The sequence below is a fragment of the Dermacentor variabilis genome, chromosome 2, assembly GCF_050947875.1.
Source record: "Dermacentor variabilis isolate Ectoservices chromosome 2, ASM5094787v1, whole genome shotgun sequence".
NCBI classification, from domain to species: Eukaryota; Metazoa; Arthropoda; class Arachnida; order Ixodida; family Ixodidae; genus Dermacentor; species Dermacentor variabilis.
This window is the reverse complement of record NC_134569.1, coordinates 100,840,777-100,981,482: the sequence shown is the minus strand read 5'-3', so window position 1 is coordinate 100,981,482 and position 140,706 is coordinate 100,840,777. Positions and strand designations below refer to the sequence as shown.

At 45.5% G+C, this 140,706-nt stretch overlaps 3 protein-coding genes across 3 annotated transcripts in view; all 3 read left to right on the top strand.

Moving 5' to 3' along the window:
- LOC142570383 (ornithine decarboxylase-like) overlaps positions 1-29,016 on the top strand; it is a 29,245-nt gene extending 229 nt beyond the window's left edge. The window contains exons 2-9 of the mRNA XM_075678771.1: positions 7,540-7,636; positions 7,843-7,919; positions 9,101-9,267; positions 9,730-9,864; positions 10,360-10,366; positions 11,711-11,864; positions 27,045-27,145; positions 28,693-29,016. Of these exons, the coding sequence (XP_075534886.1) occupies positions 7,540-7,636; positions 7,843-7,919; positions 9,101-9,267; positions 9,730-9,864; positions 10,360-10,366; positions 11,711-11,864; positions 27,045-27,145; positions 28,693-29,016 (1,062 nt within the window). The remainder of the gene's footprint in view (positions 1-7,539; positions 7,637-7,842; positions 7,920-9,100; positions 9,268-9,729; positions 9,865-10,359; positions 10,367-11,710; positions 11,865-27,044; positions 27,146-28,692) is intronic.
- A 24,728-nt stretch (positions 29,017-53,744) lies between these two features.
- On the top strand, positions 53,745-72,849 carry LOC142570382 (ornithine decarboxylase-like). Its single transcript, XM_075678770.1, has 9 exons — positions 53,745-53,765; positions 55,863-55,959; positions 56,138-56,214; positions 57,411-57,577; positions 58,170-58,304; positions 59,629-59,794; positions 60,181-60,334; positions 68,273-68,373; positions 72,502-72,849. Exons 1-9 carry the CDS (start codon positions 53,745-53,747, stop codon positions 72,847-72,849), a joined length of 1,266 nt encoding a protein of 421 aa, XP_075534885.1.
- Positions 72,850-79,776: 6,927 nt separating this feature from the next.
- On the top strand, positions 79,777-131,977 carry LOC142570381 (ornithine decarboxylase-like). Its single transcript, XM_075678769.1, has 11 exons — positions 79,777-79,911; positions 89,550-89,646; positions 111,303-111,388; positions 119,995-120,091; positions 120,265-120,341; positions 121,885-122,051; positions 123,793-123,927; positions 125,244-125,409; positions 126,318-126,471; positions 131,104-131,207; positions 131,630-131,977. Exons 1-11 carry the CDS (start codon positions 79,777-79,779, stop codon positions 131,975-131,977), a joined length of 1,566 nt encoding a protein of 521 aa, XP_075534884.1.
- Positions 131,978-140,706: the final 8,729 nt, after the last annotated feature.

Genomic DNA, 140,706 nt, shown 5'->3' with positions numbered 1-140,706 from the left:
GTAACACCTAGAAACAATTGGCCACCAACTCCCAACAGTAACGTGTTCATAGGATGTCTTTAAACTTCTTACCAAATTTCTATGAACATTTGTCTTTATAAACACTAGTAACATTCTTTCAAAAGAAGAATGTTCATATATCTTTTGCCAACTTCCTACCAACCAGGTATGAATATTCATCCAACAGAAGAATGTTTGTAAACGTTCTGCGTACTCCCTACCAATTCCCTAATAACAGGAGCTTCCTCATAAACCATAATAACATTCTTCCAATTGAAGAATGTTCGTAAACCTTCAGCCAACTTCCTAACAATCACTTATTAACATTTGTTTTATACACCCTAATCACATCCTGTCAACAGCTGGCCTGGCCACGGTACTTCAATTGAAACATGTTCATAGATGCTCTGTAAACATTCTAGTAGCCGTCAAGCAACACAAGTCTTTAGGCTGTGTAGAAAAATTGTGGCAATATTTTACTTGCTACAGACGTTTTACTAGCCCCATAGTAACATTTGTTCTACATACGACCTAGTAGCATAGTGTGAACATTTTTCACTATGTGCGAACATGTTCGTATAAGCCATGGCGTAGTAACAGGGGAGGCCGGGGGACCGCGGGCCTTGGGTGCTAGGTGCCAGTTGGGGGTGGGGGGGCGTAATATATGTCTGAAGACACCCCTGTTTCCGCCGGCTTGACTGGGCGTAACTGATTACGATGCTCCGGTAACCAGTAGCCAGAGCTCATGTATTAGATGTACCAGAAGTGTAGTGCCGCAGAATTGTAGGCTGCAGCTTTATCAACATCGTACGTAATAATTGCACGAATGTGCTGGCTAAAAAATTTAATCTGCTAAGTGGCCGCTAAACCACTCGCCGCGTGCGCTCATGATCGGAGCGGAAGTCGCTAAACATACAGTTAGGCTATGTGGCTCCTGGGTGCCTCTTCCATATAGTCTGCGCGAACTTAAGGTATGATAGCTTTAAGCAACAGCTTAAATAACAATCATAGAGGAAACATTGCAGTTCTGGAATTGAGGACCCAAAGCCATATTAATAACTCAACAAAAATTTCTTCTCTAAACAAGATAGTCTTGGTTGCTACAGCCTGCAGTACTTTGGCACTGTGGGTGGGCCAGTATGACAGTACCAAAATAAATATGAGATACAACACCAGCGACGTCGATATTTCTATCCTCTCCATTGCGAATGCAGACCAACAATAGCGTAAAGTTTCGCTGGCACGGGCTTCATCGCGGCCTTCTCTTTGTTTTTGTTTTTTTGTATGGTACCCCAGGAATCGACGCCAAGCAAGCTCTGTTCCGTTCCCAACCTTGTGGCGGGACTGCAGCTCTGATAATGATGTTCGCCAATAGAAGCAAATAAAGAAAGGATTTATGTATCAGAATGAAGAGAACTTGTACTTGTCATAGCGTTGTCAACCGCGCAGCAGGAAAGCAGATGGAGTTTCCTAATTGGACGAGGAAGTAATCGTCACTGACGTACTATTTAATTTTCGCTTGGGTTCAGGGCTGCCCACAGCCAAAATACTGCATGCCGTAGTACCTACGACGAATTCTGTGACGTTGCTGTTGGGGAGCATATGACTGTCGGGCTTCAATTTTGGAAATGTACTATCGTCTCTAAAATCGCTAATTAAAATTCCATTAGAATTGTTTTGTTACTTGTGAGCCATATTTTCCCCAATGCCGCATCTGAATTGGCTGCCAAGCGTTACAGTCTGAGAGCAGACGCGCAAATGCGCTTATGACACGTTATCCGTGCAGCACCCTGTGGTATTCAGTGCAGAAAATAAAACAGCGTGTATACCTGCTACATCCGCGATCTATAGGAACGAATGTGAAGGGAGGGACAGGGCAGATGTGGGCGGCATCCAAGGCGGCGGTTTAGATGCTGAAACAATATTCCCCTCCCCGAAAGTTTTCGATATCCTCGCCGTCATCGCTACGGCCGGGTGAGGGGGGGTGGGGGGTGACAGAAGATCTATGGTTGCCGGGTGCCGAACGACCTAGCTACGCCACTGAGTATAAGGTAATATGCAACCTAGATGGTGCATGTACAAGGAAACCAGATGAAAGTTTGAAATAAAAGAAGTTTATTCACACAATGATATTTACAAATATAGTGTGAAAAGTATTAGTAAAATTAATAAAAATATGAAATAAAAGATGACTCAGTTGATTACGGCATGGCAGCTGTCGCATAATCTTTAGCATGCATCGATGATAACGTATTTTTTACTCCCCCCCCCCCCCCTTTATAGCCGATGTCTCTGAGAATGTTTGCAGAGTGAACCCTGCACAGAAACAAGATGGTCAGTGTTAACATCATGTTCAGGTTGGCGCATCACATATATAGAACAGCTTTCTAACAAGGTTCACATGCAAGTTCACATGAATGCAAAAATTGTAGCCGTCAACCATGTACACTTGCAGGCGAAATGGCAAGGATGGGGCACATATTGCAGAGCACATCCTTTGCTGTGTTGTGTTTACCACGCGTTATTAAAATTACTAAAGTCTGCAAGATCGTTTCCGCAAAACAGGGAACAGCTTAAAACTACTGTTAAAACCCCCAAAGCTTTGTCCTGAATAATTTCAGTTTCCCAAAATGTTTTCCTAACCAATTTTCTGCATAAATAACTTACTCACTCAAAAAGACAATTCCATGGATTATTTATAGAGAAATTTGTAGCGCGCACAATAGACAAGGACGCAGAGAAGGTTGACACACGAGTGCTTACCCAAAACTGTTTATTATTGGAAAGACACAGAACATAAAAGCGCCAGCTACCTGAACTGAGCATGTGCAAAACGAGTCATCAATTTTTATATAAACAGATTACAAAGCTTGAAGCACCTTCAAGAATACAATTTCTTTGTCAGTGATAGCAACCAATGGCAGACTGATCCATATTTAAGCACGCCTTATTATTTGGAACGCTTCTGTAAATTCACGTACTCGTTTATTTTTATTGGCAAACAAAATTTCAGTGTCAAATAATACGGCTTCACAATGACATAGGTTGCAGTGGTCAGACAAGTGCGATTGATTTTCTTTCACATTCGCACTTGTCTAACCAGTGCAACCTATCTCATTGTGAACCGTGAAACTATGCGCTCAATATCTCACTACCTCTCATCCTGTACAGCCAGATTAGGAAAGAGCAAGGAGTGCGTTCATGATCAGACAATATTTACCACAGATTAAGCCATCGCGACCAGTGTGAAAACGTAGTGTTTGAGCGCTTCGTCTTTATAGCCACTTCAAGCGAACCGCATGACGCGGCGTAGTTCAAGTATGCAAGAATATAGTTCTTAGTACATTTCACGTCATTACAGTTCGCGCTATAATAACCTACCCAAAATGCAGCATAGGAAAGCTAAATAAAAAGAATATCAAAACAATATATTTACGAAAATGATGGAAAAGAACATACCTCTTATTATTATCTATAGACAGACAAAACTTCGGCGCAGTGCCGTCTTGAGGAAGAGCTGTTCGCTACTTGCGCAGGGTGCAGCTTAAAACACGGGCAGTGCGGATATTAAATCACTCTCACTTTACACGACACTGCTTCGCGCCTGGCAGAGAAGGTACAGAAACGTACACATCACGCAACGAAGAAAGCGCCGTGGGCTTCGGAAGCACGGTGCTAGTTGGCGTGTATCGATCAATCCGCAACAACAGAGCATACGCATTACCAGCAGCAAAAATATCTGGATTGATGCTGCAGGACACGACCAAAAACACCTATATCGCTCCGACCGTACCAAGCTGGCCTCGCAAAAAAAAAAAAAAAAATGATATCGAGGGTGATGGTCTCCTTGTTTGCCTCGACTAGGACCACTGCCAAATGTGCGCGCATGCGCGAGAGAGGCATGTGGCATTCTTCCCACCCACCCGTTTCGCCTGGACTACCGCCAAGCTAAAGACCCTCTTTAAGTGCACCCGCACCCCCTACCTTGGGAGCGTTGAATGACACCAACACATTCATCACCTCTAGGCGAGTTGGGTGGCAGGCCTTTGTGTGTGCATCTCCTACTGGGAACAGCACTTAGAGTGAGAAATGTACCTTGCGGCCAAGGTTGAAAATAAACCTTACAAGACAGCCGGCTTAATGGCTGTATAATTTTACCTTTAGAGATAATTATTGTTCATGAAACCGACTTTTTATTTGCAAATCTAATACAATTAGAAAAATAAAATCATATAGGGTAAATTGTCCGATTATTCTATTTTCGCAAAAACATCCTTTAGCATTTGCCGCTTTGAAAGAAAAAAATTTGCTTCATGGCGCCCAGCGCAAAATGACGCTCAAATCTATTGTAGTAGTACTTCTTTGTTAAATAGATGTCCAAAGCGTGGCGGCTATGACTTTAGTGGATTTCAGATGTCCGAAGCACGGCAAAAGCATGGCCGTTGATAACCTGGCTCTTATTACCTGGAATGCCATAATTACGAATGTCATAAGGGCACCGCGAAACCGTGTCGGAGCTTAGAATTTTGTCGCCGTGTTATGAAGTGAAAGAACGAAATACTAGTAGTGCTTACTTATCCCTTTTGGATCTGTTTTCTCGCACAGCAAGCAACCATCGCCGTAAAGCAGATCAATTGGCATAGTTGCTTTGCCTTCACTTTGCCGCAACGGCTGATTGGTTTTTTTTTTATGTGCAGAAGCCGTAGGTAGGAGGCCGGGACGAAAGCGCGCAAGTAGGGGACGCGAACAAAGCTATAGTTTTACACAGTAAGGATAATTTCATTCACTTTTTCAGGAAAGGTGTCACTTGCAAAGAGTTCAGCTTTTCTTTGCATTTGACCTGTGCGCTTACTCAGGTCTACACTCTCTGTCTAGACTTCAGCAAAGCGTTTGATTCTATTATACATAATATGCTTCTTAGCAATCTACCGTATTATGGAATACGAGGCACTTAACTTATATTATTGCAGAACTACCTTTCCGGTCGTTCCCAGTATGTTGTTATTAATAATGTCACGTCTAATTCTGAGCTAATAAAATTTTTGGTTCCTCAGGGGTCAATCCTAGGACCTACTCTGTTTCTTTTATGCATCAATGACATGGTATCTATCCCACAAACCCCTTCTATTATATTTACGCTGAAGACAGAAGTGTATTTCTTCTGGTGACAATTTAGGTTCCTTAATTCCGCGTGTAAACTTATGGCTTAAGAATCTATCTGACTGGCTTGTTACAAATGAACTCTCATTAAATGTTGACAAAACTAAGTACATTGTTTTTACCCCTGTTAACAGACCTGTTTATATTGATAATGATGTGGCATCCGATTCGCGACCGCTAAAAAAAGGTAACACAAATTAAACTTTTAGGTGTTAAGTTTCATGAAAACCTGCGTTGGTCTTGTCATGTTCGCTATATTAAGCGCAATATTGCACATTGTATTGGTATGCTTAATAAGTTTCGCTTATTGTTGCCTCGTTATATACGACGTCCGTTGAATTTTAATAGTGTTCATTCGCGACTGCATTACTGCCTGCTTGTTTGGGCCACCACTACTAGGTCTAACATGGAAAGCCTCGATCGATTACAGAAAAAAAGTGCGCGCTTTATTGAAAATCTGCCACAAGGTGAATCAACATCTGTATATTTTTCGCAGAATCGCATCCTGGACATTGAATCACTTTATAAACTGCGATTATCAGAGCTTGCATATTTAGATTTCAAAATTGACCTGCAACTCTTCTCTTTGAGGTATACCAAACATGAATCCCATTACGAGTTTAGGAGAACCAACTTCATCAGGTTTAAATGTAGGACGAATTACGGGACTCAACTGTTAAGTTGGCAAATTCCTAATCTGTTAAACCTTTATCCTGCTCTGATTGACATCATGGAAAACTGTTCCTCTTTGCCTGCTTTCCGAAACCAGGCAAAGAGATTTTTCTTAAACCGTGTATAAACCAGTTAGAAATATTTTCTTTGTTTTTTTTGTCAAGTGACCATACTTATCATGTGAACATTTTTTATTGTCGTATAAGAGATCCAGTTAGGATTCCTTGCTTTATCTTTTTTTTTGGTCAAGTGAACATGTTCGTAGTTATTATACATTCTTAATTAGATTGATTCGAATGTACAGTGTATGTATATTGCTGTATTTGAATTGTTGTAGTCTTCCTGTAAAAAAAGAAAAAAATTGTTTCTACTTCGTAACTTACCATGTCGAAACTGTGCCTGCGTGAATTCAGGGTGTCTAGGGCCTAGGCAGGTGACCACGTGTGTCACCTTTAGCCCTCTTCACCCGGACAACTGTACATTGTCCAAATTTCAACAAAGTCAAGTCAAGTCGAGTCCCTCAGCGGCAGCTGTATCTTTCAGCATTATTTATGTTTGAGCGGCAACCTTCCAGGGCCGTGTTACTCTGAGTTTCGGCTCTTTTTCTGTTTTTTAATACAAATATCGTGACGCTACTGTGCTGACACGTTCCAGCTCAATGCGTGCTATTTATGTCACCGAGTGCACTGCCCTGATTATCTCGTTGCAAAGCTAACTGGTGGCCTTGAAATAGCAGGGCGTGGTAAGGGCCGAGTTACCCTCGGTACGCTCGCAGACTGGTTCACATATTTTGCTTTACACTGCATGTGCAGGCACAGTGCACACCAAGATGTATCACCTAGCCGGTGAAATGTGCAGTTTTCCGCACGACCGCACGCGTGCGGCAAGCGGGGGATTGTCACGACTCAAGCGTTAATCCGCCTTTAATTAACCAGCCCCAAGGGCGGGATAAAGCTGTGTAACTGGTGCGCGGCCTGCACACTACTCCGCTATCGCACCGGTCAAGTGGTATAGCGCAAGCAAATTTTCTCGAAGTGTGCTGACGTCACCGCACGCTCACGTAGTCCAGTACAACCATGAAAAATATTAGTTCTAACAGTTTACGAACATATTTCTTTAAACATTTTAGTAGCACTCCATTAACAATTCGCCACCTACTGGAATTGGAACTGTGATTTAAAACAAAGTGCATAGTTGCTGAGTATGCCATATATCGGCATTAATGCGTGTTAGAAAAATTTATCAAGAACTCTCAAGTTACTTCCCATTCTAAATATTTTTTGGCAAATGGTACGAGCTGTTGACGAAATGTTGACGTAAGGTAACGAGCCTTTCGACGGAGTACTAAAGTTGTTATTTAATAAGATTTTTTAAATAAATTGATTGCTTTCGAAGTTGGTTAATTAAGCTTGACTAATTAGGCAATAAAGCAGAATACAAAAAAGTGTGACTTACTCCATACAATTGTCAGTAACATGCATTTTTTCCCGTCGTCTTCGAGTGCATCAGCACATTTTAAATCTATGACCAAAGTTAGCTGGAACACCCTGTATAAAAAGGTGGGAGACGTTAACTCAACCGAGCTAAAGGAAGTATGGAAGGTCCGAGTGGCCTATCGCATGAGCCTGACTTGAATTTTTAAATCAGCCGAAAAATATGTCATACCAAAGCGCATATGCATTTCGCCGAACGTTTAATTTGACACAGAAAGAAGACGACTCATTTTTCGTCTGTGATGTCAGAGACATCGTTCAGAAGGTGGAACTCTGGCGCCAGCACCTACCGCGCGTGACGCCTTTCTGCGGTGAGCAACTCGACCCTTTATGAGTTATTTTCATCGTATAGAGTACCCATATAGTGAAAACTGTCAGCCTTTAAAAATTTTTGTATTTGTAAAATATTTGTAAAATATAAAACCTTGTAAAATACCACACCATGGCCGGGCGTGGTAGCTGTCAGGAGACCATGAGGAGTAATTACGTTCCACTTCCACTCTTTCTTGCTTTCCAGCCATCAAAACAAATGGAGACCCCGTTCTTATGGCTGTTCTAGGTTCTCTTGGAGTGAATTTTGATTGCTCGAACACGGTAAGGACGAGTGCAAGTCACACTGTAATTCCTAATTCCCGAATCAGTGATTGAATTTATGATGCGTGGTGGATAGAGAAATTGCTAAGTCAAAGATTCATCGACTAACTTTCGCTATGTTACCTGTACGTAGGAACCTTACATTTCCTTGGGGAGAACAACCCCTTTGGTTCAATAACCAAATCCCAAGGCTTACGGCACCTGATCTCAGAAAAAAAACGTGTTAATTAAGTAAGCAAACATGCATAAGAGTGCAGTAGATAGTGAGATAAGGAGGAAGGAAGGTATCCTAACCAGTCAATAGTCCGGTTGGCCACTCTGGGGTTGGGGGAAGAGAGAAGGGAATAGAAATAATGGGGAGAGAAGGTAACGAGCATAGTAATGGCCTATTCATCGCATGAAGTTTTGTTGACCAACAACGAAGTGAACATCATTCCAAACTGGAGTCTGAAACTAATTAGTATCATTAAATCTGGCTAAATAACGAGGATAACAGATAGACGAGAGGCCTTCCCCATATACATGGTGCTAGTTCTTAATATATGCACTTCAAACGCTATTCCGTTCTTTTTATCCCTTCCCCTCACAAAAAAAGTTAGGCAAGAGGCAAAACTCCGTCGCCTGGCAAGGACTTGTCGCTCACTGTGCGGTTGGCGCTGCTGTCAGTACATTTTATTAACACGTAGAGGACAGCGCTGGCTTTAGTTGACATTTTATGCCTAACCGTCTTTATCTCCCCTTGTATTTATTCTGACGCGGAATAGCATGAAAGGTCGTCACACTCAGGCTAAACTCTCTGCCATTCATTTCACAAGCATTTTTTTTCTGCTGATGCAGACGCTATTGTTTATTTTCCTAGGCCGAAATAGCGCATCTCTTGCAATGCAACGAAACAGCGTACAATTCAAAATGACGTTGTTGGGACGAACGGTATTATTGAGCTGGCACAATGTATTCTTAAAATGATTTTGTTAGGACATTTTGTTTCCAGATTAGCTCAGAGTTCGCCAGCACTTGCTTGTATATAGCCCGTACTTAAAGAACACGTAAGATTTTTTATTCGTTCACGTTTTTCGTGTCTTATTGCTAAGAATACTTGACACTCTGCCTCTCTTGTAGTGATCAACAATGTACTGTTCACGAATGTATTGTTCACCAACGGTGCCATTTCTCTACATCAGAACGAAATGAGGAATATTCTGGAAATGGGTATTCATCCCGATCGCATTATTTACGCCCACACTATGAAAAGCACATCTCACATGAAGTTCGCTGAGGAACGGGGCGTCACACTGATGACTTTTGATTGCATCGAGGAATTGCTCAAGGTCAAAGACAAGAAGGCCAGGTAAGGACTTGCTCCCATACTACGATTTGTCACATTAATCTGCACTGGATGTAAGAGCAATACATTTTTCAATAATATTTACGAAGTAGTCATCACGAAAGCAACTGACTCGTCTAATTTAAAGCGGCGGTGATAAAAATTAGTTTCAAGCATGGGTGAAATTATAGATTTTCACATATGCTGCCATTTTTCATCCACATCGGCCTCTTCGTGCTCACTGCAGAACATAAGCCTCCCCCTGCAACACTGACTTAGCTCTGTTTGGGAAGCGCCTATCTTTTCTAAAAGTATCAGATGTCAAATGAACAATATCAAGTGTACGGACTAATTCGGGAAATATTTCCTGTACCAACATAAAACCAACTGATGCAGTTGGTCGGCCATAGCTCTTCCACAGACCATAAAAATCGGGATTTCGACAAAAGTGTAATGGTACACAGCCAAATGTTACTTCCTCCGCAGATTGCTTCTTCGAATAAAAACCGAAGACGAGGGTTGCAAATTATTGTTTAACAACAAATTCGGCGGCTCCGTGGACGATGCAAGACACATTTTGAAGTCGGCGCTTGACCTTAATTGCAACGTAATCGGGGTCACGTGAGTAATGCGTGCGCATGATCACGGTTGTTCAGTTTATTTGAACAAGTGCTGCATAATGTCGATTCTTTATTTTACTTTCAAATGCATTTATTGTGAAATCGGTTACTGTGAAACCTTCTAGTAATACAAAGGAAATTCGAATGTAAGGTAGTATTGTAAGCAACATTTCTTAAGATTAAAAGCACTATTGAGGAAGATAAATTGAAAACCACATTCAGGAGGACACGAAGCATTTCCATAATATGTCTGATGATTTCGTGTCCGGTTTTACAGACATATCTCAATATTGGGCCTGCACGCACAAATTATGCCTCGCGCAAGTGACAAAGTGTTGTCGTGTAGATTTTCGAGTGACAAAGGGGTTCGTGTGAATTTCTTTCTGCGTTTACCATCAGCAGCGTACTGTCATTCGGTTTACTGCCCACTGCTGGAAGCCTTTTGCCATTTGTAACTTTACAACCGCGCATAACGCTGTGCGTTGCGTCACCGCAGATGCCAGGTGGGTGTTATTGGTTCTTGACACAGTAAGTAATATTAAAGTGAATCCAATGCAAGGCATGCTGCAAGAATTTACCTGTATCAGCGTCATATTTTTAAATGTATCCATCAACTTTTTAATCGATTAACACAAGTGACCAGCCACAGCGTCAGTGATAGGAAACGAAGCAGTCACACAGTTTACGAGCACGCCGACATTTGTGCCATATTTTCTCTGTGCACAAAATCTGTGCACTGGCTAAACTATAGAGCAGGCTAAACGAGAGGTTCTGTGAGCGCCAAAAACAACAGCGATAGGCTAGCAAAGGGATATGGCGCCACGAGCCTGTGACTCTTGAAAAACGTTATGTGCCCTTCAGTGATGCGCTTCGAAGAAGATTAACGCCTAACATTACGCTAGATGTACGTATATAACCATATCTGAATTCCACTTGACGCAGTACTTATTATGTAGCTAATTCTATTCTGTGCGAGGTGTGGTAAATTTTATGTGCTCTACCTTTAGCCCATCGGGGACATCAGGGACACGTATACATGTTTATCTTGCTCGGGTGACCAAGTTTCAATATTTAGTGTATTCCCTTCGTTTACCTGTGGTGGCCTGATGGACGGTTTGACCATTGCGCCACTGTCAACCGACAGTGGCGCGTTGATGAGTGCCCCCCCCCCATTCTAAGCTACCTACACAACAATTAGAGTAAACATATGTGTTTTTAGAATTACATGGAATATTATGTTGGCGGGTTGAGTAGAACATTCGAAGTATTCTATATTTTGGCGTAACATAACGGGAGCAAATCGGGAATACCGCGTCTTTCATTGTCACGGTTGTTAAACTGTACTTGTTATTCTAGGTTCCACGTGGGATCCTTCCATGAGCACCCGGAGATATTTTGTCGCGCAATAGAGCGGGCCAGGATCGTGTTCGACATAGCAGCGGATATCGGAAAACCTATGATGGTGCTGGACCTCGGAGGTGGTTTTCCAGGTGCACTGCGTGGGGATCATAAGTTTATACAGGTTAATTTCATTGAATATATTTTGCGCTACTTGACTTCGTTTGAAACTTACCTAGTAACTTGATGCATGGATGGGACTGAAATTATCCACACAATTAAATGTGTGATGATGTAGAAGTAATTACGCCAAGCTTTTGAGCTAAATATAGCATCAAATATTTTCTATTTTTCTTTCAATAATGCATAAAATGATGCCCAAGCATCACGGCACACGGGCTCTGGTGCGTGCGCTAATAACTGTGCAGTAGAGAAGCGTCTGATCAAATGCCTTGTGTAGCTACTCATTCTGCTTGCATATTGACTGTGCATTCCTTTTGATGAAACAGACCTGCGAGTGCATCCAGCGGTCAATCGATAAGCACTTTCCGGAATCAAGTGGAGTGCAGATCATCGCGGAGCCAGGCCAGTTCTTCTGTCAATCTGCGTACTTCCTCGTTGTGCGGGTCATTGGCAAGAGACGCAGTGACGTAGTAATCGACGGTGAGTGTGGGAGTGCCGCATGTGGGTAGAATTGTACGAGTCTGAGGGGGCTCGTTAACCTGCAGCTGAAACGAAGGACGAAGTGAGTAACAAAGACACGCGAAACAACTTTTCACGGAATACTGCTTTTACAACTAGTGAAAACGTGAAATTTAGGTGACACACCAAAACCGCACATGAAAAACAGAATTCGAAAAAAAAAGCAAGATCAAATCATTGTTCCGTAACGGCATAAATGTTTTCTTGTAGCAAGTGTATTACAATGTTTATGTATTGGACGCAAACATTTCGGGTAAACGCGAGCCATCGCCTTAGCGCACCACAGTTTCCCTGGTCTTCCTATTAAAGAGGGCGATGCAAGTGGCGGCGGTTCGATATCGTCAATTTTTCTATCGCGACAGTGAAAACCATTAAGTTGGGTTTCGTGTGTTCGTCAGTTCGTGCGTCATTTCTGCTACGCCAAATAAGACGATGACAATAACGGCCATCGTCGTCGTCAGATCGCGTTATCAATCGGAGAAAAACAAAGCTTTGCTGCGTACCAGTTCAATGCGAACCTCAACGGCAGCTCATTTGCATGTTGGACACGAGATTTTGCTGCGCAATCGCGCAAAACTTGCGCTTGCTTACTTGGGCCGGATTTTGTGTCCCACGCAAACTTTGATATTGGCGGTGTTTCTGCATGCATCTCGGAAGTCTCAATAACCAATACTTTTGCGTACACGAACAACGTTCTGGCATCGCAATAAAAAGTTCTCGATTATATATTATCTACAAAACAACACATTTAAAACCGTCCGATGTTTAGCCAATTCACGGTAGTTGTTAAGCGCCATTGTTTGGATTCATTAATTCCAGCCTTCGTTTTAAAGCAATTCCTTAAGAAACAATAAAAATATCAAGATAGCCGTGTTGGCGGCGAGAGCTGACTGCTCTCGCAGTAAATGAGGTTGGAGAAGATTGAAGCAATGAAGGCAAGTGCTCGTTTTTCTTCAACTATCACTGCTGGCTCTTACAGCGAAAGCAGCATATGACTAATCTACTCAGTTTCTTTCGGCATCTGTCAACAGAAAGATCTTCATGTGAGCCGATCCTGGTGACAGTGCAGAAAGAGTCGAAGCTCAATGGCCCTTACCCTTGTGGGCTCGGGTACTTGTAACGCGGCCTTCAACTACTCTCGGCGGCCAGAAACAGAAATTTTTCATATGTGGGCCGATCCCTAAGATAATGCAATAAAGGTCCGACCCGCGGCGGATGTGAAGCAGGAATTAAGCACTCCCCTTACGTGAGCCGATCCCCCAAGGTATAATGCAAAGCCGTGCCCACTCGCGGCGGAGGTGAAGCAGGCGTTAAGCACTCCCCATAGGTGGGTTCATCCCGAAGATTGTGCAATACCGGGCCTACCCGTGGAAGATGTGCAGTTCTCCATTAAGGGGCCCACATACACGGCTTCGTTCCTCATCCTTCTTCACAGAGTTGTAGGGCACCGAGTTTTTTAAAAAGATTTCCTGCTACTATTGTACCAGAAGTACAGAAGCTGCGTCTCTATTTCTATGAACGGTCCTACTGCGACCGTCACACATATGAAACGTTTGGATATGTGTGGCATATGACATATGTGTGCCACATGTGTGACATATGTATGACATATTCACGATACTAGCTCGTTTTCAAGGGAACGAGCGGGTTTTTTCGCGAATAACAAAAGCTGCAGGTCGATTATTTAAAAAGGCAGGTGATAGACATGTTCTGGAAAACAGCCCACATGAGCCAAATGCAGTGATCACGCCGTGGCAAGCAAGAATTCTGTTCCCAGAGAAGTTAAAGATTCAGCAATGGAAGCCTATGGAAACGACAAAAATTTGTACTCGATTTTCGGGACATAAACGGTAGCTGTGATAAAAACTACGGCGTCTATCGTAAACGTCCCTGCAGCTTATGTAGTGCAGATACTAAGCTTTCGATTGGTGCCTATCTTGACTCTCTATACGTGGCGTAACATTGTTCCCAAAAGCGATTTTTGACACAGTCGTGCAAGTTCACGTGGTATCTGTAAAAACCCGAGCGTATCACTTGTGGCAACCTCGGAAGACTTGGCCGATTCATTAAACCGCTTGTAAATATCGTTCCGCGTCACGCTTGCAGCGGTTCGATGCCGGGATATCGTTTTCTTTAACGCCGCCTAGGACTGAGTTCGACAGTCTTCCACCAGATGGCCGAAACGCAAAACTCACGCTTTGGTTTCTGTTCTGTTTCTTTCAGGAGGGCTCTTCAAATACTATATTTTCTATTTTTACTTCCTAAAACGTAAGAATGGGTTGCTTATTTGTTAAGTTATTGCTTTCGTGATCATATTTTATTTCTTGGACAACATAACAACACGCATGCGCACGTCTTTGTGTTACGTTAAAGAAATATACTATCGTGCCTTGTAGCATAAACATACTCAGGAATTCTGGACATTGCACCTTGACCATCCTGTGTGTAATGGATATGCGTAACTGAATGGGCAAAATTGTAAACAATTTTATTATAATAGCCGAGTATCAACAAGCTTCAGCTGCCTGTGCCAAGAGGGTAGTCTTTTGTAACAACATATGCATCTGTGGCGCTTAGTCGGAACATTGGGGATGCGTTAAAGCAGTGTTTTGGTCGGGAATGGGAGGTTATGTCACACGACAGGAGCAAATGGTTTTGTACCCTATGGGCAGAGAGCACATTGACTTGAAGAAGCACCAAATTTAAACCGTAAAGCCATTTATTACAGCTGGCCGCTATCTTGTACACGTTCGAAAAGCCGACGTTCGATTCCGCCTCACGCGATTGTCCAGGCTGCGCCGATATCGCGGCCTAGGCGAGTCTAGTCCAATCGCGTGAGGCGAAATCAAACGTCGGCTTTTCGAACGTGTACAAGATAGCGGCCCTGGAGTTCGAACAATGATTGCAGAATGAGTGCCATTCAGTCTGTTTGCACACGCATGTTTTTGCGAGGCAGCAGCAAAGGAGAGGGTGTGTATATCCGTGTACACGCCTTGAGCGTGCTTGCGTGTGTACTGGCATTTGCGTGTGCGCGCATGTTTGTGCCTCCGTATTTGAATCTGCCTGCGCACGGGTGCGTGCATGCGTGTGCGAGCATATGCGCGTTTTTGTGTGCGTGGGGTTCCGTGTGCCTGCGTGCGTACATTTTTGTACGTGTGTGCACGCGTGAACGCGTATAAATATGAATGCGGACAAATATGTGTCGTCCCTCTCTCTCTCTCTGCGTTCATGCGTGTGTGGGCTCACGTGTGTGTGGGGTGTGTGTGTGAGCACTTCCCCGCTTACGCCTACTCTCCGGGTTGAATGGGATATCGAGTTTTAACGCGATAGCGTTAAGGAGCTCGTGTCGCAGAAAAGCCGGTGTCGTCGGCGTCGGTGTCGGCGTGCGCGGCGTTGGCCGTGAGCGATAAATCACGGCAGGCACTTCATAAATCAAAAGCAACTTCCAAGATGGGCTGGGTGGGAATCGAACGAGGGTCTCCGGAAGGTGAGACGGAGACGTTACCACTGAGCCACGAGTTCGATGCTTCAAAGCGGTACAAAAGCGCCTCTAGTGAACGCGGTGTTGCCTTAGAAACTAGCTGTTTCTAAGGCTCAGGCGTGCGTCGCTTGCTCAGGCGCACATTTCGTTGTCGCGCCGAACGCTGCGTTGCTCGACGCTCACCGCGTCCGATGCGGGGCGCGTAGTCGCTACGCCGTAGCCCATTGTCTTACACCCCTTGGCGGGTCGACGGGAACGCTGTCGCGTTCCACTCTTGAAGGCGAAGCTTAAGCGTCCTGCAATTTTTAAACCCGTATTTAAATCTACGAGACAAGAGCGAAGTACTCTGTATTTATAGCACTATATCTTTCTGAAAGCGAAATAAAGGCAAAAAAGGAAGATGCCTGAGCCGTCAATATCGCCGGCCCAGATTTCGTCACGATGGCACCGTCACCATTGGCACGGCTCCGTGAGCCGCAACCGGCAGCTCACTTGTCTTCAAGCAAGCGACGCGCTAAACCTGCACCATCATTGCGTCATGCGTCCCTTCTACGACCAAGCAGGCTTTCGTCGGCACACGTTTGCTGGTATATTGATATTAAAACTGTGAACTACTTGTCTTCGAATAAACAGTGTTAAGAGGAAGCTTTAGCTCGGGTGCTCCTATCTAAATTCATGTAAAAGGAGAATTCGTTTTTTTTTTTGGGGGGGAAACCACTGCACCAAATTTGGCGAGGTTTGTTGCACTTAAAAGAAAGATTTAAAATCTAGTGACTGTTGGTTCCGAATTTTCAATTTCGATCGTCAATTTTTAAATTAAAAAGCAACAAAACTCATTTTAAGAAAACGAAACTATCAAGTTTACAACGCTGAAACTCAGCAAAGAAAAATGATGCAACAAATAGGTGAATTGCATCTAACAGTACATTTAAAGCGGAGAAAATTTATACGTTACATATGAATCTCTAAATATTCAGTAATATGTAAATACAGCTTTTGCGGAAGCCTTGTACACAACGTAAGAAACGCCCGTAACACAATAACCATCATATCAAGTTTTTCCGCTTTCAATGATCTAGTGGATGTCGTTTACACAACCGTGATATGTGTTCTTTATGCAGAGCTAATTATTTGTAAAGCTTGTGCTTCTATCCTCTTTCAAACTTTCGAATGTTCGAAAATTTTTTAAACAAAATTGAGGCCCTAAATAGAAATTCCGCTTCCAACAGTCACTAGAAATTAAGTTTCTCTGTCAAATGCAACCAACTTTATTAAAATTGGTCAGGGGTTATCTCAGAAAAACGTTTTTGCATTTTGCATGTATTTGAATAGGCCGTGTCGAAGTTGGGCCCGAGCTAAAGCTACCTGTTAATAAAAGTCGAAAGCGGACTGGTCACCAGGAACACGTTTACGGAGCCATATTATTGACATCACAAAAGGCTACGTGCGTTCAGGTTGACTTTAGAGATGTTCTTTTTCTGCGTCCGTTTAGGCCGTGTACATTTTACATTTTAGGCCTTTTTACAGCCATGTCACATATACTATGAGAAATTCATTGTCTACACCATTCACAACGCACCATTCCCATTACCTTTGTCATGGCGCTCTTTGGCCATACCTGGCCTTTGTGCCATAAAACACCACACATCATCATGGGTTAGTTGCGCTTTCCGAGACCGTTTAATTGTACAATATTTGTTCGCATAGCTCTTCCAGAAGCATGTTTAATCAAAATGTCTTCGCTCGGCTAGATAATCTGGAGGACGGGCTCCAAAGTACTCATTTTCTTTAGCCATTTAATACCAATACTTGTAAATATTATTAACGTAGATTCGTTAATTACGCACGCAACGTCTCAACTTATCCGTATCTAGAGGTTACTATTATGAACACTCGAATGATAAAATGATCTCACCAGTACTCATTCATATTGGTAAGTATATTTATTTGGTGCGGTTTAAAACAGCCGGCATATTCATAGTACAGTAGGCTTCCTATGAAGCACGTGTAAAAGCATAGACAGGTATTCTCGGCGCAAATAAAGTTTCATGAGCTTAAACGCACGTACCGAGCCGTGCGCTTCTGCCTCTGAAATGGATTCTTCTACATTATACAAGAAGCACCTCAGCGCTACGGTACATCACAGAAGGTGTGCGAGAACACTGTTTGCGCTCCCGATTACATTTCTGAGCGTTGCTGGCATCAGGCTCGGTTTCCTGGTGTCATTAAGAATAAAAAGTCGAGAGACGCTTAGGCTTTGCCTTTAAGAGTCGAACGCGATAGCATTCAAAGATCGCCGACTGCTTCTCACGCTTCCAGGCAACTGCAGCTTATGTAACTCCAATGTTTACCGGGAAACGCTGGCGGCGAACGCTATGCACGAAGGCGAGCATTCTGGCAGAAACGTGGCCTCTTGCTTAGGCCGATCCCGGAGGTAGTGCACAGCCGCGCCTAGAAAACTGCATCATTTTCAGGTTTTTAACGTTGTTTCGCACTTTTAACATTTTAGTTTTAGAAGAAAGGAAGGAAGGAAAGAAGAAAAAGGGAAGCATAGGGCAGGGAGGTTAACCAGTATAATGTCCGTTTGGCTACCCTACAGCGGGGGAATCGGAAAGGGGAAAACAAAGATGACAGGGCGAGATAGGAGGAAAGGAAAGAATAAAATTAGCGGTGAGTTCGCTGATGCGTGTGGTATAATAGTAGTTGCACTAATAGTCACAGAGGTTCACACAAGCCCGTCGCCCTCAAGAAGCACAAAAGTGCCTTCACCGCTTTGTGGGACGACGAGTGATAGGGGAGGCGTTCCAACAGCATCTGCACGGAGAGCGGCCAATTGTCCAGTTTTTGGAGAGCGTTAGCAAGTTCTTGTCTTTCTGGGGCATATCGTGGAGAGTTGTTCACCAGGTGCTCGATATTTTCTTTGGTGACGCAGATCTCGCATGCTGCACTGTCGGTCACTCCAATTAATGTAGGGTATGCCTTTGTGAAGGCAACTCGATCCTAACGAAAGGCGACAGAGAAGCGTAGTTTCACGTCGAGGAAGTCCGAGTGGAGGTCGGAGTTGCAGTAAGGGTTTAGTCGATGCAGTCGTGTAAGTCTTAAGTTTTATAAATTTAAATTAAATCATGGGGTTTTACGTGCCAAAACCACTTTCTGATTATGAGGCATGCCATAGTGGAGGACTCCGGAAATTTTGACTACCTGGGGTTCGTCTTAAGTTTGGCGAGTTCCACTCGGTCAGTGAGAGACTGCGTGCCATGTGTCGAAGCTGCCTTGCGGCGTCTGTCCTCGAAAGCGGAATTGAAACGATGTGCTCTTCTTGATGTGATGTGCGAGCAGCGTTATCGGCGGAATCATTCACACTGATTCCACAATGACCAGGTACCCATTGAAAGACAACCTCTCGACCTTTTTGTTGGGCGTGATGGTGAAGTTTCACGATTTCGTGTGTCAGCTGTTCATGACAACCACGTCGGAGAACTGACTGCATGCACTGTAATGCTGGTTTTGAGTCGAACACTTTCGCGGTGAGTCGAATGCATGTTGGTGGTGTCAAATAAAGCGAACGGAGAAAGAATTCATTTCCAAAACTTATCCGCTGCCGCGAAGTCGTTCTCGGATGGGGACACAAGGAGCAAAGTGTGTCCTCCGTAGTACCACTGCTGCTCCTAGTACCTAGGCAAATGCAGGTTTTGAGAGAGAAAGGTACAAATAGATGCCTCTCTCGCAACTCACGAATGCTAACGGCGTTCGGGAAAATACGAGAAAGGAGGTCTTCTATACAAAAGAACTCTATGGCCTCCTCATATGCTACTCCGTGCAATGTGGGCGAAACGACGTCGTCTGCTAGGTGTTGCGCCATGTCAGTGCCAACTCCTCGGCAGTACATGGCTGACGCGCAGGTGTAAAGAAAAGTTTTCGAGAGGCAGGAAAGCATTGCGTGCAGAAAGCAACGCTCGTAAAATCAGCATTAAGGGTTAGCAGTTCAGGTATTATATTTCTGTCTGTTTGCAATTTTAGAAAATTCTAAAATAGCTCTTTGAAATGTGTAATCGGCGTCCTCACAGCTTCCCTTCTAACACGTTTTTCAATTTTTTACGTAGTATGATTTCAGCGAAGACCAACGTGATCAAATGTTCAAGCTTTCTGCCATTTAGATCACGAATAGCTGAACTAACCCTAAGGCTTTTCGAATCTTAATTACAGTTTGCTGCTTTTTTTCTCTAGTGGTACTAGGGCGACAAAGGTCACACATTTAGTTTCTTTTTACTTTTGAGCATTACGGGTTGTAATTCATTAATAGACAGCTTCGATTCATTGAGACATTGTTTATACGATATGTCGCGATGACAACATTTTTTATCGGTCTACTTAATGCAACGAATAACGGTAATGGTTATGTATATAAAATTACGGCGCATTTTTGCGCAATTCAAGGCGATGAGCAATGAATATTCAAGGCGATGAGCAAAACGAGAACAATGCTAAAGCAGGAGCTAATGTTTCAACAAGTGGACTTGTCTTGAAGATTCTCATGTCGCCTTGAAGAAGACAAGTCCACTTGTCGAAATGTTGGCTATGGCTTTCACCTTCTGCTCGTTTTGTTCATCGTCTTAATATTAATATGAGGCACGCCGTATTTCGTCCACCTTGACTTCTGTAGCGTACACATAAATCTGCGTACACCTGCCCATTTCTATTTCGACCCCTTCGAAATGAGCCCGAAGCGATAGGAGTCGCATGCGCCACCTTAGGGGTTAAACATGCACTGGTACTAACGCGGTGGCTAAGGCGGCAATAGTTATCAATTTCTTCTTGCAGAAGTTTCTGAAAGGGATGACACAAACAGCATAAGATATTTAATGGACCACCCATCAATGTGCATAATTTAATTTGCAGATGGTCAATGAAACAGAACAGTTTACACTTTGAATGGTGTTGGGCTGCTGAGCTCGAGGTTCGACCTTCTATCGCGGTGGCCGCATTCTGGCAGTGGTGGAATGCAAAAAAACGCTCGTGTACCATGCATCGGTTGCACGTTATAAAGATCCTCAGGTGCGCAGAATTAATCAGGACTCCCGAACCACGGCACCTTTCATAACTAAGTCATAGTTTTGGCAAGAGAAATACTAGAATTTCATTATTTGAAGACCAGCTTCGACGCAGGTCTTACTGGCTAGCCCGTGGACAGATATCAACATTTGCCGCCTCATGCAAGAACACCTGAGTCCCACGCATTGGGGGCACATTAATGATATACAGGTGGCCAAAATTAATCTGGAGTACCCCACTATGCAGCGCGCCTCATGATGAAATTCGGGTTTTGGCACGTATAACCCCAGAATTCAATTCATTCAGGTAAAAGTTTACTCCTGAACCCACTATCTTCCTTCTTTGTTGTGAACTGTCCACATCATTTCATTGTTTCGTCCTATTCATCTTGAGTAGCAGGTTAGGCATGCCTCCAAGGAAACCTGTACAGGATCGAATAACTCTCTCTTATACACTACCTCGCTGAAATAGGCAAGTCGCATGTTCGACCTACACGGAGCGCCGGTTGAGGAGAACGTCGAGCCGCTCTACGCCAGCGTACCGGGAGCCTTCATAAGCCAAATCGTGAGTGTATGTGCGTGTGTGCGTGTGTGCGTGCGTGCGTGTGTGTGCGTGTGTGCATGTGCGTGTGCGTGTGTGTGTGTGTGTGTGTGTGTGTGTGTATGTGTGTGTGCGTGCGCGTGTGTGTGTGTGTGTGTGTGTGTGAATTCTCCCTATGCCGGGCAGGGTGCTCTTCCTACTACTGTTGCCTCCACCAGGGTAGCGTATCCCACCTCTGCCGTGTTGTTGCGACGCCTGTTTATCGAAGCTCGACCGACGTTACTATTGGGTAGCGTGGCGTTGTCGGCGGGTTGCAGGCATCCGGTAGACCATAGCGATCAGGCAGGGACGAGACGATTTCTAGTGCGAAACTTGCATGGTTTATTCAATGGTTGGTAAAAGGTAAGAAGAAGAGAATGAAGGGAAAAGTGCATTGCGGAGCCCCTTTAAATAGGCTCTCTAAAATCGTGGGCGGGATCTTGCTCACGTCAACGTCACGTGACAGGCACTGAGTCTGGTTTGTGGATGGGCGTCTCCCACTTTCAGTGAGCCGGTACGGGCCTGCCTCCGCAGGTACCAAGCCACCAAGTCCGGGATCGGAGGCGCCTTTCCTTTCTTCTAGGTGACGTTGGTTCGCGGAAAGGGTGCCTGGTCCATTCTCTCTGCTGACGTGGTAAGCCTTCGTCGTGGCTTTGTAGCTGCTCTCACTTTCAGTGAACCTGTAGGTCCGGGAAGGGCGGTTTGATCTTTTCTTCTAAGCGACGTTGGTTCACGGAAGTTCTCCTGTAGAGCTTGACAGTTCGTGGAAAGGGCGTCGGGTTGAGGATATGCGGCTAATCGATCGACCCAGTTGAAGACTTCACGAATGTTTCTCTGCTGGCGGCATCCCGGGGTCTTGTCTGGTTCACGGAAAGGGTTTATCACACACACACACAAAAGGGCCTGTAAGCACTATGGGGCCCTGCCATACCGGTCATCCACTCGAGACTACCATGGCGAATTAGGAATTCAACATTCGTTTCGATGAATCATGGTGGTCGAGCATCCTTTCTGCACGGGGTGCTACACGCCATCCATAACAGCATCTCCGGCGGCGGAGGAAGATCCCGACGCGTAGGGGCCAGCAGCCACTCGGCTAGGGATCGGCATTTCAGTAGCAGAATTTTCCTCAGGGGTGACGAACCCTTGGCTCGTAGCTGGTAGATTCCTGGGAGTCGTTCATCAGTCTTCGTGGTGCTCTTGTGTCTTTTCTCCTTGGTCCGGTCCGGTGAACTGGACTTGCAAACCAGTGCTGCAACTTTTCTTCTCCTGTTCGGGCAAGCAATCACCCCAGAACAGTACCGGACCCCCAAACACAAAGCGGCGAGCACAAGGCCACCCTCCCCCAAGACACACCGGGCTTTACAAGAAAAAAAAAACCCGCTACTGCTTTCCCATTCCTTTCGTGCGTCCTTCCCACCCCATGTGATCAAGATACGGAAGTGCAAGGTCCTCCATTCCTCGTGGCACCAGGTCGATAAGGCTAGAGAAGCGATATGGCGCATTCTTCAATCCAATGCTCAGGACTTTCGGTCTAAAGGTTCCCATCAGGGAAATAAACACCGTCAGCCTGCTTGCCCTCTCGGTCAATGGAACTTGCCATTACCCTCTGACTACATCGAGCGTAGAGATGAAATTAGCCCTGCTTACTTTCTCAAGCCTTTCCTCGATATGTGGTATTGGGTAGGTCTGGTCCTTCGTGATTAAGTTGGATCGGCGGTAGTTGATACACAGTCGCGGCTCCTTTCCTGGGACCTCACCCAAGATAAGAGGCGACGTATAATCACTCTCTCCTGGTTCGATTACAACTAGCTCTAACATTTTCTTTATTTCGGCGGCCATGACTTGACGTTGATGAGGTGAAACACGATAAGCTTTCGAACAAACTGGGTCTGAGGAGGTTAACTCTATATCGTGAACGATCGCAGTGGTCCTGCCAGGTTTGTCTTAAAATATGTCTTTAAATTCAAACACAAGCCCCCTCAGTTCGGCCCTTTGATTGGCAGTCAATTCCGCATGCTCTACTAGCTTGTCAATGGTCTCGTGAATGTCTTTTGCCCCCATTATTGATGTTAATTCCGGACTGTCGACAGGCATCTCCTAGGGTTGGTTATGGGAAATGATCAGAATGGCCTCCCTCTGCCGGTAGAGTTTAAGTAGATTACTGTGATACACTTGTGGTGTCCTTCGTTTTCCCGGTACCATAGTTACGTAGTTTGTTTCAGACATTTTCTGAGTTTTGTCAACAGGTCCTCCCTATTGAACCTGTAGTTCGTTTTTCAATGAGGATTTCAGGATCATTGCCTTTTCCCCAACTTCAAAGCGCCCTGTTCGAGCCGTCCTGACATAGTAATGCTTTGCATTGCTTTGCGCCTTACGCATTTCCTGCCCTGACAATTCTTCAGAAGTGTGCAGACGGTCCAACAGGTCTAGCACGTACGCCACAACTGAAGGATCGTCCGCCCGGCCTTCCCAGGCTTCTCGAACAATGCGAAGAGACGACCGAAGGCAGCGACCGTCAACGAGCTCTGAAGGGGAAAAGCCTGTTGATTCGTGCGGTGCAATTCCAAGCGCGAACATTGCTGCAGGCAAGCAAACCTCCCAAGCGGCTTTGTGCTCATAACAAAGGGCTCGCAAAAGCCATTTGATGACTGAGTGGACTTTCTCTACCGCGTTTGACTGCTGGAGGTACCCTGAGCTATGAGTGATTTTAATACCACACGTTTCCAGAAACGTCGAGATCAGCGCGATCGTAAAGACGGATCCTTGATCTGACTGGATTTCTGTGGGAAACCCTACTTGCGCGAAGATAGACAAAAGCGCGTTAGAAATCTCCACCGAGCTGAGTTCTTTGAGGGGCGCTGCCTCTGGGAATTTCGTTGCGGAGCATAGTGCAGTAAGAATATGCCGATATCCAGACTGCGTTGCAGGAAGTGGTCCCACTGTGTCTATTATGAGCCGGCGAAATGGCTCCGTGATAATGGGAACAAGTTTCATTGGCACTTTAGCCTTTTTTCCGGGTTTACCTATGCGTGAGAATGTGTCGCAGCTTCCTACGAATGCTCCCACTTCCCGAAAGCAGCCGGGCCAGTAAAATTCCTGCAGTAAGCGGTCCTTTGTCTTACGAACGGCCGCGAACTCGCTTTCCATGGAACACGTGAGGAATAGCGCTATTCCTTCACTAAAGCCGATTCCCCTGCATCGCAGCAAATCCTCAGATTTATTAGAAAACAGATATGGATTCTGTGGCGGGAGATTTGCCTAGACGGCGGCTACAGTGTCTAGTACTCGAAATGGGCCTTCGATACGAATCTTGGCCACAGGGAGACAATCAAACACTGGAGATTTCTACGGCTTGCCTTATCCAAGCACATTATCTCGTGAAATGGCCTTCTTCTACATACGAGGGATGCACCACGTCCACTGTGGCTGCCGAGTGGCGAAGCACCCTACACGGTTTGCTGTTTACCACGAGGTCTCGAATGTACGGTTCTAGCAAGTTCAGATTTTCCACGTTACAACTTAGTGACATCAACACTAGTTTGGGATTTCTGCACCTCACGGAGATATGCCCCGTTTGCTGCCAGTTGTAGCAAACTAATGGTTTCTTTGCCTCGAAAGCTTTTTTTCTTTTGGCTTTCGGCCCTCCATTCAGGTGACTCCTCCTTTACCTCGCTGTCCTCGTCACTAATTTTCACCGAATCTGACCTTTCATTTGATTTATACCGACTCGATTTTGACCATCGCTTTGGCTTGCCGGGTATGTATTTATTCATCTCCTTCTTAGGAGCTTCGTTGCCTTCGAACGCACGGCGAGCTACGTACCCCTCAGCGAGATCGGCCGCTCTCGTGATAGTGTCTACGCCTGGCCTATCCTGAACCCAGTACTTGATGATGAACCCAGTACTTGAAAAGACAACGCACTGCATTGTCTTTTCGGCGTCGCCGGGTGCACCCTCTTCTCTGAGCCATTCCTTCAGGTTTACCTCCAAGGTGTATGCAAAATATGAGTACGACTCACTTTTGGTCTTCTCGACTTCTCTTAATTTTCGACAGAATGCTTCTGCTGATAGTATATACTTTTTAAGGAGATTCGCTTTGACTTCATCGAAGTATTCTGCTTCTTCTTTCCCCATGTGAGTAATGACGTCAGCTACCTCACGTGGCCGTAACGTAAGCAAGCGTTGCGGCCATGTGTTTCTCGCTAATTTTACCTTCGCATACACGCGCTCAAATTGTACCAGAAAAAGACCTATGTGCCATCCTACTGCGTAGGAAGTGCCATCAAGTCTGTCATTAGGCGCTCGCTTTCACGCGCCGCTGTGCTAGGTCTTTCAGTATTTTGCTCACGTCAACGTCACGTGACAGGCACTGAGTCTGGTTTGCGGATGGCCGTCTCCCACTTTCAGTGAGCCGATACGGGCCCTCCTTCGCAGGGACCAAGCTCCCAGGTCCTGGATCGGAGGCGCCTTTCCTTTCTTCTAGGCGACGTTGTTTCGCGGAAGTTCTCCCGTAGAGCTTGACACTTCGTGGAAAGGGCGTCTGGTTGAGGATATGCGGTTAATCGATCGTCCCAGTTGACGTCTTTGCAAGTGTTTCTCTGCTGGCGAAATCCCGGGTTCCTGTCTGGTTCGCGGAAAGGGTTTCCACGAACGCACACAAAAGGCCCTGTAAGCACTGCGGGGCCCTGCCAGACCGGTCATCCACTTGAGACAACCATGGCGAATTAGGAATTCACCCTTCGTTTCGATGAGGCATGGTGGTCGAGCATCCTTTTTGCACGGGGTGCTAACGTCAACCGTAACATAACCCAACAGTAGTTGCTTCCCATGCTGCGTCGCGGTAACATGCTCATGTTGCTGCACGCGAACGATTTCGCTTGGTCTCAGTTTTATGGGCGCCTTAGTTGGGTGCACTAACAAATCTCCTAAAAAGAAGTATTACGCACTTGCAATGACTATGAAGCTTTGCTGGAAGCAACCCGATATAAGCATTTGCGTTTCTGTTAACGCGAGAACTGGCTGCTTATGGAGGAATGGCTCTACGTTCTAAGGCGCGCAACATCGGCGATATCGCTCACAGCTAACGCTAACCACAGTAGTTTCAATCTGCAAGAATATTAGGAAGTACCATTGTACAACTAGAAAATTATCCTAAATTTCTTGGCTTAAGTATTGTTGCAGGATTGTCTGGCACGCAAGGACAGGTGCAGAACATTAGTAGGCTTCCGATTCGAACAGGTTGAAAGAGTACCCAGACACTTCTGCAACACGGCAGGAATTTTTGCTCAATATAGTTAGATACAACGTCATGAGAGCATGCTGACGCTGTTGAATGGATCCATAAAACATATTGGAATCATCATATGAAAGTACGAATACGTTGGCTATGAGATAAAATGTAGGCAGATTTAGTTCAGCGCATACGTGTTTCGGTTGCCATGTTGGCGCAATATGAGTAATCAAAAAGCAATTAGCGATTTCTCAGGAGTATGCGGTAATTAAAATGGCACCTTAGTTTCGTTATGAAGGCAACATTGTGACGGTAGCTGTTGGGTTAATTTTTTTTCTGCCTATGATATAGTCATATCGTAGCTGCCTTTTGTAATCCATGTAGCGGTACAAGATTAGATTTCACTCGCAGCTGCGCTCAACCTCTACGTATAACATCGCTGAGGTTAATATTTTATTCTCCACAAAATGTTATCTTATTGGAGTAACCTTTAGTTGCGTAACAGCTCGACATTGGAATAAAAAAATCTGGGGAATATGAATCGCTAGCGAGCATTTAGCCTCAACGTGTCAAGCAAAGCACTTCTCTTTTTCGCAACCTATCCGGTACATTGAAATTGAGTGGTACACTGCAAGTGCACCAACAATGCAGGGTACACCACATGTTGAAGGTTACACATCTACACCAGAAGAGAACTGAAATGTCTCGCTTCTGCAGTTCTTTCCAAATTCTTTATCGCGATTATTCACCAAACTAAACTTATTCACTCTATATTAATTTCGTTATATTTTAAACAGGGGTTTCTCATCGACATCGGCATGTCTTTCTAAATGAGAGCAAGAACAACTGTATTTCTCCAATCTGCGACTTCATAGACGTGAAGATAATGCCGTTGGAGGTAAGTTTAGCACTGAACAATCGCGCGTTACGGCATATATGGCATTCAATTTGGTTAATGCTAACCAAACTGACCACACATTCCCTACCATGTTGGCTAACTAGAGTAAATTTTGAAGTTCGACATACTAAACACTCTGCGAATATGTTTAATCCTAAGACGTTTTATAACGTAATGCATTCCATTCTGATTTTATTCATATTGCCTGACGTCAACTTTACGTAATCGCCAACGCAAGAACAGGCGGTGACACGCAAGGAAGGGTTAACAGCCCAGTCAAACGCTCTCTTCGTTCACACGAGGTAATGTTTGTTTGGATTCAAAGCGAATACCAATGCCTATTGTGACAGCACTTACCTATCAAATTGGCTGACGAGAGGCGAGGAGCCGATAGAAAAGGAGAGGGTTTCAGTGAGGTTGACTGGGCGCAGTGTAAATAAATAATGGAGTGAGGCGAGTGGTGCCTGCGTCTCCGCTTGGTCCACTTCCCCTTGCTTATAGGTTGCGGTGGTTCTCGCCGACCGCTGCTGCAGGGTGCAGCGGCACATTAGAAACGCCGCTAGAACGCATGCTTCGGGAATAAAATTTGGAAGTGCTTTCTTGCTTACGCTCATAAATAGGTCAAAAAACGTTATACCGTCACGCAAGTTTTTTGTTATACGCTAAGAAATCGATCCTCGCTGGCAGTTCTGGGCAGCCAGTGCCAGTGCGATCGGAAGGGAGCCCTGTTCTATTCCTTTCGAAAGTGGGCCCCCACTCTCTGGCTGTAAGAAAAAAGTCAAGCTTTGTTCGGTATATCCATGTATTTTAGTGTATACGCGTCAATTCGACATTGTGCGTTTTCGCCGTTTTGTGATGTCGAGTGACAGGCCAAGTAGGCGGAGTGCGAAAACTGTTTGGCCAATTTCATAAAGCTAATAGCGACATATACGTAGAATCAGAAACAAATTTATTTCGTTTGTTCGGCCGAACGATGCATAATCAGTGTGTAAACGTGATATCGTGATGGGCAGTTTTCGCGGTTTTAGTTAAGTCTTGTGACAGGCAAGTGAAGCGGCCATTGCCGAAAAAAATGTTTGACGAATTGCGGTGGGCTCACGAAGGAAAGGGAATCGTAACATACTTCAATAGTTTTGCATTAAACTCACCTGCTAACAACAAAAGATATTTCGCTGGTTCAAATACTGATGAAACTTAAGGTTCGCTGAGCTAATACGATATCGTAACCGGCACTGAACGATAAAAAGTTGTCCCTGACAACACTTCATTAGGGATATCTAAAGGACTCTATTTCTTTCGAGATACCTCCGCCGACATCTATAAAGATTTACTGAACTGATGCAGTCTAACTAGAATAGCCCCATCATCCTATTTGTCTCTACCCCTTGGAGAATAAACATTGTAAATTTTACTCACTTATACTACGATCAACATGTCACTGGCACAAGATAGCAGTGTTAATACTGACTTCTGATGTAAAGAGACGTATTTGAACCAAATTTCTCACTGCAAGTCCTGCTGCCCTTTTTTTGTATTTGCCACTGCAGGAGCCACGGGAGAGGCCCATGGATGTGTTAACCACACTATGGGGTAGTACGTGCAATCCCCTAGACCGCATCGCTGATATGAAGCTGTTCTTTGACGTGAATGTCGACGAGTGGCTGGTGATGGATAACATGGGCGCCTACACGTTGAGCTTTGTGAGCGGCTTCAACGGAACCGGATTTCCCACTGTTCACTACATAGCACCACCTTCGACCATAGATCTGGTTAAACAAACTGTTGAAAGTTCTTCCATGCGCAGTGGCTACCACCAGCCAGAAGAAGCTCTCAAGATGAAGCGTCTGCGGGACAAACCAGAACTTGTATAGGGGAACTACTGTGGAGTCATGTGACGTTAAGGTGATACCAGCAGTCACCCGCACGAACTTCTTTACAATACCTGTTGCACTAAAACTGTTCAGATTACAACACCCACTTCGTTTTACCTAATGTACCAATAGCACACTGAAGCTCTAGTTACGTTCCACGTAATCAAGAAAAAGATTTTTGTTGCAGATGTAGGTTCAGGCAAGCCTCGCAAACAAGGACGTGTCTCGCGACTTTCGCTTGTTTTTTAGTGGCATGGTGCCACACTTTGCTTATAGCGTGGAATCCCATTAAAGGAAACGTAAAGATCCCGGATAATTATGTCCTGTTTGACAGGGGTTTTGTTAATTGAGAAAGACGTGCAGAGTTGAAGCACTATGCATAGTATATCATCCGACCACTTTACATATGTTAAGTATAAGGAAGTGAATTTAGAAGCTAGTTTGTCTCGTGATTTTCGCGTGGCCTACGGATACTCCATTGAGAAGGCTTCGTTAGTTTGACTACGAGGAGGCGTCGGCGACGTATGAGAACAAAAACACAGCTCCTCCCGAAGTAGTTGCCTAATGACACGCAGTCGTGCTGCTGAGTAGGTCCCGAGAGTCCAAATTATGGAACGGCGCGCTTTAAGGCGTCTGCAATTTCTGTTGTTTTACGCGCAAGCGTACATCTCCCGTCGGTGAAATCGCCAAGGTTATGTTTGTCGCCGCGAGAGAAGCGAACGCCAAAGGTGGAAGGCGCTTGGAGGTGGAGTACAGGGTGGCGCGGCGGGGATGGTATGCAAGAGCGCATCCAGCGCGCGGCAAAGCATCGGATCGGCACCCATACATACATACATACATACATACATACATACATACATACATACACACACATACATACATACATACATACATACATACATACATACATACATACATACATACATACATACATACATACATACATACATACATACATACATGCACACACACACATACATACATACATACATACATACATACATACATACATACATACATACATACATACATACATACATACATACATACATACATACATAATAATAAAACTGCGATAACGACAGCAGTGAACGGATTTTTTGCGAATTTGTCTCATTCGCATGCGATTGTAATATATTGAAAAACCACTCTGAGCAAACTTAAACTAAAAACGAACATGACAACATAGCTGCACTTACCATCATGTCCCAACGTGCAGTTGAACAATCTGTACTGTAGAGTAACGAACTTCACATACGTGCTGAAACGTTCGAAATGAAATGGACATATCTTTAATAAATAAGGAAATCCCAAAGAGCAAGAAAGAACGAAATCCCATAGGTCCATCTACGCAGGTTCAACACAAAATAATAGTTCGGTTTCTCAGTAATGGTGTATCTGTGCAGCCAACATACAGGTTGTTCCACATAACTTGAACTAAAGTTTTAAAGAATGAAAGGCACTCCGGACGCGACTTGAACCGAATGCATAATGTTGGCACTGGCCTAGAGTTACTCAGGCTATTTCTTATTTTCCCCTTAACAGATTCATCATCATCATCCTCCTCCTCCTCCTCCTCCTCCTCCTCCTCCTCCTCCTCCTCCTCCTCCTCCTCATCATCATCATCATCATCATCATCATCATCATCATCGTCGTCGTCTTCGTCGTCATCAACATCATCAGCCTGGCTACGCCCACTGCAGTGAAAAGGCCTCTCCCATGCTTCTCCAACAATCCCGGTTATGTGCTAATTGTGGCCAAGTTGTCCCTGCAAACTTCTAAATCTCATCCGTCCACCTAACTTTCTGCCGTCCCCTGCCACGCTTCCCTTCTCTTGGAATCCAGTCCGTAACCCTTAATGACCATCGGTTATCTTCCCTACTCATTGAATGTCCTGCCCATACCCGTTTGTTTTTCGTGATTTCAACTAAGATGTCATTAACTAGCATTTCTCTTCTTATCCCTTAACGTTACACCCACCATTCTTCTTTCCATAGTTCGTTGCGTCGCCCTCAATTTAAGTAGAGCCCTTCTTGTAAGCCTCCAGGTTTCTGCCCCGTAGGTAAATGCTGGTAAGAAACAGCTGTTATACACTTTTCTCTTGAGGGATAATGGCAACCTGCTGTTCATGATATGAGAATGCCTGCCAAACGCCGATTAGTTATGTTTAATTATTCAACTTTTTAAAGTATTGGCTGCAGACCCCAAGTGCGATATGCAAAGTTGCAGAGCACCTTAAAAAATCTCAATAAATTGTTTCCAACACGATATGTCTCGCGTGGTCCTTTTTTTCCGCATTCGCCCGCGAGATATTAAAAAAATAGATATATACCAGGTGACGGGGCGCTTGCGCGCTGGTATTGCGCTGCTCTTAAGCGTGCGATGGAGTAATAAGGTCGGCTGCAGCAAGACTGGGCCTCGACAGGGAGTTATGCCTGGCGTAGGTATCTGGGCATGCGGCTTTTATCGCATGACGATGCAAATGCGGGCTGCTGGCCGAGCGTTGCCGAAGCGATAAAGCGTCTAAGGCCACGAAAAAGAAAAGGTGAAGCACGTGGGAACGATGGAATGCGATGAAGCCAGCTACAATTTTGCCTTTGCAGGCAAATGACCTTGTAGTAGTTTTCTATTTGAACAGTGAGGCTATAACATTGAACCTTTCGGCTCGAATAACAGCGGATAACCACGTGGATAATAACACCGGATTTCACACTGCTGGGCGACGATTCTGTGCTGTGACACGCTGGGACACATACAGAGAAGCGTTGGATGAATCCCCTGGTGAGCTGTTCGCACATATGCTGCGGTAAAAAAGAGTGGCTACCTCAATGTAGACATTGCCAGATCATTTCCCTACTCCTGATTTGAAACTGAAGAACCTCTGCGCAGAGCGTAGGAGAGCGGAGCGAAAACTAATTAGAAAAACGGTAAATACATCTGCGAAAACTGAATACAACAGGATAAATGCTGTCATCCGTCATCACACAAAAAGGTTAAGACGAGTTCAATGGGCTGCTTTCTGTGAGAGTTTATCGGAGTTTACTCCCATGACAAGGATATGGGGAGTAATGAATAGCCTATCCGGAAAGATTCGCGTACACAGGCCATTCGAAGCACTCGCTTTAAAGCAAGGAAAAGATTTGCAAACCCTTGCAGAAGATATTGCAGACGTATACACATCTGGCAGATCAGCAGGAGTATCGAACCCTCTGTTGTCTGAAGCATTCCATACCATGGATACGCCGTTCCCCTTTCGTGAGTTGAATTTGGCGCTTAGCAAATCAGGAAAACGCTGTGCTGTGGGTCCCGATTCGATCAGCAATCAGATGCTGACAAATCTGCCATATGAACGAAAACGAGCCCTTCTGGAGAAATTTAATGACCTCTGGAGCACAGGAGAGATCCCAGAAGCGTGGAAGACAGCATGGGTGGTGCCAGTGCTCAAGTCCAGGAAGGATCCTGCAAACATCACCTCATATCGGCCAGTATCGCTAACATCATGAGTATCAAAGTTGATGGAAAGACTAATATGTACGAGGTTAACATGGTATCTTGAGCAAGGAAATAGACGGCCATTATGTATGACCAGATTCCGTCCACGGTTGAGTGCCCAGGACAGTGTCTTGGATCTACTAAGCCATATCGAGTACCATCGCGTAGACGGCCTTTCCACACCCGCCATCTTTATGGACGTTGCCAAGGCATACGACTGTGTGCTTCATACAGGCATCATAAACGGACTCCGAGCCATGGGCGTCTCGGGAAATGCTCTTCGATTCGTCCATGAATTTCTCAGTGATCGATGTGTCCAAGTTGAGCTCGGAAGTATAATGAGTGACAAGCGACGAATGTCCCTCGGCGTCCCACAAGGAAGTGTCCTATCTCCCTCGCTTTTTAACGTTGCCGTGGCCAGCCTTCCAGATGCCCTGAAAGTAGATCGGACGGCAGTTAAAATGTCGATCCACGCAGATGACACCTGCATTTCGATCTCGGGGTACCAACACAAACGTTTGGCCCGGATATCCCAGGCCGCAATCTCCACTATCGATCGCTACTTATCGACACTTCGCCTATCTTTGTCAGCAGAAAAATCTGCCTTCATGCTGTTCCCGGGAGTGAGACGCAATTCAACACGTCTGACGCTGAATATCAGAGGGCATTCAATTCTTGTTGCAACTGATATTCGTTTCCTGGGCGTCACCATGGACAACAAGCAACTATGGCGTGGTGCGGTCGAAAGTGTTGTGGCTGCATCAGTGCAAAGAGTCAACGCACTTCGTCGATTGGCAGGTGTACGTTGGGGAAACAATCCTATATCCATGCTTAAACTGAAAGCTGCACTGATAACAAGCCGCCTTCTCTATCAGCTCCCTCTGATATCACCGTCATCGAGTCAATTCGAGCGCTTGGAGGCAGTGCACAGAAAGTGACTTCGTTTGGCGATGGGAGTTCCAACGGCGGCTTCAAACAAGAAAGTCACTAATGAGGCAGAGTCTCTTTCCACTCTGCCTCTTGGCATCTCAGGCCTTGCTGACGCGGCTATTAAAGCTGGGCGAGTCACGCGCAGGCACGGCGCTTCTCCGGCGGCTAAGAGCAAGGACTCGCTCACATTTCCATGCGGCGCTGAACACCTTCCAATTTTTGGCATTGGAATGGCCTAAACGAAGTCGCCTTGACCCGCCATGGTCTTTTTCAGACGTTACCTGCAGCCTCAATGTACCCCACCTACCGACGAAACGCACCATTTCAACTGCCGAAGCAAAGTTTATTGGGCTGGACCACTTGAGGACTGTGTTTCAAAGCCACCTACAAGTGTACACAGACTGTTCGGTGTGCGCACAAACAGATAGCTGTGCAGCGGCATTCTGCATACCATCCCTTGATGTGTCATGGTCTGGCCGACTGGATCGTGTAGTTTCCTCTACAACAGTAGAAAGCGCTGCAATCACCGCGGCTTTGCGGAAACTACGGGCCTTTTCTGCACGAGATGTCGTGGTGCTGACGGATTCCAAGTCAGTATTACAGAGATTACATCGGGGCCTACCTCTAGAGAAATTTACAAGACAGTCTCTGGCACTGATTGACGACCTAAGGAGCAAGGGATTTAACATAAGGTTCCAGTGGATTCCATCACACCTAGGAATTCATGGAAACGAGAAAGCCGACGCCCTTGCACGCCTAGCGCTGACATGTGTCCCAAAAGTGAAAGCTCCAAAAGCTTTTCAAAACCCTAATGGTGCAATCCGCCTTCACTTTAGAGAGGTGCACAAGAATCCACACGAATCCTGCGTGACTCATGGATCTACACGCGAACAAGCGATGCTTTTATACCGCATCAGGACCGACTCCGCATACACCCCAGCTTGGATGTTCAAGACTGGGCTTCGCGCTTCTCCACTCTGTGTTTTTTGTGGTGACATTGGCGACATCGAACATTTCATTTGGCTATGCCCGCAGTTTGACACAGAAAGGAAAGCGATGGTCGACAACCTACAAAAGAGCGGTCTCACGCACAGGACCTTTGAAGACGTTGTTTTGCCAGGAGGGGCCACAGCATTCAGGAAGAGAGCTCAGCGACTGCTGATAGCCTTCCTGCGAGACATGGGGCTCATCGACACCTGGTGACGCACCCCTGATCTCAACTCGAAGGAGGATCAGGCGGAACAATTGCCGGCTAAGTATGCCAGGCTAACACTGCCTGCTGCAACATCACCACCACCACCAGATATGGCTTACTCCAGTGGGGAAAGAGCGGATATGGTTTTGGCTCTAGGTTGCGTCAAGTGAACATACAAGGCGGGCAATTGAACTCTTTCAGCACTGACATCCAGGTACGCATCCGAGCTCAATGGCGATTGTGCGTGCACATGAAACGCTTAATAGACTGGGACATTTACGAAGAAACGACATAAATCTTCAATCCTGGGTGAGGACGTGGAGGCATATATTCTGTCAAAGTTTCTTCAGACTCACGTGCAAATGTTCGTAGTGTGGGCGCTGACGCTGGAGTGTCAAAATCTTCATTGTGGAAAGTATTTAGGAAGAGACAACTTCATCCGTATCACGTGCAGCTGCCCCAGATGTTGGAGCGCCGCGATTTCCAAATCGAAAGGACTTTGCAAGCTGCCTTATAATCAAGACGGAAGAGGACCCTGGCTCTGTCAACAAAATACTGTGGACCGATGAAGATACCTTCTCACTTAATGCCCAAGTGAACATCCCCAACGCTTAATATTGGAGCGACAAAAACCCTCACTGGGTTTTGAAGACACATCACCAATATCATTGATAGGTTAATGTGTGGTGTGGAATGGCACTATGAGACTATGATTGGCCCCATGTTTTTTGATATTACGCTTACAAGCGAAAGATACGTCAACGAGATCCATGATGGCGCGCTTGAGGATTTTCTTTACGATGTTACATTGGCTAGAATCAAGGATGTTGGTGTCAGCATGATGGTGCTACCGCACATGCAAGCAGCAAATCTTGCAAATGGCTGCATGAAGTATTCCCGCAGCAGTGGATTGGACGGCATGGGCCTATTGCTTGGCCGGCACAGTCGTCAGGTTTTACTCCCCTCGATTTCTTTCTCTGGGGCGACGTCAAGGATCAAGTATACCGGACACCAATCACAACATCACAGAACCTAAAAGAAAAATAAGACAAGTCTGCAACTCCATCCCTGATACCGTGATCAAGAACGCCCCGTAAAATGTGCCTATGGGATGCCAAATGTGCATTAGAGCAGAAGGTGACCTCTTGGCGCTTTTTGGATTGATGATCACTGGAAAATTATTCCGGTCCTAACGCCGCCTCCCCACCCAACCTTATTACACTCCGTCGGCAGGCTGCCAGCTCTTGCCCATTTGAAGCACCAAGAAATAAAGCTATGTTGTTGGTCTCTTTCATGTCTTTAGAATCTTTATCGCTTCGGCACGGCGTGGGCAGCAGCACGCATTTGCGCCGTCATGCGATCGCTTGCTCAGATACCTACACAAGGCATAACGCCCTGTCGTGGGCCACTCACTGCAGCCGACCTTGTTCATCCATCGCACTCTTGAGAGCAGCACAATAAGAGTGCACAATCGCCCGGTCACGTGCTATTTTTTCATATTTCGCGGGCTTTCTTTTGAACGCGGAAGAAAGGATATCGTGTTGGAAACAATCTATTTCGAGGTTTCTCAAGGTGCACTACACCTTTGCGTCTTGAACTTGGGATCTGCAGGCAATACTTAAAAAGTTGATTAAGTAAACATCAATAATCATTTAGCTAAGGCGAAAATAAATAAAATAGCCAGAGGAACGCTAGGCCAGTACCAACATTATGCATTTGGTTCAAGTCGTGTCCGGAGTGCCTTTCATTTTTAAAACTTTGGCTGAAATTATGCGAGACAACCTGTATATGTAGCCTACTCAAGATTTGAAGAGCATCATTAACTTTTCCTAACTACTCTACGTGCTTTGTTGCTTTCGAACACTAATATAAGTCAATGGTGTGATTTAACGCATTGTGTTTAGTGTTTCTCAAAGACACAATGAGGTGACGCGGTTTCGTAGAAGAGGACAACTATGTTGACATGGGGGCGCCCGCTTGAACGCTTTTTCACACCTCACAGGTCAATCATACGGGGACCATGACGGCCTTAATTACCCATTGTGGTCTGGTCGTCATCACTGTTTCCTTGGGGAGCCTGTGGAAGTAGGTTCTGCCGTCGGCGACCTCCTGCTATTCGGGTTTTCTTTCCTTTGTCCTTCCCTTTGTGTCAGCTCGTGGAATAAAAGGGGTGACGCCGTTTCGGAGAAGAGGGCAATTATGTTGACATGGGGGCGCCTACTTGAACGCTTCTCACACTTCGCACGTAGAGGCTTACTGTAACAACCTTTTCTGGCACGAGGTAAATCATCTTGTCATGGAAACGAACACCTTAATGTCTCTCCCACCCGACAGACGGATCATAACACTGGCGAGGAGTTCTTTACGAGGACATCTTTCTCGCGAAAAAAATGGCGACAATCCTGGCTTGAATACTGTACAGAGACCAAGGGCCCTATAACGTAAAATTATTGCAATCTCTTTTAATTCCAATCCGCTGACTTCAAATTGACGCAACTGCCGGTGCAAGCATCGGGCAGTGACTCGCAGAGTTGTTTGAACAGCCCAAATGAATGCTCTACGCGTTTGGAAGTGCCCTCAGTTTTGTTTGCTTTCAAAGTGCCTACGTTGAGAGGTTCTTATCTATTTGGCTGACAAGAGGCAAGAAACCCGCAGTAGTGGAGAAGGATTCGTCAGGGCCGAGCTAGGCCAGTAAAAGTAGATAACCGGAGGAGGAATGTGGCGCGGTCGTCTGCGATTGGGGTGCTTCCCGTCGCCCCCTCACTTAGCTTGCGATGGCTGGTCAAAAATCAGGGCGGCGTGCAAAGGAAGAGCAAAAGGGCCGCCGAAACCGCAAACACTGACCCTCACTGAAGAAAAGTTGGCAGAGCGATGTCGTATACGTGTCGAAAGGGCTCGACAACGTTAGACTGCCGCAAAATAATTTGTATTATACACAAATAAATCCATTCTCCCTAGCAGCAGCCAATAGGGAGAGCCGGAGTGATCGGTAGGCAGCGATTTTCTATATCTTACGGAACGGAGCAGTCTGTGGCAATTACGAAAATGCTCGGTTTTGTTCGGAATAATAATGTACCTTTCATGCGTACAGATCTCTTTGACGTGGTGCGTTTTTGTGGCTTTGTGACGTCGCCTGATAGACAGGTGAAATGGGCGCAGCCCGAAAACATTTTCACCAATCACGGAAGACTAATGGTGAGAAAGGCGTAGAAGCGGAAAGAAATGTTTTGTTTGGTCTAATCAAGGATGACCAGTGGGCCCACGCCATATCGATTCAGGAGTTTCAGTGGTTTTCGGGACGTCGTTTTGTAGACAAGCTAAGTGTGGCTTCCCTGCAAAATGTTTGGCCAATAGTGAATTGCAGAGATGGGATAAACACAGTTTGCAATAGCTTTACGCTATAGCAACGCAGGCTGGTTTTGCTTCCAAGTACTCGACAAAGTGTCTTAGTTCCAGGCCTTCTCGCTGCTGTTTCCATCGGATCTTGTCGGTCACGGTGATGTGGAATTCTTGCTGGCTGGGGCTCCACCATGCAAGGTGGCCTCAAGGTAACACCACACTCGACAGAGTGGCGAACAGAGAGCAGCACAAGCCGCAGCTCACCGTCGATGCCGGGCAGAAAGTTTGGCTCGCAGTTGTCAAATGAGCGAGGCCATGAGGCTTCAGCAAAAGAATTGCGGACATTTGCGGAATTGCGGAAGGCGTGAGATGTCCATTCACCGTGGGGGAGTGAGGCAACATGCTGCTCGGCCTGACATCCAGGATGTTTTAAACACGCACGTATAAATTGAATTTTGTACAAGAATTATGCAGAATACTGAGCATAATATCGATGTCATAATCACCCGCCAATCTGGAGATTAGCGGCGCTTTTCCTATCGGGAGGGCTTGGCCCAAAACACATGCACACCACTGGGCACAACCAGGGAAAGAGAAAAGCACAACAACGCTGTTCCGACGCAGAACTGGCCGGCTAGGGCTGAGGTCACGTGAAAGAATGTCCCCTTGCAAATTTCCCAAACCCGTACTAGCGGTGTCCGACTGTTTCCTATAAATAATCGTTGTGGAGACGGCTCTGACGTGGTTGTCGCCTTATCGCGTTCTCCATGCGCGAGTGCTTTATTGGGGCAGACAGTCGATAACAACAGCGTTTAATATACGAGCTCAGATGAAGGCGTTCACGCAGCTAGCGCTGTGATAGTGCTGTCAGTATTTCGCAAGCCTGATTTTTTGTCCCTATGGTATTACCGGAGCGGGCCAACTGCCTCATCTATGACAAACAACAGAATATAATAAAAGCACTGACGGCGTAGCTTCTCGTTAGGCGAGTGGTTCGCTCTCAGTGCAGAACCAAAAAAGCGATTCGATTGCTAAACCGAATGGACGTTTTCGGAGCCTCCTGTACAGCAATATATTTTTGGCTTCTTCCAGAAAGGTATTGTGCATTACTGCTCCAGCTTTTAGGTTCGTTCAAACATCTCAATGTTCCTGACACAATTATTATTTCTCAAATATTTATTTATTTATATTATACGATCATCAGGAACCCTGCCCCACGTAATACGGTGGACAAGAAGTCCAAGCTGGGTGAGAAAAATATAAAATATTATATACACAGAAGAACAGGATGAAACAAGTGCATAACACGTTTTTCACAACAATTCTTTGGTCATAAGGTAGACGAATAAGAAAAATTTTAACTTGATTTTAATACAACTGCATATAATACACGAACTAACATTATTTACGCAAATGGTATACAGCTCATTGGCGTTGGGGACATGCTTAGTTAGTTTATTCCAGTCAGCTTTTGTTTGTGAAAGAAAAGAGTACCGAGAAGTGTCAGTCCTTGCGAAAATGTATTTTAAAGAATGAGGGTAGTCGTGGGGGGGGGGGGCGAGTGGGCCTGCTTATCAAGGGGGATACGTATTTTGCAGTGTCTAAGGCTAGCCTATGATTAATTGGCTAGGAAACTCTAGCCGATAATTGGCTATGGCTAGGAAACTCTAGCCGATTTTTCTTTCTTCGAATTTGTAATAGTTCAACGCCGTTTGCGCTTATTAATGCAGTGGGGCAGTCAGTAGCCTTAAGTGTACTCTAAATAGATCGTAGTGCCTTTCTTTGAATTTTTTTCTGGGTTCTTAATGTTAATTTTTGTATGAGAGTCCCAAACTGTAGAAGCGTGCTCAAGTTTTGGCCTAATTAAGGAAAAGTAAGAGAGTAGTTTAACATTAGGCGGAGAAGTCTTCAGTTTGTGGCGAAGAAGGCAGAGTTTCCGGAAAGCGGCAGAGCACATGGTATTTATGTGCAAATTCAATGATAAGTCATTCGTTAATGTTAGACCTAAATATTTATATCAGGCTACTTTCACTAAACGTGCTGCAGCCAAATTGTAAGTGTAGTCAAAGGCGATTTTTTTGCGCGTTGTGGAGAGCAACACTTAGTTGCATTAAGAAGCATTCGCCATTGCTCACACCATTTCACCACATTGCCTGAGTTAGAGTTAAGGTCACATTGGTCACTAATGGAGGCAACTTCTCTAAACAAAACCAATCGTCAGCAAATAGATGAATTTGAACTGGGATGTTAACCGTAATGACAATATCATTAATGCATAGCAAAATAAGTAGAGGGCAAAGTATGCTCCCCTGTGGAAAGTCAGAAGTTACCGGAAGGCCGCAGGAATGTTTTTCTCCCACCTGAATATATTGGTTGTGGTTGTTTAGTGAGGCTGAAATTGAGGAAATCGAGGAAATTACTCAGGTATGCCAATCAACCGAAGCTTAGCAATTAGTTTATCGTGTGGAACTGTATCGAACGCTTTGCTGTAATCTAGGAATATTACATCAATTTAACTGTTAGTGTCTAGGCAAGCTGCAAAGGTGTGCACTATAGTAACCTATTGGGTTGTAGTAGAAACTCATTCTCGAAATCCACGTTGATGATTTGATAAAACTGAGTGTTCTTTTAAGAATTCGCTTAATTTGTGGGTTAATATGTGTTCGATAATTTACAACACGAAGATGTTAAGGAGATCAGGCGATAATTTTGTAGTAGTAGATGGTCGCCTCTCTTGAATATAGGCACAACTCGGGCTGACTTCCAGTCATATGGCAATTCTGCTGATAACAGAGAGACACGAAACATAATAACCAAGTATTTAGCAACAGACTCGGCAAAGCGACGAAGAAATATGTTGGGTATATTGTCAGGACCCCAAGAAGTTTTAGTCTTCGAGTCAATAAACATAGAAACGGCGCCAGGATAAGACATGAAGTTTATATTTACAGCATGGTCCACGTAAAGCATGGACCATGATATAAATGCTGCAATTCGTGCCAGCCAGAATTAATTGCCCAGTATTCGTGAGTATTGCAATGCGCCTGGGCTGATATGGAGAGGGCCAAAAACCCTGCAGCAGAAGGAACAAAAACATTCATTTTTGAGTCAAGTTGTACAATGTGCTCAGATTTTATTTTCGTTTCTATCGACTTCAAACGGCTTTAATTATAATCGTTCAAAGGGGGTTCCTTGCTGCAACCGTATGTAACTAAAACATGTTATACTTTGATCTCTTATACATTTGCAACCGTATGGCTCATGCGCTTTACTTTGGTATTGTCGTGTACTGGAAAGAAGCCGTTACTCGATCATCCATGTTTCGCTACAGATGTCGCGGTTGTGGCCCCACGCATGACGTGATCGGGGAGGCATTTTGTCTCTCACTCGGTGTTCAAAAATATACTTAGCTGGGCAGTACGTCTGTCGATCCGAGCGAGAGCGGTCGCGTTTGAGAGAGCCCATTCAACCATAGTAGATATAATCCATCAAACTCAAACGTGTGCTCATCAGGAGTTATAAGGCCTACAAAATAAAAGTATGCAATCTTTCCGGAAATTTCACGCTTCCTCCGATGTGGCGCCTCTGCGTTAGAGAAGCAGTGTCTAAGATAACGTGCAGTGACTCGTGCAGAAGGGTAGAGCGATGCCAAGTTGCTGTCACCACCTTTCGCCACTGCAGGACCACTAAGAATAGGGAGCGAGCATGACTGTGTGATTACGCTGCTGGGTTTCAACTAGCTGCATCATAATTTATTCACGTAAGCGGCTGAGGGCATGAATAAAGGTCATGCGCTTTATTTGACATCGTTTTGTAGAAGAAAGAACCCATTAGTAGGTCATGCATGCGGCACATGAGCATATGGCGCCGTTGTGGCGTTATGCATGACTCAGTCAAAGCAAAATTTAGCCTCCCGCGTGGCGTTCAGAGAGGCGTAGCTCGGTAGTAGGTTTGTCCTTCCGAGCACGAATGGTCGCATTTGTGAGAGCTCACTATGTAGCAGGTGTGTTCTATGAAACCCAAACTGGCGTTTATAAGGAGTTATGAAGCCTAGAAATATGCAAGTTTGTTGCGCAAATTTCGCGTTTGCTGAGTTATGGCCCGCCTTCATCCGACACATAGGGTCCCGAAATGGCGTGAAGAGACTCGGGTAGCAAGAAAGCGGGATATGTAACCCGTTTGACCACGGTGCAACCTGTTCCTCTTCGTAGGCAGCACCAGCGCATGAGAATGAAGCAAATTGGGGAATCCCAAACATCTGCATATGTGTAGGTCCCGAGCAGCGAAACTCCGTTTCGGATGCCACAAGCAAGGGGGGGGGGGGGGGCGTGAGGGCATAAACCCCTTGTGTAAAGCAAATATGCCCCCCTCCCCGTACGAATACGGAGTTCGCACAATTGCAAAATTAGATCGTAAGACCACCAATAGCTCTAATACAAGCTAAACATGTGAGCTTTCTAATGCGTGAATAAATGTAAGTTGTGTATTTCTTTACGTCATTTTTCTATCCTAGAGCCCATTTACTCTCTGCCACACGCACAAGATCTTTCAGGAGCCCCACTATGGCTGCGTCCCTGATTCAGCCTACCCTGATACACAATAAGCCCGCAAGAACTGCCTTGTTAAAGGTAGTATTTTTGAAGGGATTTATCTCTCTCATAGGTTAAATCTTCTCGCACCTCAATAAAGTAGCGATTTGCATGGCGTCTGCAATAAGGCTGCACCTTGGCAGTAATTTCTGCATTAAGGAGCGCTCGGCTTTCAGTTTCAATGAGTCTTTTAAGGCTTAGGTTGCGGATTACTATGATGATGGCGCACCTGGTACATAGCACCCCACTGTGAACGATAGGCCATGACTCAGGTGCTATAACAAGCCAGAAGAAACATGCGTAAACTAAGATAATAAAGAAACGCATGGTAAATTAAAGAAAATGTGCAATTAAGTTGTAAGCCTTGAGCAGACAGGAAGAAGTGGAAATAACTTCAAGAAATAACTTAAAAAAAAGATAGAGAAATAAATAAGTATAGAAAGGCAGGGAGGTTAGCCCAAGATAGTCCCGGTTGGCTACCCTGCATGGGGGAAGGATTATGGAGATAAAAGAAGAGAGGAAGGAGTATAAATAGATAGATAGATAGATAGATAGATAGATAGATAGATAGATAGATAGATAGATAGATAGATAGATAGATAGATAGATAGATAGATAGATAGATAGATAGATAGATAGATAGATAGATAGATACGAGCACAAGGAAACCGTGTACACTATAGATCGGTAGGGGGCGGCGCTCTTAAAGTCTATCGTGAGGGCCCGTAGACAGCAGGAATCGCACAGTACCGCGAATAGAGCCTTCTGTGTAGATGAAAATAAATTCAAAATTAGAGGGACACCTAATGTAAAGTATAGGCTTCACGTAAATTTCGGTTAATAATAATGTTGTTGATAATGAGTCTTTCTGCAATTTCAATTTGATAATTTATTGAAGGATAAATAAATAAATCATGAAAAAAAACTGGCTATGTTAAGAACGTAATATTTCCGTATTGCATAGATAATTATATGTGGCTCAGCGAAGATTCCTGTGGCTGCATCGCAACATAACTATCCAACGGTAGGGTCCCATGGTACTATATCAAGTGAACCAGAGATCAGAAAGTTTTGGGGAACCTGCAGGAGCATTTTTCTTAGGTTATCACCTCGCAGGTCGTTACGCCTTCTACGACGGATGTCGCGAGCAATATGATGCACTGCCATCTCCCAGATTTGCGTGACAAAGAAATTACGGCAGACATCGCACGATGATTGTCGATGGCAAGGCGAATAGCAGTCGAGCTATGTAGCGACAGATCATATTCCTAGAGCCAGGTTTGTCGGCTATATGCTGCATAACGCAATGTCCCACTTTGCTATTGCACTCCCTTGGTAAGGTGGACCAAGAGCAGGGCGGCATGGTGATGAATGTATGAAGCCGACGCAGTGACGTTGGAATGGCGAAGAAGGAATGTATAGATCGTACAAGAAAGGCGTGCAACGACGATAGCATCGACAGTGATATGTTATTTAAAATATGACGGGGGTATAACGATGACAATGTGACGTGTTGACGACGTGAGCTCAACGAGATGATTACGACTGTACGACGACGATGGTGTGGCAATGACTGGATGAAGAAGCGGAAATGACGACGATGTCCCGGCCAAGATGGAATGACGACGACAGCATGACAAGGAATGCATGACAGTGCCTGCGTGTCGATGACGCAATAAGGACGACGGCGTGACAATGGCAGAATAATCCCGATTGAATCACGAGAGGATGATTACGATAGTATGACAAGCAAGAAGTGACATCGATGGATCAACGAAGGTGGTATAATAACGAATGTGTGACGACAACCATTTTACGATGACAGCCTGACAACGGCATGTGGACAATGGAATGACGGCAAGTATATGATGACAATGGCCCGACGGTGACTGTGTCACGAAATCTGTATAACGACGATGGTTTGACGACGACGGCATGACGAGAGCCGGATAACATTGTTACGGGCTACTCTCTGTGTAGAGAGGGTTTATTGGGACGCAACCGACGGTCCTGAGCGCCAGCCGGGGTTCCGTTATCGCAAGGCGAATGTCTTCTTCTTTTCTCTCTTTCCCGGTGTCCCACTACTGCTGGCGGCACATACCCAAATCATACAAGACTTTCACGCTTGTAACGCACACACCGCGCAGACGAAGTCCACCGGGCAAGTCAAACAGCATCTCAAGCGGTGCAGGGCTTCAAGCGGGCCACATGAGTCAGTTCAGTCTTTGAAGAACGTCGACCATTTGAAAGGAGACGCGCTATGTGGTACGTATATTTGCTTATACGATCTAACACAACGTAAGGCCCAACATAGTGCGCCAGTAGTTTTTCGCACAACCCAAGTTTTCTGATAGGCGTCCACAGCCCCACTAAGTCACCTGAATCATATGTGACGTCTTGGTGTCGGTGGTCGTAACGTGCCTTCGAGCGATTTTGTGAAGCAAGAGTGCGCCAATAAGCAAGGCGGCGGGATTCTGCCCGACAGATGGTCTTAGATAAGCAGTCATTATTGTGGTTTATAAATGGGAAGATCGTATCAAGGGTATAATGTGGCGGGCTGGTGTAAAGGAGAAAGAAGGGGCTGTAGCCGGTAGTTTCGTGCTTCGCGGTGTTAAATGTATAAATAATGAAAGGTAGAACGCTGTCCCTGCTCTTGTGATCCGTCGAGACGTACATGGACAACATGTTCGTGAGAGTTCTGTTGGTGCGTTCCGAAAAGCCGTTTGTTCGTGGATGGTACGGCGTAGAGTGTAGAAAACTTGAACAACATAGACGAAGCATATCTTCACCCACATTTTTAGTAAACTTTTCCCTACGATCGCTAATAACGACCTTAGCAGGCTTGTGTTGGAGTATGATAAAGCGTAGCAAGGACAGGCACACGTCGGCTGCAGTAGCCGATGGTATTGCAGCCGTCTGACGGTAGCGTGTCAGGTGGTGAGTGCACACTACGATCTAACGATTTCCGTCAGAGGACCGTGAAAACGGGCCGAGAAGGCTGACACCGACTTGCTCGAATGGAGTCCATGGGGGTGGCACAGTGTGAAGTCTAACAGGAGGAGTATTTGTGGGACGTTTGCAACGTTGACATTCGTTGCACCTAGTTACGTACTGCCACGTCGTCTGACGAATATTAGGCCAGTAAAATCTTTCTTAAAGAGGGCAAAGCGTTCTCGCTGCTCCCAAAGTACCGGAGGTTGGTTTGTCATGCAGAGCCCGCAAGATGTAAGTGCTCAGACTTTTCCAGACCACCAGGAGATATCGTGAGCCTGTGGTAGACTAGTTCTTCGTGTACAAAAACGATTGTCTGTTGATTTCTGTTTGGCAGCAAGTAGTTGTTTTAAAGTGTTGTCGTTTTGCTGCTCAGTCTTAAAGGTATTGTGATTGGAAAATGCGGGCTCTAAGGCGCCGATGTAGTGATCAAAGTTGTCCGCGTCACAGTCCGTCGTGGGAAGCGGCGGCCGTGTGCCGTCGACCACTTTTATAGGAAACGGTGAACTCGTACTCCTGTAGATGGAGTGTCGAACGTGCAAGCCTACCACATGGATCACGCAGATTGACGCGCCAACATAAAGACGATGTGACGATGGTGAAAGGGCGTCCGTACAGGCATGACCGAAAGTGATGTACTGGGAAAATCGCCGCGAGACATTCCTGTTCTTTGACGGTGTAATTGCGCTCGGGTTTGCTTAGAGAGCGATTCACGTACGCTACGACGTATTCTTTGGTGTCGAAGCTTTGAATAATAACAGCGCCGACACGAATACCGCCAGCATTCCGAGCGTCATTTTTCCGAGTGCCACTCAGAAAAGCTTCATTTGTTTTCTCACAAAAATATCGACAGTTTATTGCGATATTATACTATGTTTATAAAACCGCGATATCAAGCGCTGTGCACTGTGTGCCTTGGACATTAAGAATGCAGAATGAAATTGGGCTCTTTGAGTTTTTTTCGAGTACTCAGTAATATTGTTACGGTGAAGGAAAGGAAGAAGTTGGATTGGACTAGAGGAAGACGAAGTCTGGCAGTTGTCTGAACGCCATTAACGTCAGTTGTAAATATACATTATTTTACACTCGTGGACCTGCTTTCTTCCTGCAACATTTGCGGAGACGGGGAGCGGCGGGATCTTCGTGGAGCACTGTCGGCGTTGATGTTCCTAGTCGGCGTATAGGGCGAGAAAGTACGATTGTCCGGTACTTGGCGGTAGTGACCCGGAGACGACCACCGAGGAGGCGACGACTAGTGGTTGCGGCAATGACGGGCGATGTGTCCAATACCGGAACAATTAAAGCAGATGGGTTTATCATCCGCTGTGCACCAGTCAGCTGGGTTGCGACGGAGTGGCGGGAAACTTTGCGTCTGGGAGCGAGCGGCCTGAGAAATCTGGTAGGTGTTTGTATGGCGGACCGAGCAGAGAGATGGAATGCCCAAACTTGCTATTTCCTCCCGAACGGCCGCTTGTATAAGGGAGATAGCGGGCGCGCTTTCCTGACAGCCGGGACGAACTGGAACCGGAGCCATGACCTCAAGCTCACGACGAACGATGCGCGTGATATCTTGCGGTCCTGCAGGCTGAACGAACCGCGGCGGGTCTTCGCAAGAAGATGTCGCGGCGGTATTGAGCAATCGGTTGAAAGTTTGAGCGACGCGGCGGCCCTTCGCTTGTTCGAAGCGCCGGCACTCCTTTACAATTGCATCCACAGTGGCACAATCCTTACACATCAGTTGATTGAAGGCATCGTCTGCAATTCCTTTCAGTATGCGGCCAATCTGTCTGCCTCGGTCATGTTGTTATCAGCCTTGCGACAGAGGGCCAGCACATCCTGTATGTACATGACATAGTATTCTGTGGACATCTGAAAGCGGCACGCAAGTTCTTTTTTTGCTGCCAGCTGACGACCGACAGGTCTGCCAAACAGGTCTCGCATTTTGTCTTTGTAGACATCCCAGCTCGTTAGGTCAGCTTCGTGTGTGTCGTACCATTGCTTCGCAGTTCCTCTTAGATAAAATATCACGTTTGCTAGCATCATTGTTGGATCCCACCTGTTGTTGTCGCACACTCGCTCGTACATCGTAAGCCAGTCCTCGACGTCGGCGTTGTCCGTGCCACAAAATGTCCCTGGGTCTCGCGGATCAGTGAGGATGACCGTTGGCACGGGATGCTGAGGCGTTGTCGCTTGTGTCGGTTGATTTGCCATTGTGGCGGCAGGTAGATGACGTCCGCTGCGAAGTTCCGTGATTGTACCCCGCACCTCCACCAAAATGTTGCAGGAAGAAAGCAGGCCCACGAGTGTAAAATAATGTATATTTACAACTAAGGTTAATGGCGTGCAGACAACTGCCAGACTTCATCTTCCTCTAGTCCAATCCAACTTCTTCCTTTCCTTCACCGTATTATCATCCATACCCTCCAATAGATGTACTTTGGCTGATGCTCCCATCTGTTTTGTGCAGGCAACAATGTCTTGTGTAGGCGCATGTGAGACATTCATCCTCACGGGAGGCACAGTTCAAGAAGCAGCACGCAACATTGTGCAGAAACAGGTAACACATGCTAGCCCTGAAGCGATAAAGCTTCTGGTGACATTTGGTGGGATCACTACACCTTTCGGGATGCGTCTTGAAGCAAAAGAAAAATGATCTTTTTCATACTTCTCCAAGAGTGCATGTTAGGCCTATATAAGGGCATCCGCCAACCAATATATATTGCTCACAAAAGCAAAACATTTCAATGTATGCTGTTGACGTGAATTACGCTGAAAAAAACCATCGAGCCGTGTTTTATGCTTATAGCCTTGCAATATTCAGACGTGTCTCACGCACGCATCCACTATCAAAAAACATATTGGTGAAGATACGATTCGCGAGAATGCCCACTCAGTAAATTAAGTATGTACAGAAAAAAAATACATGTGGTATTTCTCAACAGGTCCTCTAGAATTGTCCCGGTGGTGAAGTTGGAAGGGTAAGGATACCCCCGCAAGTACAGCCACGAAGCAAGAGCTAGTTTATCAATCAAGGTTGCTATAACGTAAAGATATTCCAATCTGTTTCTATTCCAGTTCCTCCGTTAGGCGCCACGCCCACGTTTCCCGTCTGTCACGAAAAGTCACGAAAACCGCAAAAACTCCAATCGCAAGATGACGTGTACACATTGATTATGCATCAGTGCATCAAGAAGAGAAAACATTTCTTTCCTATTCTACGTCTTTGTCACCATTAGCCTTCCGCGATTGGTGAAAATGTGCTCGCGCCGCGTCTAGCTCGCCTGTGTCTAACGAAACGTCACAAGATCGCGGAAACTCACCACGTCAAAATAACGTGTACTCACTGAAGGTGCGCATTATTACGCCGAACAAAAGAGAACTTTTTTTAATAGCCGTAGGCTGTCTCTTTCTGAAAGGAATAGGAGGTTGCTGTACGCTGAACGCTCCGGTTCCGTTTACTCGGAACGGCCATGAGAATTGATTTCTTTACATACGTAATATGAGGATTTATTATAAGACACTACAGACACAGTCTAGTTGCACCGGCAGTACACAGACGCTGATCGCGCCCATGGTCGACACAAGAGCGTTTTCGTCGTCCTCCTCTTCACTACAATGGCCCCGGGAGAGAAGAGGAGCCATCCTGGCGACTTACGGCGTAGGTAGGATGAGAGGGTCATAGTAAAGCTGAAGTTGGTTCACATGAACCGTGTCACGCCCGCGATGTTTAAGGTCGGGTGATGGCGTCACAAATTCTACAACGTAGGTGACAGCGGAGGTACGGTCTATGACACGGTAGGGGCCATGATAGCGTGCAAGAAGTTTGGTTGAAAGGCCAGGGCTGTGAGGCTGGACCCACAACCAAACAAGGGAACCAGTCGGGAAAACTTATGTAAGCGCGCCGCTGTCACGCCGCAGCTTTTGACGACCTTTAGCAGTGGTCGTAAAGGTTCGCGCGAGCTGCCTACAGTCCTTGGCGCATTTGCAGCTTCAGACACAGGAGTGCAGTCGGAAGCGTCGGGTCGGTATGGGAGCAGTGTGTCCGTAGTACACGAGGGCTCTCGTCCATACAGCAGAAAAAAGGGCGAAAATCCAGTGGTAGCTTGTGTGGTCGTATAATAGGCATACGTGACGAACGGCAAAACAGTGTCCCAGTTACTGTGGTCCGAGGCGACATACATAGTCAACATGTCACCGAGTGTGCGGTTGAACCTCTCTGTCAAGCCGTTCGTTTGCGGGTGGTAGGCTGTAGACTTGCGGTGGACGAAGCTGCATCCAGCGAGAAGGGCTTGGATTACTTCGGACACGAAGACACGTCCCCTGTCGCTGAGCAGTTCGCGTGGTGCACCATGTCGAAGAATGGAGTTCCGCAAGATGAAAAACGCAACTTCGCGCGCAGAGGCTACCGGGAGTGCGGAAGTCTCGGCGTAGCACGTCAAGCGGTCAACACCTACAATTATCCATCGGTTACCCGAGAAGCTACAGGGAAGCCGCCTGTATAAGTCTATGCCGACGCGATCGAAGGGCCGAGCCGGACAGGGCAGCGGCTGTAGCTCACCAGGAGGGCGCTCTGGAATTTTACGCCGTTGGCACGCCGTGCAAGCGCGTACGTACTGGCGCACGAAGTGATACATGCCGTGCCAGTACAAACGCTGCCTTAGCTGAGTATACGCGGCGTGCACGCCGATGGCCGCGGCACTGGTGGCGGCCTTGCGCAGAACGCACGGTAGAGGAGCGAGCCGCGCGCCGTAGCACGCCGTAGTTTGTTGCGTCGCTGATAGTGCTTCTCCGTCTTATCTGTGTTTTCAGAGCAAAATAGGCAACACCCTTCGCATGTGTGGGATGGCCAAAGCTTCCGAAGAATGTCGAAGAAGAATTGTTGCAGCGTGGGGGGCTCAAATACCGGTGAAAACGTGCCGGCGATATGGTTCTAATTATTCCCCGCGAAGCCTCATCAGCAGGAGCAACGGTGGCAATGGATCGTCGCTTCGGCGCGAAATTTCTTGTTCTCATCCTTTCCTTTGTCGCTTCGGTGTTTTTTTCTTTTTTATTATTATTTTTTACTCGATTGTAGTTAGACGCGTAAGCGACGAAGTTCGTCTGCAGTGCAACATGCGGTTTAAAAGCATTTCGCTAAAGTTCGGAATGCCGTTTGCCGCTTATATTGTTTTCCGCTTCTTTACCGCGTTGGGCTAGCTAGGCAGCACGACTGCATGAGCGCATTGTGTTGTATGTTAAAGCTACAGAAGTTTGCAAGAACTGAAATTGTTAGTTTTATGTGGCCCGGTAAATCCTCGCACCAGCTGTCGCGCACTTCATGTTTTTACATCTATCTTATGCGTGGTTTCGCACATGTTTAACTGTTGCTAGTTGCTTCATGCATAACTATTGATTCTTTTGAGCTGCGAGGTTTTCACCCTGCCTCGTTTGTAAAGGGTATAAATGACACCAAGCAAGTGCTTCTTTAACAGCTTTATTCATTTCTCCCGAGGGCATCTTAGATATTGTGGTTTTTTTGGAAATGTGTTTAGAAAATAGGTAGCTCAGGGCGAGAATTGCTAATAGTTGCTGCATATGGTATATTTGTTCCATTTTTCGCTGAATAGTTCGCGTCACTTTTGGTAAGTCATCACACCTTGATGCTGTCTGAGCAGACTTAACACGCCGAGTGATTTGTTTGTTTCACAACGTAGTCGCTTCTTGCAAGTGGATTTTGTACTCAACTGAATTATTTCTTATTATGCTTACGCCGCATAGGACTAAACCCGGCCTTGCCGCGAGCGCTGGATCTAATTTGACTGGCACTGCTCTGCCTTTAAATATATCATGTGGCACTTCTCTCTAGTAACATTTAAAAAAAGTACTGCAACGTTAGTGAGACAATAGCTTTGTACGTTTCCAAGCAGCTCCTTTAGGGAATTTAAAATTGCAAGAACTGCAGCGCGAACGGCAGTTCATCGGCGGCACAGCGCCAACACGCGCTTTTATTAACCCGTGTGTTTGGTGGCTTCGTTGACTATAGTGTACGCGTTTCTATCAATAAATTCGCAATTATTCTTCTTCAGGCGACTTTCACTACACTTATTCGGCGGCGTTACATGTATTCATCGGCAGAAAAATCACAACGGCATATGCAGACATCGCACCGTGCGGATTTGTTATCTAAGTCTGCACTAACGACGGGTGCTTCTTATTGAGGTACAGAAGCAGCATTACGTCAAGGGTAGAATTAAAAAAAAATACGGTCGAGACATCGCATTAGTCAACAAAATTTGTCGGCTAGTTTACATGAGCTCCACTTCATGTAAATGGTCTTCATGGCGTTTGTCTGCGGGACGCACCTGGCGCGTATGTGGACCATGTTGCCCCAAACACCGGTAACATCTTGTTCATACCCGCTCCCACAGAGGTCTGCGTCTTCCCTACAGCTGTCACCGCAGAAGAAGCAGTCTGGCGCCCGAACAAAGGACAAATAGCAGCCGCGAACTTCAGTCACCCTTGCTGCAAAGCGTTGTCGTCTGCTACTGCTCCCGCGCGTATTGTTGGAAGCGCCCGCTAGGTGGCTATCAGTGGCGCCTCTATAGGCAGTGCACGAGGCCTATACGTTTTCGGAACGCCGGCGTGACCATTATGAGCTGCAGCATGATAATAAGCTCATATGTCAGAACGCATGTGTCGTGGTATCACAAGGAGCCATTTGCGATCATCAGGCAAATAATTTCTGTGCTAAAGGACGTTGTCGCATACAGCAAAGTGAGCGGCTTGGCGACAAAGTGTTATAGTAGAGGCTGTGACGGATGGGTCGTGGAGCAAATTCAGCATAGTTGAACGCAGGGGATCCTTACACTGCTCGTCCGGCATATCAGCGACGTTGACGGCTGGCATGGGTGCGAAGAGCGGAGACAATGAAGCCACATCACAGGGTAGCGGTGATCTGGAAAGCGCATCAGCATCAGAGTGCTTTGTGCCCGATCGGTACACAACGCGGATGACATATTCTTGTGAGCGAAGTGCCGATCGGCCTAGGCGACCTGACGGATCCTTCAACGAGGACAGCCAGCAAACGGAATGCTGGTCGGTGACATAGTCAAAAGGGCGACCATATAGGTATGAACGAAATTTGACGAGAGCCCAAATAATGTCCAAGCACTCCTGTTCTGTTACAGTGTAGTTGGCTTCTGCCTTCTTTAAAGTGCGGCTCGCATACTCGACGACATACTAGTCATAGCCGTCTTTCCGTTGTGCGATGACTACACCAAGTCCGACGCCGCTCGCGTCCATGTGTACCTCTGTAGGCGCTGTGGGATCGTAGTGTCGAAGAATCGGTGGCGAAGTAAGTAGGTGACGTAGTTGCTTGAACGCTTCGTCACAGGAAGTTGACCACGCGGAGATGCCGTTGGTAGCGGTAAGCAAATTGGTCAGTGGTGCGATGATAGCTGCAAAATTGCGCACAAAACGCCTAAGGTAAAAGCAGAGCCCTATAAAGCTGCGGAGTGCCTTAAGAGTAGTCGGCATCGGAAACTCTGCGACCGCGCGAAGCTTGGCTGGGTCAGGAAGCACACCATCCTTCGATACAGCGTGTCCCAATATTGTTAACTTGCGAGCAGCAAAACGGCACTTTTTGACGTTGAGTTGGAGGTTGGAGGCCAGCAGAGGTGAGGCAGGTCAGTATCTCACGCAAGCGAACGAGGTTCGTCGGGAAATCTGGCGAAAACATTACGATATCATCAAGGTATCACAGACATGTTTTACACTTGTAGTTACTAAGGATTGTGTCCATCATACGCTCGAAAGTAGCGGGCGCGTTGCAGAACCCGAATGACATCACGGTAAATTCGTGCAAGCCATCGGGTGTGATGAAAGCTGCCTTCTCACAGTAGTCTTCTGCCATCGGCACTTGCCAATAGCCGAAGCGAAGATCCAGAGATGAGGAGTACTCCGCGCCTTGTAAGGAGTCGAGGGCGTCATCTATCCGAGGCAGCGGATAGACATCTTTACGAGTGATATTATTGAATAAACGGTAATCCACACACAAGCGTATTGACCCGTCCTTCTTGTGTACTAATACTACAGGAGACTCCCAAGGACTGTGGGAAGGGCGAATGACGCCACGGTGCAGCATACCGTCGATTTCCTCGTTAATGATCTGTCGCGCGGCTAAAGGCTAATGATGGTCGCTGGCGTAAAGGAGGATGGGAACCAGTGTGAGCACTGTGAGTGGCGGTTTCCGTACGCCCCAGAGATGCTGTTCACAATCAAACGACGAGCGAAAATTCTGAAGAAGCGCGAGGACTTGTTGGCGACATGGCTATTGACGATATGGCGACTTGCTGGCAATCACTGACGCGCTCATAGGTAGAGAGCCAATTTCCATATGAGTTTCACCTGATCCGCTAAAAACAGGAGGGTCCCGCGTAAGCCGGACGGCGCTGCACATGATAGGAGCGGCTAATGCTCCAAGCGGATTGTTGGGTTCATGGTAGCGGCTGGAACAGTTGTCAAGGTTCGGCTGCGAAGTTCCAGCTTGAGGTCGGGGAGTACAGCACCTGCACGAAATGTAATATGTGGATTTATTATGAGATACCATAGGCACAGTCTAGTTGCACCTGCAGTAAACGAACGCTGGTCGCGCGCACAGCCGACACAAGAGCGTTTTCTTCGTCCTCCTCTTCACTACCCGTATAATAAAAATTTTCCCTGGCTGTATAACATTGTCGAGCCCGCTCGGCACGTATATGAAATCGCTCTGCCAAATGTTTCCACTGAGCATCCGTTTTGTCGGCTTTTATAACGTCCCGTTGGACGCCGCCGCAATCGTCAACGAGCCACCGCAAGCTAAGCAAGGTGAAGCAGACCGCTAACACACGTATCGCTATTGCAGCAGATGGGATGAGCCTCAATAATCTCTCGGACATATTTATCTTTGTGCTTCGAAAGAAGACGGCAGCTAGGACCCATACACCGGCGCACTGCCGCATTCCTGACAGTGCGTTGACGGATGACCGTATTGTTTATTTCTCACGTTTAGACTGTGTTCTCGTAATCGGTAAGAACGCAGTCTAAACATGAGACAAGCGATACGGTCATCTGTCACCTCACTGTCAGGAATGCGGCAGTGAGCCGGTGTATGGGTCCTCCCGTGTTCTTGCGAAGCACAAAGATAAAGATGTGCGAGAGATTATAGAGGCTCAGGCTAGCTGTTGGGATAGTGATACGTGTCTCAGCGCGGCTTCGGCCGACTTCTTAGATAAGGACACGGCTTTTCTGAATGGTTAGAATTTTGGATGATGTGGCGTGACTGTGCATGGGTTAACTATGTAGTAGTTTCCTGAAAATAAAGTTGTGAGATTAACGCACTGTGGTGTCGTTTCCCTTCGCTCCTGGTGCGCTGGCTCTAAATATGCTTTCAAGGTCAGTTTACCAACACGCCCAACAAATGGCAATTGGTTATATAGTTCAAACAAACTACTCCAGTAAATTTCGGTGCCCTGCAATGCAGGGATATGTCACACAGCCTGCTGCACCTCGGCATTGTTCTATAAGTGGAATGTCGAGAGTCCGGCGTTCAATGTAGGGAACAGGTGCCCACTCACACCGAATAAGAGTACGCACTTTCGTTGGCGACTACATTGTCAGCACACATCTGTCTGCCATCGTTTTTTGTACTCGAATAGCTTCGGGCACGCCGGCTCGCTGCTACTCTCTCTTCTTCGGCGTTTTCCGCACTCGTCATTCCTCCTTCGATGACGCTCCTTCGTTCGTTGAACCAGCAACAAGCATCGATGATTATGGCGATTGTTCGTTTCATCTGGTGTACCATCTTCTTTTAAAAAGAAAAATGACGAAACTTACTTTCGCAACGTCCCTCGTACATACACCGCTTATGATGCTTTCTCGAACCTTTAAGTTTAAGGAACATTCGTGAGAAATTATACGATAGTTACGTATCTCGTATTTTGATAGCAGCACGATCCTCGGAGTTTGGAAGCAATGAAATGTCGCACATTGCGCACCGGTAGCACAAGGAGCACGAATTGGGTATTGACTTCTGAGGTGTCGTGTGCCATCACTTCGCCGCTCCGTTATTGCATGGTTGTAGGGCTTTGTATAGAGGCGGCTCCTTTTTTCATGTATGTCGTTTATGTATAGCTATAAATAAGAAAGGTGGGAGTCGTTTAGCAAAACTGAAATAAGGGAAGGGAAGATCCGAGTGGCCTATCGTATGAGCCTGACTTGAATTCTTAAATCAGCCGTTATATATTTTATACCAAAGCGCATGTGCATTTCACCGAACGTTTCATTTGCCACAGAAAGAAGACGACTCATTTTTCGTCTGTGATGTCAGAGACATCGTTCAGAAGGTGGAACTCTGGCGCCAGCACCTACCGCGCGTAACACCTTTTTACGGTGAGCTGCTCGATCCTTCGTGAGCTATTTTCATGGTATAGAGTATCCATGTAATGAAAAGTGTCAACCTTGCAAAAATTTTTAGTGACACAGCTACCACACCCTGGCCGGGTATGGTAGCTGTCAGGAGATCATGGGGAGCAATTAGGTTCTACCTCCGCTCCTTTTTGCTTTTCAGCCATCAAAGCTTGTGGAGACCCAGTTCTTCTTGCTGTCCTAGCTTCCCTTGGAGTGAATTTTGATTGCTCAAACACGGTAAGGACAAGTGTACATCAGACTATAATTCGTATATTCATGAAGCACCGGAAAATAAATGATTGAATTTATGATGCGTGGTGGATATGGAAAATGCAAAGGCAGTTATTCGTCGAGTGATTTTCTCGATGTTGCCTTACGTCGGAAGCTTACATTTATTTGGGGAGAACAGCCTCCTTTATGTAATAACCAAATCAAAAGGATGATGGCGCATGGTCTCAGAAATAAAGAGGTTAATTAAGTAAGCAAGCATGCAGCTGAGTGCAGTCGAGAGAGATATAAGAAGGGAACGCAGGGATGCCAAGTAGTCAAGCGTCCTTTTGGGTACCCAACGTTGGGGGAAGAGAGAAGGGGAATAGAAATAAAGGAGAGAGGGTAACAAGCATACTAATGGCCTTTTCATTGCGTGAAGTGTTCCTGACAAACCAAGAAGTGAACTTGATTCCAAACTTGACTCGGAAACTAACTACTGTCAATCGCATCTAGCTAAATAATGATGAATACAGCAGGTAGAAGAGGGGCCCTCCCTCATTTACATGGGTTTTATATTTAAAGTTTGAAGTTCAATGTTTATTTAGTTCTTACACAAAAAATGGGCAAGAGGAAAAACCTAACACCAGGCGAGACCTCGCCGGCCCCTGTGCAGTTGGCGCTGCCGTGGGTACATTTTATTCACACGTATAGTGTAGCGTTGGGGGTAGTGGACATTTTATGCACAACCGTCTTTCTCTTCGCTTCCATTTATTCTGACTCGGAATACCATGATAGAGTTGTCAAACTGAGGCCAATGCTTCTGCTATTTATTTCATAAAGGATTTTTATCTCCTGATGCAGACACTATTCTGTCTATTTTCCTAGGGCGAAACGCAACAAAAATGCGTGAAATTCAAGATGACGTTGTGGTGACGTGCGGCGTTATTGAGCTGGCACAATGTGCTCTTGAAATGATCTCGTTCTAATGTGTTCTTAAAATGATGTCGCTCTTAGTCCCTTTTGTTTTCAGGTAAGGTTAGAGTTCTCCAGTGCTTGCTTGTATATGGCCCCTACTTAAAGAGCACGTTACGATTTTTTTTCGTTTATGTGTTTTTGTATGTCTTATTGCTAAGAATACATGACACTTTGTGCCTCCTCTAGTGATCACCAATGTACTGTTCCGCGATGTATTGTTTCCCAACTGGGCTCTTTCTCTACATCAGAACGAAATCAGGACTATTCTGGAAATGGGTGTTCATCCGGATCGCATTATTTACGCCCACACTGTGAAAAGCACATCTCACGTGAAGTTCGCTGAGGAACACGGCGTCACACTGATGACTTTTGATTGCATCGAGGAATTGCACAAGGTCAAAGACAAGAAGGCCAGGTGGGGACTTGCTCATACTACGGTTTATAACATAAATCTCCAATGAATATAAGAACATTACTTTTACAATAATATTTACGAAGAATTTGTAATCACGATTGGAACTGACTTATCTAATTTAAAGCGCCCGTAACAAAAATCAATTTTAAACACGCGTGAAAATATAGCTTTTTACATATGGTATCATTTTTTATCATCACCACCAGCCTGTTTGTGCTCACTGCAGAACCAAGGCCTCCCATAGCAATTTTGACTAAGCCATGCCTTGGAAGCACATATCTTTTCTAAATATGACAGATGTCAACTGAGCAATATGAATTGCACATTCTAATTCGGGAAATAATTCCTGTACCAACACAGAACCAACTGATGTAGTTGGTCGATCACAGCTCTTTAACAGGTCATAAAAATAGGAGAGAGAGAGAAAGGCACATGAAAGACAGGCAGGTTAACCAGAGATTATCTCTGGTTGGACCATGTACCAGGGGAGGGGCAAAGGATGCAATAGGTGAGAGAGAGAAAAAAAGAATTAAAAAAATCGGATTTCAATAAAGGTGTAATGGTACAGTGCCAACTGTTACTTCCTATGCAGATTGCTTCTTCGAATAAAAACTGACAACGAGGATTGCAACACATTTTTTAACAAAAAATTCGGCTGCTCCGTGGACGATGCAAGACACATTTTGAAGTCGGCGCTTGACCTTAATTGCAACGTAGTTGGGGTCACGTGAGTATTGCATGCGCTTGATCACGCGTGTTCACTTTATTCAAGCCAGTGCTGAAAATGTTGATATTTTATTTCACTTTCAAAGGCATTTATTGTGACATCGGTTACTGTGAAACCTTCTAATAAGACAAAAAAATTGGAATGTCATGTAGTATTGTTAACAGCATTTCTTACGATTTAAAGCGACACTCAGGATGATAAATTCAAAAGCAAATTCAGGAGGATACAAATTGTTTCCATAATATGTCGGACGATTTAGTGTCCCGTTGTACAGATATATCTGACTACTAGGCGTGCATGCACGAATCATGCCTCGCGCAAGTGACTAAATATAGTCCTGCAAATTTTCGAGTGACAAAGAGGTTCATGTGAATTTCTTTCTGCGTTGAACCTCAGCAGCTTATCGTCCTTCGGTTTACTGCCCACTGCGGAAAGCCTATTACCATTTGTAAATTTACAAGCGCGCAAAATGCTGAGCGCGGTGTCACCGCAAATGCCAGGTAGGTATTATTTGTTCTTGACCGAGTAATTCTGAAATGAATCCAATGTAAGGCATGCTGCAAGAATTTACCTTTATCAGCTTGAAATTTCTAAATGTATCTGTCACCTTTTGAACCCATTAGCACAAGTGACCAGCTACAGCGTCAGTGATAGGAAATGAAGCTGTACACTCTTAACGAGCGTGCCGATATTTATGCCATTTTTAACTCTGTGCACAAAATTTGTGTCATTGGCACTGACAGATCGCACGCCCTATGCAGGCTAAACTAGAGGCAGTTTGAGCGCCAAAAACAATAGCGATTGGCTAGCGACGTGATGTAGTGATGTAGTGTGAGTGCACCCTAAACGGAGACTCCTGAAAAACATTACGTGCCCTTCAGTGACGCGCTTCTAAGAAGAATAATGGCTGAATTTAGGGTACCTAAACGTATATAGCCATATCTGAATTGCACTGCACGCAGTACCTACTACATAACTGATTCTTTTCTGTGCGAGATGTGGCAAATTTTATATGGTCTATCGTAAGTCCATCAGGAATATTTAGTGTGTTCCGTTCGTTTACCTGTGGTGGCCTGGTGGACAGTTTGAACATTGCGCCACTGTCAACAGACAGTGGCGCCTTGGTGAGTGCAGTGTAGGCCACCCACAGAACGATTAGGGTAAACTGGTATGCTTTTAGCATTACATGGAATTTTCAGTTGGCGGGTTGAGTAGAATATTTGAGGAATATTTTTTCCATAATTTGGCGTAACATAATGGTATGAAATCAGGAATGGCACGTGTTTCATTGTCATGTTCCTTAAAGTGTATTCTTTAAATCTAGCTTCCAGGTGGTATCCATCCATGAGAACCCGGAAATATTTAGCCGCGCAATAGAGCGGGCCAGGATTGTGTTCGACATAGCAACAGATATTGGAAATCCTATGACGGTGCTGGACCTGGGAGGTGGTTTTCCAGGTGCACTGCGTGGGGATCATAAGTTCATACAGGTTAATTTCATTAAACATATTTTGCGCTACTTGACTTAGATTCAAACTTACCTATTAAGTTGATGCATAAATTGTAATGAAATTATACTCACAATTAAATGTCTGACGATGTACAAGCAATTAAGCAAAGCTCTTGAGCGGAATATAGCATCAATATATTTCCGTGCTTTCAATAATGCATCAAATTATGCACAAACTGTGTACTTATAGGGAATGAGAAATATAGTGACTGTGGTTCCATGTAGGCAGTTCTGAACTTATCTACACGGCACACACGCTCATGTGCGTGCGCAAATAACTGTGCAGCAGTGAATCCTCTTATCAAATGCCTTGTGTAGCATTCGTTCAGCTTGCACAGTGACTGTGCGTTCCTGTTACTGAAACAGGCCTGCGAGTGCATCCAGCGGTCAATCGATGAACACTTTCCGGAATCAAGTGGAGTGCAGATCATCGCGGAGCCGGGCCAGTTCTTCTGCACATCTGCTTACTTCCTCGTCCTGAGAGTCGTTGGCAAGAGACGCAATGACGTAGTAATCGACGGTGAGTGTGGGAGCGCCGCGTGTGGGCAGAATTGTGCGTGTCTGAGGGGGCTCTTTAACCTGCAGCTGAAACGAAGGGCGAGGTGAGTAACAAAGACACGAGAAACAACTTTTAACTGAATACTGCTCTTACAACTCGTGAAGACGTGTAATATAGTTGACGTACGAAACCGCACAGGGAAATTGAATGCGAAAAAAGCAAGATCAAATCGTTGCGGCGTAACGGCATTAATGTTTTCTTGAAGCAAGCAAATGCGTATTAGACGAAAACATTTCGGGTAAACGCGAGTCATCTCCTTGATTTGGCGTTGTTATGATCGACCTGTCAGGTGTGAGCAGCATTCAAACGGGCTTCCCCACGTCAACATAGTTGCCCTCTACTCCAAATCGACGCCACCTCGTTCTCCGCGAGCTGATACAAAAAGATAGAAGCAGAAACCAAATATCAAGACGACGTCACCCCCTTTTCCAGAGCTGACAGCCGGAATGGGCAAAAGGGAAAGACAGTCTCCGGAAGAAGACGGAGACGACGACAGTACCACCAGACGTTATTTAAGGCCGTGCTTGCCAACGTGTTAATAAGATCGCTCGAGACCGAGATGAGAGTCACATCCATGTATCAGTGAAGTGAATGCAATCTTTTCAACTTTTTTTTTTCATGCTCACTATGCCCGGCTTCGTCGTCATTTCGTGATTCCTGCGGTGAAGACCCCCCTCGCCCGGCCTACATCATATGAGCGCACCAGTGTTTCCCTGGTCTTCCTATAACAGAGGACAATGCAAGTGGTGGTAGTTTAATAACGTACATTTTTCTGTCGCGACATTTAAGAACTTCAAGTTGGGTTTCCTATGTTCCTAAGTTCGTGCATCATTTCTGTGACGACGAATAAGATGATGACAATAATGGCCTTGGTTATCATGAAGTCACGTTATCAATTGGAGAAAGACAAAGTTTTACCGCCTGAATGCGAAACCCAGCGGTAGCACATTCGCAAGTTGGACACGATATTCCGTTTCGTCATCACACAGAATTTTTGCGGGTGAATTCGGGACGGAATTCGGAAGAACGGAAACGGACGAAAGAACGAAAACGAAATGATTGTAGTTCTTTTCTCGAGGGTGCTCAGCCCACAAGCACAACGGTACAACATTTCTATGAATATAGCGGTGTCTCTGATGGCTTTCGCCATTCCTTTATTCATTCATTACGGCTGCTAATGCAAAGTACTTCTTCCATTGCGATTCAAGATTACCGTGACATTTATGACTGGGAGTAGTTTAGCAATTATGCGGACATTGAAAGCGCGTTTTTGCCATCGCCGCCTTGCTGTTATAATCTACACCTTATATAATTAACCATTACAGATATTCCTTGCACTAGGTAGGTCGATAAAAATTATGTTATTATTATTATTATTATTATTATTATTATTATTATTATTATTATTATTATTATTATTATTATTATTATAAGTTATAGGGTTATAAGGTCTTCAGACACGCGAGCGACATGCAGTGCGCGTGCAGCAAAAACGACGTAGCAAAATGAACGCTTTATCACGCTGTGCTCAATCGAATCTGCAGGGGAGACAGGGCAGCGTTCTGCATGCAGCCTACGTCATAAGCGTTTTGAAAACAAGCACTAATGTTCCTCTCGATCAGATGTGTGCATATACACCGTGATACACACATCGGTTTAAGTCAAAAGGACTGCAAACATCTAGCTAAAGCTATCTAATCGTTTCATTGGCGCTGACGCACGCCTTAAGCAGTACCCAGGGTAAGGATTAGGGGGTTCTTGGAATCCCCTAAGCGCATCGCTGCGTCAATGTACTGCTCCGCAAAGCTACGCTCCGCGGAAATGACTACATCACATAAGCAATAAAACTGATTTCAAAGTACTTATTTCTTTATTATATATACGTACTGTGCTTGATTCACAAGAGGAAAATAAGCCAATGGTATATTTCAGAAAGGCAGCCATTGTCCTCGCTAATGCTCACCCGAAAAAAAATTCTGCGTGCTGCCCGGCGCACCTCGATACCTTTCGGTCAGTCTCGTCTCGAGTGTCATCGAGGTGTCACATCAGTAACGCCGCTGGCGGCTGTCCTCATCAAGCCAGCGTAGTGTGACTCGACTCACTAGGGCTTCTGTCTCGTATCTGCCACGAGAGCTTCTTTCTCGTGTTTGCCCAACCCAAAGGGGCCAGAAAGAATCCTGGGAGCTTTTGCTGGGGACCGTGGTTTTTTCAAAATTGCCTTTGCTGTACAGCGCGCTGTCGCGACGTTATTGCACATGGACTTTAAGCGGAATATCACGGCGACAGGAACGACGACTACGAAAATTTACCTGAAGTGTCGATATGATTGCTACCGCAAGAAAAGTTTTTATCGAAAACGCAAGTGAAACCGCGAACCTCGCCGTCATGATACTTAATGCTTTTGCACTTTTCTCCATAAAGCGAACGGAGAGATTATTTTGGAAAATTTAACCGCTGCCGCATAGTGCTGTACGAACGTTGCAAAGTGCGTCCTTCTCCGTAGTGCCGCTGCTGCTCGCAGTATCTAGAGAAAATGCACGTTTCGAGAAAGAAAAGTACCTACGTGCCTCTCTCGCAACTCACGAATGCGAACGGTTGTCGGAAAAATACGAGAAGGAAGCTCTCCTGTAAAACAAAGCTATATATCCTCCTCATCCGCTACTCTGTGCAGGATGGGCAAAAACACGCCGATTGCTAGGGCGTCCGCCATGTCGTATCGGTGGCCACTCCTCGGAAGTGCACGGCTGATGCGCGGGTTTAAAAAAAAGATGGTTTTAGAGAGACAGAACAGCACTACGGTGCCGAAAGCAATGATCGTAAAATCAGTATAAAGCGTTAGCAGTTAAGGGATTCCATTTTTCTCTGTTATAAAATATTTTATGTTGTGAATTTTATGAAATTCCCAAATAACTCTTTTAAATGTGTAATCGGCGTCCCGACAGCTCCCCTTCCAACACGGTTCTCGATTTTTAACGCAGTAGCATTTGAACGCAGGGCAACGCGATCCGATGTTCAAGCCTTACGCCATTTAGATAACGAATATCTGGACTAACGCTAAGGCGTTCCGACATTAAATTACAATAAAACTTGGTGCTGGGCTAGTTGGTGATGCATTCTTTAAAACTGATGGTCGCGCTAAAAAGGACGGACACACGATGAAAAGACGACACGACGACGAGGAAACGCCACTGACAACTGGTTTATTTTTCGAAAAAGTTCTATATTTAAAAGAATCACAACACATGCGCACAACCGAACTGCACAAGCCTTCTTTATCGCCATATCGAAAACATGCACGCGAAGTGAGATGAAAAAAAAAACACCCGAGCAGCAAGAAGTGAACACATGACCAATTGAAGAAAAGCCATACCGTTACGGTTTTTCAAATTTCCCCAGCCGAGTACAAATTTATTGAAGCATCGCTGATGCACAGACCCGCCTTTTTTTGTATGTGGAAAGCTTCCAGCAAAACTCTAGCTTTAGCGCTTGCACTTCTGCCCAGAACCTTTGCTTCTTTAAACCGTGGCACGCACTCGCAAACCATCACATGCGAAATTAAATTCGCAAGTTTGTCTTGTTTTGTTAAGTTTTGAGAGTGCTCCCTTAAGCGGTCATTGAGGCAACGCCCCGTCTGCCCGATATAGCACTTGCCGCAGGACAGGGGAATAAAACAGGGGAATAAAACTTAACAAAACGAGACAAACTTGCGAATTTAGTTTCGCATGTGATGATTTGCGAGTGCGTGCCACGGTTTAAGGAAGCAAAGGTTCTGGGCAGAAGTGCAAGCGCTAAAGCTAGAGCTTTGCTGGAAGCTTTCCACATACAAAAACAGGCGCGTCTGTGCATCAGCGATGCTTCAATAAATTTGTACTCGGCTGAGCGCACACTGCTGGGGAAATTTGAAAAACCGTAACGGTATGGCTTTTCTTCAATTGGTCATGTGTTCACTTCTTGCTGCTCGGGTGTTTTTTTTCATCTCACTTCGCGTGCATGTTTTCGATATGGCGATAAAGAAGGCTTGTGCAGTTCGGTTGTGCGCATGTGTTGGGATTCTTTTAAATATAGAACTTTTTCGAAAAATAAACCAGTTGTCAATAGCGTTTCCTCGTCGTCGTGTCGTCTTTTCATCGTGTGTCCGTCCTTCTTAGCGCTACCATCAGTTTTAAAGAATTAAATTACAGTTTGCTGCATTTTTTTTTGTCTAGTGGTACTAGGGCGGCAAATGTCACACACTTAGTTTCTTTTTTTACGTTCAAGCATTACGGGTTGTAATTCTTTAATAGACAGCTTGGCTTCGTTGAAATGTTTTTTATGCGGTATGTCGCGAAGGATAATATTTTTATCGACCTACCTAGTTCAACGAATATGGGTAATGGTTAATTATATAAGATTTATTTGGGACATTTTTTGTGCCACAAACACGATATCATTATGAGGCACACCGTATGTGTCAGAGACTGGATTATTTCGGCCCCCGTGACTTCTATAACGCACGCATAAATCTAAGTACACCAACCCTTTCCTTTAGACCCCATCGAAATGAGCCCGAAGCAATAGGAGTCGCATGCGCCACCTTAGCGGCAAAACATCCACTGGTGCTAACGCGGTGGCTAAGGCGGCAATAGTTATCAATTTCTTTTTGCAGAAGTTTCTGAAAGGGATGACACAAACAGCATAAGATATTTAATGGACCACCCTTCAATGTGCATAATTTAATTTGCAAGCAGATGGGCAATGAAACAGAACAGTTTACACTTTGAATGGTGTTGGGCGGCTGAGGTAGAGGTTGCAGGTTCGACCTCCTTTCGCGGTGGCCGCATTCTGGCGGGAGTGGAATGCAAAAATGCTCATGTATCTTGCATCGGGTGCACGTTATAAAAATCCTCAGGTACGGAGAATTAGTCAAGACCCCCGAACCACGGCACCCCTCATAACTATATTATAGTTTGGCAAGTGAAATACTAGAATTTCATAATTTGAAGAGCGGCTTCGACGTTGGTCTTAATGGCTTGCCCATGGACAGATGTCGACATTTGCCGCATAATGCAAGAACACCCTTGCCCCGTGCATTGGGGGCACGGTAAATATATCCTGGTGGTCAAAATTAATCCAGAGTACCGCACTACGGCATGGCCTCATAATCAAATTGTGCTTTTGACACGTGAAACCCCAGAATTCAATTCACTTAAATAAATCTAATTGTGCTTTAGGTAAAATTTTGCACCTGAACACACTACCTTGCTTCTTTGTTGTGAACTGTCCACATCGCCAGCGCCAGCGTACGCCAGCCCTTCGCCAGCGTACAGCGAGCCTTCATAAGCGAAATCTTCAACGTGTGCGCGTGTGCGTGAGTGCGTGAGTGCGTGCGTGCGTGTGTGCGTGTGCGTGTGTGTGTGTGCGTGCGTGCGTGCGTGTGTGTGTGTGTGTGTGTGTGTGTGTGTGTGTGTGTGTGTGTGTGTGTGTGTGTGTGTGTGTGTGTGTGTGTGTGTGTGTGTGTGTGTCAGTTTCATGGAGCATTAGCTATGTGGACTAACAAATCGCCTGAAAAGAAGTATTACGTGCCTGCAACGACGACGAAGCTTTGCTGAAAATAACCAGGTATAAGCGTTCCGCTTTCCGTTACCGCGAGAACTGCCGCGAATATATGTGGCTGCTTATGGATGAATGGCTCCATGTTCTAAGGCGCGCAACATCGGCGATATCGCTCACAGATAACGCTAACCACAGTAGTTTCAATCTAACGCAAGGAAAGGATAACGCAAGGAAAGGTGCAGAACATTAGGAGGATTCCGATTGGAATCGGTTGAAAGACAATGCAGGCGCTTGTGCAACGCGGCAGCAATTTTTACTCGATATAGTTCGATGCAACACCAAGAGAACGTGATGACGATGTTCAGTTGATCCATAAAACATATTGGAATCATCATATTATGAGAGCACGAATACGTTGACTATGAGTTTAAAGGTAGCTAGATTATTTTTAGCACATACGCGTTTCGGTTGTGATGTTGGCGCCATGCCAATAATCAAACAGGAATTACCCAATTCTTAGGAGCATGTGGTAATTAAAATGGGGCCTAAATTTCATTATTAAGGCAACATTGTCACTGTACCTGTTGGGTTATTTTTTGTTGTGCCTATCATATAATTATATTGTAGCCGCTTTTTGTAATTCATGTAGCTGTACATGATGAGATTTCAGTCACAGCTGCGCTCATCCTCTACGTATGGCATTGCTGAGGGTAATATGTTGTTCTGAACATCGCCGTGTTAGGACCCATTCTTTTTCCCATGTATGTGAACGATATTACCACTGCTGTGTGTCCTGATGTTCAAATTATGTGGTTGCTGACGATTGTTTGATATTAAAAAAAAGTGACAAGCCAAAATGACCAGTTTTCATTAAAATGTAGCCTAGTGAAATTTCACGGATGGTGCATAAAGCGGTCAATGTCCTCTGAGGGAACTGTCGATGTCCTCGGAGGGTCAATTCGGAGAAAACTGTGCTGCAACGTATAACCAATAAAAGACAACCATTTTTATTCGCGAAATAAAATTAATAAGCACACCGTACTAGAAGCTACAGAGTACAAATATTTGGGATCGGCAATCACTAATAACCTTGACTGGTCCTCCCACATTGAAAAGATTTGTACAGCAGCTACTCGGAAATTCGGTAATACTTAGACACAAACTAAGAAACACGCCCTCCGATGCAAACCTTCTTGCCTAAAAAGTTTTGTTTTGCGTATTGTTGTATATGCGAGAGTAGTTTGGGATCCCCGCTATTAGAAAGATAAGCATAGGCTCGAGATGGTCAAGAGGCGGATAGTATGCTTTATACTTAACAATTATGAAAGAACAGATTCTCCATTATCCGTAAGGCTGGTAAATAAGATCCCAACCTTGGAGCAGCGCATGAAAATGGCGAGAGTTAAATTTTTCGTCTTGCTTTATGACAACAAAATCAATGTGAATGCGCGTGCATATATTCAGCCATTCTTGTCGCGCACGTCGAAAAATCGGCATGCTCACAATCAGCTTCCGTATCAAACACGCGCAAACGTTTTGAAATACTATTTTTTTTTCGTAGACTTTTACAGATTAGAATTGACTGCCTGAAAAATTGTTTCATCATAATCTGCAAATGCTTTCGAAAGTGCACTACTTGGTTTATTAGAACATTAATATTTGTCATTTATTTCTCATTTACATTTGTCATTTACCGATGCAGCCTTATTTCATAACTTGCAAAATATTGAATTTGTACACCCGAAGTATTTCGGGAGAGAGTTCTTTTTTTTTTCATCTTACCTTGGTTATATGTATTGCACTCGATTGGGAGCTGCATTATTTCACACCCTCCTATGAGCTGTAATATTTTATCTGTGCAGGTTGAACCGGTTTCCTTTAATAATTGTAATTATATCTAGATGTTTGATTTGCATTATCCACTTTGTGTTCTTGTGTGCAGCGCGGCTTCATTCCTGCTACAAAACTCTGCAATGGTACAAACAATTTCCCACCTGCTTGATCCGTCGTGGCCGCAGTATACCCTATAAAAATAAAACAAAATGTTGTCTCATTGGACCAACCCTTAATTATGGAACATCACGACATTGGCATAAAAAATCCGGGGAATATGAATCGTTAGCGAAAATTTAGCAACAACGTGTCCAGCAAAATGGTTCACTTTTTCGCAACCTACCCAGTAGATTGAAATTGAGTGGTGCACTGAAAGTTCGCGTGCACCAGCACCCCAGGGCACAACGTACATTGTAGGTTGCACATCTACAACTGAACTGAAATGTCCCGCTTCAGCAGTTTTCTCCAAGTTCTCGATCATGATAGCTCATCAAACTTACTTACTGTATATTTCTTTCGTTATCTTTTAAACAGGAGTTTCTCATCGACATCAAGACGTCTTTCTCAATGAGAGCAAGAACAACTGTATTTCTCAAATCTTCGACTTCTGCGATGTGAAAATAATGCCGTTGGAGGTAAGTTCAGCGTTGAACAATCGCATGTTACGACATATACGTCATTCAGTTTGGTTAATGCTTTCCAAACCAACCACGCATTGCCTACCATGTGGGCTAAATATAGTAAATTTTGAAGTTACACATACTAAACACTCTGGGAATATGTTTAATCCTGAGGCGTTATAACGCAAGGTATTCCACTCTGATTTAATTCCAATTTCCTGACGTCAAATTCACGTAACCGCCAACGCAAGAACGGGTGGTGATACGCAAGGTAATTTAAAGGCCCAATCAAACGCTCTCTTTGTTCATAAGAGGTGATTTTTGTTTGGATTCACAGCGAATAGCATTCATTACTGTGACAGCGTTTACTGATCGAATTGGCTGACGAGAGGCGACGAGCAGACAGAAGAGGAGAGCGTTTCAATGAGGCTGAGCTTGTGAAGTGAAAATAAATTATCAAATGACGAGAGTGGTGCCTGCGTCTCCACTTGGTCCACTTCCCCGTGCCTCTATGCTGCCGTAGATCACGTCGACCATTGTGGCAGCTTACAACTGGGCTTTAGAAATGCCCCTAGAACGGATTCTTGGTAAATAAAAAAAGGAGGAGCCGTGTCGCTTCCTTGCGTAAAGGGGGCAAAAACGTTATACTGTCACGCAAGCTTGTTGTTATACTCTAAGAAATCGATTCTCGCTGGCAGTTCCGGGCAGCCAGTGCCAGAGCGATCGGAAGACAGCCGTGTTCTGCTCCTATCGGAACTGGGCCCCTACTCAGTGGCTATTAGAAAAAAGTCAAGCTTTGTTCGGCAAGTTCATGTATTTTAGTGTACATACGTCAATTCGACATTGTGAGTTTTCGCTGTTTTGTGGTGTGGAGTGAGAGGCGAAGTAGGTGAGGTGCGAAAACCGTTTGGTCAATTTCAGAACGCTAACGGTGACATATACGTCCAATCAGAAACAATTTCTTTCATTCGGCCTAATGATGCATAATCAGTGTGTAAACATCATCTTCTGATTGGTAGTTCTCGCGGTTTTCGTGAAGATTTGTTGCAGGCAAATGAAGTGGCATTTGCCCAAGAGAATGTTTGACAAATTGCAATGGGCTAATGAAGGAAATGGAATCCAAACATACTTCAATAGCTTTACGCTATACCACCCCTGTTAACAACAAAAGCTTTTATTTGGCTGGTTCACACACCCATGAAAGTTACGATTCGCTGCACTAATACGATACAGTAGCCTGCACTGAATGATAAAAAGTGTGGGGTCTCTCACACCCGTGCTCTTGGGACAAAGGAACGACAACACAGTAGTGCAAACAATCACAAGGGCATTTATTGCACCTTTCATAGATCAGTGCCTGCTAGCCGAGCTGCTATCCACAAAACATGCCGATGGGCGCGCGACAAATCTAGAAGTCTGACTCACCGCGACCGGAAGCGAGCGAATATGTTCGCCCCATGCTGGATCCCAAGGCCTGGTCGTTCGAGTGTATGGTCACGCGAATCGTGGCGCGTTCGAGGGCGGCCACGCGAGGCGGTCTCGCAGAAGCATGGGTCGGCGCGCACGCGGGATACGTCCCCGCCGCGCGCCGACCCGCCGGGCAAGAGGGTTGCTGCACGTGCGGCACGGCCGTCCCGCTTCCTGTCTCGAACCCAACAGCCCGAGCGCCTTGTCTCCCGACGCCCGAGTAACCCCGCAGCGGCGCGACGCTCGCGCCATCTCTCGCACCGCGCTTGTACCACCCGACCGCCGCGGGCGCCAGGCCCCGCGGCGGGCGAAGCCGCCCTGCAGGAGACGAGCCATGCGGGAAAACTAGATTTCAGGGGAGGCGTGAGAGTCACGCATCCCCACATCCCCCCAACCTTAAATCACTACATATTCCGGCGAGACATGTGACACGGTCTAACATCAAACTGTGCTTCGCAAACAAGGTAGAACATTAAACAGTGGTCGTGCCGAAGAAATGTCCGCACGCTGTCCATAACATGCGAGCCGACATTGTCCTTGGGTGCACCGCTGGCGTCCGCCGGTCACAGCGGCAGCTTTGCAGACTCGACGGCACGATGCCAGGCCAGGACTCCGGAGACGACGACGCAGTAGTCGGTACGAACAAGCGTCGCTCGCGCCGACGCGCCCTGCTGGGAAGAGCCGCCGTAGCTGTCGGTGACCGCCGGCTCTTTTGTCCGCCACCGAGGGTTGTGAGCTGGATGCAGGAGGCCGCCGAAGTCGCCGCGCCGAACTGGCCACAGCATCACCATCGCCCGGGGTGGCTCGATCGTAGTCCCGGGCAGCAGCAGACGATGTGCAGGTGACGGCAAACCAGGGGTGACTCCAATCACGCTGCGTAAACTCAACACACTCGGCAAACACTAAAGTAGTGTAAGGGAGAGGAATTATGCATGCGCATCGCCCACGTGGTACGATGTTCAACTCGGCTAGCAAAAGATCGGGCAGCTACTCAGATGCTAAGTTCACGTGAACGAAGCTCGCTTTCTTGAGTCCAACGAATAATTTCAATTCGTGCGAGGCTAAATAGAATGAGGGAAGCGAATTGCAACACCTCAACGCCACGGTCCACCAGGTTGTGTCCCTCCACGTGCGACAGGCAGCTTCGTAAAGCCTTAGGCCTAAAGCGTCGCTACCCTGACAACAACCGGCATCCAAAAACGACACTCAAAATGGGCGCAAAACAGGCAGCCGCGAGGAGACGTTAGCTCTGTGAGGTGGTCCTACTCCGCTCGGTGCACGAAGCATCCAAGTTGACGGCGCCCACCGTCCCAGACGGTGTCGGAGCGCCCGGTGCCAGGCCGCAATACCAGTCAGCCCGTAGTGGCACCCGTGGCCCGCGGCCACCCGGCTCCCAGAGCCGCGACTTCATCCGAGTCAAAGAGATAGAAGAAGCTATTTACATAAGAAATTCGGATCACCCACGAGGCTTCCGTACTCACTCGCTTCAGGCTTGCCACTGCTCTGCGGGCGCTCAGCCTCGCTCTCCCAGGATGCAGACCACGTGGCTCTCGTACTGACGAATTTCATTAAAAAAAAAACACTTGCGGAAAGGCTTAGCATGTTGACATGTTCAAACACACTACCGCCACCATCACCTCGCTCAAGAAAGCACGCCGCCGACGCTAGCGATCAAAATTCACGCTAGGCCTACGCTTCGGTTCAAACAAAGGTCTCGAACGAAGCAAACTGTTAAAACTATCGTCCGATGCCCCAAGAGGCCCCACGTTGGGCAGCCAGATGTGGGGTCTCTCACACTCGTGCTCTTGGGACAAAGGAACGACAACACAGTAGTGCAAACAATCACAAGGGCATTTATTGCACCTTTCATAGATCAGTGCCTGCTAGCTGAGCTGCTATCCACAAAACATGCCGATGGGCGCGCGACAAATCTAGAAGTCTGACTCACCGCGACCGGAAGCGAGCGAATATGTTCGCCCCATGCTGGATCCCAAGGCCTGGTCGTTCGCGTGTATGGTCACGCGAATCGTGGCGCGTTCGAGGGCGGCCACGCGAGGCGGTCTCGCAGAAGCATGGGTCGGCGCGCACGCGGGATACGTCCCCGCCGCGCGCCGACCCGCCGGGCAAGAGGGTCGCTGCACGTGCGGCACGGCCGTCCCGCTTCCTGTCTCGAACCCAACAGCCCGAGCGCCTTGTCTCCCGACGCCCGAGTAACCCCGCAGCGGCGCGACGCTCGCGCCATCTCTCGCACCGCGCTTGTACCACCCGACCGCCGCGGGCGCCAGGCCACGCGGTGGGCGAAGCCGCCCTGCAGGAGACGAGCCATGCGGGAAAACTAGATCTCAGGGGAGGCGTGAGAGTCACGCATCCCCACAAAAGTTGTCTCTGACAACACTTAATGCGCGATATCGAAGTGACTTTATTCCTACCTTAGGTCCAAATACCTCCGCCCAGATCATCTATATAACCACATTTTAACTAGAATACCCCCGTCATCCTATGTGTCTCTACCCCTTGGAAAATGAACCTGGCAAATGTTTCTTACTTATCCTACGATCAACGTGTCACTGGCACAGGAGTGTGGCATAAGGACTCATTTCTGATGTAAAGAAAACGTATTTGAGCCAGATTTCCTACAGCATGTGCTGCTCTCCTTTTTTCTATTTGGCACTGCAGGAGCCTCGGGAGAGGCCCATGGAGGTGTTGACCACCCTGTGGGGTGGTACGTGCAACCCCCTAGACCGCATCGATGATATGAAGCTGTTCTTTGACGTAAACGTCGACGAGTGGCTGGTGATGGACAACATGGGCGCCTACACGTTGAGTTTTGTCTGCGGTTTCAACGGAACCGGATTTCCCCCTGTTCACTACATAGCACCACCTTCGTCCGTAAATCTGGTTCACCAAACTGTTGAACGTTCTCCCATACACAGTGGCTACCTCCAGCCACAAGAAGCGCTCAAAATGAAGCGTCTACGGGACAAACCAGAACTTGTGAAGGGGAACTACAATACAGCCATGTGACGTCAAGATGTTACCAACAATCATCCTCAGGAACTTCTTTACAATACCTATTGCACTAAAACAGATCAGATTACGACATCCACTTCGTTTTACTTGATGTACCACTGGCACACTGAAGCTCTCATTATGTTTAACGTCATCAAGAAAAACATTATTGTTGGAGACGTAGGTTCACGTAAGCCTGCAAGCAAGGCAGTCGTTCATATCACGTGTCTCACATGTTTTCCTCCTTTCGTTAGTGGCATGATGCCACATTTTGTTTGTATGGTAGAATCCCGTTAATGGAAATCTAAAGAGCCCGGATAATTATGTGCTGTTTGACAGAAGTTTTGCTTATCGAGAAAGACGTGCAGAGGTGAAGCACTGTATGTAATATATCCTCTGAATACCGTTACATATGTAAAGCATAAACAAAGGAATGTAGCAGCTAGTTTGTCTCGTGGTTCTTGCGTGGTCTACTGCTACTGGATTGACCAAGCTTGATTTCGACGAGGCACCGGCGACGTATCAGAACGAAAACACAGCTCCTGCTGCTCTAGTAGTTGGCCGAATGACGCGCAGTGGTGCAGTAGGTCACGAGTGTCCAAATTATCGAATGGCGCGGACTAAGATGTCTGTAATTCCGACTATTCTACACGCAAGCGTACATGCGCCGTCCGAGAAATCGGCGAGATAATGCGTGCCGCCGCGAGAGAAGCGAGCGGAAAAGGTTGAAGGCACCTGGAGGTGGAGAAGAGAATGGCGCGCCGGAGAAAGTACGCAAGAGCGCGTCGAGTGCGCGGCAAGGCATCGCTACCTAGATGAAAATCTAGGTGGCGTTGAGCACAGCGGCAAAGGAGAATGGAGGCGAAGCGTCGAGGAGGAGCAGGGTAGGCTGAGGCACGCTGGGTTGATAACCTCTCGAAGTTGCCACGGGTTCTTTGTGAGCCGCGGTCGTACCGGTTGTCGCACTGCACATATACGCCATGAAAGTTAACTTACCAATTTGCTCAATTCGCTTTGTTGCTTGTACGAATGTTCTGACTATGCGGCTCCAGAAAAGTGTGTTCAGAACAGAGTAAATACTAGCAGGTACAATTTGCCCACTGCACCGTGGCTTTTCTCTGCTCAATTTTCTTTATTTCTTTGCCGGCGTTCTGATTTTTCAGGTAAAGTCCATTGATGTGCTGGTGTTCATTGTTTTGTATTAAGCGAAAACACCGCGCCCTCCCGCTCATGAGACAGCTGCGATAGCTTTAGCATTTATCGCCCGCAATATGTTGCTTGTTAGATCGGCTTTAGTCGACGTGAGGAATGGGAAATTATTTTTGTACGTTTAATAAGCGCTGTGTTATAGTAAATTAACCTGAGTAGAATGAAGAGATTAAAACAAATGTGCTGTCATATGACAGTCTGTAATGTGTGAATAGTAACTTTGCCAGTTTATCATCTTATGTGATTAGTCCAATAAAAAAAAACCTGTTGTTACTCTTAATAACTTGTTGCCTTCCCAGTGGCTTTGAATTCTGCCCCCCAAGGCTCCAAGAAGAAGCACTCATCCCCTGCCACCACCAGCCATTGCTCATGCATTCCCTTGTACGAAATAAATTTGATCTGGAAGCTCGTGCATCTTGAATCTTTTTATACTTGTAGATTCGCTGCTACGAAGCAGCTGTTAAGTTTGCGGTATGAATCGTAAAAGTAAGTTTTACATAAGATGCGCGCATGCGAACATTTGAAATGCGTTTAAATTTACGTGTCTGCACCGCATATATCAAGAACGTGCAGCTGCTGTGAACGACGTTTAGTGATGAATGACGGTCAATGGCCACTGACATAATTGCAGGCATGGTAGTTATGTCCGCGACATTCATTATTCGTCTCGTTTCGGCAGCCAAAATGTGCTCACATAACTGTCTACCACACGTGTGTGAAGTTTTCTTTAAACATCCTTTAAAACACTTCTTGCCTTCCGCCTCCGCGAGAAAACTTCATATGCATGCTGAAAAACATTGCACTGCTTTTTTCGCAAAGTAATGTGCGTTTGCACGCGAACATTTGAGCTGTTCGAGCCACGGGCGTACTCAGGATTTTATTTGGAAGGATCGAGGGGGGTCCTATTCTTTATATGTACATTCGTGCGCGTGTTTGTATGTGTGCGCGTACATATGTACACACATACTAAACATTTCGGGGGGTTGGCACCTCTCCGGATACGCCAATCGTTCGAGCTTAGCATGCATTAAAAAGTGCCATCTTGCTCAGCGCTTGCGTACAGTTGCCGCATGCAGCTCGCGACCAGCAGACAAAAAAGCAAATGGAGCACCGCGTAGCATTTTCCTCCTGCGCGCGCGAGGAGTGGCTCCACTGCAGAGCTGGATCATAAACCGGACCTATGCGCAACTTGCTCCCGGCGGGAGCATATGCAGGAACACTAGGCAACACAACGTGTGATAACCCTATAACTTTGAGAAGAGGCGAGATCGGCGCTAGTACGCGAAACATGCACAGCACACTCCAGACTCGAGGGCGAGCGTCGTCTGCCGAGCGTCGTCTGCCGAGCTCGTCTCTTCAAGAGTGCACACGTCCTGGCTTTGTTATGTGTGATGCCCCGTCATTTATATAAACGTGTGATAATAATCTCACATGTTCTGCGAAACTTCCATTTTTCTTTTTCATCTTAGTTTTCTGCCACATGCGGGTGCCCTTCAAAACGAAAAAAATATATTTGAAAGCACATCGTGAGCGGCACATCACAGTCGCACATGTCCTATGATTCACAGCAGCTTTTTTGAACAGGACCGTGCACAAAATAAGCGAAGGATGTATTCCCTTAAAGTGAACAACATGACAGGCGACGCTCGCACTAGAGTGTGCTTTGCACGTTTGAGAGTTTACTTTCGCTCATCTCGATGGTTATCGTTGTCGTAAGGCACTTATAAGCCGTGCGGTAGACCCCTGCGCGATATTATTAAACATCTGGAAGGCTGTGCAAGGAGGGAAATACAAAAAAAGCTGTGGAATTACACAAGAGCACTACATAGCGAGGGCACCTTGGGATGATCCTCAAAGGAAAACAAATACAAAAACAAACAACGATCACTAAACCAATGAAATGACACATGTGACCTAAAGAACTAAGTTCACCTGAAACATTTCGCACATCTAAATGCAAGAGTACTTATACCAAAATAAAGTTTTGCTATAAAAACACGAGCAACGGGCCCCTTTTAATGTTTAGCGTGGGCAAAAGCTTCGTGATTGGCGCAGGTAATTCTATGAGAACTCTGTACAGCTATCGAAGCATTACCATATTAAAAAAAATATAAGAATGATGATAGAATAATGTGGACAGAAACAAAGCAGCGGATATTCACATTTCAACACTGAGCTTCGCATGCAGGTGTGCGTGTCTGTGTGTCGTACAACCGATGATTACTTCCACGCGTCGAGTGGAGTGCAGATCATCGCTGATCCAGGCCAGTTCTTCGTGGCGTCAGCGTATTACCTCGCTGTCCGAGTCGTCGGCAAAATACGCAGGGATACTGCCGTTGACAGTAAGTACTCAGCCTGTTTGCTGATTTTCGGTCATCACGTATTCTTCTTCAACCATCCACAGCTTGCACAAAAACTGTACATTAATATCCTTTTTTATATCGGAATAACCTGAACCACAACTCGCTTAGAATCACCTGATTTCTTAGTTTCTACAAGCTGCCTTACGTAAATAAAGTGCTAAATGCGAATTTTCAAATTGTCGACAGTCTATTTTCTTAGCGGACGCAGGCGAGAATCGCTGGACATGTCTCGTAATTTATTCCGAATTGCTGGCTCTGACCTGGTAGCACAACCGCGTATAGCAACGTGCACTCTTGGGCAATGACTTGTCGAAGTCACTGCTATGAAGAAAGGACTCAATTTTCTCATAGCTAATTGTAATTATTCTGCTGAATTTAGTTACTCTTCCAGCAGTTTTCTTACGGCACAGCCTTGACAGTATTGGGGCCATTGGGACCACGTCGAGGTGCCCATTTCGCACTGCGGTCTAGAGTTTAGCGGTACGTAATATCAGCGTATCTTCTAGCCATGAATGGCGCGTATACATCATCACCTCCCCGGCGTTCAGCTTTAGTCTGTCAAATCTTTTGTGAGTTTCGTTCATATGAACGCACCCTTCGTGAAACCAATCGGAGAGAGAGGCACATCGAAGGTCTGCGCGTTGTTCCCGGCCACGGCTGGTGCTCAGAAAATAGCTGCAGCAAACGTGTCTTCTTCTGTGCTCTAGGTGTCGTTCAGGCGCACCAAGACTCTTTCTCAGTGAGAGCAGAGACAAATGCGTTTCCCGCCATCTGTACGAGTTCATCTGTACGAGCTCGGACGTGAATATCCTGCCCTTACAGGCGAATTCATGAGCTGCGGGAAATTTCGATTATTTCACGATCGTCGCGCACGCAAGCCAAGCTAAAATGTTCTTTTTATTCAGACAAACAGAAAGAACTAAAGTTGTCCTCAGTGTGCCAAAAGATGAAAAAGTGGACAAACAGTACAATATTCTCTGCTTGTCAAATATCCGGATGTGCTCAAGGAATTATCGTTAGTGAACATTTCAGGCGTTCTCTTCGTGTAATTTAAAGAAGGGCGCTTGACATGAGTCAAATCATGTCGCTCGACCAGCATTTTTAAAAAATTGCTGCTTCTTTTATGCTCCTGTAAGGGTAACGCAATTGTCGCTCTCATCGGTAGGCAGGACATATGATGTTTCGCTATGTGCTCGCACAATTTTGTTTTCCAATGCACATCTCGCTGCTTTCATCAGTGGACGTTCGGTCACCCAGATGGAGAAATGACTTCTTTTTTATTTCAAAATTTGTTCGTTTTGCGTAGCATAAAGTATAATACATTATCAGTATAAACTGAAGGAGCTTTTGAAGTTGAAGACTGTAGAAGCGAGATTTCTGGTCTATTGACATGCATGAAAAAGCAAACATTTTGCAGAAGCGAAGAAATGCTATAGAAAAAGTGAAGTACCTTCAGACAAAGACAAACAACGACGCACAAATCTGCAAGCACACGAGCAAACGATTGCTCAGCTGCATGATCGTAAATAAATGAACGCATAAATAAACATAAATGTTTCACGTACAACTTCAATTTAATGAGCCACCGGCACAATAATTGAAGTTAACAGGTAATCAGCTTTGTACTGATGGTGAAGTAAATTCTCAGTGATCCTACCTTAAATATCTCCTAGATTAAGTAATAAGACATTAGTCAGTTAAGGTCGAATACGCGAGAACAGAAATATGGCAACCGAATATTAATTTTATGAGGTAATAGAGTGTTTCAATGTGCGATGTACAAAGCTCAATTTCTACATAAAGTTGCGTGTGGGTGCTACAAGGCTCTAATGAGACATATCAAGAAAGGACTATCCTGTGTGTCTGTGTGGGAGCGCGATTTCTTCATCTGTGTATCGATACACAGCATTGCGGCCCAAATTCGCATCCTCGAATTCCTAGGGAGTACTTGGTCATCAAATGTTATATTGGCAGTCTGTTTTGTCTACAAAGAGAGAAGCGGCATGACCTGTGGAATCACTGTAACTTGTATGGGGTATTTTTGGTGTTTTAGAGTGGGAATGAATGAGCAAGGCATGTTAAACCCCGTGAACTGGTTCCGCAGCTAAAATTAATATAAGCGAACACATAGTAAAGTTTACGATGCTTTGTAAAATGGAAATACGACCTATTTTGTTTGTATGATTAAACGTATGGATACAGCAAAAAATATCCTATAGGGAAATATACATTCTTACTCACATCAGCCATAATAAGCGCTCCTTTTTCAGGTGAATGTCATATTTCAAAGCTACTATAATATTTGCAGTGCTGAAATTTACTTACTGTTTCAGAAAAACGTAATAAAGGTACTTATTGTTGCACTAACTTTTAGTATAATTCCGGGGCAGCGTTTGGTAACGAAGCCTACTAAGCACTCATATAAATTTGTTGTAGTAGTGCCGTAACAGGAAATATTCAGGTAGATCAGCTAAGTAATAATGAGAGGTCATTACTGTAAATCGAAGTGGTCGAAAATTAAAGCCTCGCAGCCCTCCAACATGCATTTATCTCGCTGCTTCACGAAACATTTGATCAAGGAGTTCGGCGCAACGACCGCCCCCCAATCTTTCCAAGCATCACCTTGACACTCTAGTTTTATTTCGCCGCTCACATTTCTTTGAAGCGGTTGAACGCCCACACTGTCCTTATTCTAGTTCTATATTGAGCTACAACCTATGTTTAGATTTCATCAGTGTACGCCAAGCATAGAAATATCTTTTAGAAAAACTTCAACTTGTCTTAGTTCCTATTTACTGTGTAACGTAATTCCCTCTATGGAAAGACCAGGACCACATGCCGTTCTTCAGGTTTATTTCGCTGTCCTCGTCATATTTCACCGCTTAACACGTTATGTGATAAGCTTAGAAGCCATACACATACAAGCGATTAAAGGCAGAAGAAGCTAAAGTACTTAAATGATTTGTGGTCCAGAGTGAGTGTTCGTTGGCCGTATGAATACGTCCTGTATAAGGGAGACGCTGCTGTAGTTGAACCCGCAAGTTAATATGATATGTGGTATTACTCTTCAAGATCAAGAATCGCTTCACGGCATCCTTACTAAATATTCCGCGTAGTTGCTGTTGGTCATGCTGAACATCTTGGGTAACACTACTCATCGCTTTAATCCTGTTGAGCCTCGTTTCTTGCACGCGATAATTGAAACCCACAGCCCAATTAAGTACCAATGGAAAGTGACAGTTTTCTCTGGTTCGCTTCCTCTTGCATTACTGCAGGAGCCACGAGACAGAAACTGGATGTGTTGACCACGTTGTGGGGTGCTACCTGCAACCCCCTTGACGTTATTGAGCCTCGAAAACTGTTATACGACATGAACGTCGACGAGTGGCTCCTAATGGACAACATCGGGGCTTACACGCTCAGCTTTGCGTGTGGCTTTAACGGCACTGGATTCCTAATGGTCCACTCCATTGTCCCGCCAGATGCAGTGTCTTCGGTCCGTCAAGTGATAGAGCATTCAACCCTGTGAAGCGGATACAACCAACCGGAGAATGCTCTCAAAAGGGACTTCTTGACGCGCAAACGGGAACTTATAGGTGACCTCAGGTGTAATGGTCATTGATCCGTGTTATCGCGACTACCTTTATGAAATATACACTACATAATGAATTTTGGCTTGCGTGTTCCGTCAAGATAGCCATCAAAGAATGCATAATTCACCTTCAGATCTCAATAAAAAGTTGCTCTTTCAATGCAACTTGTGGCGTACCCTCTTAAATTGCCCTGTAATTGTTTGATTCATACAACGCTAATAGCACTGCTTCTACTTATGCTACCTAATGAATGGTTACCATAAAAATGTGTCCAGCCCAACGCTAGCACACATAGCATCATTCAATAAACGATTTCTTGTACGGACTTGACTGTAAGTAGGATAGAGCAATCTAAATATCCCTTTTCTTCACCACATACATCATAAAACTGCTATAGCCAGATACACGACGGCAGTGAACGGATTTTTTGCGAATTGTCTCTCACTCGCATGCGATTGTAATATATTGAAAAACCACTCTGAGCAAACTTAAGCTGAAAACGAACACGAGACTATAGCTGCACTCACCATCATGTCCCAACATGCAGTTAAACAAGCTGCACTGTAGGGTAACTTGACATTCACTTGCGTGCTGAAACATTCGACATGAAATCGACACAGGCACGTACGCAGGATTTCTTTCCTGGGGGGGGGGGGGGGGGGAGGCGGGCAACCCAAGGCAATTTTTCTATGCATATGAGGCGGAGGGTACTTTTACTAGTACAGATTGTGAATAATGCACACCATTTGCCATAAAGATGCGTAAAGCCTCAAAAGAGAATTAAAATAACGTGTATCTTACAGGTACGCCTGTGAGATGCACCTCTTCTTTACTTGGAAAGCAAAGAACCACATCAAATGCACTCGCGCATGACAGATGCGCAGGAAGAGCCTTGCCAAGAAGAAGTAAAGCGAAAGTGCAAAATAAAGATTTCTAGTGGCGTTTTTTTTTAATTAGCTTTGGAATAAATATAGAGAAGTCTATATTGTGGAAGAATCTCAGTTGTTTTGTATCCCTCGTTTACTGCTCTTCCAAGTAGCAAAACCGACTCGTGTTGGTTTTTGGGAAGTTGCGTAACAATGCGTGGTCACCAGTCCCGTACAACCGCGTAGAGCGCAGGACGCTGTGGTTCTAGACGTACTGCGCCCACCGCTGAAGATTAGAACCCCCCCCCCCGTTAGCACAGCAGGGAAGTGGGTACGTCAGTTGGCTTGAAGCTTCATTCAAAACACGCGGAATTATTTTCCACTTTAGGTGGGGTTTCCTCTACTTCCTTTTTAAATAGAAAGATGCTGATCCATAAATATTTTCACAAACAACTTTGGCTTTTCCTCCCACTTTGGCTCTTGCCTTGTCTTTCTCGCTTAGTAGATCGCTTACTTTCTCATCTCCTTGCGACTCTTGTTTCTAGTTGCCAATTTTGCACGAAAAGTGCTGTGCAACAAGGGAAAAACCAGACGAGGTAACGGGTCAGTCACATTGCTTATGGGTTGAACGGTTATTGCAGGCCTGATGATGGACGCTGTTTCGCAATATCTTATTTTCCACCTTTTCTAACCTATATCCCTTATATGGTTCCGAGTATCTGCCAGCGCCGCGGCGAGCCGTCACTCAGATTCAGATTCAGATTCAGATTCAGATTTATTCGTTCCAAAAAGAAGAAGTAATTACATGAGAAATATACAGACGAGGGTCCCAAAGTGAAAAAACTGTAGTGGGACCCTCGGTTAATAATAACAACATTGATGGTGATATCAATGGTCTGCAAATTAGCGTATTATAAACAACATCTACAGATCAAATACATCATTAGACATGTCATTTACAATCAAACACGAAAAAGCACGTTATAACAGAAAGTCGGAAGTCGAGGAAGTAATGAAGCAAAAGGAAAAGTTAAACGCAACTGGCGTTTTCTCCGGCCACAACTCTTTCCACGAGCACACAGACCAGCCGACTATGAACCGAATGCCTTTCCTGGCCCCTGGATCAGTCTAGACAACAAAGGTTGAACTAACGAAGCAACAGGAATACGCGTGATCGTTGAAACGATGGTGACATAAAAATTGTGTTGGGCATTATAATTAAAATAACATATTATGATGAAAACAGTAAACTAGGCCTTGCCTGCTGCAATAGATGGTGACAATTGAATTCATCTTGCATTAATCGCACGGGCCCCGAATCAATGAGAAAACTGGCCTGCACACCCCCGGAGATGCCGATAACTACCACCACCCAAAGGAGTGAAAAAATTGACAGTCATTCCACTCTGTGAAGATGGAATGACAGCGAAAGATGGCGACAGTCAAAGCTCTCAAATGAAAAGTAAAGTGTTTCACCTCCGCTGCGGGTCGGCCTGAAGATAGTGCAATATCGGGCCGACCCGCGGCGGAAGTAAAGCAGGCGTAAGCACCCCCCATATGTGGGCCGCTCCGGAAGATAGTGCCACGCCGGGCCGACCCACGGCAAAGGTTAAGCAGGCGTTGAGCTCTCCCCATACATGGGTCCATCCCGTAGGTAATGCAATGCCGGGCGCACCCGCGGCGGAGGTAAAGCAGTCGTTATGCACTCGCCATTCGTGGGTCCATGCCGAAGGTAGTGCAATGCCGGGTCCTTTTGCAGCTTAGGTCAAGCAGGCGTTAAGCACTCCCCATACATGGGTCCATCCCGAAGGTAATGCAGTGCAGGGCCGATCCGCGGTAGAGTTGAAGCCGGCATTAAGAACTCGCCATACCCAGGCTGATCCCGAAGATATTGCAATACCGGGCCCACCCGCGGCGGAGGTGAAGCAGGCGTTAAGCTCTCCCCATACATGGGTCCATACCGAAGGTAATGCAATGCCGGGCTGACCCACGTTGAAGGTGAAGCAGACATTAAGAATTCCCCACACGTAGGGTGATCCCGAAGATATTGCAATACCGGGCCGACTCGCGGCGGAGGTGAAGCAGGCGTTAAGCACTCCCCATACATGGGCCCATCCCGAAGCTTCCCAAGGGCGTGTTATAGGTTCCAGAGTCCACAGGGGTATGTGCCATTGATCTTCGACCCTTATTGTACTATCACCAGTATCGGCCCACATGATGCTTCCTTTCTGTTAATAAAGGATGCCTAAAAACAATGCGGAAGTTAGTCATGCACTGCTTTCGCTGTAAAAGGCAACAAAATGCTGACCGCCGAGTAGATTAATTTGTCGACGGTTTAGGAATGTGTGTCAGGAGCGGTGCCTTGGGTGGATGGGGACGGGGGAGGGGGGAGGTATGCCGCTTAAATGCGGGGGGGGGGGGGCGGCGGGACCCTCTTCCCCCGGGACTCCCCCCTGGGTACGCGTCTGGATGGACACATGTTTAAAGAGAAGAAATCACAGAGAGAAAAAAGAGCGAAATTCCATAGGTTTATGTATGCAGGTACAAAACTGAATAATTGTTCCGTTTCTCAGTAATGGTGCATCTGTGCAGCCAATATATGTGCAGCCTACTAAAGATATGAAGATCATCATTAACTTTTGCTTACTACCCTGCATGCTTTCCTACTCTCGAAAACTAATAGAAATCACTGGTGTGATTTATCGCATGTCTTTAGTGCTTCTCAAAGACACAATCTGTTTAGGCTTTCAAGTATTCTTTCAAAACTTCAATTTCGTTAGTTTCATGGCAATAGGCTGATTATTAGAAAAGGAATAAATTAAGGTAAAAGTTTCATTTCATAAGTTTTGCACAGAAACCCGAGCGTCAGTACTTTAGTGTGCCGTCCTAAATTTCAAACTTTGTTTTATTTTCTTATCCATATGGACCTTTGCGCTTCTGTACAAAGTCGTCGAACATGATAAGTTGAGTCGTCATAATTTTTTTAGAATATAGTGTAGTCCATCTTTATCGATACCCAATAACCAGGCCGAAGTAGGCACCCGCAAAATGTATGGTCTCACGGAAACCTGGTGTGGGAAATTCAAGGCGGCGTCGCAATCTGTTTCATGTTCCCCCGTATTTTGCGGCTTGTAAAACCTTTACCCATGGTAAGGCATGTTTTTTTTGATATCGTAGGAGGGTCATTTACTATAGCTGAAGTTCCATTCTTTTAGTGTCACATTAAATCTGCCAGCATATATTCAGCTTATAGTCTTCGCGCTGCTTTGCCTTATATCAGTTTCTCTTCCATGATAGAGCTTTTGACGCGAACAGAAGACTGCACCCATAAAAGTCCATACACCCCACCGTACATCAGAAATAAGAATCGCAGGTTTCGAAACGAGTAGACTAGCTCACGTAATGTAGACTGTTCTAACACTCCTTGACATCATGGCCGCGGAGCACACCAATATTATATTTAAGGGTGAGGATTTCCTATGTATTGCCTGAACTATGAACCGAAGAAAGAACACGTCTTCTGATCATAGCGAACAATGCGATCTGAAGACTGATTTCACTACAGCCAACAGCGATAAGCGCTTCTGTGTAACTGAAAGGTACAGAATATAAGCAGTAAGTAAACGTTATAGCGTTTTCGTTTTTATATAGAAAGTGCATAGTATGGCGCGTACTAGTGAAAAGTTCTTCGTGAGGACTTCCTTCTCCGAGGAAAATGGCGACAATATTAGCTTGAATACCTTATAGGGACCCAGGGCCCTATAACGTAAAATGGTTTCAATCTCTTTGAATTCCAATCCCCTGACGTTCCAATCCCTTCCAATCCCTTGACTTGAATTCCAATCCCTTGACAGGTTCTTACCTATTTGGCTGAGAAGAGGATTTAATGAACCCGCAGAAGTGGAGAGGGATTCGTTAGTGTTGAGCTCCTGGGAAAGTGAAGTGAGTTAACCGGAGAAGGAGTGCGGGCGTGGGCGTCCGCGTTTGGCCTGCTTCCCGTTACCCCCTTACTTAGCTTGCGGTTGTTGGTCTAAAACCGGGACGGTGAGCAATGGAAGAACAAAAGTGCCGCTAAAGCCCCCAAAACGGATCCTCAGTGAAGGGAATTTGCCAAAGAGATATCGCATACGTGTCGAAAGGGCGCGACAATGTTAGACGGCCGCACAAGAATTTGTGTTATGCAAAAACAAATTCATTCTCCCCGGCAGCAGGAAATAGCCAGGGCCGGAGTGATCGTTGGGCAGCCATCTTCTATTCCTTACAAAACGGGGTAGTTTCCGACGATTACGAAAATGCTCGGTTTTGTTCGGAATGTTAATGTACCTTTAATGCGTACAGGTCGCTTTGACATTGTGAGTTTTCGTGGCTTTGTGACGTTGCGCGACCGACAGGCGAAGTGGGCGCAGCCCAGAAAGATTTTGACCAATCACAGAAGGCTATTGGGGAGAAAAGGGTAGGACCGGAAAGGAATGTTTTGTTTGGTCTAATCATGCATGAGCAGTGCGCCCACGTCTTATCAGTTCAGGGGTGTTAGCGATTTTTGTGACGTCCTTGAAAGACAGGTTAAGTGGGCCTTTCCCGAAAGATGTTTGGGCAATCGTGAATTGCAGAGATGGAATAAACACAGTTCGGAATAGCTTTACGTTATAGCGAGGCAGGTTGGCCTCGCTTCCAAGTATTCGACAAAGCATCTTAGTTCAGGGCCTTCTCGCTGCTGTTTCCGTCTGAGCTTCAAGATCACGGTGATGTGGAATTCATGCAGTCTGATGCTCCACCACGCGAGGCGGCCTGAAGGTAACGACAGACTCGACAGAGTGGCGAACAGAGAGCAGCACAACCAGCAGCTCACCACCAATTCCGGGGAGAAAGTTCGGCTCGCGGTTGTCGAATGAGCGAGGCCATGAGGCTTCACCGATAGAATTGCGCACATTAGCCTCCCCATAGCGCTGTTGCGACCGGGGGTCCGAAGTTGTGAGATCTTCAGTCACCTTGAAGGAATGAGGTAATGTGGGGCTCGGCCTGACGTCTAGGACGTTTTAAACACACACGTATAAATTAAATTTTGTACAGGAATTACGCAGGAATACTTAACATAACATATGTTCAAGTTTCCGATCCTATTCACGAAGCGTCCCGCTCCTTTTTTAACCCCTCCGTGGTCTTGTTTCCATCACTTTCCCCCAATCCGTCGTTAGGAGATGGATGACATAACCAGACGCCAATTTGGAGATTAGTGGCCCCTTTCCTCCCAGGACGGCTTGACCCTAAAGAGACGCACATCAATGTGCGCAAACAGGGAAAGAGTGAAGCACAATGACCTGCCTTCGACACGGACCTGGCAGGTTAAGGCTGAGGTCACGTGAAAGAATGTCCCCTTGAAAATTTCCCAAACCCGCATTTCCGGTGTCCAACTGTTTTCTAAAAATAATCGCAGTCGGAGATGGCTCTGACGAGGTCGTTGGCTTGTTGCGTTCTACATGCGCGACTAGTTTATCGAGGTAAAGAGTCGATAACAGCAGCGTTTATATACGTGCATATACGTGCTCAAATGAGGGTGTTCATGAAGCTAGCGCTGTGACCTTGCTGTCCGTATTTCGCAAGCCTGATTTCTTTCCCTATGCTATTAGCCGGAGCGGGCCAACTACATCATCTATGACATGTAACAGTATAACCAAACGATGTCTTGCACGGACGGCATAACTTAACGTTAGGCTAGTGGTTCGCATACAGCGCTGAACCACAAAGGCATTTCGATTGTTAAATCGACTGAACATTTTCGGGCCTGCTCTCGCCGCCACACCAATCTATAGACCGTTTTTTCGTAGGCGCCGCCATATTGTGAACGCAGTGGCGCCGCCTATGAGCAGCGCCATACTGGCTTGGGTAAAAGTGGTGTTTTGCATGGCAAGTATATGCTCGGCGGTAGGTTCTGGCGTTTGTTTTCGCGGTCGTCCGGTCTGTTTAGTATGACTTGCGTCTTCTACGTGGTAAACGATTCTGTGAGACGTGCTGAAGTGGTTTAAGGCGTCATGGCCGGAATTTCTGCTGGCGTTGAGGTGGACGGAACACGCAGCGCGATGTGTGCGCGCATATTTGAGCCTACAATCAGCCTCAGAGGTCAATTGTGGATTTATGAATGTTCCAATCACTAATGTGACATTATTGCAGTATTATCCTCTATTTCTAAGCTGCGATTTAGGAGCCATGAAACATACGCAACGATCGTAACAGCGTGGGTATCGTTCTGCTACGATAGGAGCTGTGCTGTTATACTTTGACAAGCGCTCAAACTGTTCGCTGCATGTTACATTGCATGACTACTTGCTTGGATGGATGAGCTTTCCACCCATGAATAAAATAGTTTTGGCTAGTAATAGTTGCATACGTTACAGTTAAGGTTTTCCAGCAAAGCGACCGTTTACGAACTGCGCGAGCGTCCTAAGCAGTAGTAGGTGCTGGATTACAGATATCTTTGTTCTATATAGCACATGGTCCAAGCATACGGCATCAGCGGTTATATATTTATAAACGTTGTGCGGCGTTAGCTCGTTTTCTCTTGCTTTTTAGAGAAAGAGGATGATAACCGAATTTTTTTTCGGTTGTGTTCGTTCAGTTCTCTACGACGCACACACACGTATTACGGAAATTTTGCGCTCCAAAAAGTCATCGCATTCTGTTTATGCGAATCCTCTCATATATTATGGCTGTATACAGGCCAAAAGGCAATGCCGAAGCACACAGCTTATATATGTATCGTGCTGGCTCACCAACCGCAGTGATCGCTGTGTTGAGCAGCGCCATGGGCCTCATGCAGCAAGGCTAGCGTAGACATATGGTAATTTCAAGCATACTAGACTTGAAATGCGTGAGAACGATGCCAGTGTATCACAAATATTTGATAGCGCCTGCCGCTCAGATGTTTCGTGGTTGCCTTAGGTTGGCCGTGCACGAGCATGCGCTATTATGTTTTATGCTTACTCCCTACGCCAATCAATCAGAGATTGAGCTGATTTAACATTTAATGCTGGTAATACAGAGACGCCGGTTTTCTTTGTTGAATTAATTTGATATAAGCAAAATAGTAAACAACACATACACGCACCGCGACTGATCGTGCGCGTAAACCGCGGCTGATTATGCGCGTCACATTTTTGCGCCCGCAAGACATATTACTGCCTACAGTAGTTACCGATGCACCAAAAGGCTTCCCTGAAGACCTTATATGAACGATCATGCCGTAAATTTCACGAAGTACGATATAAAACATCCCGAAATCGTTCCGCAGCACGCGACAGCAATACTTTCAAGCAGCTCCGCGCCGGATCGCCCAAGCCAGAGAGGAGGAAAGGCTCTCCGCGCGCCCTATCCTCCTCGCCCGATGAAACGGTCTATACTCGGCTGCTTCCAGAAAGGTATCGTACGTGATTCTCCCAGCATTTACGTGCTTTCAAACTTCTCAATGTTCTTGACACAATTCGTGCCAGCCAGAATGAATTACACAGTCTCCGTGAGTATTATAATGCGCCCTGGCTGACATGACGAGGGCCGAAGAGCCTGCGGCAGAAGGAACAAAAATATTCATTCTTGAAGCCAGTTATACAATGTGCTCATATTTTGTTTGCGTTGCTATCGACTTGAGACGGCTTTATAGTCGTTCAGAGGGGTTCCTTGCTGAAACTGTATGTAACGAATACATCTTATACTTTTGTCTCTTATATATTTGCAACCGTAATGGCTTATGCGCTTTACTTTTGTATTGTTGTGTAGTGGAAAGACGCCATTACTCCATCATGAATGTTTCGCTACAGATGTCGCCGTTGTGGCACCACGCACGATGTGATCGTGGACCAGTCTTGTCTCTCACTCTGTCTTTAATATAGCGATAGCTGGGCCGTACTTCTGCCGATCCGATCGAGAGCGGTCGCGTTTTAGAGAGCCCATTCAACCATAGTAGATATAATCCATCAAACTCAAACATGTGCTCATGAGGAGCTATAAGGCCTACAAGTGTGCAATTTTTTCTAGAAATTTCCTATTTCCTCTGATCTGGTGCCTCTGCGCTCGAGACGCAGTGTCCAGGAAGGCGTGCAGTTACTCGGGTAAACAGATAGAGCGATGACAAGTTGCTGTCACCACCTTTCACCACTGCAGGCCTACTACGAATAGGGAGCGAGTACGACTGCGAGATTACGCTGCTGGGTTCCCTCTAGGTGTATCATAATTTATTCACGTAAGCGGCTGAGGGCACGAATAAATGTTATGCGCTTTATTTGACACCGTTTTGTAGGAGAAAGAACCCATTCGTAGATCATGCATGCGGCACATGAACGGATGGCGCTGTTGTGGCGCTATGCATGACGCATTGGGAGCAAAATTTAGGCTCTTGCGTGGCGCTCAGAGAGCCGTAGCTCGGCAGTACGTTTGTACATCCGAACAGGGATGGTCACAATTGAGAGAGCTCACTATGTCATTGCAGGTGTCTTCTATCAAACCCAAACAGGGGTTTATAAGGTGTTATGAAGCCTAGAAGTATACAAGTTTGTTGCATAAATTTCACGCTTTCTTGGCTATGACAGGCCTTCACTGGACGCGTAGGGTCCCGAAATGGCGTTATGAGACTCGGGCAGCAAGAAAGCGGGATATGTACCCCCTTTGACCACGGTGCAACCTGTCCCTCTTCGCAGGGAGCACAAGCGCACGATAATGAGGCTAACTCGAGAATCCCAAACATCTACCTGTACGCCGGGTCCGAGCGGTGCGAGACACTCTCGGGCGCCACAGGTAGGGGGGGGGGGGGAGGAGGGGGTTACGGCACAAACACCGTTTGTAAAGCAGATCTACCCCTTCCCCCTACGAATGCGGAGTTCCCACAATTGCAAAATTAGATCGCAAGATCCTCACTAGCTAGAATATAAGTTAGGAATGTGAGAATTCTAGTGCGCGAATAAATTTAATTTATGCATTTCTTCACCTCATTTTTCTATCCTAGCGCCAATACACTCTCTGCAGCACGCACAAGATTTTTCAGGAACCCCACTGTGGCTGCGTCCCTGATTCAGCCTACCCTGACAGAGAATAAGCCCGCAAGAACTGCCTCCTTAAAGGCCTCTCGCTTTTCAGACGAGCATTTTTGAAGGGGTTTATCTCTCTCAGAGGTTAAAGCTTCTCGCACCTTAATAAAGTAGCCCTTTGCGTGGCCTCTCCGATACGGCACCATGCTGGGAGTAATTGCTGCGTTGAAGAACCCTCGCCTTTCAGCTAAGGTGAGTCATTTAAGGCTTGGGTTACGGATTCCGATGATGATGGCACGCCTGGTACACAGAGCAAACCTACTGTGTAGGATAGGCCGCGAACCGCGTGGTATAACAAGCGAGCAAGAGCATGTTTAAACTAAGACAATAAAAAAACGGGGGATAAGTCAAAGAAAATGTACAATAATGTTGCAGGCCTTGAGCAGACAGGAAGAAGTGGAAATAACTTCCAGAGAGAAAGGGAGAAAAGAAGCTTGTATAGAAAGGCAGGGAGGTTAGCCCTAGTTAGTCCCGGTTGGCTACCGTGCATGGGGAAAAAGTAGGGAGATAAAAGAAGAAAGAGAGGGGAAGGAGAAGAGAGAGAGAGAGAGAAAGGAGAAGCACAAACAAACCGCGTACTATACCATAGATCGGTAGAGGACGGCGCTCTTAAAGTCTATCATGAAGGCCCATGGACAGCAAGAATATTATAGTAACGCGAACAGAGCCTTCTGCGTAGATAAAATAAATTCAAAATTAGAGGGACGCCTAATGTAAAGTGTAGGCTTGAAGTAAATTTTTGATAATCATAATATTGTTTAAAGATGGGTCTTTATGCGGTATCAGTTTTATAATTTGATGAAGGAGAAATAAAGAGATAATGAAGAAATGATATGTTAAAAAGGTAATCTATCTGTGTTGCAAATGTAATTATTTGTGGCTCAACAATGTCGAAGATATAATAAAAGCAGCTGATGAGTTCTATGCTGACCTGCACTGACCCAGAGGAGTCAGGATACCTCAGTTAGAAACAGTAATAACAGGATACAGGAACTCCTCCTACAACTAGCGATGAGGTCAGGAGGGCCTTGCAAGACATGAAACGAGGAAGAGCAGCAGGATAAGATGGAATCACAGTCGATTTAATCAAACATGGAGGAGACATAATGCTTGAAAAACTGGCGGCTCTTTACACGAAGTGTCTATTGACTGCAAGAGTCCCAGAAAACTGGAAGAATGCGAACATTATAGTAATCCACAAAAAGGGAGACGTTAAATAATTGAAAAATTATAGGCCCATTAGCTTACTTACAGTATTATATAATAATTTACCAAAATAATCCCCAATAGAATAAAGGCAACACTGGACTTTTGCCAACGAAGGGAACAGGCTGGCTTCAGGAAGGGATACTCTACAATGGATCACAACCATGTTCAAAATAACAATCAGGTTATCGAGAAATCCGCAGAGTACAATCAGCCTCTCTATATTGCTTTCATAGATTACGAAAAGATATTTCATTCAGTAGAAATATCAGCAGTCATAGAGGCATTACGTAATCAAGGAGTACAGATTGCTTACGTAAATACCTTGGAAAACATCTAGAGACGTTCTAGAGCTACCTTAATTCTACACAAGAAAAGCAGGAAGATACCTATAAAGAAAGAAGTCAGGCAGGGAGACACTGTCTCTCCAATGCTGGTCACTGCGTCCTTGGAAGAAGTATTCAACCTATTAAACTAGGAAGGCTTAGGAGTAAGGATCAACTGCGAATATCTCAGCAACCTTCGGTTTGCCGCTGATATTGTTCTATTGAGCAACACTGCTGCAGAGTTACAACAAATGATTGAGGACCTTAACAAAGAGAGTGTAAGAGTGGGGTTGAAGATTAATATGGAGAAGACACAGATAATGATAAAGAGCCGGGCAAGGGAACAAGAATTCAAAATCGCCACTCAGCCTCTAGAGTCATGAAGGAGTACGTTTACCTAGGTCAATTAATCACAGGGAACCCTGATCATGAGAAAGAAATTCACAGAAGAACTAAAATTGACTGGATCGCATACGGCAGACATTGCCAGCTGCTGACTGGAAACTTACCATTATAATTGAAAATGAAGGTGTACAATCAGTGCATTTTGCCAGTGCTGAAATATGGGGCAGAGACGTGGAGACTGACGAAGAAACTTGAGAACAAGTCAAGGACCGCGCAAAGAGCGATGGAACGAAGCCTGCTAGGCATAACGTTAAGAGACAGAAAGAGAGCGGTTTGGATCAGAGAGCATACGGATATGCATGATATTCTAATTGACACTAAGAGGAAAAAATGGAGCTGGGCAGGTCATGCAATGCGCCGGTTAGATAACCATTGGGCCATTAAGGTTACAGAATGGGTACCAAGAGAAGGAAAACGCATTCGAGGACGCCAAAAGACTAGGTGGAGCGATGAAATTAGGAAGTTCGCGGGCGCTAGTTGGAATCGGTTGGCGCAGGACAGGGGTAATTGGGGATCGCAAGGAGACGCCTTCATCCTGCAGTGGACATAAAAGAACATGATGATGATGATGGCTCAGCGAAAATTCGTGAGGCTGCATCGCAACATCAATGTCGAAACTGGGATTCCCACGGTACTATAATAAGTGAACTAGAGATCAGGAAGCATTGGGGAACTTCCAAAAGCATCTTTGGTTGGGTTACCACCTCGAGGTCATAACGCCTTCTACCACGGATGTCACGAGCAAAATGATGCACAGTCATCTCCTAGATTTGCGCGAGAAAGAAATTATGGCAGAGAGAGAGAGAGAGAGCAAACGATAAATGAAACGTAGGGCGGTTAACCAGGACTGAGCCCGGTTGGCGGCCTGACAATGAGGAAAGGGAAAAGGGGACGGAAAGATGAACAGAAAAAGAGAAAGTTATCCCACGATGACTGCCGATGGTAACGCGAATAGCAATCGATCAATGTAACGAATTATGATATTGCTCAAGTCACGTTTGTCGGCTATAGGCCTTATAATGCGATATCGTCCCACTTTTCTATGGCACTTTCTTGCCAAGGTATTCAAGAGCATGGCGGCATGATGACGGATGTATGCAGCTGACGCAGTGACGCTGGAATGGCGAAGAAGGCATGACATCGATAGAACAACGAAGGCGTGTAAAGATGACGGCATTGCGACAATGAGATGTTATTTAAAATATGAAGATGGTATAACGACGGCAGTGTGACGCCGACGACGTGAGGACAATGAGAGGACGACGACTGCATGATGCAGATAGCGGGACGACGATGGTGGCAGTAAGTGGATGAAGAAGCGTGAATGATAACGACGCCCTGACCAAGACCGCATGATGACGACATCGAATGCATGACAGTGTCTGTGTATCAATGACGCAATAAGGACGACGGCGGAAGAATCACGATTGAATCACAAGAGCATGATTACGATAGAATGACAAACAAGGATTGACATCGATTGATCAACGAAGGCGGTATGACAACGAATGCATGACGACTACCATGTCACGACGATCGAATGACAACGGCATGAGGACAATGGAATGAAGGCAAGTGTATGGCGACAGTGGCTTCACGGTGGCTGTGTCACGAAACATGTATGAAGACGATGGTTTGACGACGACGGCGGGATAATGCAACTAGATTGACGATGACGGCACGACGACGAGTGCGTCACGGCGAGGGTCTGATAGTGTAGGCATGATAGCGGCTGTCTGACAATGACGGCATGACAAGGGCGGCAAAATCCCGACTGAATGGCGATGGTATGATTGTTATACAATCACGAAGAAGCATTAATGTAGATGCAGCGAAGAAGAAGGTATGAGGGCAACTGCATGGCGACAATGGGATGACATTGCTGAAGTAATGACAATGATAAAACGACAGCGGGACGGCAACGGCATGACGACGACGGTGCGATAAGGGCGCCATGACGAGAGTGAGATAAGAAAGCTTGAATGACGAAGTGCAATGACCACGACCTCATCACGACCCCGAACCATGACCAAGTGGATTAAGTGATTAGATAACATGGACAACTGAGTCTGAGTGGAAGGAGTGATGACGGCAGCATGGCGAAAGTCAGTACGCGAAGCGGGGATGACGGCGATTCAACGACGACTACGGCATCGCTATTGCGGTCTGACAACGAATGCATGACAAACGATGGCATGACGGTGTCGAATGAGAATTAAAGCTGGTATGTCGGCGGCGCAACGAACACGAAGGTATTGCGACTACGAGACCATACCTAGTAGCCGAACTATTGGGCAACTTTGGTCACTGGCCCGGTATAGAAGGCGGGGTAACGATGCCATGAAAATAGTAGGATATCACGAAGCTGGAATGACGAGAACGTCAGAACAACGTCGCGTCACGACCAGGAACACAAATTTAGTGGTCGAAGCAGGTAGAAAGCTTGTGCCACTGTGGCGGCGTAAGCAGAATAGATAGATAGATAGATAGATAGATAGATAGATAGATAGATAGATAGATAGATAGATAGATAGATAGATAGATAGATAGATAGATAGATAGATAGATAGATAGATAGATAGATAGATAGATAGATAGATAGATAGCCGATGCTGGTTTAACGAGCATTACAACGAGGAATTGGGCGCAGACACCGCCATCTTGTCAAGAACAATTTGTATGCAATGTACATAATGCAATCGTCGGCCACTACAACAGAATACTCGTGCTGGCCTCCAAAATACACCCAAAGATGCCACTACTCTCAGACTCTGTGTGCAGCCCAAATCCTTTCACTAATTGGCCAGCACTGTTGTTGCGCGATGGCTCAGTGATTAGAACGCTCCACTGCCAAATGCGTGGTGCTTGATTGACGCGGGTTCAAATAGCAGTGGAGGCGGTCGTGCATTTATTCTCCCCGCTGCTGCAATGGCGAAGCTGGGGATGACAAGGTGGCCTGACGACAAAAAAAAAAAAAAACGTTGTCAGCGTAAACAGATTGAAAAGAATGGAAGAACATGATGGACATACGAGGAAAACTAAATTTCGAGCACTTAACTGCTTCCGCATTAATTGGATTAAAATAAAGAATGTCAGACATCTGCGTTGGCTTGTACATCGGGCATGTCTCCCCAATTACACGTTGTAAATTGATTTCTGTAGGACAGGTGTCCAACTATTCTGTATCCCTCGTGTGAAAAATGCCATGCTCACGTACATGTTGAATCTCTTACTTCCACAGCAGTGTTTCCTGGGCATTCTGGACTGAGGACGTCTCTCCAAAGCTGCATTCAGCCAATAAAAATGTTTATTGTCTCTCTTGCTCAGACACCTTTCATGACGTACACTATGGCGTTGGAGTAGTTAACCTTTAAATAATTGCGCAGTACCAGGAAGAGCCATTGCACAAATAATGTATTCGTGGTGTATGAAAATTAAATTTATTTAGAGGAAGAAGATTGATGATTCGCAGAACGTTTAACATTAAAATAGCACCGAGTACTGCAGCAGTGCTGATAGACACTTACACATTACGGAACCGACCACATTTAGGAGTGAAAGAATGTCTTGAAATCGGGAAAACTCGAAATGAATATAGACTAAAAAAATTGAGAACGGTTTTGCTACTGGGCGACTAGAAAAAAGAAACTTAATTCAGAAAAATCACCCGCAAACAATCTGCTGTACAGTGAAGTTCATTATACTCAAGAACAACATCCTGTGGCTATGAAGGGAAGCATACGGGAGGAAAAGCGCGAACAAATGAGAGTGCTTCTAAAAAGAGTTGCGCGTGTTAATCCAATTTAGCTTAAGACGGCGAAGACAAAACAGAAACACCTTATCAGCAACACTTGAATAAGACAGACCACACCACTGAGTGTCATGGTTTACTTGTTTTGCGGCTTTTCCCTTCCGTGTCCGGGCAAACGCGAATCCGTAGCACATGGAAGCTGAGTCGTTCGAGCGTCTGTTCCGAGCAACGAAAAGCACTGTCAGACGCTGCCGGACTACATGGCGCGCTAATATACATGTGCAGCAGCCACGCGCCCTTTTCCTTCATAGCCACAGAAAGCTGTCCGCCAGTATAGAAGCGCTGAAAAAATATATACGTGTTTGTCCAGGGTGCTGCGGGAACTATATCAGCTGCATCAACAACAAAGTTTTAATCCGATTAGTATTCTTTAGGTACTTCACGCCCTTTTCGGGGGCTATCTATCTATCTATCTATCTATCTATCTATCTATCTATCTATCTATCTATCTATCTATCTATCTATCTATCTATCTATCTATCTATCTATCTATCTATCTATCTATTTATTTATTTATTTATTTATTTATTTATTTATTATCATACCCTCAGCGCCCAATGGGCGTTACAAAGGGGGTGGGTACATGGTTTACAAACAAAAAGCATTCAAGCGTGTAACACAAGGACAAGGTAAACAGACAGTAAGAGCAGCAAAATAAAAGGAAGAAAACCCAGCAAAATTCCAGTCATTTTAAAAGATGATCTGTCACAGCGGTCTTGAACGATGACGCATCGGCTAAGGTGGCGATAGAAGAGGGAAGGCGGTTCCACTCAGAACAGGTTTTCGGCATAAAAGAATGCAGGAACATGTCAGTGCGACAAAGAGGAACAGCTACCTTATTGCTGTGATCGATACGGGAGGACAAGTACACTGGCTGCGAAATGAGTTGCTGATTCAATGAATGGTGATGGAACACTTTGTGGAATAAACAAAGGCGCGAGATGTTGCGCCGAGTTTGAAGGTCAGGAAGGGTAAGTGACAATTTCATCTGCGAGACACTAGCGGTACGTGAATAGTTCGACATAATAAAACGAGCTGATCGATTTTGAAGGCATTCTATGGATTGAATGAGAGTGCGGTGTGCCGGATCCCAAACTGCACACGCGTATTCGAGTTCCGGACGAACGAAAGTTTGATAAAGCATTAATTTTAGGCGCTGTGGAGGTTGGAAAAAATTGCGTCGGAAATAATCGAGAGTGCGATTTGCATCATCTATGATGTAGCCAATGTGAGCATGCCATGACAAGTCATCAGATATGTAGACACCGAGATACTTGTAGTCAGACGCGTGCTCCAATCCGATCTCATTAATTCTGTATTGCGAAGACATTGAGGCATTAGTGCTTCGCGAAAATGTCATGTGCTTGCATTTAGTGATGTTAAGGGTCAGTAGCCATTTATTGCACCACTTTATTTAGGACAGATTGAACGACAAGTGCATCATTAGGGTTATTTATTTCGCAATAGATAACGCAGTCGACCGCAAATAGTTTTATACTATAGTTAATGTTATCTGGAAGACCATTTATGTAGATCAGGAATAGTAGTGGACCTAAAACGGAACCTTGAGGGACGCCAGATTCAACAGGACAAGGAGACGAAGCGTGATTGTTAGCGATAACATATTCAGCTTGGTTAGATAAAAAGCATTCGATCCATTTGAGGATGTTTGGGGCAATTTTCAAATTGCTGATTTTTAGTAGAAGTAGTTGATGAGGTACTTTGTCTAAAGCCTTAGAAAAGTCAAGAAAAACACTATGAAGAAACAAGCCTCGGTCTAGAGCTGCTGCGATGTGATTAGTAAATAGCAGAAGCTGTGTTTCACAGGAGTAGTTTTTCCGGAATCCATGTTGGCAGGAGCTAAAAAAGTCATTAGATTCAAGATATGAGACTAGATTAGAGTAAATTACATGTTCTAGAAGTTTGCACGGGATACTAGTCAAAGAAATTTGCCGATAATTGAGAGGAGAATGCGTGTTCCCGGATTTAAAAAAGTGGCACCACTTTCCCGATCTTCCAATCTGGTGGCAGCATACTAGATTCAATGGACTGTGTGAAGAGGTATGACAGGAAAACTGAAAAGTAAACTTTCGTGTTCTTCAGAAACTTTGCATTAATTTCAGCGTCACCACATGAAGACGAAAGCTTTAGTTTCTCAATTAATTTAGCTATTTCCTCAAAGTTCACTACAATTGCATCCATGGGAAGGAAATCGAGATTATGCAGCTGCGGCGTGACAACGGCAGGTGACTTTGTAAACACACCCGCGAAGACGTTATTCAGGACAGTACAACATTCCTCATTGCGCAGCACGTGCCCAGCAGAGTCAACAAGAGAAATCGCACGGCTTTGTGCAGGTTTAACAAAGTTCCGGAACTTGGAAGGGTTGGTGGAAAGAAGAGAAGGGAGTGTGCTCTCCAGAAAAAAATATTTTGCCTGTTTGATAGCAATGCGATAGGAGCACAGACTATATCGATATACACGCCAGTGAGCAAGAGTGTTTGTAGACTTCGCTAAACGAAAAAGACGCTTTTTTTGTACAGTAGCCTCTTTAAGGTTGTGTTAAAACATGGTGCCCGTTGTTTACCTGAAATTTTTTGTAACGGTATGTATTTGTTAATGAGACTTGTAACTTTATTTTTAAAGGAAATCCAATTTTCTTCCACTGTACTATCGAAAAATGTTGGATTGCAGCCATCCAATAATAGTTCAAGCTCCTTATTAATTGAGACATAATCGCCCTTTTTGTAATTTCTAAATGTTTTTGTTGTCGAAGTCTGGCGCGTGTTGCAAGTTGCTATAACGAAATGAATAAGGCTGTGGTCACTTATACCAGGCATGTATGAAATCGAGTGTACAAGTCCGGGTGCAGTTGTTAAGATGAGATCAAGAATGTTAGCCGATGTAGGACCAATTCTAGAAGGCTGGGAAACGATCTGAGTGAAGTTGAAGTCTAAGCGCAAGGTAGCAAAAGATGAAACACCAGGTAATGTTTCAGATACAACCGGGACAGGTCCAGACCAGTTAATTTTAGGCACATTGAAGTCACCCAAGAGGAATAATGGAGAGCGTGGGAATTGTAGAACCAGGTAATTAAGCACATCATGTAATTTTTCACAGAAATTTGTAGCAGCATTTGGCAGGCGGTAGCATGCGCAATAAAGAAAATTTTTGTGGTTTAAGGAAATGCAAACACAAATAAACTCCAAGTCTGAGTTAGTTACAATCATATGCGATACAAGATTATCGGCCACAGCAATGAGCACGCCACCACCGTGTTTGTCGGAGCGATCACAGCGATAAACCGCGTACTTTTTTTCACACTCAAATAGCTCAGAACTGTCAATTCTTGACGATAGCCAGGTTTCAGTAAGTAGAACTACATCGGCGGAGCATGCGTCCAAGACTGATGACAGTGCCTCACGATTACTGACAATGCTTCTAATATTCGTCAATAAAAAGATACATCACGGTGAGTAGCGGGGATTTTAGTTAGGATAACAACTGATTGTCAGAAGCCGACGTCGATGCAGGTGTTGCATCTGTCAAAACGGAAGCACCATTACCAGATTCAAGGACGCAAACACGGTCGGTAGCTCAACAGTAAACGTAGCACTTTTTGCCGACATAGAGCTTATTATGCCGGATCGAAAATTGCTTTCCAGAAGATTTGCCATAATCAAACGATTTTTTCTCATAGCTCTTGTCGCTCTGCAAAAGTCTTCGGTCACATCCACTCCAGATTTCTTCAGATTACGCTTTGCCGCCAGGATATCGTCCCGAAGTTTCAGTGAAATAAATTTAACAATAATAGGTCGGCATTTCCCAGGGACGTATTTGCCGAGTCGGTGCGCACAAGACAGGCGGTCGTCACTGCAATTTAGGTTTAGATTCATTGTGGAATTCAGAAGGGAAACAATCTTGCCCTCCGACTGAGCCCATGTTTCCGCGCCGGTGTCAGTAATGCCGTGAAATATCAGGTTAAACCTGCGGGAACGGTCCTCAAAATCATCAAGTCGTTGGTTAACAGCGACTACTTCGGCTGCTGAGCTTTTTCCGACTGTGGTTTCGGCCGATGATAACCTAGTTTCAACTGCGAGAAGCCTGCTGTCTATGTTGGAAACATGCCCCTCAAGTGATTGCTGAGCCTGTTTCAACTCGTAAAGGGCACTCATAAGTTCATCATGTTTTTTATCGATTTTTTCATGCAGCGATTTCATGAGAGCAACAAGCTGGCTGTATTGCTGACCAGAGGGATCTTCCCTAGGGGGCCCTGGATTTAACTCAATATCACCAGACATAAACAACAGCTTAGCAACGTGAACGCACTCGCAGAATAAAGCGAACAAAACATTTGGACATGGAAGTACAAGTAAGCAAAGGTCGTTTGACTTTCTACACTAAAGTGAAAGGGGGCGAACAGCCTGCATCAAAAAACGGAAAGGTGTTGGCATGGTCTGCATTGTCCTTGCACTTCCATGCCTACTAAAGAAATCCACGGGAAAGCGGTCGATTGCATATCAACAGTAGCGCAAGCTTTCGCTGGCGCGGGCTTCATTGCGGCCTTCTCTCTCTCTCTCTCTCTCTCTCTCTCTCTCTCTCTCTCTCTCTCTCTCTCTCTCTCTCTCTCTCTCTCTCTCTCTCTCTCTATCTCCCTCTCTCTCCCTCTCTCTCTCTCTTTTTTTTTTTTTTTGCATGGTAGCACCAGGAATTGACGCGAAGCGTGCTCCGTTCCGTTCCCAACCGTGTGGCGGTACCACAGCTCGGATTATGACCTTTGCCAATAGCAGCAAATAAAGAAAGGTTTTATGGATCAGAATGAAGAGAACTCGTAATTGTTATAGCGTTGTCACCCGCGCAGCAGAAAAGCAGATGGAGTTTCATAATAGGATAAGAAAATCATCGTCTCTGACAGGCTATTTAATTTTCATTTCGGCTTAAAGAGGCCCACAGTCAAAATACTGCACGCCGTAGTACCTACGACGAATTCCGTGACGTTATTATTGGGCAACATATCACTGTCTGGCTTCAATTTTGAAAATGCAATATGGTCTCTAAAATTGCTAATTAAAACTTCAACAGAATATTTTTATTACTTGTGAGCCATACTTTCCAATATGCCGCATCTCTATTGGCTCTCATGCATTACAGTTTTACAGCAGATGTACACATGCGCTTATCGCAAGTTATTACTACAGCACACTGTGGTATTTAGTGCAGAAAATAATTCGCGATATCTGGGAACGATAGCGAAGGGAGGGAGGGGGGGACATGCGCGGTATTGAAGGCGGCTGTGCTGGTGCTGAAACAATACTCCCACTCCCCGAAAATTTTCGAAATCCTCGCCTTCCTCACTACACCCAGGGCGGGGGGGGGGGGAGAGGGGTGACAGAAGACTTTTGGGCCCTGGGTGCCAAACGACCTAGCTACGCCACGGCGGGTGGGTGTGCTGGTTGGGTGATTCCGGTAAGCTGTGCTCTGAAAATGGACAATAGTTGATTTGCGCAAGCTTTGTGAAGAGTAATTTCTAAGCATGTAGCAACGATGCCCTTTTTTATTGATTTCTTCTACCACTAGCCGAAGCACGTGAGCTGCGCTATTTGATTCCCTTCTATGAACGACAAGTAAGTGGAACGCTTCGCTTTAAAATGCTGAACAACGCAAACTTGCACCAGACGTCGTTATCTGGCACAGGCAAAGCTTTTTAGTTTGGTCCATCTGTCGGATTTCCTACTTTATGCGAGGTATTTGTAAGCCGGATACGGAGCTTTATTGAAGAACAACAATCGACATTGACAGTACACTACTGCATGCAATGACATTTTCTGTTCCTTTCTAGGAATTACAAGAGGTCCCGTTGAGGTTCTGAGCGAAACCGTGGCTCTACTGAATGAATGAATGAATGAATGAATGAATGAATGAATGAATGAATGAATGAATGAATGGATGGATGGATGGATGGATGGATGGATGGATGGATGGATGGATGGATGGATGGATGGATGGATGGATGGATGGATGGATGGATGGATGCAAAACTTTAATGAAAGTCCTGCAGTAAGCGACTCGGCGCGCTGCGGGCCGCTGTCACATTGGGACAGTCAAGCCATGCCCGACCGCCGCATCGTGGGCCCTCTGGACCGCTCATAGTTTCGCCCCGGCATCGGTGCTCTTGATAGCGGAGAGCCACTTGTCCTCATTGATTTGTTCCGTGCCTCGCAACGAGGGGCAACGCCAGAGCATATGGTCTAGGCTAGCGAAGTCATTGCAGTGCCTGCAAGAACTACTGCCATAAGTGTCGGGATAAAGCGTGTGGAATAAAGCCATGGCAGGCTGGGATACGAGCCTATTTGCAATAATCTGAGGGTCAATGCCTGCGTTATATTGAACTTCTTGGGAGGAAGGTGAAAGTCTCTCCTGCCGAGATAAAAGTGCTGCGTGATTTCATTGTATGGGGTCGGTTGATCTCTGTTCTCCACCACTGCGGGCCGGCGGGGGAGTTCTGGATGGTCGCGGAAGGCGAGACCTCGCGCCTTGGATTGGGCCAGCTTGTTGAGGTTTGTGGGGCCTCCCATCATGGATCCCATGTGAGCGGGGAACCACGTCAGGGTGTGGGTTGCTATGTTTTTGCCGTCGAGCCCTATCAGATTCTCTTCGCTCAGGCCTCTCCTTCTGTTAGCTACCGGCTCGATTAGACCGATGAAGCTATCCGTCTTCATTGCTAGTTTGTGAATGGTGATGATATTTGTGCCCGCCCTTCGAGTGTCATTTCCAAGATTTGAATGGAAGCGACTTTGGGAATCGGATCTCAGTACTTGGTGCAGAGATTAATGTCCATTTCAGTGGGGGGTTTCCACTTCTGTGGCAAACGACCCTTTCTAGTTGGATTGTAGATATGGAGCTCTGATTTCTTTGGGGAGCACCGGAATCCCGTGTCTGTTAGACAATTCTCTGTAGTGTTGATAGCTTCCCTGAGAGCGGCTTGGCCGTCAATGACTCCCGCGCGACAGACAGTGATGTCGTTCGCGTAGATCGTGTGACCGATGCCCTGGATCTTGCCTAGGTATCTCGAGAGGTCGACCATTGGAATGTTGAAGAGGAGCGGTGAGATGACTGACCCCTGGGAGGTGCATCTTCCGCTCAGCTCCATTTTCTCTGATTCGAAATCTCCAGCCTTGAGGATGGCGTATTGTTTGCTCAATAAAGACCTGACGAAGGCATGGAAGGATGAGCCTAGGTCGAGTCTGGAGATGGCGTCGAGAACAAACTCGTGACGGATGTTATCAAAGGCCTTCCCCAGGTTCAAACCAAGGATGACTCTCGTGTTCCGAGTGCAGCTTTTCAGGATTTGGATCTTGATAAGTTTGATGGCGTCCTGGTTGGGGAGGCCTGGCCTGAAACCTATCATGTTGAGAGGGCAAAATCCTTAGTATCGATGTACTCCGAAATTCTGTTATGGATGGCGTGCTCGGCCACCTTCTCTACACATGACGTCAGTGAGATGGGGTGGAGGTTGTCCAAGCTCTGGGATGAGTATGACTTTCGTCAACTTCCGTTGTTCCGATACAATTCCCTCCTCCCAAATGCAATTTATGTCATCTGTCAGAAACTCGATCGATTCGTCATCTAGGTTTCTGAGAGCCTTGTTGTTAATGTGATCCGGACCGTGTGTCGACCTAACGTTGAGGTCGCGTAGGGCGCGGCGGATTCCACTGACGTTGAAAGGCTCGTCCAGCGCTGAGTGCGGCTTACCTTTGTATACTGTGTATGCCGCCTCATCAACCGCACTTTCGAGCGGCAGGTACTTCTTAGCTAGCATCTCCAGCACTTCCTCTTCTGAAGGCGACTTCTTGACTTAGTGGAGCGCTTTAGCGAGGACCCTTCTCCGGTTTGACTCGGTGCCGGGGTCGTCGAGCAAGGGTTTGAGAAGATGCCACTTGCCTCCCGTGCGCAACTGCCCTTCGATTGAATTCCAAATTTTGTCCCATTGCTACCTAGACAGGGCTTAGCAGTGCTCGTCGATCTGCTTGTCGATCTAGGCTATCTTTTTCCTGAGCTTGCGATTCAAGCGTTGGCGTTTACATCTCTCGAGAAGTGATTGCTTGGCCTCGAGAAAGTGTGCTAGCCTACTATCCATTTTGTCTGTCTGTAGATCTGTCTCTATTGTTTTGGTGGTGAAGTAGATATCTTGCAGAGTTAGTTCGGACCACTGGACGAGACCCTCGGGCTTTTCTCCCCGGGTGGCGCCAGCCTTGCTAACCTCATGGAGGAATTTGTCCCAGCCTGGGACCGAGAAGGCCTTCTTTCTTTTCTGCTCCACTTGTAAGCTGGTGGCCGTGATGTAATGATCGCTACCGAGGTCTATGAGCAGATTCGACCACACGGGTGAGCCAGCGTTTTTAACAAAGGCGAGATCCGGGTCGCAGTCCCTGGTCGAGGAGGTGCAGCGTCTGGTGGGAAAGGCTGGGTCCGTCAATAGAGAGTCCCGCGTCTCTCGCCTCCTGCTACAGGCTTCGGCCCTTGACGCTGTCACGCGTGTAGTTCCACGCGTGAAACAGGGCGTCCAAATCACCGGCCACAACCAGTGGAGAGCTTGCAGCGAGTTTCGTTGTCCTAGTGATGATAGTTTTGAAACGTTCTCTATGATCGCTCGGGCTGCTTTATACGTTAAGTATAAATATGGTGGGGATGTTGGAATGACTTGGGATGACTTCTAGAGAGGTCTCCGTCTTGCTAGGCCGGACCTCTAGATCGTGTGCGACAAAAGTGAACTTGCTGCTGACTAATATACAGATTCCTCTGCCGTCCCCACGGAGAGCAAGAGCTTTGTTTCCCTGGAGTGAAACCTGATCAGTAATCGTTTCTTGCAATTATATAACATGTCACTTTTCTTTGTGAGTGCGAACAAACTGGTGCAGGGTGAGCCTTTAATTGTGAAGTCCCCTGCAGTTCCACTGCCAAATTTTAAATTGGGTGTGTGGCCCCATCCTTGCTGTATAGAGCGCCTTCCGGCGTTGCTTCTAGGGTCTCGAGGGAGGTGGTTCTACTCGGTCCGGGGATGTGCAGTGGTGGCAGCGTAGGTACCGACGCGCCATCTGGGAAGTAAGCGGGATGTACCCGGGTCGACAGACTGATGTTTATTTCCTGCACCTTGCACTCTATTTCCGGCATTCTGTTTCCTATAAGCATTGAACTTTGACGTTTTCCGCGTCTAACTTCTGATCCACGAACAAGAGCCGCTGATCCACTGCAGAGAGTCGTTTGTTATCTTCTTGATCTCGAAGCACATAGAATTCAACATCTCTCTGACTTCGCTTTAGCCTGTACATTTTCGGGCATGCTGGGAAGGGCCTTTCGTTTGGCTGGGTTGCCCGAGTGGCTCGCCTCCACGACCATGGGAACGTCTGTGGCTTGGGGAGAGGGGGTCCCCGAGGGGGTTGAGCTAGGGACTGGGCTGCACTTAAAGCGGTCTTTTTTTACAACCTTAACCGCTTTTTCCGATCGCGTGCTTTTTGTGGGTACCATGCAGGTTTATAAGCCAAGAAAAAACATAGGAGTGGTGGTGTGATGCAAGTGGCGTGCTTGTGCGAGGTGGAACGTCAAGGAAAGCGCTTAAAATGGCAGCGGTCATAAAACAAGCAATCTAGAACGAGAATCATATTCACGAGTAGACGATGCTACTCTTAATCACTGAACATGTCTGTAGCCTGCTTTCGACGCCACCATTGTTGACTCTCGGCTGCACCCCCACGTTGTAACACTTCATTCCCCAAGAATTTAGGAGCGTCCAGACTTCTTTTCTCAAAGTTATTTGATATTTACTGAATGCCAGGGTGAATTGCGCAATCTTCGCAAACAATATCATGCGCTAGGCTGGCAAGATGCGACTAGGGTATAATTGCTATCGAGGGACGAAAAGGCAACCACAGACTATAATCTATACGGTTGAATCATTTGCGCAGTCTCTGGGTTAAATTCTCCATTTCTGTTTACTTCACTTCATATTTGTTATTGCAGAAGTGTTCCCCACCTTCCTGCCTGCATAGCTACATTCGGCTGCGAAATAACCCCATAAGATCTGTATTTTATTGAGGTATTGCGTGTGCTAGCGACCGATGAACTTCGTGGGTATGGCATCATAAGCGAATACCACCGCCTTATATACGTGTAGATGCGTAGACTGCGCCCTTTACAGGTGGCAGCATCTTTTGAATATCTTGTACCAAAACCAGTGAAAGTTAAGTGTCGTCCCAGCTTGCCTCAAGGTGACGCGAAATGCGTTACATGCAGAAAACACGTATGGTCGACAGTTGAAATCCACTGGCAATATAAGATTTGTGACACACCGTAGACATCATTTCAGGGAATAGTTGCAGCAAGCAAACCTTGCATACTTTCCTTTCTACCTTCATTCGTATCCAGAACTCTCAGGTCATGTGCGCCTTCATATCCTGGCTCATGCAAAACTGCGCGTACATTTCTCATTACTTTTGAGCCTGGCGCTCTTTGGCTATACTTGGCTCTCGCGTCAGAAAACACCACATATCATCACAATTCTCATTACTCTTCATAAGGCATTTTCGTTTCTCTCACAATCGTTTTGTTTGAGATCATGTTATCTTTTTATGTATTATTTCTTATAAACAACAACGTCAGCGAGATGGTACGGCAAAATTACTTGCGTCGATAGGCTAGTTCCAATTTTTAGTCGTACTTATATCTTCACTGCCCATCTGCTACGACATAGTTTGTTGCAGCGAGTGCAGTAGTTTGTGGGATTGATTTACATCAACAGCATCCCACTTGTTCCGTTCGAAAAATCTTTCAATTAACTTTACTCTGCAAACTCAAAATGCTTGTACTCCCTGTCGATATTGTGTGAGTTTTGTGCAGATATGAGGTGAGATACGATAGCAGACAGCTAGAGAACTTGGAATGTTTAGAGAAAGCAATATGCCGTAGGTTAAGTTGGAATAAAAGACGCTGAAGGAACTTCCATGATTCAGTAGACCATTACAATGGTAGTATCTATAGGTGGTGTAGTAATCTAAACTATGTGTTAATAAAACAAGCAGGATTAATAGAGTACATAAGCGGTTCGAGTTGACATTGCGACGACAGTGCATTGATCGGTCACATGGGTGTATTCTTTCTTCATTTCTTTTATTGAAATGAAAATCGTTGTCAGTTTCTGGCATACAGCTGCAGCGTTTAACGGCAGAGATAGGCAAAGAGTATTTGGCTTGCCATTTCATAGGGAGTTAGGTCAGAAAAAACATGGCCACCTTTAAATTAAACAAAAAATAAAAAGCATTACAACTGCAGGACGCATGCCATGACTTGTGCATTAGATTATGCCGCCAAGGACACGTGGAAAATAATTCTTGCCACACAGGCAATCGGGTGTTCCGTACAATTCTCTTTTCAAGCGGAATAATTGCGTTCATGCTGAATCTCACATTTTGCCTAATAGGGTTTCCTGTCACTCCGGTGGCCTTCCAGACGGAGTGGTGTGAGAGTAGTAAGCCCTGAAATAATTGCGAATGACTAGAAAGTGTCGTGGGGGGAGCAATGCATTCAGGCGTCAGCAAAGTTAGTTTTTCTAAAGAAAGAGAATTCGTAATTCACCAGAAAAAAAACACAAAGAAAAAAAGAACTTTGATATGGGACCCAGTGCTAGCAGCGCAGCTGTGAACTTTTATTTGACGAGCCCTCGTGAAGTAAATGAGAAAATAATACGCTGAATATGGTTAAATGCAAACGGAAAATCATTCAGAAGTTTGACAGCCTCCGCGTTTCTGGACTACCCGCGACAAAGTTAGTTCGGAAAGATGCAAAATGAAAATAAAAAAACATAAGAACCTATTTGGAAGCTCAGAAAGAGTCTGTTATTTATGGGTTGAGTAGAAACTTAGGCAAGTGCTCCAAGGTATTATGCAGCCTGTATCCGCAATGTTTCGCAGTGCCTTGAAACTGTGCACGTGACTTATCTGATACTGTGTGAAAATAGCGGCTCTGTTACGGGTAGTTTTCATCGAAAGTTACTGATTTTTATAAAATTTGCAGTTAATTACTGAAATCTAGTTTCCCACGTATTTTCTTGAGTAAAATGAGCTGTGTAGGTTGTTCGCACGTTGTCCACGGAAAAGCGAAAGAGCGGCGTCGACATTATACTTGATGGAAATTGAAAGAAACGGGGGGGGGGGAGGAAACGGCACGTGTTCTCGGTGTCCGGAGAGAACTATAAACACGAGGTCCAGTTCAAGTTTTGATCGAAATGGATCAGCTCACAAACAAACACACACACACACACACACACACATGTGTGTGTGTGTATGTATGTATGTATGTATGTATGTATGTATGTATGTATGTATGTATGTATGTATGTATGTATGTATGTATGTATGAATGTATGTATGTATGTATGTATGTATGTGGGCACAGTTTTTAAGGTTGCACATTAGTTCAAATTGTAAATGCATCAGCTCGAAAGGAACAGATTCGCCGTAAATTAGGCCATAAGTGTGGACGGTTGCACAAGGCCGCACGCTTTGTTTCTTGATTTTCCTTACATGGCTTGCCCAATCCATCTTCTATGCCGAGACTATTCTGCTTCCGTGACTCTATACACACCAGAACAAAAAAGTCAGGGACAAGTACAGGTAGTTTGCTTGCTTCGTTAAACTATAGCTGCGGCTTTACAGGAAATCTGTAGCGCCTGACAAGCTGTGAAGGCTTTGGAACGCTTCCTGGATAGTTGCAGTGATTATTACTTTTTCCAGATTGTCTCATGTTTGCGTCATATTCTCACGTGCGCCCCCTGCTGGGTAGCCAAGTAGAACGTGCTCTAGATATACTACGCCCTCCTTCCTCTTTCCCTCCCTGCTTGTGACTCCAGAGACCTCACACCATTTATCCTAATCACTCTGATATCTTTATATCGTATGTCATGTATGGGCGTAAATGAGGAAACAGAGAAAGCCAGAGCTTTTTCACAGATATAGGTCAGATGTAACTCCAAGTGAGATGCAAGTCTGCTTCTGAACCGCGGTAGGGCAGCTATTCGCATCAAGAGGCTCCTTCCCCCAACAGCTTTATTCTTCCTATCTCAGGTGCGTCTTCATTTTTTTACAATTACATCGTTTTCCGAATGCAATTTCGCTCTGCTCTGAGAAGCCAAACCCGATTTCTTCCTCCTTGAACATAAAAGAACAGTAATTGAGACAGAAATCCAGTTTTGGCGACAAAGAACATCGACCTGGTAAATGATGGTAAATCTTACTTTATGTGCAGTTTAGCGAAATGCAAAGCGAACGATTAACAGCGACACCTCTTTTGGTGGTGACATAAACTCTGGCAGCGAGTATCCATGGCCGATTCGGTTTCTTAGCAAGTGCACTAGAAGTGTACTAGAAGAGCGTAGTGTGTTCAGGGAGGGACCACGGCTAAGCCTCGTTTTCTAGGCGTCACTAGGTGGCTCCACTGTAGCATGGGCTGTATGGAAGCCGCCGTGTTTCCCCATACACGCTCTGCAACGATGGCTGGCGGCGCCGCTTGCACTTTCTTTTTTTATTAGAAGTCCTCACATGCTCCGTCTCCGAGGTGGAGTATTGCGTGAGCGACTCTAAGAAAAGCTAAACATTTTGGAAACTAGAGCGAGCCAACTCGTTTCACAAAATGTGGGGTATGAAATCGAGTGTTATACAATAGTTAGCCGTAGAAGTCACATTTCTTGCTGATACATCGCTTGGCTGCAGAAAATCAGCAAATGTGCCAACGTGTATGCAGTTCTCCCTATTAAGCGTGACACATTAAAATTTATCAATCAAAACCTACTCCTTCGTATGCAGGTATCACTCAAACAATAGATGGACATTCTGAAAAAAGACTGACTGGTTAATTTCTGAAAGTCACAGGATTAAAGTTCTATTGAAGATAGCAAAAGTAATGACTAACAAGATGATTATTTACCTAATTACTAAATTATTTAGGCAATATTAGTAATGCAAAGCAACAAACATTCAGCATAATTCAGTAATTAACTATATAACAACTGATTAACGAGTTAGGTAATTTGAAATTAAGAAATTAAGCAATGCTTCATTAGTAATTATGTTTCGCTTACATGAGTTATTTCAAGGTTATATTATTAAAAGTAATTCAATACTTTGTACTGCATTCAGATCTCTGTGTAAAACCCTTTGTATAATTCAAACTGGAACACCTCAGGGAAAAGCAAGCATTTATTGAGGCGAAAGTTTCAAGTAGCTCATGCCCCCGATGGTCCGGAAAACGCGGTGCGCAGTAAAGAAAGTCATGTGAGTTTGCCTCGTGCAGACACGTGCTTGTGTCACTGCTTGCGCGTTCGTCGTCGTGTTCTTCCATAGCTGACTCTGATGCCACTCATCTTGCACTCCTCCGCCCCCCCCCCCAAATAAAGAGGGTAAATTAAGATAGAATTCATTCAGGCACTCGAACCCACGACCTTCGGTTGGAGTCGAACCCTCGATGTTATATGCAAGTCCACCCCCCCCCCCCCCCGAACTTTCGGGTTAAGGCGAAGGTAATTAAGGCCCAGTTAATTAATATCGAGCTAAGGCCCTCTAACCCACGACCTTTGGTGGAAGTCGATCCCTCAACCTCTAGTGTTAATTAGGGCGAAGCTAATCAACCTTCGGCGGGGAGAAAACACGCAATAAGGAGTAACAACGCATTCGAATGGGCATGTCAGTTATTTAACGAATGCCTATTGAGCGTGCAGGCTTTCGCCGTCACGCTCTTCGCCATGGGCTAAAGCGACTGTCAACTTTGTTAAACGAGTGCATCGTTTGACCTACATAAACTGCAACAAAATATCGCTAACTACACAACTATGGACGCACACGCGAGCAGCGCACAACCACCTCAACTGACAACAGTAGGAATGAGCGACGGGGATCCTTATGCGAAAGATGTTGGCGGTGGCGCTGCTGTCGCTTAGGCTGGCATCCAAGTGCCGTACCTTTCCACACATCTCCGCCTAGCGGCAATGGATGGCGCGTGCCATGCCTGAACACACTGCCCCCTTCTAGTACACTGTAGTCTACCATACTCAAAAAGGATCGAAATATGAGATTGTGACTCTATGCAACGGCTATTACGGTAACCATTGCATACTTTGTCTAGCCGATTGAAGGATATGAATACTTGACAGAGGGGCGATACTCTTTTTGGCACGCAGTTCTCATCATGAGAGTGGCATTGTTTGCTATACGCACTTCAAAATGAAGGAAAATGAAATTTGAGTCAACATGACGTAATCGTGCCTTTTATTCCATTTTATGCCTTTTTTATCACCCACCGCTCCCGACCGATAAATCTTAACGACAGCGTACTCGGAGCTTACCGCGACAGAGCTTTACTAACCAGCAACACAAAATATGGGCGGCTTTATTGCATCACGTGCCATCTTTTATTGAGTTACACTATCGATCGAGTGAAGGCGTATACTATGTGTCGCCAAGATTAATTCGGGATGAAATTGTGCTTCTTGAGTTTCTTGCAGGTAATAAGCATTACCTCTGCGGCCGAATAGACGTGCTTTGACTGATGTTCACACCTGTTTATCGCATGCAGCGATGTCCCCTGGAAATGCCAACGAGACGTTCATCGTAACAAGTGGCACAGTTCACGAGGTAGCCCGGGATATTGTGCACAAACAGGTAACATGCGCTATTCATAAAGCGGCGATGCTTCTGGTGACAGTTACTGGGCTTACTACAACTTTCAAAATGCATCCTCAAGGGCAAAAAAAAAAAAGAAAGAAAAACGATACAAATTATGATGAGCCTTTCCGTACTTCATTGAGAGGGCACGTTAGGCCTATGTGGATACCTCAAACTGAAATTATGTAACTGAAGCAAACAACAAAAGAAAATCTACTGGTTCTTCCTGACCGTATCTCTAAAGAGCTACGGATAGCTCTACAATATTGTCGCATCGCGTGTCCAGTATGCAGTTTTATTACCAGAAGCTTCCTATCTTCACGCATAGCGCCAAGAGGCGGAGAAAAAAAGATTTCTTTCTGTTGCAAATAGCGCAAGCTCAAAAGGGCGAAGCATTTCAGTGTTTGCTGTTGACGTGAATCACGCTTACATTCACAGGAATAACTACCTAGTAGTGGGTTATGCTTCAAACCGTAGAGGAGTCGTACGTGTCTCCCACTCGCATCGACTATGGACTATCATAGCATATCCTAAATTAAGTTATCACGGTGTGGTAAGCCACCCCTCAGTAAATTAAGCATTGTAGAAATAAGAAAGAAGGAAATCTGCATGATTTATTATTTCGAAACATACTTCGGGAGTCACCTGTTAATAATGTAGACTCAACTCCAGTTGACATCTAAGTAAAGCGAAGCATTCTTGGTGCGATTGAGTCATGAACCATGCGTGTGTGTGTGTGTTCACGAAGTATGGATTTCGATGGATAAATATTTGTATTAAAGACCAGTGCGTTTGTTTATTACATTTTATCTGCCTCAACTGAACTACATTTCCTAGAGCGTTTCCCGGTAAACAATATGGTTACATAAGCTGCAGCTGCGGGAAGCGTGAGAAGCAATCATATATCTTCGAATTCTATCCCGTTCCACTCTTAATGGCGAAGCTTAAGCGTTCTCCAAATTTTTTTCTCTATTTCTACTGCGTCTGTTGGCATCTTTATATCTCTAATTCATATCGTTCGTCAATTGGGTTTATTTTGTTAGGACATTCGTGTAGGGAAGAATTTTCCCCTGTCCCTAATATTACGCATCATAATAGAGCGTACGACCATGACCGGCGAGATTCCGGCGCGCGGCTTGTTTTTCCCCGGCCGTCCCAATCGCACGGAGAGGGCGTAATTTCAGAGGTAGTCGGGGCCGGCTCCTCCTCCTCAGCGCCGCGGCGTTCGCAACCGAGGCGTCGGGGAGGCTTTCAGGCGCTCTGGTACTGTGGCCGCGTCATGGATGAGGCGAGAAAATAATATTTTCGCGTTGCTTAAATATTTTTTACTGATTTGAAAACGACAGCTCGAGGTGAACGAGGGTCAAAGTGCATGCTGGAGACTATTTTATCAAATGATTATTTTTTTCTACAGATATACACACACTACATTCAAGTGAGTACGTAGAAGTGGACTATCGCTGCAGAAGATAGTCATGTTCAGTAAAGTAAAGGCATCATACTTATAAATTTGGGGGTTATACAGATATTTTTATCATTTTGTGAGCCAGATTCAAAGCTCGCTCATCAAACAAGCCGCTTTCAAAGTAGTTTCGCCGCCTGCTATCAGCGGTTGGGACTCAGGGTAGCATAGCATATCGTTGTCAAACATTCGTTGGGTTGCGGGCGTCCGAGCCGTCACTGGTCGTGGCTGGTGATGTGCCATGTGCCGGGCGATTGAGAGGTGCGCGGCGATATCCAAGGAATGCGAAAATGGTTTATTTACATTTGCACAAGCTGAGACTTCGCTCGTACTAGTACGAGTAATGGCACGAGTATGATAAGGAGCACACGTACGCCTCGGAGCACGCGTCCGCGTAGTAGCACACATTCACCGCACTCCAGATCCGCTTTTTCTCCCGTTTATTTTCCTCTTTCACTCGTCCAGGGAATTCATTGGTCAATCACAAACACTGAACCGTTCAGTCTTACGCCTCCGATGCTCCACCCTTTTGCCGAACTCCATGCTCTCCAACGTTGCACAATGCGAGACAACAGCGTAGCAAACTGTACATCTGCGGTCCACTCCGTTCCTTGGGAATCCTTGACAATGGTCCTTTCATCATTCAGGGGCCTATTCGTGATGATCAATCAGTCAGGATCGGGAGAGTGGCCTTCGGGGCAGTCAGAGGGCGGCGTTGCCGCATTGAAGTGAGTTGTCATTGTTTATGCGTTACCGTCGGCGCCAGGTCCAGTGGTAGTCCAGGCGGGCATTCGTCTCTGGGTGGTCGAAAAGCCGTTGATAAGGAACATAATTTCCTGTCCGTCAGTCTCAGGTGATTTAGTCGCCTTGAGTAAACGGCAAAGCATGAACAGCGCCTGAGACAGCTGCACTTCTGTCCGTGAAGCATGCTTTGCTCCGAGGAATCACCAGGCACACCACGGGTCAGTTCTCGTCCTAGCGGGCGCTTGTTTCGCCCATCAGCTTTGGTTATGCTGATTTTGTAGGGTGCTTAAACGTCAATCGTAACACGGCGCTTGGTTTCGTCTGCGCACTTCACTCTCGTGTGATGGCGTTAAGCAAGACATAGCACAACCCGCCCACGGAAATCTGCCGCAATTGCGAGCGTACTTAGATTGATGTGCACATGAGAGAACCCTAGCTGCGTGGTCAAAATTATTACGGAGCTCCGCCCTACGGCGTTATTCATAACCATATAGTTTTCTTTTTTGTTTTTTGCATGTACACCCAGAATTTTGTATTGCGACAGCAATCATATGGACACTCCACGGCATTTTGTCTCAGTTACGCAGACTGCATTCGAACAAGGCAACAGCGCAGATGCTCAATTCAAGCAGCGTGCGCGCGTTACAAAGAAAGAAGGTCGAGTGCACACTGACGCTACCTTAACTGACCAAACTCGGCACACTGAATCGAACATGCTCGCTTCTCGGGACGCTGCGTGCGCCGACAGGTTTGGCGACGCCCGACGGGCAGTAATCGCCATAACCTGCGGCGCCAGCGGTGAAAGCGAAAGTTATGCTCACAATGGAGCACAATGCTTGACTTTCGCCTGCGAGGCTTCCCATGTCTACCTTCCAAACTCCCTCTGTCGCACCGAGGAGGCGCGAAGTGTGGACACACCTGTAGGATCAAGACGAGAAGCACTGGGCAGTGAGGGCTGTCTAGAGTAGCCAGACAGAGCGTCGTCGCCGCTGCGACGGCTCCGGGCTGGAGACACAGGCGTGTACGGAAAGGTCGTATGTGTGCGTGAAGGAGTGGGGAAGTTCAGCGTATACGTGCGAGCGTTCTCCACACTCTTCACTGTACGTCACTTCCGCCGGGCGATAATGGAGTCGTTTTCTTTTTCAGTTTCGGTATGGAAAAAAAATTACCGACGATTACGTTACTTCCTAATGCGAAATTTGAGCGCAGCAAATAAGCTGTTTCACCTTTTCGATAGATTGAGGCAAAGAAATCGAGCAACACATGTATGCGCTATCACAGAATTTTTTGTTTATTTTTCACACGTATTCCTTTAACAAAGACTCCACTAGGTAAGCTTCTGCTTCGGCGGCACGCACCTCTGGATTCTGACGGCGACGGCGCTGGGCCTCTGCTCTGGCAGCTCGTTTAGCAGCAGCAGCAGCAGCAGCAGACGGAGGACTTCCATCGGTCGTCTCGCTCATGGCTCAGAAAGAACTGGCAGATAATTTCGCAGTGGCGAACGGCAGCGGCAATTTCGGCTCGGGCGGTGCACATATACAGATCCGCCGCCACCGATCTGGCTCTCTGATTGCCACCGCACAGGGCGAACGGCAGCGGCAATTTCGGCTCGGGTGGTGCACATATACAGATCCGCCGCCACCGATCTGGCTCTCTGATTGCCACCGCACAGGGGTTGCATTGGAGGAGGAGCGAAGAAAGGAATTAAGTTCGAGCCGGCGCTTTGACAACCGGAGACTCGCAGGAAGAGGGGGGAGGGGGGCGGCGTGTACACCCAGCGGCAAACGATGGGGGCAGAAGCGCGCGCAGCAAGCGGACAACACGATAAAGGGAGGAGGGAAGAGATAGCAGCGACTGACTGATGCCGCTGACGCCGATAGTGAGTCAACCCCAGCTGCGGAGTTGGTTTCAGGGACAACGCCGCCGATGCCGACACAAACAATATGATACCATCGCTTCCGCAGCGCTAAGAACCAGGTCTAGCCGTGGGAAGGTGGTCACGTATTCGTCGACGTGCCGGGGCCTACGTGAAATAACCGGCGCGTCGGCAACTGAAGAGCCCCCTATCCGCCACACAAGAACAGGGGGGGGGGACCCTTTCCTCCTCTTTCTGCATGGCGGCGACGGTGTTCTATGCAGTCACGTTATCTTGACTCTCTAGCGGCGTCAGCGGCATCCAGCGGTATCAGTCGGTCGCTGCTAGCGCTGGGGGGATGAAAGGGGGGCGGAGCTGGTTACGAGGCCGACGACAACGCCGACGACGACGCGAAACCCAGGAACGGACGCCAAAGAGCTGCGCTCTAAAACAGATTTTTGCGATCTCTTTGTGACAAACTGCCTTTGCTTCGAGTTGTTGACAAATTCGACTTCGCCCTGCCATCTGCTAGCAGCCTGGTTAGCTAAGGTGGTAGAGCGGGCTGCCCCGGGAAGGCGGTGGTCCCGGGTTCGAGTCCTTGACTAGGACGAATTTCTTGTTCAAATGCGCGGTTTTTCTTTCGAGGAAACCGTATGGGTTTCCTTTGTAGCAGTTAGATACGTTAGGGTGGACGTCTCATTTCCCCTTATTATAGAGTTTTAGAATAGGGGCCCCAAACGTTTTGGGGCCCCAAAGAAATAGCGTCGAAGCCACTGCGCATGCGCGAGACGTAAACTGCGTTTGGGTTTTGCGTTGGGAACGCTATTTCACCAATTTAGTGGCAGCCCAAATAGCGGACCCAAAAGTCTTGCGTCAGCAAACACGGCGGCACCCATCGAAGCGACGGCTCTAACCTAGCACCAAAGTAGGTTCGATTCGTGGTAACGCGTGAGGTTCGTAAGCTGGTAGAAGTGACTTTCTCAGGAGAAGTGACTTTCTGTCAACTAGCGTGTGTTATGTAGATTGATTCATCAGACACCGCTGATTCCGAATTCGATTGTGGATTTTATGGCTCGTAAGCCTAACACGACTAAGCTTGGCTGGTGAATGCACGTAAAGTTGGTTTGCTTAAAACTAAGGGCAACTAGTTTTATGCCGCTTACAGAATAACCTCTAAATTGTAATTAAATGCGAATACACGGAAGTCAAAATTATTATTCCTGTCATAAAATTGTATATTTTATTTAATTATTTCTAATAGCTTTTATTTGACGCCGTAGTGGCGTTGTCAGCGCAAGAAGCTATCCGCAAACGCAAAGCGCTATTCTAAAGCTCTATTAATTACTTCTCTCCACCTTGCGGGTTTCCGCAGAACTATTACATCAGATTGACTTGTATTTCAAGCGTAACATTTTCGAGGCTACTGCATGTCTAAATTATCTGGCAGTGGGCTTCTTACGCGGTCTCAAATTTCGTTGCAGTTGGCCTTTAAGATCATCAAATGCAGTTTCTAGACGTGAGGTTAACCACTGGTAAAAATCATGTGTGCTGGAAATTTGACCCAGGTCTATTATTCCCATTTTGAACAATACATCCAGTCATTCTATGGTTGTAAAGATAGCTATAGCGAAGACCATCCTAAATGTTCCACTGAAGGAGTCGTGTTTTAATGTCCAAGGCTGCTTTTTCTGAAAAGGTCAGTGATTATTTCATCTGCGTGTGAGAGAATGGTTCATGGCGTCAAGACCATAAATGACAAAGGTGTTAAAAGTAGAGGAAAAAAGTAAAAACGCAGTAGTGCCGTATGTACACAAGTTGGAGCATGGCATTAAAAACGTCGGTTCAAAGTACGGCGTCGATGTTTGTTTTTCTGCGACACATAAGCTAGATCGCATATGCCCGATAGTTGACAATATTGCGCGCGCGAGATTGAGCCAGCATAGCTTTCGCTCGCATGCTTTCACTCGCACATAGAGCGTACGGCGCGCGATCACAGTGTTATCGCCCTTGGACTTTATATGCAACATTACGGCCATTTCGGCGACGGCACAAAAGCACCTGGAGTGGCCATATGATTGCTATCTCCATGAAATCTGAATAACATCGCGTGCCCGTTAGCGCGCCAGCGATTGAAGGTTGTCTCAAACACAACACTTGTGAAATATGGGCCTATAGCTTATCGCACTCATAAAGGGCGACCACGCTCATTCCCTGACGCTGCAGCAGCCTCCAGCCCGCATTTCTTTCAGAAGCGAATCAATATCTTCGAGATCAGTAAGATTCACAGCATACTATAGGTTACTAGATTTACGTTTGCGAACGCTAGAATAATTGCGCATGAACGCGTTGTCATGCATTTTTCTATTTGATTTCATGGACTTTCTTACTTCGTCGAAAAGAAAGAGTACAGAAGACATGCTTTGCTTTAAAAGCTGTTATAAAGGTCGTTTCGCGACCTCTTTGACAAATTTCGTATTTGCGCCTTATCCATGAAGTAAGGTAATGAGCATATGTAATTGGAAGTGGCGCCTCCTGGTAGCGCGCAAGAAAATGGTCTGCTAGAATACTGCTGGAGAATAACTGCACATGAGCATTTGTGGGGAGGTCATCTGGTGGTATTCGGTGCATGACTCGATGAGTTTGTTTGCTGGCGTGCACGCTTATTAGCGCGCATATTCGACATGAATAAAGTAGCAGAGGTGCTCTTCCCGTTCCGCTCATTGGGCTGAGTACAGGAAGTAAGCAAAGAACCCAACTTGAAGCAGGTGTGGGATTATCCGCCCACGACGAAGCAAAGTGTTAGGCATGGACACAGAGGACAGCGTTCCAAAGGAGCCTTCATCCGCAACATAATGCAGAGTGAAGCCGCACAAAGCCCGCCACAACTGCTCTCGTGCGGGTGGTTGGCTTGCCCTCTGTGCGTAAGGGCGCATATACAGTGACACCACCGTACACTGGAGCAGGCTGCCACTGAGCTTCTATGTGAATACTAATTGAATATTGTTTGCGCACAGGAAGAGCGCTGTCTCGTGAAACTTATTTGTCGTTTGCAAGCACCGCTTTATTGTCATGCCTTGCCACGTGCCATCAAGCCTATTAGAAACCACGTTATTGCACAGACTACTCTCGAAATGCCGGCCAGGAGCTGCTTTGTCGGCGTGTTGGCCCATTCGCACAATGTCACCATCTAAAAACGACGCAATTTCTCTAACTACGTTACACGATCATCAATGACAACAAGAAGGCGGGCAATTTTTTTTAAAGCTTGGTAATGTTATCTGCATATTTCGTGTTCAAGATACCCAATGTTCCTATCCGCAAAATTGTGTGTGGCTCCGTTTCTGTAAAAACATGTCCCAATGCTCCTCGGGCACCAATTCCTATATTTCAGTTTTATCATTATCTGATAACAGCAGGGAATGGCCGATATAAAATTTTTTATTGTCTTGCTAACCGGTAAACACACTGGCTAGAGCAACCGCACGCAGCGTAGTGCATGAGCCGGCATAGCGCTCTCAGTAGCGCCGATGGTCAAAGTGAAAGCGGCGGCATGTCCACTGGTCGCGAAGCGGGTGAAATCGCCGAAGAGGGGGAGGACGCTCAGGCGCCTTGCGGTCGTATGAAAAGGCTCGTGAAACGATAGCTAATGAATATTAACAAAGTAATTATTTGTGCGCAATGAATAAGTACTCAAAAGTACTCGTATGCACAACGTCCATGAACATACAGCAGCGCCTTTGGCGGAACGCCCTCTGTTATTTTTTAAAGTTCTTCGCTACATTTAGTTTGCATAGCTGATATACTTCATGGCCGACATTCACGAAAACAACTTACGCTAGAATTGTTCCTAAGTGCCAATTCCGTACAATCCGGACGCTGAACATATTTTTATAGCGGAGATGTCCAAGGACTCAAAGAGCATTTACGAAAAAAAAAATACGCTTTGTGAATTGGGTTCCGGTCTTCCTAAGTAAATACCCGGTTGGTATTTCATCGCCCGTACCCATGTCGTTTGTCCTATTTTCTACGCTCTTTCATATTGTCAACCCCAAGTGTGACACACCACAATTACTCTTATCGGCGAAGTATGTAGGCAGTTGTTGGTGATTTCTCAGCGATTTTTGTTTATGTGACTCTTCCGAGAAAGCATATGATAGCTGCTTACCCCTACGTTGGCAGCAGGACCGAGACTGAGATCTCAAGAAGTAAGCTGCAGTGCAAGATTCACCAATTGCACAACGAGCATTGAATGTGTAGTGACGTGTGATGTGTCATGGGCCAGCAGTGCCTCCCTATGTTTGTGCACAGTGGTAGGACATTGGACTTTGTCAAGCTGTCCCAAGGTTGTTTATTTTTCGCATTCATGTATTTCGTGTATTGGCATATAGAAAATAGTTGTCGCTTAGCCCCACAAGGCTAAGCAAAGAATATGAAATTCTAGTGGTCATTTATGTAGGCCTACGTTTTATTTCTTCTTGTACCGTCCACTATGTTTTAGATCAAGAAGCGAGTACATCTTACCAAAAGTTTCATTTCTCGCAGAAAGAAGACGACGCATTTTTTGTTTGCGACGTCAGAGACATCGCACGGAAAGTGGAACTCTGGCGCAAGTACCTGCCACGCGTGACGCCTTTCTACGGTACATTGCACGATTTTCTCTGATCAGTGTTCGTTCTGTACAACATCAATGCAGTGAAAACTGGCACTTGTCCACCATCTACAAAGCTTTTGTTCATCTCCAGAAATTGTGTGCTAGCTGTTCAAAGAAGCTCAGGATTTGGTTTCATCACTAATGTTAATTATTTTTTCCAGCCATCAAAACATGCGGAGATCCCGTTATTATTGCTGTGCTAGCTTCCTTCGGAGTGAATTTTGATTGCTCAAACACGGTAAGAACGAACACACATAAAAGAGATTTATACATGCGCGCGGCACCCGAAAATAAATGCGACATCTTCTGATATATGATAGAAGGTGGAGATGATTAGGTGGAGATCTGTCAAGTGATTATTTGTGCTGGCGGGATACGCAGAAACTTGAAGTTTATTGACCAAAATTTCCCCGATTCCCTTTTTAGTCATATCGCCCCGGCCAAGTGATTGACATATACAGAATAACGGGTAAACGTTTCAAGCAAGCACAGCGCGCAGCACAGCGCAGTAAAGTAACGAGTAGTTATAGCCTTTGCATCGCGTAGTGTTCCGGAGTGACAATAAAGTGAACGTGATTCTTGCCTAGACTGAGCAATCAGCAGGAGTCTAATAAGATGGTTTGTCCAGTATCGAAGGGAATAACAACAAGGCTAGTGACCGTCTCTCATTTAATCGTACTTTAAGCTTAAATTGGAAGTTTGAAAATTTTCTACCCGATGAAACCAGGCATCAAAATTAAAGCCTTAACGGACGAGGCCTCGGTGATCGTTATACAGTTGGTACTGTGATTTGCACGAATTATTAAGATAGATGTCACCGTCAGGCGAATTTGACATGTTACGCATAATCGTCCTTATCTCCCCTTCCCTTTATTTTGACCAAATGTAGCAGAATAGAGTACTGAAATTGAGGCCAATTTTTCTGCCACTTATTCGACAAACAATGTTTATCTTATGCTGCCGCTATGGCGTCTTCCTTGCTTGGAAGAAAATGCACATCGCTTGAAATGGAACAATACACTGTAAATTTCCAAAATGACTTCGAAGTGATGTGCGATGCCCTCAGATGCCACAATACATTTTTGTAATTAAGATCTCATACTTAGCAACTCTTGCATTCGGGTTGGCTCAGAGTTCGTCAGTACTTCGTTCTATATGGCCTGTACTTAAATAACATATGCAAATATTTATTCGTTTAGTTATAGTGCGCAGCTCTTAAGCGCCTGTTCGTGCGACGAGCTTCGGCGTTGTTCCTCGACGTAACGACTGAGTGAACGAGCATAGCGAAAGATGAGAGCAAACGCGGAGTGCAGCATGAGATGAAAAACATAGTGCCGCACAAGACATGCAACGACCGATACGAGATGGCGCCAGAGGCGCGCGCCGTTTTTAGCGCCGCCGTGTGTTCCCCGATGGCATGCGGCCAGCGCGTCGCACGATACGATGTATGGAAACAACGCACTGCATGAGCGGAAGTCTGTCTGCAGCGGCCGTTGTGAATCGCTCCCAGGCCCTCCATGTAGTGATCTCCCAAATTGCGAGACAGTCGCGTCGCGCTTCGCTCCGTTCGTAACGTGCCGCACGAGACAGGTTGTCCGCGCCAGCTGAAATGAAAACACGTATAGAGCTGCGCTCAAATTTCGCATTAAGAAGTATCGTAATGGTCAGCGACTTTTTTGCATTGCTTATTGCTAAGTACACCACACTGTTTCTGCCGTATTGCTCTCCATTGTACTGTCCAGATATTTATTGTTCACCAGTGATGCTATTTCTCTACTCAGAATGAAATGAAGACAATTTTGAAACTGGGTGTTCATCCCGATCGAATCATCTATGCTCACACTATGAAAAGCACATCTCACATGAAGTTCGCTGAAGAGCAGGGTGTCACACTAATGACTTTTGATTGCATCGAGGAATTGCACAAGGTCAAAGACAAGAAGGCCAGGTATGGGCTTATTCATTCACTTTTTTCTTTTGTAATAACTAAAGCACATAAGAGCAATACTTCTTGCATTGCGAATAACATTCTCTCTTTGCTAACAATAAGATCTGTCTCTTTCTCTCTCGCAAAAGAAAGCATTCTCGATCTGCTTCAGTCAGTTCAGTCTACCTACGCTGTTTACGCCGCTCTTCAGAGAAATATTTCTTTTGATGTTTCTTTTGGTAGAAATCCACCACGCATCACACGCGTTTTCAAGCAAAGCAGTATGGCGCTTAAGCGCTGTTCGAAGAATGCTTTTTCTTTTCGCTTTCTTTATTGCCTTCACTCCATTCACACAGAAGTAGATTGTGCAGTCATACCGGCCCAGCGAATGCTGAGGAGGGAGAAAAATCAAAACTCCGGCGTGCACATCAACTCTTCTAACGTACATAGGTACGGCTTTAGATTTTTACCGATCCATAAAGACGAAGGTATGTCATTTGAATTTAAACGCTTCTGGCCCTACATAGTATTTGCCAGTCAATAATGGCCGATCGTCTCACATATCTGGACGTGAGGCCAATAAGTTGTTACTTTCGCGAATCTGTAAGCGCTCTGGCTCAATTGGGCAAAGTACAAGAACCGGAACCACACTGGCGCCACGAAGGCCCGCAAGGAGCGATGGATTAATTATCAGTGTTAGCACGCACCGGCGCGTCACCAGTCTTGGAGGTCACGCAGCAAGATGCGATCGACTTTGCTCGCACGCCTCAAGATCCCTTTCAAACAGGGCAGCGCGGGAGACGAGCTCTGCTGAATTTGAATGAAAACATCTTCGACGGAAGTCCGTCTGGTTGGGAACAAGAGTTGAAAAATTATTAACTCCAACAAATAATTTGTTTGAAACCCAACGTTTCGGGACCAGCTCGGTCCCGTAGGCCGTAGACCGTAGGCCACCGTAGGCTGCTGGTGGCCCACGTTTTAGTCACCCCTGAAGAAGGGGCCAAGCTGGTCCCGAAACGTTGGGTTTCAAATTCATTATTGGTTGGAGTTAATAACTTTTTGAGCTCTTCTGAAAGTACACCGTGCCTATGCACTCTTGGAGTCCCAGAAAAAAAATCAGTGGACGAAAGCACGGCCACTAGATGGCACAGCGTGTCCACTGGGGAGGCACGAGAGAGGAGCCGGGTCGTCGTGCACACGGTTCGTATATGATGGCGTCGGTGGTGACAACAAGGTGTGTCGCTACATTGCTTGAATGGTAATTGCATTAACCGGGGCAGCTAGTCATCATCAGATTGGCTATGCTGAAATTTGTGTCATTTACTAATTTGCTAAACTAAGTGCTACTGCTTCATTGCTACGACTGCCTAAGATTACCTTATATATATAACATAATATATATTATATTATATGTAATTTAATATACTATATAATATACAATATATAAAAAGGCAGGATTGACCGATTTGGAGTCCTTCAACATGAACTTGCTGCTTCTTCTCATCGTCATTATTCTCTTTCTGTTAACTGCAGGACTAAGGCCTTTTGCTGCAATCTCGAGGGGTGTTGCGAAAATTGCGTCGTTTTTAATGATAACAAATCTCAACTGAAGAATATGCAGTCTATGCTCCGAAGCAAAACGACATATTTCCAGTAAGCAAGTCGAACCAACTGCTGTAATTTCTCAATGGGAGTTTTTCCACAACCTACAGGAATCAGGGTTAAAAGAATGTGTTCAATGGCAACTGTTAATTGTTTGCAGGTTGCTTCTTCGAATAAAAGCCTACGACAAGGGTTGCTTAATACCGTTTAACAACAAATTCGGCTGTAACGTGGATGATGCAAGACATATTTTGAAGGCAGCCATCGAGTTTAATTGCAATGTAGTTGGAGTCACGTGAGTATTGCGCACGTTTCGTGGATGTTTCGTTTCCTTCAGCAATCACTTTCCCCATGAACTTGTTTGTTTTGAGACCTATTATAAAAGCAATAGCAAGCTTGAGTACTACGTAGTAAAGCTACCAACTTTTTTATTATTGAAAGTGCCAAACAGGAAGGTAGATTCAAAACCAAATTCTAGAAACTGAAACTTGTTGTTCTTATATTTCATAATTACGTGTTTCCTTTTACAGAAATACCTAAATGCTAGGCTGGCCTGCACACAGCTTTTATCCAGTGTGCAAGTACAACTACTGGTAAAATTTCTGGGACAACTGACCAAGTGTCGCCCTGTAGGTTTTCGATGAGAAAATGACACGTCATGTTTTGTTCGCTGTTATAAGTCGGCAGTTTAAATTCCTTCACCCTACTACCACTTACGGGAACACTTTTAACCCTAGGTAATTCTTACCCCATGCGCAAAACACTTTGTGCTAGTCGTCGCATGTGCCAGGTACGCTTTTTTTGTTGCTTGTTGCTGCAGTAAGTAATCCGTAAGTGGGATTACAATGCAAGGAAAGCTGTAACAATATAGTTTAATTAGCTTAAAATTGCTAAATGCCTCAGTCACCTTGCAAATCAAATCGCGGTAGTAATCAGGTATATAAATAGCGCGATAGCAAAACAAGCAATACTGCAGTTCACTAAGGCAGCAATAACAATGGCAGTATTTGGCTTTGTGCATAAATACTCCAGAGCATCGGCGCCATGAAATCTGATACAGTGGTTACCTTAAGCTAGATGAAGTGAGAACACCAAAAACTAATATAGTTAACGGTGTTGCTATGCCCTGGAACAGCGACTCTTGTTTCTGTGTTCTTCAGAGTTGCGATGTCTGAAATAGATGAACGCCCAGGTTTGCGCTACATTTACGCATCGCCGGACCTGAATACCCCTGGACGCCGTACTTTTTATATAGGATGTTCTCTTCTCTACAAAATTTTGTAACTTCCTTGTTCTTTATATCAAACCAAGCAGGGATATTTAGCTACAATTTAAAAGTTTACCTATGCTAGTCCGGTGAGCGGCGTAGATATAGCCCCACTTTCACCAGGTAGTTACGCCCTGATGAATGCTGTCTAGGTCGCCAACACTACAATTGTGGTAAACCTACATGCTTTAACCGCAGATGAAATATTCAGTTTACTGGCGGCCTGATTCACAATGAAAAGGAAGTTTCATTCGCATCTTTTATTGTGCGAGAAATAATATGAAGAAGCCAGAAATGCAGGCCTTTTACTGTTATGATCCCTAAACTATGCTTTCTTCATCTAGGTTCCACGTGGGATCTGTCTATGAGAACCCAGAGATATTTGGCCGCACAATAGAGAGAGCCAGGATTGTGTTCGACATAGCGAAAGATATCGGAAGACCCATGACAGTACTTGACCTCGGAGGCGGTTTTCCAGGTGGACTGCGCGTCAACCATAAGTTTATGAAGGTTATTACTATTAAATATATATTCTGCCACACAGCATTTCGTGGCTCATGTACGGCGATGGGATAGTGCGCATTTTTATAACAAGGATAACGTAGAAGTAATTAGGCAAATTTTTAGCTACTATAGCATCCGCTTAACTTTTTTTGCTAGTGCATTATTTGGCAAAGAAGCTCCGTTTTTATATTGAATAATAAGCTTGCTGACGGTGTTCAATAAGGGAAGTTCTAAAGGTATCCAGCCAGTGCACACAAAGAGCAGATGATTTTTGTTTGCAGGGAAGTTGAGCTAATTCTCTCATTCTCTAATCAGCTAATTCTCTGATCTAGTACTTTGAACACCGTTCCTGTGGATACATTCCCATGTTTGTATCCCTGGAAATGAAATGGCGGACACTATTGCCAATGGCGTTCTCTGAAGGTTACAGAGTCAGAGCCCCGATCAACCGGAGTTTCCCAAAAGACGTAATTCGCGGCTACTTTCGGTTACCTTTGTCCACTCAACGTGATCGGTGTGCAGTGAAGGGGACTAACCATTTGGAAGCCACTATAAAACAGAATAAGAGCAGGACTGAATGTCACTACAGCATGAGTTTTAAAATTGGGCGAAGTGTCTTTCCGTTATTTACGGAATGTCAAAAAAGTGGTGACGTGGAACACTTCATTTGGTCCTGCCTGCGCTTCGGTATCAAACGGAAAACTTTACAACTTGTAAACAAAAGGATTCCATATGGGACACTGCACTCATAGACATGTGGTAACAGGTCCGTGAATAGCAAAAGAGATTAACAGGCTGAGCAATTGCTGGCCCAGATTGCCAGGCTAACACCGCATGTAATAAACAACGGAATCGACAAACCAACAAACATGGGTCTGGCTTGCATGTTGACTCTGTTCCTGTTCCTGGCACAGGCTTGCGAGTGCGTCCAGCGGACAATTGATGAACACTTCCCGGAATCTAGCGGAGTACAGATCATTGCGGAGCCAGGCCAGTTCTTCTGCACATCTGCATACTCCCTCGTCGTCAGGGTCGTTGGAAAGAGACGCAATGACGTAATAATCGACGGTGAGTGTGAGAGCTCCGGGTGGGCTGAATTGGGCGAGCTGCGTTGCTCATCAAATTGCAACTGGAACGAAGGATGAAAGTAGCGAATACACGCGAAACACTTCTCACTGAAAACTACATTTCAAGCTCGTGATAAGATGTAGTATCGTGGACATATTAAACTCGTGAAAAATCACATCACAAAAACAGGATCCCATCATGATACAGAAGCACGAACGGACACACAGAGCATCTAAACAGAACAAGTGGTTCTTTGTTTCTACTCGGTTCATTTCCATCAATCTGTGCCAACTAGCCCAGCTTTCCACTCTTCTGCAAGATCCAATCGCTGCTGCTTAACGGCACCGATGGCCTGCCATATCATGCGCATGTGTACCGGGCGCAAACATTTTGGGTGAAAATAAAGCCATCGTATTTGCTTTAACCTACGAGTACTTTCCTGGCCACCCTGTCAATGAGGACGAGTAAAGAGCGGATCGTTTCATATCGCTCATTTTTCTGCCTCAAGGATGAAAAGCTCTAAACTGCGTTGCAGCATCTTTCTGCCCGTGCGTCCTTTTTGTTAGAGTGACGACCGTTATCATCGCTGTAATGTCGTCGTCATCGCGCAACCATCTTATCCATAGCTCCAGAATAGCAACAAGGCAGAGGCAAACAAGCATTCACTACCCATCACCTGGTCGTGAACTTACAGCCTTGATGGTCCCCATGGCGAGCGTCGGCGTAGGCGGCGACGGCGTAAGCGAGCGAAAGAGCGCAGCGAAAGATGAAAAAGCGAACGCGGATTACCGTGGGGAAAGAAAGATTCGAGGAAGAAAGCGCAGGAGGAGGAGGGTGCGGCGTAAGGGTGAGAAGAAAAGCCCAGACGACGCCAGAGTAACGCGCGCCGTCTGGGAGCTCCGTCTGTAGGCTGTTTCACATGGCGCGATTGGGGCGAAAAAAATCGTTCTGCCGCGCACGTCGCAGAGCAATTTTCGCTCACAGCTTTCACATGCGTTTACGGCTGCGCGATATCCGTCGCAGCGATGCGCAGGGTTGCCTCGTGCTCACGAAGTATCCATGCCTGCATCGTTAAATAAAAACTGCATGGAAACTAGTCAAATGTACGAATTTTCCTATTTTTATTCGATAATAGAATAGGTACACCATTTTTAACGTTTAAAGGCGTTGCGACACGGCAGCTTGCAGATACGGTGAGTGAGGCGCTGCTCTACACCGCAAGTATGAGCGTGCGTCTTGCGCGGCGTCGGTGAGGTGGTTCCGTGTAGTACACTCTAGTTTCGTTGTTATTATGAGAGCCGCAACTTTTTTTCCTGGATGAGTATTTCCTTTTGCAGAAGAAAAAACTACTGTTGAGTGTGCATCTATATAAGCAGCTGGCACGATTTGTAGGGATGAAGCGGGTGACGACGGCGGCGATCAAGTGGGTACGTGCCTTATGTTGAAGCGGCGACATTCTTCCGATCTGGATAGCGTGCAGCTTCTCCTTTCAAACGAATTGTGTAAGCGAAAGAAAAAAAATGAAGCTCCTAAGCCGCAAACGCTGGTGGGTACGTCGTAAACATAGCTAGAACTGCCGCGCGACATTGCTCCACAGAGCTGCCAACCCGCGTTGAAACACACATTGCCCCTCCCACATTGCGCCGATCGCTGCGACGGCGCGACCAACTTGTTGAAATCTAGTCGCGGAGAGCCCGCGACGTCGCGGCGGTCGCTGAGCGACGGAATTCGCTGTGTCGCTGACTGAAAATCGCGCCATATGAAACAGCCTTTTGGCGGCTTCTGCAAATCGCGCCCACGCGTCACCCACGCGCTGTCTCCCACGAATTACAAATTAGCGAGGCAGTGGCGCCACACTTCGCTCCATTTGCAACGTGCCCCACGAGACAGATCGTACGCGCCAGCCAATATATCGCGAAATGTAAACACGTATATTGCTGCGCCCAAATTTTGCATGAGGAAGTGTCGTAATCGGCGGCAATTTTTTCGTCTTAAATGAGAGTAAAATATTATAGAAAAAGTACAGCACTACAAAAATAAAGGTTGCTCTAAAAGCAGACGCTCCGAAGTCAGGCAAGCAAATGCAAGTATCCAATAAACACATTCATTTGGGGTGACGATTCTTGAGCGACTTAGACACTATATATATTACATATACCCAGTAATATATATATATATATATATATATATATATATATATATATATATATATATATATATATATATATATATATATATATATATATATATATATCTATATATATAGTCATATCATGAGAAGCCACCACTCACAGACCTTGGCGGCGGACGTGGAACATCCGCCGCCAAGGTCTGTCAGTGTTGGCGCTGGCTAACACTCCCAGGGTTACTAGTACACATAAATACCCAAGAAAGTAGCTCAATTGGTAGAGCATCGCACGCTAAATGCGAAGGTTGTGGGTTCGGTTCCCACCTGCGGCAAGTTGTTTTTTCATCCATATTAATTTCCATTAATTTATCGTTTCTTCATTCCATTTATTAAGCACAAGTAATTTCCCCTATGTTGTCCTTGGTGTCAATGTTTGTTGGCTTCTCTTGATATGACTAATAAAAATCGGGTTCGGTTAACCCCTTTTCTTCTCGTTTCTATATATATATATATATATATCAACCTGTGGCAAGTTGCTTTTTCATCCACTTTCATTTCCATTACTTTATCGTTTCTTTATTTAATTTATTAAGCACAAGTTCTCAAAGAACTTGTTGGATAGACGCAAAGAAAACCGTTTACTATCGTAGTGAATATATATATATATATATATATATATATATATATATATATATATATATATATATATATATATATATATATATATATACGGCACACATTCACGAGGAGTGGTTGGCCAAGAAGCAGGCGGTACATTGGCACATGCACGCTACTCTGTGTTGGCAAAGAAATGGGAGGTGCTATCTCTTTGAGAGGATCGCCGCTCGTTGGTGAGACAAAGTTGTAGTATTTCGTTAAACGCTTCAAGAAAGCTACGCTTCAAATAAATTCTGACATGACCATTCGATCTCCATATTTTTCTTTTATTGAGCTATCACAACAGAATTTGGTGAATATATTCCCTTTCGCACCAGTAGTACGGAGGCCACACGTCTGTTTTATGGAAGGCTCGACTGCGACCGCCAGATCAAGAGCTGCTCTTGTAATCCCAATGAAACAGGCCATAATTAAATTCAAAGTTTCACAAGCAACATGATGTTGACATGATGTCACGGTTGAGCAACCAGAAAAAATTCGCCAAAATTTGGAGTTCAATAAGAACCGTTAACAGCCTTTAGCGTACCGCATTTCGCGAAGTATGCTCCGTGGACTATACAAGTTTGAGAGTTGAAATTTTGTGGGGTGCGCATGATCAATGAATGCGGACTAGACAAAATTTTATTTCTTAAAATCGAAGGCGCAATTTAAGATAAAGAGTCCAGACAACGCCTGCCAACTTTTCCCGTGCTGTATCACACAGCAAAATCAGCTCCACAATGGTCGTCGCATCGCTACGCTCGAAGCATATATGCTGCTCAGTCTGACAGCTCGTAATATTGCGAAGGCGCATGAAATATGCACCGTAAAATATTAAATACCGTGAGTGTATAAAAGTATAGACCAAATATCGGCAATATTACTCCCTGTTAACAGTAGTCCCAGCGTTTTCAACCAGAAAGTGTGTTAAGAAGCCCAGTCTTCATCCTAAATTTATTTTGTGAAGCACTATCACAGGACTGTCTCGCACGCACGCTTCGATGCTTGCAGAAAATCAGTGCATTTTCTTTAAATGGAGGACGCGGACAGCGGTGCAACGCGGCAGCAATTCTTCCTCAATGTTATTGAATACAGTCTCACGAGATGACGGCACTGCCCCTTGGGCTCAAAAAACGTGATGTAATCATGATAATATGACAGCTCGAACACGAGAAGTATCCTAAATGCTGCAGCGACATCTAGTTCATGCATTGTGGCTGCCACGTTCACGCCAAGCTGGTATTCGTATTTACTGAAAGGAATTCGTATTTACAGAAAATGGGTGTCTTAGTTTCACTCACGAGCGGACGTTGTGGCTGTACATTCTGGAGTTTTCCCTTCACCTGTCACAGAATTCTAGCACAATCGATTCTAATAGTCTCCTTAAAACACGTGTAGCTGGATATGGCATTAGCAGATTTAGCTCGCTGTTTTGCTCATCCTCTGCAAAGCATTACCGTATTTAGGAAAGCTCGACAGAGGGCTAACGGTGTGAAGATGCTAAAATTTTTGCTCACCTAGTATGTTGCACAACTGCAGCAACCGTTGTTTATGCAGTTGCATGACATCGCCATAAGAAATTTGGTGCAAATTAATCGCGAGCAGTAGTTTCAAGTCGTTTCCAACGAAAGTTATTTTTTCGTACAACCTAGTCAACAGTATGAAACTGAGCGTCTCGTGTGCGTGCTCTAATAATGCAGTGTACATCTGATTTCGCAGGTTGCACAGCCACATAACAAGAAACCTAGAATGTTCCACTGCTGTCGTTCTTTTTTTCTAAATTCTTGATCGTGATTTTTCGTCCAACTAAAACCCGTTGCCCTATGTTCTTGTTATATTCTAACCAGGAGTTTTCCGTCGGCACCAGGACGTCTTTCTAAATGAGAGCAAGGACAACTGCATTTCCCGCTATATGTACGACTTCTCTGACGTGAAGATAATGCCTTTAGAGGTAGGTCTAGCGTTAAACAGCCGTGTGTCATGACAGACACCACCCTAAATTTCTTCGGTGCCCTCCAAAGCAACCGGAAATTTTCTAATTTGTCGGCTGACTTGAGAAAATTTTGAAGTTAAACAAATAAATAATCTGGGAGTATGTTTCATCCTGATAATAACCAAACTTGCTATTTCGTCGGTTCTGGTGAGCTGAACAAATTAGATGCAGTTAGCTGCACTGAGTGATATAAATTAGCCTCTTACAACGCCTCATGACCTATACAAAGTTCTACGTCTACCTTACACCCAGTTGCCTGCGTAAAGGTCATCCTAAAAGTTTTGCTAAAATGGTGTATCGTAGTTGAGATAACCCTATCGTGTTTCAACCAAATTTGTTACTGCCGATCCTGCTGTCCTTTTTTGTATTTGGCACTGCAGGAGCCACGGGAAAGGCCCATGGATGTGTTGACCACACTGTGGGGTGGTACGTGCAATCCCCTTGACCGCATCGATGGTGTGAAGCTGTTCTTCGACGTGAATGTCGACGAGTGGCTCGTGATGGACAACATGGGTGCCTACACTTTAAGCTTTGTCTGCGGCTTCAACGGAACTGGATTCCCCACGGTTCACTACATAGCACCACCTTCGACTGTAAATCTGGTTCACCAGACTGTTGAACGTTCTCCCATACGCAGTGGCTACCTGCAGCCACAGGAAGCTCTCAAGGTGATGCTTCTACGGGACAAACGAGAACTGGTGAAGGGTAATTACTCTACAGCGTTGTGACATTCTGGCGTTAAAATATCGACACTGGCCAATTGCTTTACATTACCAGTTGCATTATAAACTACCACATCGTGACACCATTTAATTTTTCTGATTAGGCTTATAATAGCACACGTGAGGCTCTCGTTAAGTTCCATGTCTCTGACAAAAACACATTGGTTGCGGACGTTGGCTGAAATATAAGCCTTGCAAACAAGGACGTCGTTCTTATCGTGTGTCTGAAGAGTGTGTTGCTCCCCGTTGTATGATGTCGTGTATTTGTGACAACTCATCAGTGCCTCATTAGTAATCCTGCTGTTCGCCTGCGTACAATTATCCTTCGACGATGTGAAACGCATCTGCAAGATGATGAAGTGAGAGTTTTTGAAAGTGCAGCGTTTAAATGACTTGTTGCCTGTCTTGGGCTACTCTGATATTCCGGCGTGGTTGGCTGACTCTGATTTGGGGTTTGGCACTCTTTCTTCTTCTTTTTTCATGCGAAATCATTATACGACTTATGAGGCAGAAAGTCCGGCGTAGATGTCGGCGTTCGCATGACCATGGGTGCTCCAAAAAGTCATTGAGTCTCTGACTTTTCGTAGAAGTGAATGTATGTCTACATGGATGAATGCGAAAGCATTGTGACCACCATGTGATGCTTAGACATTATGCCACAACGGAAGGTCGAAAACTTGACTCCCAACAAAGGTCAGTAGTTCGAGGGCATTTCATATTAACTTCGCTAGAATTAACACCTAGGACAGGTAGTGACTGCGGATCGGGATCATGAGACTGAAATAATCAGAAGAATAATAATGGGCTGGGGTGCGTTTGTCAGGCGTTCTCAGATCACGAACAGCAGATTGCCATTATCCCTCAAGAGAAAAGTTATAACACCTGTGTCTTACCAGTACTTGCGTACGGGGCAGAAACCTGGAGGCTTACGAAAAGGGTTATACTTAAATTGGGTACGACGCAACGAGCTATGGAAAGAAGAATGATAGGTGTAACGTTAAGGGATAAGAAAAGGACAGATTGGGTGAGGGAACAAACGCGAGTTAATGATATCTTAGTTGAAATCAAGAAAATAAATGGGCATGGGCAGGACACGTAATCAGGAGGGAAAATAATTCATTCATTCATATATTCAGAATTTATTTAAGACAACGAAAAGGTTGTCCAGGGTGACGTGGCAAAAGGCATACTTTGCCTGACGAGGCCACGCCACCCGGATGACAGGCGGCACCACAGGCTACAAAAATCAAGAAAGAGCATTACATAATAGAACACACATTCAATATTTTTTACACAATATATAAGACATCCTTACAAAACACAGGCTGATGGTCCTTAAGAGTTACGGAATGGATTACAAGGGAAGCGTAGCAGAGGGCGGCAGAAAGTTAGGTGGGCGGATGAGATTAAGAAGTTTGCAGGGAGAACATGGCCACAATTAGTACATCAACGGGGTAGTTGGAGAAGTATGGGAGAGGCCTTTGCCCTGCAGTGGGCGTAACCAGGATGATGATGATGATGATGATGATGATGATGATGATGATGATGAATTAACACCAAAGGCCGCGCGATCCACCCCTATGAGCGATCGCAGGGTCAGCTGCCTTGACTGACTCTATCATCTGTGCCTTAACTAACTATACCTGATTTAACACCAAAGGCTGCGGGTTCGAATGCATTAATAAACTATATTTTAATTAACTGTACCTTTATTAGCACCAAGGGTCGTGGATTTGCTGAAATTGCTATACTCAGTTCAGAAACTTACAAGTTTAAATTTACAAATATGGTCAAACTATTTGGGCGCAATGTGCCCCAGCAAGAAGCCGAAGCTACTTTAATTAGTAGTGTGGGACCGTTGATGGTATCGTCGTTGACCGGAGGAGGTGAAAAATCAAGCGAATTTATGAGAGACTTGGGGCGCCTTCTTCATGAGGCGTGCATACGAGGCCTTGTTTAATGGATTGACAAATCAAATATTTCTGAGTTTGTATGATTAATAATACATGGAGCTTCGAGGTATGGTGATGCAGAATTAAGGTATATAGATATTCCTTCTTATACATTAACGCAGCCTAAACTGCGCTGTAGTGCTGCGAATATAGTTTAGACGTAGCAGTTGAAGCTGTACCGAACTGCTTGATGGTTTCAAATCGAAGTTGTAGTGAGTGAATGGGTTTCGCGAATGCGTGCCTCGCCGTAATACCATAGTGACCGTCGCTTGCTTCCGCTGTGGGAGGGGTGAGCCTTATTGTCGATACATTCTATATATCACTATATAGGCTTTTATGAAAAATTCCGTCTCTTGTTATGTTTTCCCTCTTGATCGTCATCACGAACACTTGCTTTCAGGTGATTGCTGTTATCGTATTCGGGAAGCTTATATATGACGCGCAATCGTCTTTACAGCCATGAACAACACTATTTTGGTGCCTCTTTTGGAGAAGGGTTAACGGAGTTGCAAATTTTTAATGAAAGATGCGTGCTCAACTCTGCGTTTTGCGCAATATTACAGTGCCCACATTTCAATAAAAAAAACTTGACGAAGGCGTTTCAGCCTAGTAACATAGGGTTTATAATGTTGACAAGAAATACTAAGATCGCTATTCCGTGTAAAACGCAAAGCTTGTCATAACTACGTTATGAGGGAAAGAAATATTTTGAGCGAAGCTTGATACAAAATTTCGCATGCAGAAATTAGAGACATTAACTTACACAGAATCTATTCATAGACCCGGCGCAACACTGCAGTACAAAATCAGTTAAACATTATCACTTGCCTAACCTGAAATACCCAAGTCGCAAATTTTTTTACGTTTAACGTGGTTCCGAAAAAGAAACTAGTTTAGGCGTGACAGCGGAAAGCAGCAAAAATATTACTCGGCAAGTAGGAATGGCGATCCCAAAACCCAGAGCGTGCACGAAGGGAACGAGCATGCGCGGCAGTCGAGCGAGCCGGCGCGAGCGGTGTCCTCGCCATGACGTCACTCGCGAAAGGGACGTCACGGCGAGGACTCCAACTTACTTCAACTTCTCGCTGCCAATAAGCATAGGGCTGATGCAAACATTAGTTTGTTTTTCTACGTCGGTATCTTGAAGGCCTCAAGAATGCATGTATCATCGAATGCTGAAGAAAAGACACCTATTGCGGTGGGCCATATGCACCGCTGCAGTGCGTGCCAGCATCGTTGCGTGGTACGTGTTGGAGCAGTAGCTTTGTACGTTGGGGAGCAAGCAGCACCGGGATGCTGGGGCTCGAATTCGAAATTGGTGAGCAAGATAGCTTATCGCTTTTGTTTCTCTTTCATTTTCTTTATCTAAAGATATAACTCCTCCCAAAGCATATGTTTTCATTGAATTCAAAACGTTTTTTATTTAATTTCCTGTGATTTCCTGCGATATGATTCCATGCCATAAAGCACTCCATTATAAGGTCAGGTGCATTTAATGCTAGAGGTAGGTCTCAAACCCATGAGGTCACACCAGCCAGAAAAGACGATGTACTGCGATGTCATACAAACATCCAGAGCAAACAAGCAGTACTGACGGAGTACACCTGTGTCGTAACACATCATAGCGTTGCTTGGCAGCAATATCTTTTCAAATTATCCCACGTACTGGTAATGCAACTTCATATCAATGGCATCACTCTTTCCGACTCTCATTAGCAGCTTGCAGTGCAGTTTACACTACCGATTGCAGAGCACCATTTTCCATGAAACCATGCGAGTCAGTTGACATCAACTCACACGAAACAAAATGTTTAGAAGTGCCAATATCAAAACAACTAGTGGGAACTCCATAAACAAAATTTTCCGAAGGAAGCTAATTAGAGCGGAAATTGGAGGGAAAATATGAGCGCGTCAGCATAACCTCGAACAAACAACGCATCTAAGTCGTTTCTGACGCAGCAGGACTGGGGAAAGCAACTACATTTTGCTGTAGCGTAAACGGAAAGCGCACAATTAGAACATGCGCGTCAACTGTCGCGCGTTGTAAAGAAGGTGATAAACTAACCAGGAAAACAAAATACAGAGTTCTTGTTTTAAAGCAATCAGCATTCTAGGATATTTGACGCATTTTCTGCTATGTCCGTGTCTGTCTATAACTGTTTTCCTTGATCTAGTGACCCAAGTGCACTTGGCTGGTGTTTTTTTTAATTATTATTATTGTTAGTAGATTGTATATACTTACTTGATTCTATGCCCCCCTTACTCAATCCCCATGTAGGGGCCTTGTAAGATTTGTTTCAAATAAATAAAATAAATACAAGTGTCAACTACATTGGGCCCTAGGTATGTGCTTGTTGTCGTCATGCCGTCGGGGTCCTGGCATCATATTAATTCCAGCTTCGTTATCCGACTCGTCATGCTGTTGGCGTCCCGCGGCCGTCGTCCGTTGACATATCATTTCACAAGCATCATCCCATTGTCGTCCGGCTGACATCGTCATGCAGCGTTCGTCGTTCGTTTGACTTCATTCCTTCTTCGCCATTCCAACCTAATCATGCTGTCGCGATTCAATCGTGATTATGACGCCATTGTCATGCCATCGTCGCCATCGCGTCGTCATCCTACAATCACCCTTGTGCACTGGTTGCCAAGCCATCATTGTGGTGGCGTTATGATAACTATATCACCGTCTTTGCAGCTTCGTGTTCCAAGTTTCGACATTGCATCTTCGTCATTGTCATCGTCCGGCCCTAATCTTGATATATTAATCATCACGCTAACGTCATCACTCATCGTCATTAAATTGTCCTCGTGCCACTGTGGTCACGCTATCCCAGCTATACCATCGTCATCATTTCAGAGTTTTCATTGCGCTGGCGTCATAGAGCCGTTGTATCGTCATTGTGCTGCATCGTGGTCGTTCGATCGTCGTGATTCCAGCTTCGTCATCATCATCAGCATCATCATCATCATCATCAGCCTGGTTACGCCCACTGCAGGGCAAAGGCCTGTCCCATACTTCTGCAACTACCCCGGTCATGCACTAAATGTGGCCATGTTGTCCCTGCAAACTTCTTAATTAATCTCAACCGCCCACCTAACTTTCTGCCGCCTTCTGCTACGCTTCCCTTCCCTTGGAATCCAGTCCGTAACCCTTAATGACCATCGGTTATCTTCCCTCCTCATTACATGTCCTGCCCATGCCCCCCTATTTCTTTTTCTTGATTTCAACTAAGACATCATTAACTCGCGTTAGTTCCCTCACCCAATCTGCTCTTTTCTTATCCCTTAAGGTTACACCTATCATTCTTCTTTCCATAGCTCGTTGCGTCGTCCTCAATTTAAGTAGAACCCTTTTCGTAAGCCTCCAGGTTTCTGCCCCGTACGTCAGTACTGGTAAGACACAACTGTTATATACTTTTCTCTTGTGAGATAATGGCAACCTGCTGTTCATGATCTGAGAATGCCTGCCAAACGCACCACAGCCCATTCTCATTCTTCTAATTATTTCAGTCTCATTATCCGGATCCGCAGTCACTACCTGTCCTAAGTAGATGTATTCCCTTACCACTACCACTTCCAGTGCGTCACTACCTATCGTAAACTGCTGTTCTCTTCCGAGACTGTTAAACATTACTTTAGTTTTCTGCAGATTAATTTTTAGACCCACCCTTTGGCTTTGCCTCTCCAGGTCTCCAGCTTTGTCATCCAAACCACGCCATACCGTTGTCGTCACATTGTACTTTTAAAGATAATGACGTCAACATTGACAGTCATCCTGTGATGGGCTCAGCCGAAATTTTTCAGACCTTACCTTGCTCGCAGCCATTGCATGGTCTCCTGCATCTGTCGCTTCCTGAAATGACTCGGAAGGCATTGAGTCAACGCCGTGATGGTTAGCCACATCAATAACACGTTTGTATTTGAGCATTGCACACTCACGCATGTTAATTTTATAATGAAGTTGTTAGTAAACCTGCCATTATGCCCTAAAGGTTTTTTCGCAGAGAAATATTTGCGGTTTTGTTCGCGTGGCTGTACACAGTCATGTCGGGGTGGCCGCATTTTAGACACTACGCCGCAATGAAGAATGCCTACTATGGTATACACTCAGCATGTAAGCATGCATACATACATACATACATACATACATACATACATACATACATGCATGCATGCATGCACGCATGCATGCATGCATACATACATACATACATGCATGCATGCATACATACATACATGCATACATACATGCATGCATGCATACATACATACATGCATGCATGCATACATACATGCATACATGCATGCATGCATGCATGCATACATGCATACATGCATACATACATGCATACATGCATACATGCATGCATACATGCATGCATACATGCATACATACATGCATACATGCATACATACATGCATGCATACATGCATACATGCATACATACATGCATACATGCATGCATACATGCATACATGCACGCATACATGCATACATGCATGCATACATGCATACATACATACATACATACATACATACATATATACACACACATACACACACACACATACATACATACATACATACATACATACATACATACATACCCGCCGTGGTTGCTCAGTGGCTTTGGTGCTGGGCTGCTGAGCACGAGGTCGCGGGATCGGATAATCCATAATTTTACATACATACATACATACATACATACATACATACATACATACATACATACATACATACATACATACATACATACATACATACATACATACATACATACATACATACATACATACATACATACCCGCCGTGGTTTCTCAGTGGCTTTGGTGCTGGGCTGCTGAGCACGAGGTCGCGGGATCGAATAATCCATAGTTTTACATACATACATCCTCTTACGCGTAGTTAAAAAAATAAATTATGGGGTTTTACGAGCCGAAACCACTTTCTGATTATGAGGCACGCCGTAATGAAGGACTCCAGAAATTTCGACCACCTGGCGTTCTTTAACGTGCACCTAAATCTAAGTGAACGGGTGTTTTCGCATATCGAACCCATCGAAATGCGGCAGCCGCGGTCGGGATTCCATTCCACGACCTCGTGCTCAGCAGCACTTGTCTACCTGCTTGGCCCGTTAGGTATGTGCTCCTTGTCGTGGTGCCGTCGTGGCCGTTTCATTGTGATCCAAGGCTCTTGGTCTTACTTTCGTCATGCCATTGTGGTCGCGCCTTCTACCCCGACGCAGTCGCTCAAGTTGTCTCATCGCTTGATCCAGTAGGTATGGGCTCCGGGTCATGATGCCGTTCATTATGCCGGGTCATGACATCGTCGTTTTACCACCAGCGTCGTTCCATCGACGTCGATTTTTCTTCGTCAATAATGTATTGTTATCATTCTGTCGTCATCCAAACGTGATTGCGGTGGATGGAGGAAAGAAAATATTATGCAGGTCCCACGCACTGTGGGAATCGATGTAAGCGAATCTTTTTGTGCTGGATGCTTTGATTGACGATAATTAGCGGTGATTTTGACGGCTAAAGCTTAATTTCTTCAGAGTTTAGCCTAAGAGGAGAGTGGTGAGTTGATGTTAAACGTTACCTTGCGTGCACCACTGCTGTTTGTCTGCGCAGTACACAGAATACGCAGGGAGAGATGTTTGGTTGAGGCGTTGTTGTGTGCCATATTTCATAACCTCTGAGAGGGTTGAGCATTGTCATTGCCTCACATGGCACATCCCACCGTGGCAGAACAATTAAACTTGAATTGGATTATGGGGCTGTACGTGCCAAAACCACATTGAAATTATGAGGCACGCCATAATGCCGGATTCCGGATTAATTTTGACAGCGTGATGTTCTTTAGTGTGTCCCGAAATCGAAGTGCATGTGCGTTTTCGGTTTCGTCCCCATCTAAATGCGGCTGCCACCGTTGGGATCAAATCCGCGACCTCTAGCAATGTCATAGCCGGAAAGCTGCCATGGCGGGCACAGAAGTGATGATTTGACGGTCGAACGCTTCTGTAGTGTCGCCTGCACCCTGCGGTGTGCTTTAATTAGTGCGGCTCTGTTTCTGCACGCTCTGTGTAAATTGCCGGCTTGACATTTTTTCACGGTGTTTATTTTTCAGAAATAGCAGCAGCGTACTCTACTGTACCTTGAGCTTAAGCTTATCCAGTTTTCAAGCAACCGCTGTCATATAGTAGTAGGGTTTCCTTGACTTCTCACATCACCTCCCCCTCCCCCCTTGTATGAGAGCTGCCTCTTCTCCTCCATCCTCTCTACAGTTTTTCAACGTCCACTCTGGACTCGCACGTTAGTAGAAAGGGAAGCGCTGCAATGCTTCTGAGGGGAGTCACGGATAATTACAGCTGCGAAGAGGCTAATGTGGCGGCGCCTAGGGAGCTCCAGAGGGCATTGTGCACGTTCGACGCGGTGGAGTGAAAGCGAGTTTCTCGCGTCCCCTTGCCTCTCTGACTCGCTCTTGTCATGTCCACACATGCTCTAAATCACCCTCCGACGCTGTGTACCAGACAGCAGCAGCAGCAGCAGCGGCGGCGGCGGCGGCGGTGGCGCAGCAGCAGCAGCAGTGGGAAAGTCGAAGCAACAGGCAACGAAAGCTTCACTTTAATATGTAGGAGGGAGCATTACGCCACGCAGCCAGCATTGGCAAGCTAACGCTTTGTGAAGTTGTGACCAGGTAGACGATTATGGCGCGGCAACGACGGCATCACATCCATGGTCTGACAATGGGGGCAACTGACAGTGGCGTCATGAAAAGGG

Coding starts and splice junctions, on each gene's coding strand:
- LOC142570382 (XM_075678770.1), top strand. CDS start 53,745: ATGGGAACCAGTGTGAGCACT. Junction 53,766..55,862: donor TGGGAACCAGTGTGAGCACT/GTGAGTGGCGGT, acceptor CATTTGCCACAG/AAAGAAGACGACTCATTTTT. Junction 59,795..60,180: donor GGGATCATAAGTTCATACAG/GTTAATTTCATT, acceptor TTACTGAAACAG/GCCTGCGAGTGCATCCAGCG.
- LOC142570381 (XM_075678769.1), top strand. CDS start 79,777: ATGAACGTCGACGAGTGGCTCCTAATGGACAACATCGGGGCTTACACG. Junction 89,647..111,302: donor GACACTCTCGGGCGCCACAG/GTAGGGGGGGGG, acceptor TATCGCATGCAG/CGATGTCCCCTGGAAATGCC. Junction 120,092..120,264: donor ACGCGTGACGCCTTTCTACG/GTACATTGCACG, acceptor TATTTTTTCCAG/CCATCAAAACATGCGGAGAT.